General features: G+C 47.5%; 4 protein-coding genes across 5 annotated transcripts; 3 read left to right on the top strand and 1 right to left on the bottom strand.

Annotated features, from left to right (window-relative positions):
- The first annotated feature begins 10,206 nt into the window (after positions 1-10,206).
- On the top strand, positions 10,207-59,630 carry LOC122373344 (angiotensin-converting enzyme-like). The gene is made up of 13 exons (XM_043351309.1): positions 10,207-10,767; positions 19,134-19,322; positions 42,911-43,004; positions 43,258-43,401; positions 46,142-46,333; positions 46,848-46,945; positions 47,286-47,461; positions 47,820-47,944; positions 49,267-49,364; positions 49,702-49,943; positions 50,239-50,379; positions 50,856-51,031; positions 58,539-59,630. Exons 1-13 carry the CDS (start codon positions 10,522-10,524, stop codon positions 58,721-58,723), a joined length of 2,106 nt encoding a protein of 701 aa, XP_043207244.1. The 5' UTR covers positions 10,207-10,521; the 3' UTR covers positions 58,724-59,630.
- Positions 53,902-55,109, bottom strand: LOC122373345 (keratin, type I cytoskeletal 10-like). The gene is made up of 2 exons (XM_043351310.1): positions 55,043-55,109; positions 53,902-54,528 (listed from the first exon to the last, which is right to left on the bottom strand). The coding sequence occupies exons 1-2, from the start codon at positions 55,046-55,048 to the stop codon at positions 54,097-54,099; spliced, it is 438 nt and encodes a 145-aa protein (XP_043207245.1). The 5' UTR covers positions 55,049-55,109; the 3' UTR covers positions 53,902-54,096.
- A 3,078-nt stretch (positions 59,631-62,708) lies between the features above and the next one.
- Positions 62,709-67,464, top strand: LOC122373348 (lambda-crystallin homolog). The gene is made up of 8 exons (XM_043351314.1): positions 62,709-62,973; positions 63,632-63,713; positions 64,139-64,244; positions 64,656-64,864; positions 65,812-65,969; positions 66,409-66,551; positions 66,841-66,983; positions 67,272-67,464. Exons 1-8 carry the CDS (start codon positions 62,936-62,938, stop codon positions 67,338-67,340), a joined length of 948 nt encoding a protein of 315 aa, XP_043207249.1. The 5' UTR covers positions 62,709-62,935; the 3' UTR covers positions 67,341-67,464.
- A 14,563-nt stretch (positions 67,465-82,027) lies between these two features.
- Positions 82,028-119,298, top strand: LOC122373346 (protein couch potato-like). 2 transcript variants are annotated; one of them, XM_043351311.1, is made up of 8 exons: positions 82,031-82,200; positions 105,714-105,791; positions 106,165-106,281; positions 107,653-107,794; positions 112,067-112,203; positions 114,986-115,155; positions 115,504-115,682; positions 116,398-119,298. In XM_043351311.1, exons 1-8 carry the CDS (start codon positions 82,135-82,137, stop codon positions 116,409-116,411), a joined length of 903 nt encoding a protein of 300 aa, XP_043207246.1. In that variant the 5' UTR covers positions 82,031-82,134; the 3' UTR covers positions 116,412-119,298. The 2 variants fall into 2 exon arrangements, with proteins under 2 accessions (XP_043207247.1, XP_043207246.1); XM_043351312.1 differs by lacking the exon at positions 115,504-115,682 and having other exon boundaries at positions 82,028-82,200.
- Positions 119,299-124,701: the final 5,403 nt, after the last annotated feature.

Here is a 124,701-nt window from a genome sequence, read left to right as displayed (position 1 = left end):
GAGAGAGAGAGAGAGAGAGAAGAGAGAGGAAGAGAGAGAGAGAGAGAGTGTGAGTGAGTGAGAGAGAGAGAGACAAAATTAAGCTAAAATACATGATTGCAATCAAATGACGAAGCACTCTGGTGAACAGCATTATATGTAATATATTTAATGGAATAACCTTCTGTTCAAAATTCTAAAAATTGCCAAAAGTTACCAAAAACACTTGAATATATTTCGAAGGCGTTCCTTCATCGGTTCAAGTGATAAACATTTATAGCGCCACATTTGCCGTTAACATATCTGATCCATGTTTTTAAATATAAATCTCGCGTATAGGTTGAGATGTGTCTTCTAATTTACATCGACAGAATTACCTTTACAGCGTACGAACAAAATTAGCTCCTACACTTAAAGGGACCCTCCCACCTTCAAAAAAGTTAATGAATTGGCATAAAAGTGATGTAGCGTGAATCACAAAGAGCGAAAATGAACATCTACCAAATTTTACCGGAAAATATTCACCCGTTTTCGAGATATAATACTTTTATTTTTGTTTACTTTTTGGGAAATCCGCTGTTTCTATGACGTCACATAAAGGTTTTCTTTACGTCGGCATTTGGAAGCAATAGTTTGGTATCAAAGTGCGACAAATATTGCGCGAATGATGCGTTTATCTTATCAAGGTCAATATATGATGGCCAATAAAGGATTCCAGGACAATTCTTATGGCATTTCTTCGTAACGCAATTCTTCGTCTGCAAATCTTCGTCAGGGCATTTATTCGTACCTATCGCATTACTTTGTCTCACACCAGGGTATATGAAAATCGGCTCGCATTTCTTCTTCAACGCAAATATATGCAAGAGTAAGCATTGAGGGACAAATAAATGCATCGACGAAGATTTGTAGACGAAGAAATGCGGACGAAAAATTGGGCTACGAAGAAATGTCATGCGAGGATTCGTTCGGGTACCATGACATTTATGTGATTTCAAAGTCAAGGTTCACAGCTGATCTGCTAAATCAAGCCAAGAATCCAAACTATCAAAAAACTATAAATATTTGTTTGTCTGTCAAAGAGGTCTCAAGCAATATAAGGTTGACATATGTTGAATCAAAAATCTACTGCCACAACTCACATCTCCTGCCTTAGTTTATCATTGTTGTTTTAACTTGCTTTCAAGAGAAACAGAAGCCAGTATCTGATATCACTTCAGATGATTGTTTCAAGATCTGAGTTCAAATGGAAATAAAAGCAAGATCAAGATGAAACAGGGATTATTGCTGTTAAAGTAGTTTGGCCATGATACAACAAGCACATAAATCATTAGCCAAATCAAATACTGGTTGGTTTGTCAAGATGTTCGTTGTCTGTCGTCTGTCGAGCTGCTATGAACACTGAACGCTCTCACTCTTACTTTAAAGAGAGTAGTTTAAGTTGAATGGTAGTGAGCTGTAATTAGACAGAGCAGCTATTCAGTGCTCACATCAAGCCAGGCTAGGAAATGGCATCAACTGTGGTGGGAGGAAGCAGGTTCGGCAGCCCTATGTTGTAAACTTCTGTTATGTCTTGTGTTTGATCAACTGATGTTTTCTGCTCTGTTTTGTGCAGTGATAGTAGCAGGTAACTGCATGCTTGTCAAATTATGTGAATAAACGAATTCATAACATTGCATTTTTCTCTCCATGCAAGGAACAAGTAAGATGTTGTAGAAAATGTAATAGAGGGCTGCATTGCTGATTTTGCACTTTATCAGAGCTTTATTTAGAATTGCTTTCCTGAAAGCTACACACAGGCCACAGTGCTGAAATTCACAATGTCATAGCTTTTGGCAGAAAAAAAGAAAAGACTTACCTAGGTAAAATTGGCTGAAAGTATGGCAGAGCAGGTCTTGATGCGTAGCGTATGCCCATCCGTGTGCTTGCCGAAGCCGAACTGACTGCAACACATTTAACTCTGACCCACCATGGTGGCTGGCATATCCTGAACTTTCACCACTCTAAACAAGACAACTTTCAGCCCTCAGCATTGTATTAAAACACTGTACAAAACACTCAAAATTTGTTTCAGTGCCATCCACGGACAACATCAGTCGCCATTCACCACACGGAGAAAAATAATTACTCCCCCCGGGAATCACGATTCCCTATTTGGGAATCAGCTGACACCCATGGTGTAATCCGATTCTGAAAAACAGTGTCCATACACCGTTTTTTAGTGTAAATTGATCTCGGTCAGAATCACATACCCAAGGGTCATTTGACTCCCAAAATTTTGACTCCCATTTTAGGTGTCGTGTCAAAAGATCCTGCACGGTGTCAGTGTAAAATAACACATCTAAGCGTTTTTGACGCTATCATGAGGAGTTTTGATATCCTATAGGTGTCATTTCACACAGTTGGGCGTTTTCGCAATCCGTGACTCCCTTATTAGGTGTAATTTGATCCTCAGTGGTGTCATAATATTCCGTTCAAATGACTTATTGAGTGTAACTTGACCCTCGGTAGTGTCATAATATTCCGGTGTCATTTAAGCCCCATTGGGTTCAAATGACACCGGAATATTATGGCACCACTGAGGGTCAAATTACACCTAATAAGCGAGTCACGGATTACGAAAACGATCATCTGAGTGATATGACACCCATAGGGTTCAAAAACTCCACATGATAGTATCAAAAAACACTACATTATTACAGGAATTGTTTTGACGTCACTGGTGGTATACCAACATCTCTTGACTCTGCAGTGTTGGTTCCTATAGGAACCAACACTGCAGAGTCAAGGGATTTTCGGTGAATCAGACTCCGAATCCAGCTCCGGCTTCCAATATCGACTCCGACTCCGACTACGGCCAGAACTGTCGTTTCCAACCGACTCCGACTACGGCCAGAACTGTCGACTCCAACGGACTCCGACTCTGACTCCGTAACCCTGGTGTAGGTTCAGTGATTTGAATCAATGCCCCGAGTGACGTCATGTGTGAGCTAGCCATGGCTGGTCCGCTACGAAGATGAATTAGGCAATAGCCCAATCAGCAGGCTGCACTGTCAATTTGCGGACGAAGATTTGCGGGAAAAATGCGAGACGAAGAAATGCGGAGACGAAGAAATGTGCGGACGAAGAAATGCGAGACGAAGAAATGCGAGACGAGAGACATGCAAGACGAAGACATGCGAGGCGAAGAAATGCGAGACGAAGAAATGCGAGACGAAGAAATGCGAGACGAAGAAATGCGAAACGAAGAAATGCGAGACGAAGAAATGCGAGACAAAGAAATGTGCGGACGAAGAAATGCGGAGACGAAGAAATGCTCGGACGAAGAAATGCGAGACGAAGAAATGCAAGACGAAGAAAGGCGGAGACGAAGAAATGCGCGGACGAAGAAATGAGTGGACGAAGTTTTGCGGACGAAGAATTGCGCGACGAAGAAATGCCATGCAAAGATTTTTCCGGATACGCTGAGGTATCAATTGATTTTCGCCTTTCGGTGACCCAGACTCCGACTCCAGCTCCGGCTTCCAAAGTCGCCGTCGACTCCGACTCTGACTCCGGCCACAACTGTCAACTCCACCCGACTCTGACTCTGACTCTGTAACCCTGGTGCGAACCACAGCTCAGGACCAGTGGTTTGAGTCAATGCCCGGCCAATCAGCAAGCTACATTGTCGTGTGACGTCATTTGTGTTTAGCCATGCCGGTCCGCCACGAAGATGAAATAGCTCGACTTTGCAGGAAAACCGTTATGGAAAGCCGTTGACTTCAGTTGCCGGAAGTGTGCCCACGTGGGTGCGTGTGGTGTGAGTGGGGAGAGGAACTTATTTGAATTAACGCGCTTTTAATGTCGCCAAACGTTGTTTAAAGTGTAGATTTACTTCAAGTAATAGTGCTTTAACGATAAACTTCAGATATTATTTGTAGTTTGCTCAACATGCGTATTTAAACAACGAGGCGCCCTGCACTCGGCGAAATTTTGAAGTTATAGGACAAGATAGCAACGCACCATGGAGACGGAGGTAAGTTTTTATGTCATTAAGCTGCAGAATAACTCTACCTTAGTAAGTAGCAATAATCACCGGTTGATGGAACATTACTGAAATGTGAGTAATTCCTTACGGTGAATGCAGTCACGGACCCATGAGCCTTACGATAAGTTTTCATTAGATTTCGCCATACATTTCGTGCCCAAATGTTTTGGAATTTATTGTTGCATATAAAATAAAGAATGACATGCATATATTGTTAATTTGCGTCACGTGGTTAACAACTGCAATTATGACTCTGTTGGAGAGTGCATTTTGATCCCATAAGGTGTATGATTCCGAGAATCATTTGACAATATCTGGTATAGAGACTGATTGAAAAGAAGACGTCATCGTCAATAGATAAAATTGTAGCTGCAAGGGTGAAGACACATGTAAGCTACATTTAAAGTCTCGTTGCAGTCTGGCTAATCGTTCCTATAAGCTTCAGAAGCAGAACATACCCATGGGTATGTTGGTTAGTTGTACCATACCTACTATTGGTCTCAAGATAAGGGCCCAGGCGACCTGTTTTTCTGATGCGATGAATATACCCTTTATACCCTCGCCGCAGCTCGGTTCGAGTGCATCCCTCACCCCTGCACACAACCCAATCCCCGCACTCGAATATTACCGGTATTTCTTATAAAGTAGACCAATAGTACCGGTAATATTGATATTAGCTGATGTATGACGCTAACAGGAATAGGCTCTGAGCCGGTACACGGAGAAAAATAATTACTCCCCCCGGGAATCACGATCCCCTATTTGGGAATCAACTGACACCCATGGTGTAATCCGATTCTGAAAAACAGTGTCCATACACCGTTTTTTAGTGTAAATTGATCTCGGTCAGAATCACATACCCAAGGGTCATTTGACTCCCAAAATTTTGACTCCCATTTTAGGTGTCGTGTTAAAAGACCCTGCACGGTGTCAGTGTAAAATAACACATCTAAGCGTTTTTTGACGCTATCATGAGGAGTTTTTATATCCTATAGGTGTCATTTCACACAGTTGAGCGTTTTCGCAATCCGTGACTCCCTTATTAGGTGTAATTTGATCCTCAGTGGTGTCATAATATTCCGTTCAAATGACTTATTGAGTGTAATTTGACCCACGGTAGTGTCATAATATTCCGGTGTCATTGGAGCCCCATTGGGTTCAAATGACACCGGAATATTATGGCACCACTGAGGGTCAAATTACACCCGTGTACCCATGGAATCAGACACTTCCTAGAGTATTATGACCCTGATTTGGGGTGTATTTTATACCACATGTCGTCAAATGATTCCCGGAATCATACACCGTGTGGGATCAAAATACACCCTCAAGATCCGATTACTCCCTGAAGTGACACCTAAAAGGGGTGTTTTTTGAAGCGTACCAAAAACGCGCAGTTTCCAGGAGTCAGATTACACCCGGAATCAGACACTTCAGACACTTCCTAGAGTATTATGACTCTGATTTGGGGTGTATTTTTATTCCATAAGGCGTATGATTCCGGGAATCATTTGACGACGTACGGTGTAAAAATACACCCTCAACCAGTGTCATAATACCCTAGAAAGTGTCTGATTCCGGGTGTAATCGGACTCCAGAAAACTGCGCGTTTTTGGTACGCTTCAAAAAACACCCCTTTTAGGTGTCATTATTTTTTTCAGTGCAGGCCAGTAAAAACAGAATAGATAATAGCTTCAAACCCATGTAGTCAGAGTTACTAGGTCTGCACCTCAAAACAAAATCCAGGTGACATTCACCACGCCAGTAAAAAACAGGTACTTAGGTAACGTAACAGCTTCAAATCTGGTAACATGTTGGTCGGACTTTACACTACCATATTTACATGGAATAATATGATACCAAACAATAGCGCAACCATTCTGGACAACAAAAGTGTATGATAAAATTAATTTAGAATACTCTGGCAGCATGATTTACGAGCACAGGCAGGTGTTACCTACCAGCCTTCTCAATGCTCGTAAAACCAACATTGTAGTTTTGATTTTACCTTACATGATAACACACTTGGCTGCAATGGCACATTTAATTTAATACTGTGAAAAGACCAGTTATAACCACTTCACAAGCACAATTGCACCTCATGCCGACATCCTTTTCCAAAGACAGTCAGCAGCGTCTTTCGTCAAAACTGGAAGATCAATCCCCTTTCAACTGTTAACATCAAAAATATTTCTTCATGGTGTGATCTCCTATGGAAACCTTGCGGGAAAAGAATTAATGTCAATTGTCAGCTCTTCAAATTTCTTTGGACTTAAACTTGCAGTACCATACCCAGTTTGCTTTGATATTTTGTTTTTCATTCCATGTTGAAGTTGAACACCAAGCTCCAGATATAGCAGGCAGCTTGATCATCTTCGGCCTTGGTATAATATCAGTCCAAGTTCCAGTGGTGGGTATCTTCTAATATTCAAATTAAAATGAAAAGCAATAGGCTTTCTCAGCGCCGACGACGGATTTCACGTTGATAAAAAAGGGATCTCAAGGTCAGCAAAACTCGGGTTCAAGGAATGGCGGGCGTTGAAATGACTGCTGACGTCATCAACAAACCGCTAATGGTTAAGAGATAGGGACTAAGCTGGTCCCACCCTGCAAGTAAAGGGAAGAAATTTCTTGAACACCATAAAGCTGCGGGGGTTGCGACCAGGATAAATGGTGGTTTCTGAGCCTGGCCGCAAACTTGGCTATCTCAACTCAAAACTAATGTTAAGGTGGGATGGTCCCTTTAACAGGTTAATAGGTCATAAAGTTGATACTATTCACACTTACAATGTTAATAGGTTACATTATAGGGGGAGAGAAAGCGGGCAGGGATGAAGGGGGGGGGGGAATTCTAGGCAGGTCACATTAGTACTATGCCTACCAAAAGTAAACACCGCTGCCTGACAGGATAATTTAAGTAACGCCAAAAACCAACGCAGAGATTCACCTCTCGGGGACCATTTCCGGGAAGAACACCGTGGCATACAACCGAGCCCATCACACGTGACAGCTGCACTAATGCAAGTGTGCAAGACTGAGCGCGAGAGAAAGATTGCTGAATCTCTTCATATTAGAGACGAGCGACCAGCACTCAACACAAACGTGGCATCATGGACGATCGTGTAAACCGTCAAGTAGTGGTGTCCGTTACGGGTCCCCGGTAGGAGCTAGAATACCACACGGTTATTGATCATAGGCTCTGGTATGAGACGTGTTTCGATTTGTTGAACGACCCCCCCCCCCCTCCCACACACACACACACTTCTTATGTGAAGCGATTATTATTGTGTGTATTTCTCTCTCTCTTATTCGACTGCTCACCTATAATATGCTCATGCCCCTCTCTTTCATACTTCATTCATTCGTGCATTCATTCAAGTCATTCATTCGTTTGCATACTTAATTATCCTGTCAGGCAGCGGTGTTTACTTTTGGTAGGCATAGTACTAATGTGACCTGCCTAGAATTCCCCCCCCCCCCTTCATCCCTGCCCGCTTTCTCTCCCCCTATATTGTAACCTATTAACATTGTAAGTGTGAATAGTATCAACTTTATGACCTATTAACCTGTTAAGTGTAGGAGCTAATTTTGTTCGTACGCTGTAAAGGTAATTCTGTCGATGTAAATTAGAAGACACATAGACGCGAGATTTATATTTAAAAACATGGATCAGATATGTTAACGGCAAATGTGGCGCTATAAATGTTTATCACTTGAACCGATGAAGGAACGCCTCCGAAATATATTCAAGTGTTTTTGGTAACTTTTGGCAATTTTTAGAATGTTGAACAGAAGGTTATTCCATTAAATATAAAATACATGATGTTATAAAGTAAGAATCCCAGTTGATTACAAACGCACTTTGTTCTGTGAAAACGTCAACCAAAGGCTTTTGGAAAAGGTGTATTCGTTGAATTTTTCATGTGGAATCCAAAATAAAGATATTTTAATGTCTCTGAATTTGTTATTTACGTTTTTAAATTATGTACTTCTTATTATTTACGGTATTCTGTTATTTACGGAGAACTTCTGGGGATGGATGGGGCGGATAGTCGCGCCCCTTTCGTCGGTGCACTGGCTCATGCTAATCAAATGATAGTTCTTAACGATAGTCCAAATGATTGTACTCGTCAGGGCAAATAAAAGTTTTACGTTTGATAAAAAGCCAATTTGATAGTTTTACCTGTTCATTTGATGCGTCCCGACCAGGGCTGCGGAGTCGGAGTCGGAGTTGGAGTCGGTCGCAGTCGACAGTTCTGTCCGGGGTCGGAGTCGGAGTTGGAGTCGCCAACGGAGTCGGAGTTAATGCTGCAGCCTCAACGTCATGCACTGCACCTGTTTGATTGACGATACTGCGCTCGAAATTAGACTTTGTCGGAAAGAGGCCATTTTTCTGTTTTGGACGAACGTTTTCAGCGAAACGGAAAGAAGCAGAAGACAGTGAATTCCCCAGAATCTACTTCTTAATTCTGCATGTTGTTTTTAATTCATATTTGCAACGCAAAGCTTTAAAACCTACAAGGGATCGTTTCAGGCAAGATAAAACATATCCATTATGAACTTCAATATCATTTTATGGATTTAGAACCGTCCGGAGTCGGAATCGGAGTTGGAGTCGTAGTCACCCTAACATCCATCGACTGTGCAGCCCTGGGCCCGACAAGGGAACGCGATACGAACAAAATCAATGTCGCGCCGATTTCAAGTCAAAAGTAATTGCGAAAAATTGCCCTCTGGAGGCTAAACCGATGACCGTAGCTCAAATCCCAGGACATACTCCGGAAAAAATCGTTAAAAGATCTATCGAATGCACTTTTCCACGGTGCTGTAGGTATTGCTATTCAATTTAGAGTTAGGCGCCAATTTGTCGAGAAGTGTCGAAATAGGCGAAATTTGACCTTTGATGACCTCTGGTAACATGACTTTTGTTCTGACGTAAAAAGGTCTGAAGTATTTTTCATTATTTTTGACGCTCCTTTGAAAACTGCTTGCCTTGTTTCGCTACGTGGCCCAGGAGCCCAGTTAGAAGGGGTGTAAATACCCCCCCCCCCCTGCAGCACTCACGGAAAATTCAAACCACCAGCACGGCGCGGACTAACTTCCGATGATAACAAATGCAAAATAAGTTGAAGCGGGTGCAGTTATCTAATTCTGATTTGTCCATTAGGGGAGAGTGGGGCAAAGCGGCCACCCGGGGCAAAGCGGCCACCCATCGTTTTAGCCCTTCATAGCTGGCGTCAGTTCCAATTTATGGTTTCCAATTATACTTCTCTTCACTTTCGTTCGAATGAGCCAGACCGGGGTTTCAGGCCCATCACCATTGTTCTGTGAAACACGGAAAAGCATTTCTTGCCAGGTTACCAACTATGTTTAAATTTTTTAAATGTTATGTTATTTCATAACCGTTTGGAATTTTTATAAGCATTCTTGTCCATGCATTGCATGGTTATCGTACATGTATTCTACCAATTTTAATATTTTTACCCCACTAATAGCTAAGCTGGAATCTTTTTGTCTCGGACGGTATGCGCGGGGCAAAGTGGCCGGGGCAAAGTGGCCACCCCCCAATTGGCCATAAGTTGTTTCCATCTGGATAAAAAACATTATTTTTATTCAAATGTGTCGTCATGCATTCATCTTGGCCACTTTTCAGTTGCATGAGTTACCAAATAATGCAATTAAATGTTTTTTCATGAAAATCCTTTCTTTGTTTACCTACAGGTGGGATGCTGACAAAGCAAACATCCATCCTCGCTTAAACCTTGTCACCATCAAATACCCTAGTCGTACATGAGGCAACTATTTTGTTTCTCATATCGGGACTTGAGAAGACGCCGGTGGCCCCTTTGCCCCAGGGTATGGGGCAAAGTGGCCAATATGCATAGGTTTAAAGTTTTGTCAATATCTTCCATATGTGAACGCCTTTGGAAATAAAACGCAGTTGAAATAAAAGGCAACTTAATAGGGATCACATTGGTATAGAAAGAATCTTTCCAAGTTTAAAGATCAAGCGTTGGCATCGTGAGAAGCGTTAGGGTGGCCGCTTTGCCCCACCCTCCCCTACCCATTACAAAACTGGACTGGAAAAGGCAATACCACCAATGCAGTACCGCCTCCAGTAACTGCTTTGAATCATCCACAGATGACGCTAGTGTGTTACCCGTAAGGCGGCACTGGTATCGCCGCTGGAGCCTTGACGCTGCACGGGCCAGGGATGGTCACGGAGGTAAATCCGGTGAGGTCCTGACTGGACCGGGCCGCACCTGGTTTCCAGTTGTCCGGTAGTCGGGCGGGGGGCAACACGCAACGGACCATCCAGCTCCAGTTGAGTCATAGTTGCACGACAGTTGAGTGACGGTCGTGGAGCGGTTGAGTGGACAGTCGCGCGGAGCCCGCCGAGACTGCAACTTCGGGAGGGTGAGGAGAGTGACAAGGGACGGTGATCTGATCCACCAGTGACGTCTGGTGTGAGGTCCGACCACTCTAACCCTCGGACTGCGAGTGGTGTCACCATGTCGGTGAGGCTGCTGGCGCCGGTGCTGGTCGTGCTGCTGGCCGCCGCCGTCCAGCCCGCGCCGCAGAAGGCCGAGCAACCGTCACCGTCTCCTCCGACTCCGCTGGGGCCGGATGAGCTGGTGCAGGCGCTGAAGGCGCAGCTGGCCGAACAGGAGTCTGAGAGGGCCAGACTGTGCAGGAAGGTGGTGCTGGCCGACTGGAGGGATGTCACCAACACCACCAAACGGTCCAGCATCAAACTGGTATGTGTCACCTGATATCGAGTTAGTGTGATCGTCAGATGCCGTATGATCGGCAGGTGTCGAGCATAATTTTGAGACGTTTTTCAGTTTCAGTTTTTTATTCAGTTTTTTTCACTACCTAGGTATACTATGATAATTTTGTCAAATTTTAAAACTGATAGAATGTTTAAATGAGTAAATAGCCTAATGAAATTAAACAAAGTATTCCAACTAATAAAGTGAATTAGGAGCTATAGAAAGCAACTACTGTTTTTACTTACTCTTTACGTAGCTGCATTTTGGCAAGTTTCGCACAAATTTACCAAGTCACGTAGCTCAGGTTGGTGAGTTAGGTGAGTGCCATACCTGGGTCTCTTAGGCCAAACGACCTTCATAATGCAACTGCCAGTGAGGAGAGCGGAGGAAAACATACTATCAAAGCACAGGGAAATAGCACGGCTGCAGTCGGATTTCACCTCATTTGCAGCACATCCGCTCGGGCAAACACTATCCGAGTTGTCCCATTGCTGGTGTTGAAGATCTGAATCAAACCCGTGTTTAATCGATATGAATCATATATTGGGCCGCGTCAGGAAAATATACCTCCTAAATTTTCCTGATTTGTTCTTTTTTTTTCTAGGAGGGTCATAAGGCTGGACTGCTAATTGATGTGAATGTAGATGGATCATGTGAAAGTTCGTATCACTCAGCTTAGGTAGGTATAAGGTAAATGAGTGTGAACTAACGACACAGAACACAGGACAGGGTTTCACCTGTACCTCGCTTATCGTCGAGCCAAGAGCAGCTCTGACATGGCCTCAAAAACCAAAATAACGAGTTGCATAAAGCAGTCAAATCATCAAAATTATCCCTCGCCCGTAAACGGCGATCTGCCACCTTCGCCCATGCAGGGGGGGGTTGGTGCGACCCCCCCTTGGCGTTTGAAAACGGAGCGTCGTAGAGCTTAGCGGAAAAGACCAACGGATTGCTCTCGCCGAGATCTCGCGATTGGTGGTATATTTTTTGGTCCTAGGTCAACATTTGACCTACTTTTGACCGGTCAAAGGTCAAATTTTCGGAAAAATAGACTTTTTCAAATTTTCCGCGGCGATTGCGGCAAAACGGTGGGAGATATCGACTTGAAACCTTCACTATCGTGTTCCTTGATCAATTTTCTATCGTTTGGTATGTATTTCGTTTCCCTAGCTCTAAAAATGACGCGTTGGGAGCGCCGGAAGTCGGCAAGGTCACAGTCGGCGACAGAAATTCGAAAAATCAAAATTTAAATTTTTGAAATCTGATTGTATTTTTGGATTTGGGATGTCCATTTGCTCCCTATAGAAGCTAATATTGCTGCATATTCCCATTGAGGTGACAAGAATTAGCAAAATAGTGGTTCGGGCGCTTTTCAAAAATAGTACCGGACGCTGTTCCTCTTGTGACGTCATAGCTCCGTGACCTGACCTGACCCGGTCAAGTTTCTTATACCATATGTAAGCCAATACTTGCCCCAACATGCATGGGAAGTTTCATCACGATCCATCAACCGATGTCCGTACCACCGGCAGGAAACCTCGGGCGTTGGCACTCAGTTTGTGAAAATCCGGCCGGAGGCTGTTCCCTTTGTGACGTCATAACTCCGTGACCTGACATGACCCGGTCAAATTTTTTTTTATCAAAAGATGCGCAAGGTTTGCCCCATAAGGTACCCAAAATTTGGCGGCGCTGCGCGCCGCCGTTTTTGCACTTTTTTCGAAAAACCTCAGGGGGGGGTTGCACCAACCCCCCCCTGGGCGAGGGTTATGTGATATATTGCTGCAGCTTTTGCGAAAGAAGGTTTGGTAATCATAGCTCAATTCCATACATCGCTTGGACAATTTTTGGAGTTTACATTTCCAGTTATACTATGGTTCGTTCGACGCGTATCAAAGTGACAAAAGCGATGCTCATGCAAACGATTTCGTAGAAGGATCTGAAAAGAACCGACGTACTTTCTTCATTATTTTTGACAGCCATTCTAAGACCGCTCACCAATTGTTGCGAAGTGATCGCGGAGCATATATTGATCTGTGCGTGCTGCATGCTGTCATCAAACTGGTCGTTTCAAAATTTGAAAAGAAACCAGTACCTATGTTGACTCATTCTTGTGCTTATCACTAGGATCCGCATTTTATGTAGAAGTAAATGCTCGGAAGTTTGATAAAGCGATGTTGATTTCAAGAAACAGGTAACTGTTGCTTCCTCAAATGGCCTCAACTTTTGATTTAGCGGCACATCCGCCGTCCTCGCCCTAGCAACAGCTAACACTCGCCAGGCCAGTTGGTGGATGCAACACCCTTAAAGTTGCTCAGCGTCATATAGCGCACATTTCATTGGTGGCGTCACATTTGAAGTTACCTATGTAAAATATGATTTTTTTTTTACGTCTTGTGACCGATTTTCCCCTTCCATTTTTTTTCGTTCAATATCTTGCCTTGCAATACATATTTTTCACTTCATGATTTGACTCGTGAGGAAGAACACAGTGGCGCTATAGTCAAGTTATATCTTTATTATTTGACAGAATATAATTAGCCGAGATGTTGTTTGACTCCGGTCTGCGACCCAAGTTAACCCCACCCTTGAGTAACTGCACACAAACAATGAATTGGCACGCTAGTTTTTTATGAACGTAGAGCAAAAGGGAACATTTCATTGGTTAGTTTCAGTTGGCAGGGTAAGACGATCAACGCCCCAATTTCACGCCTCCTAGTTGATGTACCATTTGTACCCTGAAGGCGAACATATACGCTCCGAACTTCAGGTACAAGTTGCAGTTAAATAAAACAGCCAATGATTATCACCATTCCATCGGCACTAAATTTTTCGCAAACGGACACATTAAGAGATTAACTTTGAGAGACTGAGGACCTATTTCTAACAAATTCCTTTCAGGAAGACAAGACTCATCAGAGGAATCCGTCTTTTTAATTTTTTGTCCTTGTAATGATTCGCTTGCAAACAATTGCTTTGCTTTCACGCAGGGCTAAGGACAGTGACCATCTAGCATGTTAGAGGCCTAGTTTAAGCCGGAAATGACAGATGCGCCATCGAATGCCGGGGCACGCAAAGGCGGCCACTTTTTTTAGGCGTCGGCGTCACTGCCTCGCAGAACATTTGTGTAGGACGCTCTACTGTGCGGTTGGACATTCCGTCAGCCAGTCCATTTTCCTGGTGGGTGTCGTCATCAGGACAAAGATGACGCAGTTGCTCCACTTTTGTCGGCGTATGGAGGAGGGGCCACCTCTGCAGCTCAGCGCTGATGCTGCTGATATAGCGTTATGAGTACGACACATGAGTAATGGTTCCGGGTTAGAAGACCTAACGCCTTTCGCTTATCAGTATCAAATTTGTGGCATTATTTCGTCCGTGTTCTTATGAATGTTGATTTTAGGTAGCATTGACCGTCGTATTTGTTTGTTTGAGTTGATTTTGTAAAATATTTTTTTTAGTTTATTGCACATTGACAATGCAAGCATGCGTACTGAGCATGGTAATAAAACCAACCAGCAGCTGAATACAATGGCTATGGCAGTAAGCACGGGCGCACCATTGCTGCGCCTGACGGCAGGTCTCCGTGACAATCGTGTGTCATCAGAGCAGTTCCATTACTGCCCCAGTGCTAGCCGAATTCCGTTAGTTGCCCGATTTTGTCTTCATAGTGAATGTTCCACCCAGCACTGTCCTTCGCTTGACCATGTTGTCTTTTCAGCATACTAATTAGTTGAAGGCTTACTGAGTATGAGCTCAGGGGACTACGTAAGCTGCGCTCTGTTGCCATGACAGTGATGTCTGATAGTGCCGCTGCGGTGCGGTGCGCAATGTGCATGTCCTCCTGCCATTATCCGTATGAGAGGTCTGCAGTAGTTACAACAAACGTAGGTCTGCAGGGCTGCCTGTCGACGATTGTTCGTTCGAGCTTACACAAGGGAGCAGCACGGGTCGCTGCGCAAGGGCCACGCAAACGGATGTCTGCCAGGGCCGACGGCTGGGCTGTCGATCGACTTGTTTTATTGTTTTGTTTCTTTTGTTTACACCCAATGGCGTGACTTTTGATTCAACTGAATATGGTAGTGTCAGTGTGGTACTTACCTACCAGATGAAGTTCCAAGCGCGAAGCGAATTTGGACGCGATTCACAAGCGAGAGGTGTGTCCCAGCCTCTACATCAAATGAAGGCATAGATACCTAATTACATACATAGGCATATATCATATGGAAATCTTAAAAGCTTGTTGAATAAGACGATTGCTGTAAAAAAGCTTTTAAAATGATGAAGTTTCTGGAAAATTTAACTATTTTGAGAGCCATTTTGCAGCCACGCTTACGCCGGATGTAAAACTCCGAACAGCTATCAGAAATTTTGTTTCGCCGACTTTCATAACTACATATTCATATATCAAGTACCTATAGATCTTTGGTTAGCTGTTTTCCTGTTCTTGTTTTAGACTGAATTATAGCAGCGTATGAATGCATGCATGTAACTAGACGTTTTATAATGCTCATAGATAGCTTATAAACCGTAACCAGATAGAATTATAACAATTTTTTGTGATTTGTGAGTCATGGTCTTTTGCTTGTTTGCCCTTAATTTGGTCATACGATTGCATGAATATGCGCATGCAAATAGAAGTTCGGTAGTTCGTGATACAGTTACCCGTCATAAAACACCATGTCGAGTTTCCTTCCTTCAGGCAATCTCGCGCCTCTGTTGTTGACCATGCACCGTCTATTGACGTCATGTATGTCGCAATATCCTGCTTCCTACAACCGTCTCTTTCTAACTAATGCATTCATAGATCGTAAATGTCTTTTGTCTGCTACAGGTATATGCCAAAATATGTTTTCCCCCTTGTAGCCAAGAAATCAAGTTAACAAACAGCCCATATTTCTGAAACTGACTTGTCTTCACATTCTTTTGAATTTTAAATGTGTCGTTTGCGTAAAATGTAAATTGCCCTGTTTCTAGCGTATTACTAGCACTTCGTGATTTTCAAACAGTTGTACGTTTTTGCCAGATAACCATCCTAATTCCTAAAAACACCCACTTTGTCCTGCATGAGGTAGAACGCCCGTTAGTGCCTGTTTGAATCTGATGAGGATTCCCTGCGGAAAACAGACCTACATATGTAGAGTAGACTGCCCTCTCACCTCCTGACAAGGTCATGTTGGTTGCATGGCCGCTCAATTTGCCATATCCTGGAACAGTCACTGCCCCGTCTCTACGAACTCCCGGCCAGCCTAAGTCCTGAATAAGCCACATGCTTAGTTTCATGAGTACAATGCGGGTAGTGCAGACGGAAGCAGAGGTGACTCATGGCTCGTCATGGCACGGTGCCTGGCTCAGCGTGACACCTCCGCCGGCCCCCGCGCCCCCTCACTACCCCCTCAGCCAAACAGTGGTAAATACCGGCGAGTTGCGAACATTTGATAACAGTGCTTCGGAGCGTGCCAACCGGTTTTACTCGCTCCATAAAAAGACCGGAATGAACTGCATGCATCAAACCGTGCCGATGGCCAATACGCGCCAGCCCCCGGCGTAGAAATGACGGCGTTTTCCCAAAAATGTACAGAGACGGGTGTGTTTCCCTCCATGTGCTCCGGCATGTGAAGGTTCTGCAGATGTTCTTTTGGTACGCACACAAGCGCTTGAAATTCTCGGACTGCAGCCTGTGGTGGGCCCTACTCCGTGTGATACCTGTTCCACCCACCCACAGTCCTCGGACCGACCAAGGATCGCCTATACCTATAAACCAGGAAAGAGTACTCCGTCGTGTAATGAGGCCAGGGTTTCCTTATCCGTTTGTCAATGCGTCATACTGATGACGACGTGATGGTCAATGGAATGACGAAGGTGAGGTTTGCGACCGGCAACGCAGTTTGCTGTGAATATCCGCCATTTTGATGACGGTTAGGACCGTCTGTTGCAATGTGTGGGAAAACAAAATGCATTTGCATTATGTGCAATGCGTTTCTTTTGGCACTTTTAATACTTTGTAGAGAAATATAGTGTAACGCTCATTGAAAATGTCAATGCGCAAATTGATTTCAAGCTAACGTATCAAAAGCCGTGCCAACACCTATTTACCGATCGGAAATCAACGATATTTCTTTAATTAGCGGACACAATGATAAAGTTCTAAGTTTGCGTAACCCTGTATAGTGAGACTAGCGTATCGAATATTTCTCGCGCTCCTGTCACATTCTCCATCTGTCAATTCCACTTTCCTGTGCAACCGTTACCATGCCACGCTCGGCCGGCTAGCCGAACGGCAGTGCTCGATAGTGCTCCAGTTTCAACGGGTCTCGGCTCCTGAGGGCCAAGTGGAGGCTATCGCCCCATCTGTGGGAGTTGACACACCTCGCAGCTCCATATTTATCCTCCTGCCACTGCCACTTCGGAACCGGGGCGGCGTGGGGCGGTCCGTGCACGCGCCGGCTCGGAAAAGGTTGCCGTAGGAGGGATCCGGGAAACGTTGAACGCTTGCTGCGGACTGTGCTCAGTTTAGCGAGCTGTTGTAAGACTGTTTAGTGTAGCTGTAGTGTAAATCAAATAAGCCTACATACAGACACGCGCTTACCTCACACACATGTGTGACTGAAAGTGGGTTGCTGCGTGTGGGCTAGACAATGAGGAAGAGCTTTGATGACATTCCCCCGCAATTAGTTAGCACTGAGACGGGTGTTGTTCCCCAAATGTTGCTCGAGTGATATGATTCGCTGGTTTGCAGTCATACCTAACACGCGATATTTCGTTCGCGCAGACGCGTGCAGTGTGCGTGGATCTACGGAAAAACGTTGGCAGTGATACTAGGTTTATAGGTCAGGGTCGCTGCTCATCTTTCTGTAGTTTAGGTTAGATTTGAACTTCTTTGTCAGTGGCATTCGCAGTAAAATAAAAGAAGATATCGGATTTGACGATCCACTTTGAAAGCAGTAAATTTGGCTCTCGAATTTCGAGCATATGCAATCTTGCACCAATAAGCATCAGGTCGGGTGAACGGGGAAAAGTGATGGTAATTTGGCATATTATTCGGAGAAAGAGTGCGAAATAACTATTAGCCCGCGCCCTGCTGGGGGGGTGTTTGAACACCCCCCTTATGGTTTTTCGCGAATATCTCAAAAACGGCGGCGCGGAGCGCCGCCGTTTTTGGTACACCTTATCATACATCAATTCTACACATGTTGTGAAAATTTCGGACCAAGGTCATTCAAGGTCAGGTCACCAGGTCACTTGAAGTGACCTCACCTCATAAAAAGTTTCAATGTCTGTCATAGCTACACCGAGTGACCGATCGCTTTGAAACTTTCAGCAATTGCTAAGAGCAACAGCATGTACAAAATGTATATCTCAGAATTTTGATATCTATGACCTAAGGTCAGGTCAATTTTGCGACCTCCCCATTATAAGTCAATGGGAGAAAATTGAAATGCGCCTCTTTTGGGCGAAAGACATTATAAACACTCCCAAACACCGAATTACAAGTGGTTTAGACACACTGAACATGAAAATGGTGTCCGTGACCCTTGTTTATGCCCTGAGGTCATCTTAGGTCACGAATGGTATCTAACAGTTTTTCGCAAATAACTTTTGATAGAGGCATGCTAGAGCGATGAAAACGCCTTAGATGTGTTCAGCTCGACGATACGGATCGACTGATATGCAGCATGACCCTTTCCGGTCAGGTCATGACCTTGACCTGAGGTCAAATTTTCAAGTTGACCTTTCAAGTTCAAGTTATAGTTCATTCGATGCGTCTTGACGAGAAGAACACGATGCCGGTAAAAGTAATCTCGTACAAGGCTTGGGTCAAAAGTTATTGCAGAAAAACTGTTTCCGAAAAAATCGGCTATTTTTGCAGTTTTTGCCCCCTGCAGGCAAAACGTTGACGTTAGGTCAAATCTGAGAGAATTACTCAGAAAGGGCGCTAATAGGGCTATCGAATGCGCTTTTCCGCGGCGCTGTAGCTCTATTGGTTCCCGAGTTATGCGTTGGCTTCTTGGAAATTTTCGATATTCGACCTGGAAATCGGCGAAATTTTGCATTCAATGACCTCTGGTGACCTGACCTTTGACCTGACCAAAAAATTGACCGAAGTGATTTCGTCATTATTTTTGACGCTCTTTCGAACGCCGCCTTCTGCGTATCGCTACGTGGCCCAGGAGCCGAGTTACAAGGGGGGGGGGGGGTGTTCAAACACCCCCCAGCAGGGCGTGGAAATCCAGGACCCCCAGCCGGGCGCGGGTTAGGTAACAAAACAACTAACAACACAATATCGGGTAATATCCTGGTCTCATCTGCGTTTTCCTACTGTGTGACGTTTTCAACAATGTCTACGTTCGTTTCAGAGGAGTGCCATCCGCGTCAAACAAAAGTTTGACTGGAAGAGCTGGCGTGACCTGGATGATGTTCTGGAGCTGAGCCAGGAGGCCAAGTTCCGCAACTGGCGCAACATCAGGGACAAGGATGTGCGTCGCCAGCTACAGCTTATCTCCAGAGTCGGTGCCGGCAAACTCGGAAAGCGAGGACGAAAAGATGTGAGTTGAGACTTGGGACACATGCGTGAGCTAGTTTATTAGCTGCGGTTGGTTTTATGGTAGGAAATGATGGGGATGGTATGTTGTGGTTTAGGCTGATAAGAAGGGCCTCAGCTACGCCAAGTCGTTGATAGCATTCCAGGATCCGAAGAAAGGTTACAACGCCTTGGCAGCTGGGGCATTCCACGATAGATCGACCAAAGCTGTGCACCCTCATATTTTATTTTTCGCTCAAAATTCGTCTAGGGGGTTGTTTTGGGCCGGAAAGCCAGCTGTGGCGATGATTTTTTTTTTCGACGAACGGTTAACGAGATATAGCCTCGGGCAATTTCTGGAGGTCACGCTTCAACCCTATGTTTGGCGGCTCATAACTCAAAAACTATTGACTTTTGTATAAGGATAACTTTATGTCTTCCAACTCAAAATCAACCAAGGAAACTTTTGGCTATCTCGGATTTTCGATTTTCGAAAATTTTGGTCACGTGACCTCTTGACCTATTTTTTGAAGAGTGACCTTGACACTTTCCCACCTGAAAGTTAAAATTTGGTCTGATGACGATTCAAGCCTTATCAATGGTCGTTCATATGCGACAATAAAAAACATGGCTATCGGCCTGCATTGACCTCAGGTCAGGTCATCTTTGTGACCTGCCCATTATAAGTCAATGGCAAAAGTACCGGCTAGGCCACTAAAACGCATCGGACTGGTACAGTTACTTCATAATCATACCATATTAGGTTATTATTGATCACTCTGGTGCAATTTTGCATCAGTGACCCGCGGAAAGGTCATCCGAGGTCACATTATGACTCACGACATTCATATGCCTTTTATGTCTATATCTTTTGATAGAATAGGTATAGGGATTTGGGAAACACATCAATTAGTTCACTTTGGCCAGGCGCATCATGCCATACGCAGCCTTATATGTTAAGGTCATTTCGTGACCTTGACCTAGGGTCAAATTTTGGTCAAATTTCATATTTGACCTTTCGAAATAAAAACTTATACAATTCGATCCGACTGGAAAAAGCAAACACGATGGCGCTATTTTATACATCTGACTTAATAAACATAATAAGATATTGGCGAAAAACGTTTTTATTCCGTGAAAAATGTTTATTTTCAGCCAGATTAAATAACAATATTTTGGCGTGGTAAAGGCATTCGAGGTGCATAGACACGTTGGCGTAAGTACTTGTACCTAAGCAATTCACGCTCATATGACTCGGTGTTGCGGTCATTTCTACAGGTACCAATCTAAAAAAAAAAAAATAGCATAGGTAGCTGATATGTGATGATCAGCAGTTTCGTACATTTGGCATGAATAATAATCACTCACATAAAACATTTTCCTATGTACACCCTAATCGGCACGCACGGCACACAGCAAACCGACAACATATTCACAACAACACAACACAACATTGGTCCGATCCAACAGTGCAACTTTCCAAGCTCGTCTACTTTGTATGTGCTTATCTAAGACACTTTGACTTCCTTGCCCTCCCGATCTTCTGAAAGCTCGTGGACGCGGACTGTGGTCAGGTCAACTGGACAGAATCTGTGGTACTGTCTCGTCCCCTTCACAGTTTTGGCCCTGGCGAAGCGAGCTTGTGAGTGATTTATGTGAGTGATTATTATTCATGCCAAATGTACGAAACTGCTGATCATCACATATCTACCTATGCTATTTTTTTAGATTGGTACCTGTAGAAATGACCGCAACACCGAGTCATATGAGCGTGAATTGCTTAGGTACAAGTACTTACGCCAACGTGTCTATGCACCTCGAATGCCTTTACCACGACAAAATATTGTTATTTAACCCGCGCCCTGGTGGGGTCTGTTTATAACGCGACCTGGTGGGGGGGGGGCTATTTTTTGCCCCCCCCCCTCGTATCTCCGAAACTACTGGACGGATCCGCAAAATTCAAACGGCGTTCGAAAGGCCTGTCAAATTTGTTGAAGGAAACCAAATTTCATTGACCTCGGGGTCACCGATGACGTCACAGGTCAGGTCAAAGATGAAATGTTTCACCGTTCACGGGTCATCTAGGGAATGCGCTATAACACCGAAGAAAACGCATTTTGTCGAGAATCAGCGATAGGGCGTCAGTTGCCTAGTACATATAGGCCCGGGCAGCGCTTGTCGAACAGCACTGCGGATCCGAAGGTTGGGACTTTAATTGTGAAAAAACCGCCCGCCCGCCGCAAAACGCAAACACCGCAAAACGCGCAAAACGCACGCCATAAACGCCAACGCAAACTTCGCAAAAAACAATCGCAAGCCCGCCGAAAACCGCAAAAAAAACGCAAAAAAAACGCCGCAAAAACGCGCGTCCGCCGCAAAACGCAAACAACGCAAAAAACGCTAATACCGCCGCCGCAAAAAACGCCCGCATCGCCCGCCACAAACCGCGAAACGCCGCAAAAAACGCCCGCATCGCCCGCCACCAACCGCGAAACGCCGCAAAAAACGACCGCCCGCCGCAAACCGGAACACCGCAAATAACGGCCGGCCGCCGGCAACCGCAAAACTCCGCAAAAAACGGCCGCCCGTCGCAAATAGCAAAACGCCGCAAAAAAGGCCGCCCGCCACAAACAGCCGCAAAAAACGGCCGCCCGCCTCAAACCGCAACACCGCAAAAAAACGGCCGCCCGCCGCAAACCGCTAAACGCCGCAAAAAAACGGCCGCCCGCCGCAAACCGCCGCAAAAAAAACGGCCGCCCGCCGCTAAACGCAAACATTGCAAAACACCCGCGTCGCCCGCCCGCCCGCCGCCAAACACAAACACCGCAAAAAACGCAAATACCGCCGCAAAAAACGCCCCTTCATCGCACGCCCGCCCGCCGACAACCGCAAAACGCCACAAAAAACGGCCGCCCGCCGCGAAACGCAAACACCACAAAAAAAACGCTAAACGGCCGACCGCCGGCAAACGCAAACACCGAAAAACGCAAACACCGCCGCAAAAAAACGCATGCCGTCCACAAAACGAAAACACTGACGCATTAAGACAAATATGGCGCTTTGCGGCAAGTGTGGTGCATTCATATTTGCCTTTTAAGCAGCCATCCCTTAATCAAAGCGCATCCTGATCGTCCCATGTTCGATAAAGTTAGCACATTCTGTGATTTGCGGCAAAATGGCGCTTTGAGACAAACGTGGCGCACTGCGACAAACGTGGCGCATTCGTTCCTGTCGCTTAACAATTCATCCAACCACCAAAGTCTGGCCCAATCGGACTTAAACTGACAAAGTTATGTTCATTTGAATATTTCACTATAAAATATCTCCGCAACGGAGGTGCCCAAATTTGCACGTTTGCCACGTGACCGCCGGTGGTGTAAGCAGGACTTGTCCCCTCACTGATTGCAGCATTTCAGCGTTCCTGGCTTGTGCTGTTTTCGTGCTATAAGGCCACAAATCGGCAAACACACGATAATCTGGGAGGTACGCGACTCAAACACGTGGCCACGTGGCACGTGCCGGACCTCGGATAGCTTCACCGTTAACGCCACGTGATGACCCATCGACGTGGCCATCAGCATGTAAAAGAGGACCCCGGCCGGTGTCACCGTCTCTGAACAGTGGACGGCTTAACTCGAAAAACGGGAAAATTTAGGGAAATTTCACCTTTCGAATATATAATTTCCCCAGAATTTTAAATTTTTCATTTTACAAAAAATCCGAGATAGCAGTTTTTTAGCCCCTTTCATTCTGTGCCTAAACCCGTTTTAAGATCGACCCTATCATAAAAACTGACGGTCTGACGGATATTTCCCCCATTCCTTGCATTTCACAATGCTAGTATATTTAAGCACCAAAATTGACCCCGTGCCACGGCACGTGCAATAGCACGTGCGACACGTGATCACTAGTGCGACAAGCTGGACTCATCTGCTCACCGGCTGCACTGATTTGGTGTCGCTAGTTGAAGTCGTTTCCACGCCATAGGACCCCCAGTTGGCCAATGTCGGATTTTCCCGGAGGTTACCCCATCAAACACGTTTGCACGTGGCACGTGCTTTTCAATCGCCCCATATCTGACCCATATCATGTGGTAGCCGACACCCCGGGGCACAACATATTGGAACATTTTCAAAATCTAACGTGGAAATTTTTGGCAAAATCGATTTGAAAATAATTTTTCGAAATTGCCATAGGCTCAACATGGGGTAACTGTCCGTCACGATTACCCGAAATTGTACCCTATGATTTTTAAATAATAAACACCAAAAGGTGAGGTGTCAGCCCGAGAGCCGACCCTAAAAATGTGGGCAAATATTACTGAACAGATTTTCCGTAAATCGCATTTTTAATTTTTCCCCATGTTAACCCTATGGGAAAATGCACGTGCCGATTACCCCAAAACGTGTCAATTATATTTCTTGTAACTTGCCCAGCAGGTAGCTCCCCCACACGGGTCCAAACGGTGAAAATGGCAAGAAAATCTAACGAGCCGTTTCGGCGGCGATCAAAATGACCAAAATCGCGGCAGAAACGCTAAACACCCCCCTAGAGAGGTAGCTCAGGTTGGGATTTTCAATAGAAAATCACAATTCTACCAGCATCTGCGATGCTGGGCTCCGCATCGCGGGACCGCAGGTTGTTTGAGCAAGCACCTCTGTGTCGCCGCAAAAACGCCCGCCGCCAAACGAGAGGATTAGCCTTGCACGTGCAGACCAGAATGGGTGTGCTACGAACTGACATGCACTGCACTCTACGTGCTTTTTTTACTAAATTCCTCAAAAACGGCACGACGTGCAACAACGTTCTATACCAAACGAGAGGATGGGCCTCGCACGTGCAGACCGGAGTGGGTGTGCTACGAACTGACGTGCACGGCACTCTACTAACCGGTCTCTAGCGGTGTGCCAAATTTGAGTGCAATCGGCCCGGCCGTTTTCGAGATCTTCTAGCGGCACCCTGCACGTGCACACGTGCAAGCTGGGTCCCAATTGACTTGTGCACGGCACTCTATTCGCCGGTCTCTAGCGGTGTACCGAATTTAATCTGAATCGGCCCAGCCGTTTCCAAGATCTTGAAGCGACCCCTACACGTGCGCACGTGCAGCTGTACCCCAACCGTGGCACATGAAAATACATACTAACTGACTTGTGCACGGCACCCTACTTACCAGTCTCTAGCGGTATGCCAAATTTGAGTACAGTCGGCCCAGCCGTTCCTGAGATCTGGAAGCGTCACCCTGCACGTGCGCACGTGCAACCTGGGGCCCAGCTGACCTGTGCAAGGCACCCTATTGCGCGGTCTCTAGCGGTGTGCCAAATCTGAGCACAATCGGCCCGGCCGTTCTCGAGATCTGGAAGCGTCACCCTGCACGTGCGCACGTGCAGTTGCACCCCAACCGTAGCACATGGAAACGCATGGCCCGGTGTGTGCCTATATCCTAGTCAAGTTTCAGCGCCATCAGCCCAGCACTTACCGTGACATTGTCATTACAACAAAAGTTACACCTCTCCGTTTTACACGTGTCACGTGCAGTAGGGGTCACCTGCATGCATCGAGCATAGTAACATACTTGTAGGAAGGGTATGAGCTACCCCACACAAAAAACCGCAAGTGTATCGGTCCAGTGGTTGCGGAGATAGGTCGTACAAAAACGTCCCCACGGCGGCCGGCCGCTAATATTTATCATTAAATTCGTGTCGCATCCTTCTATGGGAGGTATCCCCGTCACCTGTTCGTATACTGTCTGAGCAAAGGCCATAGGTCTGAGCTCAAATCTCGGTAATGTCGTGCTTTTTTACTAAATTTCTCAAAAACGGCACAACGTGCAATAATGTTCTATATATCATTGGAAAGAGCATCAAAAGTTGTATAACCTGTCAACTTTTCACATAAATATATCTTATCTGTAAAAAGTTATTAAGCACCAAAGACGCTCCCATTGACTTTGCATGTTAAAAATTTTCTTTTTTTAACGAGCTTAAAAAGACCAAACGAATTCTGAGAGCTTAACGAAGCATAACAACATGTTCTATGGTCGTTTCTCAACAGGTCCTGACAGTTTAAACAAAATCGTATCATATAGTTTTGTACAATGAACAAATGAAAATGTCTCTGCAAAAACGCCCATTGACTTAACATGGGGAGCAAAAAAACTTCAACTTCAAACTCGTGGAACTCAAGTTAACGAATTCTGACGGGTATATGACGCACACGGGCGTGTACCTGAATGTGTGGGCCATACAATGGTGGGCAGCAAACCATACCTTGATCCGCGATTTTTTCCGCTATTCGCGATCGCGCAAAAAGTGTCCAAAACCCCGTTGACTTAACATGGGGAAAATGGAATCGCACGTGCCACGTGCCACGAGGTTTTAAGCGAGTAGCGACCGGTGCCATCAGGTAGATCGCCTGCGGGAGCCCATACACTGAAATTTTTACGGAAATTGAGCGATTCGTCTAGGCCCCCGTCAAGTTGCCCCAATCTCAGGCCAACTTTGCAAACATAGCCCGGAGAAGGACCGCTCCGGTTGTTTTTCAATAGAAAAACACAATTCTAACGAATAGTGTTTGTCTTTTCAAACAACCTGCGGTTAATCGCGGGACCGCAGGTTGTTTGAGCAAGCACCTCTGTACCGCCCGCCGCAAAACGCAAAACCGCAAAACTCGCAAAATGCACGCTCAAAACGCAACGCAAAAGCCGCAAAAAAAATCGCCCGCAGGCACAAAACCGCAGAAAAAAAAAACGCAAAAAAAGCCGCAAAAACGCCCGTCCGCCGCAAAACGCAAACACCGCAAACAACGCAAATACCACCGCCACAAAAAATCGACCGCCGCCAAAGGCAAAACGCCGCGAAACGCGGCCGCCCGCCTAAAACCGCAACACCGCCAATAACGCCCGGCCGCCGGCGACCGCAAAATCCCGCAAAAAACGGCCGCCCGCCGCAAACTACAAAACGCCGCAAAAACGGCCGCCCGCCGCAAACCACCGCTAAAACGGCCGCCCGCCGCCAAACGCAAACACCGGAAAACACCCGCATCGCCCGCCCGCCCTGCGCCAAACACAAAAAAAACGCAAAAAACGCAAACACCGCCGCAAAAAAAACGCTCGCAACGCACGCCCGCCCGCCGCCAACCGCAAAACGCCGCAAAAAACGGCCGCCCGCCGCCAAACAAAAACACCGCAAAAAACGCAAAAACGGCCGCCCGCCGCCAAACGCAAACACCGAAAAAACGCAAACACCGCCGCAAAAACGCCCGCTGTAGGCAAAACGCAAACACTGGTTCACTAAGACAAATATGGCGCCCTGCGGCAAATGTGGTGCATTCATATCTACCGTTTAAGCAGCCATCCCTTAATTACAGCGCATCCTAATCGTCCAATTTTCGACAAAATAACGCACATTCTGCACTTTGTGGCCAAAATGGCGCTTTGAGACAAACGTGGCGCACTGCAACAAACGTGCCGCATTCGTTCATGTCGCTTAACAATTCATCAACCCACCAAATTCTAGTCCAATCGGACTTAAACTGACAAAGTTATGTACATTTGAATATTTCACTATAAAATATATCCGCAACGGAGGTGCCCAAATTTGCACGTGTGCCACGTGATCGCCGGTGGTGTAAGCAGGACTTGTCTCCTCACTAATTGTACCATTTCAGTATTCCTGGCTTGTGCTGTTTTCGTGCTATAAGGCCACAAATCGGCAAATATACGATAATCTGGGAGGTACGCGACTCAAACACGTGGCCACGTGGCACGTGCCCGACCTCTGATAGTTTCACCGTTCACGCCACGTGATGACCCATCGACGTGGCCATCAGCATGTAAAAAATGACCCCGGCCGGTGTCACCGTCTCTGAACAGTGGACGGCTAAACTCGAAAAACGGGAAAATTTAGGGAAATTTCACCTTTCGAATATATAATTTCCCCAGAATTTTAATTTTTTCATTTTACAAAAAATCCGAGATAGCAGTTTTTTAGCTTCCTTCATTCTGTGCCTAAACCCGTTTTCAGATCGACCCTATCATAAAAACTGACGGCCTGACGGCTATTTCCCCCACTCCTTGCATTTCACAATGCTAGTATATTTAAGCACCAAAATTGACCCCGTGCCACGGCACGTGCAATAGCACGTGCGACACGTGACCACCAGTGCGACAAGCTGGATTCATCTGCTCACCGGCTGCACTGATTTGGTGTCGCTAGTTGAAGTCGTTTCCACGCCATAGGACCCCCAGTTGGCCAATGTCGGATTTTCCCGGAGGTTACCCCATCGAACACGTTTGCACGTGGCGCGTGCTTTTCAATCGCCCCATATCTGACCCATACCATGTGGTAGCCGACACCCTGGGGCACAACATATTGGAACATTTTCAAAATCTAACGTGGAAATTTTTGACAAAATCGATTTGAAAATAATTTTTCGAAATCACCATAGGCTCAACATGGGGTAACTGTTTGTGACGATTACCCGAAATTTTGTCAATAGGGTTGGGACCTATCTGCATGCTCTCTATGTTTTGGTAAAATAAAAAAGCTCAGAATTTTTAATGATTTAATTTAAAATCACTTTGTTAAAAAAAATGCCTAGTTAGTTCAGAAATTAATTATTTGTGGCTGAAAACGACTTGCTTCTGATTGGTCGGACTAATCATGACGTCACATGTAGGTATATAACTGTCTGTATATTTGGCGCAGTTGAGACATACATTTTCTATGTATTTTCCTATGGTAAATCGGAGTGATTGGTCGTGTTTTCAGTGTCTCTTTATTTTGCGCTGGTATTGCGTGGCTAAGAAGTTTTATCAAGAATGGCATATACTAAAATGTTCCTTTAATAATGGAGCTTCAATGTCTGTGAGTTTTATTGGCAAGCGAAAACTGATTTCGCTGTTATTTTATCTGGAAATTACTCATTTTTTAGGTCAATATTCAAAATATTTTACGGGAACAAGTTGGCACTTTACTTGATTTTTGCACTCAAATCGCGTGCGATTCAACTGTATTGGAACTTGCAAAGAAGCTTGGTGATTAATTAACTGTGTTGTTATGGCACTGTTTGCAAAGCATGGATAATGAAACTCTGCCAAAGACTTAGCTACATAGCAATGCCTCAAGTAATACGCAGGAGGGACAGAGTTCAGAGTCCGATCGAGAAGAATCGGTGCAAATGCTACGAAGACCAGGCAGCTCTGATACAATAGCTAGTCGTCTCACTACTCTCACTCCATTAGACCAGCTGATTCCTGACAGCACCGACTCGGATGCAAAGATGGAGCTCATCTTCCAAGCCAGAAACCAGTTCTTTGATGGAAGATGTGATGCTGCCTCTGTCTCTGCTTTGTTGGCCACTTTGGACGGGGCGGAGCTCCGCTCCTTGCGTGAGCGGTTATTCGCCTGTCATCCAGAAATAGTTCCTTCGTTTGCTGGCCGTTCCCTGATTAGGTGCAATACGGGGAGCTGTAATCAGGGAAGTAACTTTCCATATGAAAGGGGTGCAGGTGCACCCCCGTCCCAAGGCCATCTATATGTTGCGGGCCAAGTGCGAAGGCTAGTCCATTCGCGAATGGCCTAGTCCAAGTGCGATAACGCACTTGGACTAGGCCGTTCGCGAATGGACTAGTCCATGTGCGTTAATGCAGTTGGCCTAGGCCGTTTGCGAATGGACGGGCGTTTATGCTCCCAGTCCAAGTGCGAAGTCAGGCCAAGTGCGAAATATCCTGCAAAGTGACGTCAACTTGGCAAGTCAACTTGGCATGTGCAAAGTCCCGTGTGAAATGTCCTAATAATAATAATAATAATAATAATAATAATAATAATAATAATAATAATAATAATAATAATAATAATAATAATAATAATAATAATAATAATAATAATAATAATAATAATAATAATAATAATAATAATAATAATAATAGTAATAATAATAATAATAATAATAATAATAATAATAATAATAATAATAATAATAATAATAATAATAATAATAATAATAATAATAATAATAATAATAATAATAATAATAATAATAATAATAATAATAATAATAATAATAATAATAATAATAATAATAATAATAATAATAATAGTAATAATAATAATTATAATAATAATAATAATAATAATAATAATAATAATAATAATAATAATAATAATAACTGATCGGATCAGTGAAATAAAGGATTAGTGCGATTACAGCCTGCTTTCGTAATTCCCGATACTTTTTTATTCTCAGCCGATAAAACGGAGGCATTCGAACCCTAATCCACTTAAAAACATGGGTTCCGTGAGTACGGGTCGGAATTACAACCCTAATCCTCCCGTAATCCGCTATGTCTCAAAGTGCCCATGGAAACCGGGTCAGTGTCACCCTTACTACATCGTGAAAGTTTCATATCGATTGCTCAACAGCTGTAGCTTTGGTGCAAGTGCAAACTTTTTCGGAGGTGACGTCACTTAACCTGGCTTGGTGACCTGACCTTAGGTCATCTGGTGTCAGCATTTTCACACAATGTGCGCAGAATATGTGAGAAAAGGTATACAAAATTTGGCTTTGCTGCGCGCCGCCGTTTTCTCGTGATCTGTGAAAAACCACAGGGGGGTTGAAAGCAACCCCCCTGCAGTGCGCGTATTGTTAAATGCAATGCAACACAACAGTTTTTCGAACACTCACCGCACCGCACTCACCACACACAAGCCGCACCGTCCCGGTACACCACACCAGAGCAGAATGAATCGAGCGCCACAAACTCGACCAAGGTCAGGTCGGGTCATCAGCGGGGAGCCCGGAGCACGGTACTAATGGTCTCCGCACACCACGCGACTCTCCGCTGTTCGAAGGTCACGGGGATATTTGACCTCCCCAGATGCAGATCGGTGGCCGAAGCCTGGCCAGCGGCAAAACGTTGCTATAATTTCCGCGTTGTGCAGGGTTCAGCGGAAAGTCGCAACCCGAATGGACCAGGTGTGTGGAGACCTTAACCCAGAGTTGCGCCAGCTCGCAGATCTGCTCCGGAGAACAAACTTAACATATAGACGCAGTGGCGTCGCCACGGATTTTCGACTAGGGGATCTGGTCGGACGGTCAGTCAAAGTAATCCCCACCAAATACTGAAAACTCCTCGGATTTAGACAATTTTATTTTGAGAATGCACCAAAATCATTTTTAAAATATTTTGTTTTATTCTTGATCGATTTTCGTGGCCAAAAGTGTGTGTGTGTGTGGGGGGGGAGGGGGGGGGGGGGCGTCGGACCGGCATATTTTCAAGAATGTGTGTGTGTGTAGAGGGGGGGTCCGGACCCCTCCGACCCCCCCGTCGGCGACGCCCCTGTATCGACCAGCGGTCCCCCATTCATTCGGAATCGTACCCCAATCCTAGGATCTATGCTTCCGGCGGCTAAGTGCAACGCCACAAACCCGTCCGTTCGCAAACGGCCTAGGCCATTCGCGAATGGCCGGCCATTCGCAAACGGACTAGTCCGTTTGCAAACGGACCGCCATTCGCAAACGGCCTAGTCCATTCGCGAATGGACTAGTCCGTTCGCAAACGGACTAGCCTTCGCACTTGGCCCGTAACATATATACCCCGTCCCCCATCCACTAGAAGTGTACCCCCATAGGCTAAGCGGCGCCCCACACGCCGCCCCACACGATTAGCTCTAGAGCAGATGGCGAGGGTGATTTCTCGGCTACATTCCATCTCGGCGTCGTGATGCTTGTGGGCTTGGAAAGCGTCCAGTCGTATGTAGGGTAGTGTAGGGGTAGGGTTGAGTTCAATAAGGTCCTTACATTTGAAAGGTTTGAACAACCCGCAATCAGCACAACATACCACAAGTTAAATAAAAAACTACCAAACTCCGCCCAACTAATATTAATAAACATTACAGCCAAACTAATGGCCTAAATAAAAATATATCTCAAATCCTAACAGTTATCGCGGGTGATGGCGCCATGAGTTGCTATTATCCAAAACAGATGCAAATAAACATGTTTGTATGTCCTATGTATGTTTGTTTTAAAAACGTTGCAGCGGCGCTGGGAACTGCAGTCTTAGATCTGGGTATGTTTGGCATCTGCAACTCTTCATATAGGTACACATTAACCCTATTTCGGACGGGGAGACCTTTCAGGATTTTCTTGTACAATTGCCAAACGCCGCGAGACATTCAGCTCATATTTGGTGACTTTTCCTAAATGCTCATTGCGCACATCTCAGCAAAAAAAAAAAAAAAATGCCGGGTCAGGTCAGGTCAGGTAACCAGAGCGGGTTTGTTGACCCCACCTCAGAAAAGTTTGCAAACACGTCAGAGCTTGAGTTTTTCACGAAGTTATTTCCTCTCATCAAGTCTTCAAAACAGTACCTGCAGTATGTGTCGTTTGTATATCTCAGAATTTTTGATCTGTGTCCTGAGGTTAGGTCAGAGTCGTGACCTTTACATTGCAAGCCTATGGAAAAGTATTGAAATGCGACCTGCACCTCGAGTAAACGAGTCAAAACCACCCAATTCTTTAAGAATTATGACAAATTATCTTATCTGTAATGATCCAGGTGCCATTTACTGACAGGGACATCGGAGAGGGTTATCTGAGCCGAGATCATGTGAGGTGATATCTACCATACATCAATGCTCACAATACTTACAATATAGACAATGCTTTTGCTTACAACACTTACAATACTTACGATGAGACCAGCAAGCACTCTGCCGTTACAGTTCTAACTTCTGTTTCGAAAAACGACGTTACACACATTCGCTGCCAGCATAACATGTATTGTTTGACAGTAACAAAATACAATTGACATCTGAACCCTAAACGGACCGCCATCCACTCAAATTGTATAACCCTGACCGGTCAGGGGGCGAATGGAGGTCATTTCCTGGGCATTACACTCAGCCCTTGCACAAAATATCTCACCTCACAGTGATCATTACAACAATAGCACCGACTTGATAGTGGATTTCAAAGTACTTGCATCAGCTCTTCCTGCTATTGCAGACGATCATCTCCTCAGGGTAATGTTGTTCGGGACATGAACGAAGATCGTTTTCGGAGTTTCATAAGTGCTACTGCAACAGCCTGGCACAAAACAGGACTTGTACACTCTTCTCTGCACTTTGCCCTTTAGTATATCACAAAAGAATTGTTTAGAATCCATCTTACGCTTCTTTCACAGTCTCCCTTGCCACCGTAGGACGTAGATAGATTGCTGTTGCTGGTAAGTTAAGGCACGGTAGATAGAAATTACCTCGGTTCTCAACGCCTTAAGTTATTTTCATAAAAAAAGAACAAATAAATGATCAATAAGATGACAGGAATGTAAACATTTTAATCGTAAAGTAGTCCAAATATTGGAATGAGCTTTTGCTTTTCAGCATCCTCCGATTCATCATCTTTATCATTTGAAAATTCGAGGTACATAAAATGTTTATCACGCGCTCATGTTAAGTGGGAATATAGTACACGGCAGACACATCAATTTTTGACACTGAACATTTCATCCGTAAATGTTTTAACATAATTTAAAGTTAAAAACAGCGCGAATGGCAGAGTGAAGCAAACAACATCTTTCACCCATTGATATAACACGTAATCTGTGGTGCGCCAGATGCGCCATTATTTGTCAACCGCAGAAGGTGACATGTGACGTAACAGCATCAAGAGCATCTTTTTTCTAGAACTTTTCAAAACAAGTTTCCTATCTTTCTTCCCCCATTTCTCTCAGCTTATTGATTTTATGAGGCAATGGTATGCACCATAAATTCTGTGAAAATAGTTTGATCATTTTCATGCATTCTTAAAAAATCGAGTTCCCAACCCCATTATATTTTAAGTAATTACCACCGTCAGTTGGGGTGCCAGCCCGAGATCCGACCCTAAAAATATCAGCAAATATAATTGACGAAATTTTTCGCAAATCGCATTTTAATTTTTTCCCATGTTAACCCTATGGGAAAATGCACGTGCCGATTACCCCAAAACGGGTCATTATATTTCATAACGAAGCATAACAACATGTTCTATGGTAGTTTCTCAACAGGTCCTGAAAGTTTAAACAAAATCGTATCATATAATTTTGTGCAATGAACGAATGAAAATGTCTCTGCAAAAACGTCCATTGACTTAGCATGGGGAGCAAAAAAAGTTCAACTTCAAACTCGTGCAACTCAAGTTAACGAATTCTGACGGGTATACGGCGCCCACGGGCGTGTACCTGAACGTGTCGGTCATAAAATGGTGTGCAGCAAACCATACCTTGATCGGCGATTTTTTCCGCTATTCGCGATCGCGCAAAAAGTGTCCAAAACCCCGTTGACTTACTATGGGAAAAATGGAATTGCACGTGCCACGCGCAAAAGATTTCTGAGCGAGTAGCGACCGATGCCATCAGGTAGATCGCCTCCGGCAGCCCATACCCTGAACTTTTTACGGAAATTGAGCGATTCGTTTAGGCCCCACCCAAGTTGCCCCAATCTCAGGCCAAGTATGCAAACCATAGCCCGGAGAAGGACCGCTCCGGTTGTTTTTCAATAGAAAAACACAATTCTAACGAATAGTGTTTGTCAATGAAGAAACAACCTGCGGTTAAACACTGACGCATTAAGACAAATATGGCGCCTTGCGGCAAGTGTGGTGTATTCATATCTGCCGTTTAGGCAGCCATCCCTCAATCAAAGCGCATCCTAATCGTCCCATGTTCGATAAAGTTACGCACATTCTGTGATTTGCGGCAAAAATGGCGCTTTGAGACAAACGTGGCGCACTGCGACAAACGTGGCGCATTCGTTCCTGTCACTTAACAATTTTATCCACCCACCAAAGTCTAGCCCAATTGGACTTAAACTGACAAAGTTATGTTCATTTGAATATTTCACAATAAAATATCTCCGCAACGGAGGTGCCCAAATCTGCACTTGTGCCACGTGACCGCCGGTGGTGTAAGCAGGACTTGTCCCCTCACTGATTGCACCATTTCAGTGTTCCTGGCTTGTGCTGTTTTCGTGCTATAAGGCCACAAATCGGCAAATATACGATAATCTGGGAGGTACGCGACTCAAACACGTGGCCACGTGGCACGTGCCGGACCTCTGATAGTTTCACCGTTCACGCCACGTGATGACCCATCGACGTGGCCATCAGCATGTAAAAGATGACCCCGGCCGGTGTCACCGTCTCTGAACAGTGGACGGCTAAACTCGAAAAACGGGAAAATTTAGGGAAATTTCACCTTCCGAATATATAATTTCCCCAGAATTTTAGTTTTTTCATTTTACAAAAAATCCGAGATAGCAGTTTTGTAGCCCCTTTCATTCTGTGCCTAAACCCATTTTCAGATCGACCCTATCATAAAAACTGACGGCCTGACGGCTATTTCCCCCACTCCTTGCATTTCACAATGCTAGTATGTTTAAGCACCAAAATTGACCCCGTGCCACGGCACGTGCAATAGCACGTGCGACACGTGACCACTAGTGCGACAAGCTGGACTCATCTGCTCACCGGCTGCACTGATTTGGTGTCGCTAGTTGAAGTCGTTTCCACGCCATAGGACCCCGAGTAGGCCAATGTCGGATTTTCCCGGAGGTTACCCCATCAAACACGTTTGCACGTGGCACGTGCTTTTCAATCGCCCCATATCTGACCCATACCATGTGGTAGCCGACACCCCGGGGCACAACATATTGGAACATTTTCAAAATCTAACGTGGAAATTTTTGACAAAATCGATTTGAAAATAATATTTCGAAATCGCCATAGGCTAAACATGGGGTAACTGTTCGTGACGATTACCCGAAATTTTGTCAATTATATTTTAAATAATTACCACCGTCAGTTGGGGTGCCAGCCCGAGATCCGACCCTAAAAATATCAGCAAATATAATTGACGAAATTTTTCGCAAATCGCATTTTAAATTTTCCCATGTTAACCCTATGGGAAAATGCACGTGCCGATTACCCCAAAACAGGCCCATTATACCCATTATATTTCATAATGAAGCATAACAACATGTTCTATGGTCGTTTCTCAACAGGTCCTGAAAGTTTAAACAAAATCGTATCATATAATTTTGTGCAATGAACGAATGAAAATGTCTCTGCAAAAACGTCCATTGACTTAGCATGGGGAGCAAAAAAAGTTCAACTTCAAACTCGTGCAACTCAAGTTAACGAATTCTTACGGGTATACGGCGCCCACGGGCGTGTACCTGAACGTGTCGGTCATAAAATGGTGTGCAGCAAACCATACCTTGATCCGCGATTTTTTCCGCCATTCGCGATCGCGCAAAAAGTGTTCAAAACCCCGTTGACTTAACATGGGGAAAATGGAATCGCACGTGCCACGCGCAAAATAATTCTGAGCGAGTAGCGACCGGTGCCATCAGGTAGATCGCCTCCGGCAGCCCATACCCTGAACTTTTTACGGAAATTGAGCGATTCGTTTAGGCCCCACCCAAGTTGCCCCAATCTCAGGCCAAGTATGCAAACCATAGCCCGGAGAAGGACCGCTCCGGTTGTTTTTCAATAGAAAAACACAATTCTAACGAATAGTGTTTGTCAATGAAGAAACAACCTGCGGTTAAAGAATAGTGATTGTCTAATTGAAAAGTCCCAACCTTCGGATAGGCCCGGGCAGCGCTTGTCGAACAGCACTGCGGATCCGAAGGTTGGGACTTTAATTGTGAAAAACCGCCCGCCCGCCGCAAAACCGCAAAACGCACGCCCAAAACGCCAACGCAAACTCCGCAAAAAAGAATCGCCCGCCCGCCGAAAACTGCAGAAAAAACGCAACAAACGCCGCCAAAAACCACCCGTCCGCCGCAAAACGCAACGCCGCAAAAACGCAAACACCGCCGCCGCAAAAAGAAACCGCATCGCCCGCCTCCAACGGCGAAACGCCGCAAAAAACGGCCGCCCGCCGCAAACCGCAACACCGCAAATAACGCCCGGCCGCCGGCAACCGCATAACGCCGCAAAAAACGGCCGCCCGCCGCAAACCACAAAAACGCCGCAAAAAACGGCCGCCCGCCGCAAACCGCAAAACGCTGCAAAAAAACGGCCGCCCAACGCAAATCGCAAAACGCCGCAAAAAACGGCCGCCCGCCGCAAACCGCCGCTAAAACGGCCGCCCGCCGCCAAACGCAAACACCGCAAAAACACCCGCATCGCCCGCCCGCCCGGCGCCAAACACAAAAACCGCAAAAAACGCGAACACCGCCACAAAAACGCCCGCAACGCACGCACGCCCGCCACCAACCGCAAAACGCCGCAAAAAACGTCCGCCCGCCGCCAAACGCAAACACCGCCAAAAACGCAAAAACGGCCGCCCGCCCTCAAACGCAAACACCAAAAAAAACGCAAACACCGCCGCAAAAAACGCCCGCCGTAGGCAAAATGCAAACACTGACGCATTAAGACAAATATGGCGCCCTGAGGCAAATGTGGTGCATTCATATCTGCCGTTTAAGCAGCCATTCCTTAATTACAGCGCATCCTAATCGTCCCATGTTCGACAAAGTTACGCACATTCTGCGCTTTGCGGCAAAAATGGCGCTTTTAGACAAACGTGGCGCACTGCAAAAACATGGCGCATTCGTTCATGTCGCGTAACAATTCATCCACCCACCAAATTCTAGCCCAATCGGACTTAAACTTACAAAGTTATGTACATTTGAATATTTCACGATAAAATATCTCCGCAAAGGAGGAGCCCAGCTGAACACGTGTGCCAGGTGACCACTGGTGATGAAAGCAGGACCTGTCCCCTCACCGACTGACCCGATTTAGTGTTCTTGGCTGGTTCTGTTTCCACGCTATACGGCCACCAGTTGGCCAAAACACCATTATGTGGGAGGTACTCGGCTCAAACACGTGGCCACGTGGCACGTGCAGGACCTTTGACAGCCTAACGGCTCACGCCACGTCATGACCAATATAAGTGGCCATCGGCATGTAAAAGATGACCCCGGCCGGTGTCACCGTCCCTGAACAGTGGACTGCTAAACTCGAAAAACGGGAAAATTAAGGGAAATTTCACCTTTCGAATATATAATTTCCCCAAAATTTTGAATTTTTCATTTTACAAAAAATCCGAGATAGCAGTTTTCTAGCCCCCTTCATTCTGTGCCTACACCCGTTTCCAGATCGACCCTATCATAAAAACTGACGGCCTGACGGCTATTTCCCCCATTCCTTGCATTTCACAATGTTGGTGTATTTAAGAACAAAAATTGACCCCGTGCCACGGCACGTGCAATAGCACGTGCGCCACGTGACCACTGGTGCGACAAGCTGGACTCATCTGCTCACCGGCTGCATTGATTTGGTGTCGCTAGATGAAGTCGTTTCCGCGCCATAGGACCCCCAGTTGGACAATGTCGGATTTTCCCGGAGGTTACCCCATCAAACACGTTTGCACGTGGCACGTGCTTTTCAATCGCCCCATATCTGACCCATACCATGTGGTAGCCGACACCCCGGGGCACAACATATTGGAACATTTTCAAAATCTAACGTGGAAATTTTTTGCAAAATCGATTTGAAAATAATTTTTCGAAATCGCCATAGGCTCAACATGGGGTAACTGTCCGTCACGATTACCCGAAACTGTACCCTATGATTTTTAAATAATTACCCCCAGAAGGTGAGGTGCCAGCCCAAGAACTGACCCTAAAAAAGTGGACAAATATTACTGAACAGATTTTGCGCAAATCGCATTTTTAATTTTTCCCCATGTTAACCCTATGGGAAAATGCACGTGCCGATTACCCCAAAACGGGTTAATTATATTTCAAGCGACCGGTACCAGCCGGTAGCTCCCCCACACGGGACCAAACGCTGAAAATGGCAAGAAAATCTACCGAGCCGTTTCGGCGGCGATCAAAATGACCCAAATCGCGGCAGAAACGCTAAACACCCCCCTAGAGAGGTAGCTCAGGTTGGGATTTTCAATAGAAAATCACAATTCTAAAGAATAGTGATTGTTCTTAATTGAAAAGTCCCAACCTTCGGATAGGCCCGGGCAGCGCTTGTCGAACAGCACTGCGGATCCGAAGGTTGGGACTTTAATTGTGAAAAACCGCCCGCCCGCCGCCAAACGCAAACACCGCAAAACGCGCAAAACGCACGCCCAAAACGCAAACGCAAACTTCGCAAAAAAAGAAACAATCGCCCGCCCGCCGAAAAACGCAGAAAAAAACGCAAAAAATGCAAAAAACGCCGCAAAAAGCAAACACCGCCGCCGCAAAAAAACGCCCGCATCGCCCGCCGCCAGCCGCAAAACGCCGCAAAAAAGGCCGCCCGCCGCAAACCACAAAACGCCGCAAAAACGGCCGCCCGCCGCAAACCGAAACACGCCGCAAAAAACGGCCGCCCGCCGCAAACCGCCGCTAAAACGGCCGCCCGCCGCCAAACGCAAACACCGTAAAAAACACCCGCATCGCCCGCCCGCCCACCGCCAAACACAAAAACCGCAAAAAACGCAAACACCGCCGCAAAAAACGCCCGCAACGCCCGCCCGCCCGCCGCCAACCGCAAAACGCCGCAAAAAAACGGCCGCCCGCCGCCAAACGCAAACACCGAAAAAACGCAAACACCGCCGCAAAAAACGCCCGCCGTGGGCAAAACGCAAACACTGACGCATTAAGACAAATATGACGCCTTGCGGCAAATGTGATGCATTCATATCTGCCGTTAAGGCAGCCATACCTCAATCACAGCGCATCCTAATCGTCCCATGTTCGACAAAGATACGCACATTCTGCGATTTGCGGCAAAAATGGCGCTTTGAGACAAACGTGGCGCACTGCAACAAACGTGGCGCACTTGTTCCTGCCGCTTAACAATGCATCCAGCCACCAAATTTTAGCCCAATCGGACTTAAACTGACAAAGTTATGTACATTTGAATATTTCACTATAAAATATCTCCGCCACGAAGGTGCCCATCTTCGCACGTGTGCCACGTGACCACTGGTGGTGTAAGCAGGACTTGTCCCCTCGCCGATTGAACTATTTTAGGCTTCCTGACTGGTGCTGTTTTCGTGCTATAACGCCACAAATCGGCAAACACACGATAATCTGGGAGGTGCTCGATTCAAACACGTGGCCACGTGGCACGTGCCGGACCTTTGATAGCTTCACCGCTCACACCACGTGATGACCCATCGACGTGGCCATCAGCATATAAAAGATGACCCCGGCCGGTGTCACCGTCCCTGAACAGTGGACGGCTTAAGTCAAAAAACGGGAAAATTTAGGGAAATTTCACCTTTCGAATATATAATTTCCCCAGAATTTTGAATTTTTCATTTTACAAAAAAATCCGAGATAGCAGTTTTTTAGCCCCCTTCATTCTGTGCCTACACCCGTTTTCAGATCGACCCTATCATAAAATCTGTCGGCCTGGCGGCTATTTCCCCCATTCCTTGCATTTCACAGTGCTAGTATATTTAAGCACCAAAATTGGCCCCGTGCCACGGCACGTGCAATAGCACGTGCGCCACGTGACCACTAGTGCGACAAGCTGGACTCATCTGCTCACCGGCTGCGTTGATTTGGTGTCGCTAAGTGGAGTGGTTTCCACGCCATAGGACCCCCAGTTGGCCAATGTCGGATTTTCCCGGAGGTTACCCCATCAAACACGTTTGCACGTGGCACGTGCTTTTCAATCGCCCCATATCTGACCCATACCACGTGGTAGCCGACACCCCGGTGCACAACATATTGGAACTTTTTCAAAATCTAACGTGGAAATTTTTGGCAAAATTGATTTGAAAATAATTTTTTGAAATCGCCATAGGCTCAGCATGGGGTAACTATCCGTTCCAATTACCCGAAATTGTATCCTATGATTTTTAAATAATTAACACCAAAAGTTGAGGTGCCAGCCCTAGATCCGACCCTAAAAATATCAGCAAATATAATTGACGAAATTTTTCGCAAATCGAATTTCCAATTTTTCCCCATGTTAACCCTATGGGAAAATGCACGTGCCGATTACCCCAAAACGGGCCCATTATATTTTATGCAACTTTGCCACAAGGTAGCTCCCCCATAGGGGACCAAACGGTGAAAATGGCAAGAAAGTTGACCGTGCCGTTTTTGCGGGAGTCAAAATGTCCTAAATCGCGGCAGAAACGCTAAACACCCCCCTAGAGAGGTAGCTCAGGTTGGGATTTTCAATAGAAAATCACAATTCTAAAGAATAGTGATTGTCTAATTGAAAAGTCCCAACCTTCGGATATTGCTATAAGAGGTCACTGACATTACCAGGTCACAGGTCAGGTCACCAAGGGTCACAGGTCAGGTCACATGAACCTAACTTTAGGTACTAAGGTTGTGCGATGCATGTTTTATGGCCAATTTTTCATTTCCAACTCAATGGTGTTGGTTATAAGACTATCAGGTACGGCTTAGGCTACTTTCTGGTGGAGGTCAGGTCAAGGTCAGGTCAAAAAAGGTCAAATTTCAAAGTTGATATTTTTGCATAAAATGGGTATTGATTCGATGCAGATCATCACGGGGAGTCTAATGGTGGTCTTTGTTTTGCGCTACGAGGTCTAGAATTGCAAAAAATTGAGTTTGAAAATTTGACGTCATCAATTTTGAACAGTTTTTTCGCTGTAACTTGGCCAAAAAAAGAGGTATCGATCTCAAATTTGGTATGTAGATAGAAGGCGGTAAGGACTATCACATATATTCCGGTTTTTTCGAAATTCAAAAAACTTTTTGGATTTTTCGGCTATTATAATCAAAAAATCTTTTTTTTGATCTTTGGGGGTCAAAATCCAAAAATTTCAAAAATCCGAGATAGCAGTTTTGTAGCCCTGTCGATTCTACAGCTTTTATGTCCTTATCGTTTTTCTGTATTTGCAAAGCTATAGGCCTGACAGCTCTTCCCGCGAAACCCTTTTTTGGGTCGAAAACGGCAGAACATGACGTCACTCTGACGTCATTTCCGGCCATTCTATCATAGCCTTTGGATAAATTTTTGGTCACAATGTGTAAAATTGATGTCCGGGAGGGTACTGAAAGTTTGGTGACGATCGGCGCAGCGGTTCTGGAGATATATCGAAAAGTCTGGAGGGGGGGCAAAAAATAGCCCCCCCCCACCAGGGCGCGGGTTAATCTGGCTGAAAATAAACATTTTTCACGGAATAAAAACGTTTTTCGCCAATATCTTATTATGTTTATGAAGTCAGATGTATAAAATAGCGCCATCGTGTTTGCTTTTTCCAGTCGGATCGAATTGTATAAGTTTTTATTTCGAAAGGTCAAATATGAAATTTGACCAAAATTTGACCCTAGGTCAAGGTCACGAAATGACCTTAACATATAAGGCTGCGTATGGCATGATGCGCCTGGCCAAAGTGAACTAATTGATGTGTTTCCCAAATCCCTATACCTATTCTATCAAAAGATATAGACATAAAAGGCATATGAATGTCGTGAGTCATAATGTGACCTCGGATGACCTTTCCGCGGGTCACTGATGCAAAATTGCACCAGAGTGATCAATAATAACCTAATATGGTATGATTATGAAGTAACTGTACCAGTCCGATGCGTTTTAGTGGCCTAGCCGGTACTTTTGCCATTGACTTATAATGGGCAGGTCACAAAGATGACCTGACCTGAGGTCAATGCAGGCCGATAGCCATGTTTTTTATTGTCGCATATGAACGACCATTGATAAGGCTTGAATCGTCATCAGACCAAATTTTAACTTTCAGGTGGGAAAGTGTCAAGGTCACTCTTCAAAAAATAGGTCAAGAGGTCACGCGACCAAAATTTTCGAAAATCGAAAATCCGAGATAGACAAAAGTTTCCTTGTTTAATTTTGAGTTGGAAGACATAAAGTTATCCTCATACAAAAATCAATAGTTTCTGAGTTATGAGCCGCCAAACATAGGGTTGCTGCGTGACCTCCAGGAATTGCCCGAGGCTATATCTCGAAAACTGTAGGTCAAAAAAAAAATATCCTTGCCACAGCTGGCTTTCCCGCCCATTTCTACCCTATACACCAATTTTGAGCGAAAAATAAAATATGAGGGTGTCAATTTAATTTTTTTTTGGTCGATCTATCGTGGAATGCCCCAGCTCGAACATGCACGTGCATTTCTGAGTAATGAGCGTAACAAAGATAAGGCTCGCCTGGCCTCCGGAATCAAGAATATAACACGCTCACATTTTCCTTCCAACATTGAGTTCCGTACGCCCAGTCAGCGAAGTGTGTAGGAATTCGATAACATATCCGAACAGTTATACGAGAGGACAAGTGTTTTATTCAGTGCTGGTCATACCGGACAATGAACAATGGTTCCACCTGCGTGCCACGGCCGCGGTTAGTTCCAGGAAACGGCGGCCGTGTCGTAATGCGAGGTAAATTCCGCGCCGTCCGACTGCGCGCTGACATTGCGTGCTGTGCTTGTGGTCCACCGCTTCTGTCACTGCATCTGTGCATTTAACCTGGATTTTATTCAATGTTTTATATTTGGTGGCTGATTTTACAAGGTAAATTGCTCAACACTTCGGGTGAGTTTTGATCTGATGCAACATATTGCCTTGTGGCAATGGCTTATTGACGAATGTGTCTCTTTTTCAGTATCAATTTCTTATCCGGGACTTGAAAAGGGAATACAACCGTGCGAAAGTATGCGACAAAGGGAAGAAGAACTGTGACCTTCGTCTTGATCCAGGTAATATATGTACACTAGGCAGCCAATGAACAGACTCTAACGGGAGGCTACGCCGTTACCTTACACCTACTGGCATTTAACATTATCAGTTCACGACAGTTATACTTCGCCCGCACTTGCTTCCTCATCTTACCGAAATATTTTCTTCTCAATGTGCACCTCAGCAGATAAAATAAATGCGACTGCAACCTGAAACACTCAAATTGAGTCCGTCGTTTTGTTGTATGACATCGCTCTGTATATCCCTCCACAGACCTGAATAGAATTATGGCTACCAGCCGAGACGCTGAGGAAATGGAGCACTTCTGGGACAAGTTCAGGGATACCACTGGGAAGGACATGCGATCGGACTATATCCAGCTCGTCAACTGGACAAACATCGTCGCCAAGAAAAATGGTGAGTGACGGCACGCATTCCTCGCGTCTGGAATTGCGCGTTGCAGGCGAAATGCGTGGTTGTTTTTATTTTCCGTTTTGGTGCCTACCTGGTGTCTTTTTATAACGACATTGTTAAGGTTGATAACTGACCACTTATATAATACTTTGTACTTGCCAAAAACATCAGCAGCATCGCGTGAAGATATGCATATCATAAGCACTAAGCCGTGCGTAGATAAGCCTGCATGGTCGGTGGTGCAACATGGGCCTCGTGTTTGGAAGTTTTTAGCGTGTGCAGCGTTGATTTCATTCCAGCCATGCCCTTAATGCAGACAATACATTTTAACAAAATTATTCTTTATTTGTTGAAAACATATTTGGCATGCATTCGATTGCAGTTAAGAATATCCGCAGCTTATTGTTGTGTAATCACGCATTTACCTTGTATCACGGAATATATAGTCTACGACATGGAATGGACAAGATCGAGATTTCCTGTAACTGCCGAGTTTTTGGCGACCTGATGATTTAGTCGTGCGGATTCGCTGTGGTTACTTCCTTTACGAGGATGAAAGTGCCAGACCTATAACTAATAGGGGAAGGTGGGGCATAACAGGGTACCGGGGCAATATGAGAAGGTGCATTTTATTCTAATCAGGTGTTGCTGTCTGGAATCACTTCTGACAATTTAAACTTCGCTCGTTTGCCGCCCTTTTCCGGTGGACGCCGGCGGGAGGCGGCGTTGCTGAGGATGGCGGGTAAGGTTTTTTCATGGTGCTGATGTATTTTTCAACATTCGTTTGGTAACTTCCTAGGTGAAAATCCGTTCGAGTAGGTTTGTCATAGTCAGTGAAAGCAATGACTCTCGTCCTAGCCAACCTTTCGCTGCGATAGAAAGTTGCCGGCTGTTTTGATAAACATGAACGATCCTGCTCTATTGCCAATGTCCTTCGGGGGTTAAAACGGGTTTCCGGTAGAGGCGATATGGGGTGGTGAATTTTACCACATTTTACCACATTTACCCCATTTACGTGCCCAGAAGTGCTTTTTTTGTTACAGTTAAAACTAGTTGCCTTTATTGGCCCACTCACGTTTCATAAATGCATTTAGAGGAGGGGTTGTGTTAAACGTTTCAAACGTTGTCATAATGTTTATTCATTATAAGTAGGTACACCAGGCACCGTGTATGTGCCTGATATATATTTTTGCCGAGATAAACTCTTTCATTTTCAGTAGCTTGGATCTTGGTTTAAGCGGCGAGTGCACAGGAACGTGCACCCAGCAGCCTGACACAAGTCCCAGATTTTCACCACGCCTTTTATCGTTTGTCGCAGTTCTCGAATGGAGTCAATGCTGGCGCCGCCACCGACCGTCCACCGCTGCAGCCAGGCGTCGCTCTCCTGAAGAAACTGCATGTGTTCTCCCGCCGTTGCTGGATGGAGGCTGGATATCGCGCGTCGCTTTGAGCAGGGGTCGAACCGGGCGGAAGAGTTTAGCACATCGAGCAGGTCGTTGAGGCGCAGCAGGAGAGTAGCAGTCGGGAGTGCAGTGCGCGGGAGCTTGCCATGCCGGGAGCTGAGCTTGCAACCTCGTGCCCGTCCACGGTGAACAAGCCGGTTTCCGCAGCTCCGAGCAGTCTGTAGGTCGCCTGGTTGTTCTTTGACATGTCACAAGTTTCAGCTAGCACAGTGAATCCCGCTGTTGTTGTTACACGTTGGACACACTGTGTTAACAGCTGCTGCTGCACAACGGCCTTGGTCGTTCCGGAACTCAGAAAGAAACCGATGGGCTGTTTCCAGCGTTTGGTGACACTGACGCCCTGCACCATCATGACCAAGGCGTGGTCGGCGCAGGCATTGGCGCGGCAGAGAGAGCCATGATCAGTGAAGCCCTCGATGACGTCATCACCCCGCTGGTAGGCCAACCTTGGTTTCGGCTGCATTTCGTCGAACGAAATGATGCACAGCTTGTCCTTGGCACTTGCTCCGGCGAACTTCTCTTTTATGAGAGCCAAGATAGCGTCATGAAAGCCAGGTCGCATCTGTATTTTTTCCATCTTCCTCCGCAGAGTTCGAGGATGGGGAAGGACGTACCGTTTTTGTAGGAACCGATACGCCCTGGGACCAAGGCCATATATAGTCCTGGGACCCTGAAAGTAGAGCGCGAGTGCTCGCACTTCCTCATCTTCATCAAATTTTAGACGAATTTCATCGAATTTCATTTAGTTTTAGACCAATGTTAAAACTCTAATGCAATGAATATGTATAAATGCTCCCGTAACAATGTGTGCTAAAAGTTTCCAATAAAATATACGGTTACCATTTCAAAGTCACAGTGACAACTTGGCCGGTGGCCCTTGAAGACGAATCATTCGACAATTGTTAAGAAAAAATGTATGAAATGTTAAGAAAATATATGAAAATGTAAACCCACGTGGAAAGAAATTCATCCGCATCCTCCGGATCTCCGGATATTCATCCGGCAAAATCCTTGATTTTTGGTTACACACGTGGCAATGCTAATCGAAGCTTCTGTCCATTCCATGTCGTAGACTATATATTCCGTGCCTTGTATCATCAGGGGCCTCACAACGGGAAGTGATGTCGCTTCACCGCAAGACGAATTTTACATAAATCATGCTACTCACCTATCCACAACTGCGCTGATTTAACCCTCGCCAGCTTCAGTCTCCTCAATTGCTCCTGCTCACCGTTCTTTGCTGACCGCTGACTCTGGCGCTACACTCCGATCGATGTCAGGATTCTCCAACGGCGGGGACATGTGGCTGGCCGAGTACGAGTCACAGGACTTCCGTGGCGAGGTGTCCCGCCTGTGGGACCAGCTGACGCCGCTGTACGAGCAGCTGCACGCCTTCGTGAGGGGTCGCCTGCGCTCGCTGTACGGACGCAGCACGGTCGGCCGCCAGTCGCCCATTCCTGCTCACCTGCTCGGTAAGGGGGGGGGGGGTGAGGGAAGGGTGGATGGAGCCTGGAGGAACAATATGACTGTCAGCTAGCTATGAAGAGTACATTTTTTGCATACGATTTTATTTACAAGTTACAATTCGGCGCTGGTAGATCAATTTGGATATATTTAGACAAGTTAGATGTAGAGATAGCTTTAGATATTGCAATGTTATTTCAAGGATAGCGCTATGTGTATTGTTTGCACTGCTTAACTCTACATTCTACAAAAGGTAGTCATTTGATGTGCCATTATTATTATTCAGACGCCCAGTCCATAATTGATAGTTTTAGGGCTATCGTTCCGGAAGCATGAGTAACTCAGTCTGATGCAGCTACATATATGAACAATGACCCGTTCAATGTGCGATAACAGTCTGATGCATCGAGGTAATCGGCTAAACAATACCCATTTTTCGCACACCATAGCGGGCTTTGTGGCCAATTCTCCTCAAGGACCCGTTACTCTGTCGGTGTACTGAACGGACCCACCAATCCACAGGAACAATGTGGTCAGACAACTGGGTTAACTTGCTGAACGTCACCAAACCTTTCCCCGAGAAACACCACGGAGACGTCAGCGCCATACTTCAGTCTCAGGTGAGGACAGAACACTGCTTCTAAAGTTGGCTCACCAAGTCGACGTAGGATGTGGCATTGCATGAAGTCACATAGCCTTCTGAACGACCTAAAATATTTTTATGCAATGTTCTTTTGGGTGGCTAACATGCATTTTCTTCAGTGGTAATTCAATCGACAGAGATATCGGTTATTTTACGGAGTCAAATGTTGATTTCCCTCAATATTACTGCGTTATTATGCACCGTACCCAGAATGCTGTCATGTACTTATTACTGCACACACTCAGAACGCGCCATGTCACTGACTTATCTCCACGATGGCCTCTGACCCCGCTGACCGGCTGTGACCTCGCGCCCAGGGCTACACCGTGGAGCTGCTGTACCGGGCGGCCAACGCCTTCATCATCACATTGGGACTGCAGTCGGTGCCGGACTCGTTCTGGGAGAACTCAGTCCTGGAGGCACCGGAGGATCCCGACCAGGAGATGATGTGCCGACCGCGCGCCTGGGACTTCTGTAAAAATAACGATGTCAGGTGAGCTAACTGGGTGTTTGAGACAGGGAGATTAGCACTCTTACGTGCCATGCACGTAATATTCAGCGTTGTGTTAAATCTTTTGAAGAAAGGGGCGAAGTTACTTTGAGAAGATTTGTAAGAAATAAATAATAGCCGTCTCGATATGTGGTCATTTTATGGGAAGCAACTTAATGTATTTTCTGGCAATAGCAGTAAGCAGACGTTCGGTAGAAACGCACGTCGATCATAGGCTGGTGAATGTGCCAATATTAGAACTTTGCAAATAAGCGTTATTGACCACCATGTGTACTGGGTAGTGAAATGTGTACAAAGGTACGTTTTCACCCCAGTAACTCTCCGTCCATCCTTCTTTCAGGGTGACTGCGTGCGGAAAGGTGACCCTGGACGACCTGCTGACGGCTCACCGGAAGGTGGGCGAGGCTGAGTACGCCCTCCTGTACAGCAATCAGCCCCACATCTACCGGGGACCCGCAGCAACCGGTTAGTGAGGCGACTTTTGTCTTTCAACCTAACCTTTCAACGTGAAATCGAATCTATCTATATTACTATTTGAGGTGACGTAGTTTCTGTCTATTACGAAGGTCGCGACATGGTGCTACGTAGCGCGGGTTACAGGTCACACCGTTGCACCTACCGCGCTGAAGTTTGCGCAACTCATAGAACAAGGATGGACAACGTGCCTTTGATGGGTCTCAGCTCGATCGGATCGATAGCGAGCGCGTGGCGCGTGCCCAAAAAGTGCAAATTCGCGTCATAGACTTTACATGTATTAATCGGCTGGCAAAAACGGGCGAAAACAGTCAAATTTGCCCGACACGGGTCCGGTCCCGGTGCAATATCTCGGTAACCGTGGGCCCGACCGGTACGGGGAAAACAGCATCGTGTAGAGAATCGAACGGGCTATCGAATGGTGTGCGGTGCAGGGGTTGGCACGCGCCACGTGCAAGTGTGAGGGCAATTTCATTTCAAAAAGTGCCATTTTAAACGGATTTTGGAATTTATATTAATTTCAGGTGATCGTCAGACGGAATGAGTTGAAACAGCACCTATTAGCAATAAAAATGTACAGTCTCTCATGGAAAAATTGTGAAAAGCTAATTTATCAAAAACAATGTGGAAAAAATCGCTGAATTAAATGGTATTTGTCCAAAATGTGCCACTAAATAATTACACGGATTTTGCTGCTTAACCTGATACGTTTGACAATTGAAAATGCTATCATTGGAAAGAGCATTCAATTCTCTCCAGGATCCAATCATCACGTTTGCATGACAAGCAACAGTATTCTTAAAAATATAAATGTTTCGAACCTCTGCAAAACGATTTTTAGCGAAAATTATCTACGCCTTTAATTTGTCATAAAACTACGCGCCTAAATTATAAAACACATTTGACAGATTCTGAAGTGGAAAGCATGCTTATCAGACACGGGCACCTCGATGCGGTGGATATTTTTTTCCAAACCAAAACGTTTAGCCGTCAAAAAGCAATCGACCGAAATGGATAGATAACCCAACCGACACAAGAACAACCAAACGCCCGCCGATCGTAAATACCCCTGTTCGCGTTGCGGAGCACGCGGGTCACCCTAGTAATTCCTACCTGAGAACTAAATAAAAGTACTCGGCTTTTGGTAGATATCTCGTGAATACTTTACCACTGCTGTCCTCCTCTGACGGCTTGGTTAAAATGATCTTATTTTCTATATTGATCCATTATTTCTGCTCCATTCATCCGTACGATTTAGATTAGCCACGAGACTCGTCCTAATTGACATTCTGAACCGTCCCGTCCATTTTCAGGTTTTGGGGACGCCGTGGGCAACACTCTGGCCTTGTCTGTCGTCACGCCAAAGCATCTGGAGTCGTTCGGCCTTATCCGAGATGAGAATGACCCGGAGGTGAGTTCACCAAGTCCAGATCATGGCATATACCTACATGGCCCGTTAAACCCCGTTGACTGTGGAGATTGTTACAGTCATTCATAACGTTTCGCTTGCCTTAGTCAGAACATTAAAATTGCACGAACAAATACAGAATTTCAATCAGAAAACTGTACCCAATTCCGTTGCAAGCAATAGGAAGAGCATTCTTCAATGGGAACGGAAGGGTCCTGTTTCCTCAGTTGTCAGGTCACAGCGATCCTGATGTCGCTGCGAGCCTCCGTAGGCTCGGCAGTCCGCCGGTGATCATTTCCCAGATGTCGCCGCTGACACCTCAGGCCCCTGGCCTCCCCAGGTCGACCTGAACATGCTGATGAAGCTCGCCCTGGAGAAGCTGCCCGCCCTGCCGTACAGCTATGTGGCCGATAGCTGGCGCTGGGGCCTCTTCTCTGGCGATATAAAAGATGACGATCTGAACTGCGCGTGGTGGAAGCTCCGTGGCCGCGTGCAAGGTGTCGCCCCGGCCCGCACCCGTTCGGAGCGGGATATGGACGCTGGCGCCACCTACGATATCGCCCGCCACCAGCCGATGATCGGGTGAGAGCCTGGACGAACTGTCGTGCTCACGTTGGTGTTGCAACATAATGGAACTTATCTCACCCTTCACACTGTGAATTTGTCTCGACTTTGTCCAACGTCAAGCATTTTGTCACTTGAATATTGAAATTTGGTGGAGATATTTGTAAGAACAAACGAAAGCTTGCCGTCTTTGTTGATGCCTAATTTCTGTTCTGTCGTCCCGCTTCCCGATTTTCTTCTGGTGTTTGTGGTCACCTTATGACTGCAAAAACAGTCTTACGTCGCTCTAACCTACATTCTTCTTCTTTTCCAGCCGGTTTGTGTCGACGGTCCTTCAGTTCCAGCTTCACGAGACCCTGTGCAGGACGGCTGGCCAATACGACCCGAATGACCCCATGAAGCCCATGTACCGGTGCGACATCTACAACGACCAGAAGGCTGGAGCTCTGCTAGCGTGAGTAGGGAGTGAGCGCGATGGAAAACAGTTTAGGTACTCGTACCATAACCAACAATTTATATTTTCATGTCGCGTAATGGCGGCAGACCTTTTTTCGCATTCTTTTAGTTTCATGGAATGCACAATCTCAATGCCCTATATGGAATGCCAATCCAAAGCACACACTTTAAAGGAACATGTTTCGCTCGAAGTATCGGTTAAAACGGATGGCTAGGTAATTGCATCGGGTACACTAAGGGACTGCAGTGAAGAGGCGTTTATTCAGCAGGCTTAGTGAGTATGTGTAGCGTAATGCAGTGACATGCTTATGTAGGCTGAAGATCAAAGTTGCAGATGTTTAACGGAAGGTTATCAAACGTTTACTGGCGATTTGCGCAATGCACAACCCTCTGTCAATGAGTGCCCTAAGACGGATACAGCAGGTATGGAGCGATCTGCCCAGTCCGCTGACACTATGCGCTGTATACCTTCAGGCGGATGATGCAGCTGGGTCGCTCCAAGCCGTGGCGCGAGGCCCTGGAGGCGGCCACCGGTCAGCGCGAGCTGAGTGCCACCGCACTGCGCGACTATTTCCAGCCTCTGGAGGACTGGCTGCGCAGGGAAAACCAGGAGAAACGCTACCCGATCGGCTGGAAAGCCGACGCCAACGGTAAGACGGAGCAGCTGATGGACTTGCTTACAAACTTTTCCGACCGTGTTTCTCAACGAATTAGCAACAAAATGATGGATAGTTGACCGCATTTCAGTCAATTCTGGCGTGACGTATTCCCTGGGAACACGGGACGTCACACCCACCGCCGCCGAGGACGGTCGTAATTGATCTTAATTGACCTTGTAAAGGTCGAGAAACAATTCTGGAGGCGTTTAGGTGAAAACTGAACCACATATTCGGAGTCAGGACCTCAAGAAACCCTACTAAACACAGCTCATATCACAAAGGTCATCGTGTGAACATGCGAGGTCATTGACCTTGGTTGGCCTTAGACAAATTAATATACAATGTAAAGATTCATGTCCTGTGAACCCGCGCCCTGATGGGGTCTGACGAGCAACGCGCCCTGATGGGGGAGGCATTTTGCACCCCTCCCCTAAGATCTTGAGAACTACGCAACATAGCGACAAGCAGCAAACCGCGTTGGATAGCGCCAACGGGGAACTACTTTGTGACCCAATTTCATTGACCTTGGTCTAACCGATGATGTCACAGGTCAGGTCTTACAGACATTTCAAGAAATGCGTTGTAAAATCGAGTAAAATGCATGTCACTGAAAATCTTCAATGGGGACTTGCCCATCAAACACATATTTTACCATTTGAGGTTACTGATACCAGGTCACAGAGGTCAGGTCACTACGGGTCAAAATATGAAAATATCTTGTGATGCATGTTTTATGGTTCATTTTACATGACAAATGCGATTATGTGGGTCAGCCAACCTTGGGGGCCAGTTAAGGTTATGTTTTGGTAGGTCAGGTCAAGGTCAGGTCAAATTAGGCCAACTTTCAAAGTTCTTATTTTTGTAACAAACGGGTATCGATTCGATGCAGCTTGTCACGGGGAGTCTAATGGTGGTCTTTGTTTTGCATTACGTGGTCTCGAGTTGCTACTAAAATTGAGTTCGAATATTTGACGTCATCAGTTTTGAGCAGTTTTTTTTTTTTGCTATAACAAGGCCAAAAAAGGAGGTAACATTTGGTATGTAGGTAGAAGAGGGCAGGGACTATCATATATATTCCGGTTTTTCGAAATTCGAAAAAGAACTTTTGGCCGCAGGGCTGCGGAATCGGAGTCAGAGTCGGAGTCGGAGTCGGTCGGAGTCGGAGTCGGTCGGAGTCGGAGTCGGTCGGAGTCGACAGTTGTGACCGGAGTCGGAGTCGGAGTCGGAGTCGATTTTAGAAACCCGAGCCGGAGTCGGAGTCAGAGTCACCGAAAATCTGTCGACCCCGCAGCCCTGCTAGGCCTGCGGAGTCGGAGTCGGGAGTTGGAGTCGGTCGGAGTCGACAATTCTGCCCGGAGTCGGAGTCGGAGTCGGAGCTGGTTTTTGAAAGCCGGAGTCGGAGTCGCCGAAAATCCATCGACTCCGCAGCCCTGCTTTTGGGATTGTTTTGCTGTTTTGTAAAAAATCAAATTTTATATTATTTCGGGTCACAATTACAAAATTTTGAAAATCAGTGATAGGAGTTATGTAGCACCGTCTTTAGCAGGGCTACGGAGTCAGAGTCGGAGTCTGTCGGAGTCGGAGTCTGTCGGAGTCGACAGTTGTGACCGGAGTCGGAGTCGGAGTCGATTTTAGAAACCCGAGCCGGAGTCGGAGTCGGAGTCACCGAAAATCTGTCGACTCCGCAGCCCTGCTAGGTCTGCGGAGTCGGAGTCGGGAGTTGGAGTCGGTCTGAGTCGACAATTCTGCCCGGAGTCAGAGTCGGAGTCGGAGCTGGTTTTTGAAAGCCGAAGTCGGAGTCGGAGTCGGAGTCGCCGAAAATCCATCGACTCCGCAGCCCTGGTCGTCCGTCTTTCTCAACACGACCATTTAAAGAGCTTAAATTGCTTGTTAACTGTAGGTTTTGTCAGCGTTTCAAGATTTCATGTTTTTGTGTGCTCATTTTTGCTTGAACATGACCTCAGTTTGACCTCAATAACTCTTGACCTAAGATGACCTACGACTTAAAATTTTGTACGACGGTGTCAAATTGATATCTCAAAAGGCCCTGAAAATTTGGCGGCGCTGCACGCCGCCGTTTATTTACTATTCAAGAAAAACCACGGGGGGGACAAAATGTCCCCACCCCATCAGGGCGCGGTTTAAAATCTGACATAAATACACGGAAGCGTTTCGCTCTTCTCGATGAGATCACGCCCAGTTACGCGGAATGTGCGACTTTGTCAAAAACGGTCGGAGGTTGTGCCTATTATGACGTCATAGTTCGGTGAATTAACATGACCCGGCAATAATTGTTTACCAAAAGATGCGCAAAGGATGCCCATACGATAGGCTATTGAATGTTTTAGTACGATCCGCCTAATGGTTCGGCGCCCATTGCAAAAAAAAATTAAGGGGAGGGGTCGCATCGACCCCCTGCCAGGACGAGGATTAAACTATTTAATTAGCAGAAGTTGTTATGTTAGACTTAATACAAAAGTATTGACATTTTTGAAGCAAAGAAAATGTTTCCATGGGTATGCAAAAATATACAAATATTTAAGATGACGTATTCAATATAAATATCTTGCACAATGCATTTTCTTTTAAAACCTTATAAGCAAGTACCTGACCACTCACTCTTCATTTCTCAAGCCTCTTTAGCTGGTAGCGAAAGATTCTTTTGTCCCTTAAAACTTTGCAGATCTTTGTGTATCTCATCGACAAGCATCAAATGCTTATTTGTTCCTGAAAGGTTAAGCTGAAAGTTGTGTGACTTTAAACGCATTGCCAGAGTGTTGGTTGAAACATAAAACCTGAATATTTTTATGAGAGCAATGCGCGCAATTAATGTAGCATATTTAATCATCAATTAAACCAACGCAGCTTCGAAAATATATTCATGCTTCTCAGCAGCAACCACACAAATACTGGACAGTGTCGTAACACACATACAAGCACACACTCACGCAGCTATTCTTACAGATATTTCATGGAAAATCCGGTTACAGCTCTTGAAAAGCTGTCACATTCGAATACATTGGTAACACGCAGTGCCAACTTAGTCATGAAGACGTCTAGTAGATTCCGTATCCAAAGCGGTTGCCAAGGAAGCGGTTACCGAACAGTCCGTTACCATAGAAACGGTTGCCGAACAGTCCGTTACCATAGAAACGGTTGCCGAACAGTCCGTTACCAAAGAAGCGGTTACCGTAGAGTCCGTTGCCGTAGAATCCTCCACCGAGGAAACGGTTACCGTATCCGCCTCCGAAGAAGCGGTTTCCTAGGAATCCGTTTCCATAGAATCCGTTTCCATAGGCGCCGCCGAATCCGTTGCCGAAGATTCCGCCTCCGAGGAACCTGTTACCTCCATAGAAGCCCCTGCTGTAGTAGTAGTTGGGGAAGTAGTACCTGCGGTAGTAGCTGGAAGAGAAGGCCCCCGGGTAGTAGTAGCTGCCTCCGTAGAAAGAGGCTGAGGCGGCCGCCACCAGAGCGAAGAGAAGGACCAGCTGAAACAAGGCAGAGGCCAGCATAAGACGGTGTGCCGTTGCAAACTTTAAACGGGATGAGCGGTGAAGTTTATACTGTATTTTTTTTTTTAAATTCCTTGTTCTGGCGAATCTCACCAACCCAAAACGTGTTAAATAGACATTATCACGATTTGAGCCAGTGAGATGTGAACTTAACACGCGCTTGGTTTTTTAGATGTACCAGGATAACACGGAAGTGTGTAAATATTTTTTGACAGTGCATGCTGGTTGCTTGAACATGAGTGATTTATTTGAAATATATAAATTGAAAGGGTATTATTATTACACGTCTCTCCCTTGCATGAGCGAAGACATGAGCATGTAAAAAGTTAAACATTCACTTCAAGAGGGATAACCATTTGACTGCTGAATTTACGTCTTAATTATTTCACCCAATATATCGGCAAACTTAGCTTTAGTTCCACTTTCAGAAAAGTAAAAATAACATCAAGTGGCAAAGGTCATTTCGCGTCAGTCCGACTCCTGCACGTACCTTCATCTTGCAGCCAGGGCTGTTGGAAGTGTTATCTTGTGCGGGCTTGGAGGAACTGATACCTGAACCCAAGTAACCCTCCGTTTTATACTCTGGTTCTGAGTTATGTTCCCACAAACTCCAGTTGTGCACTGGATATAGCAAATATTCCTGGTCACGCGCGTTGCGGAAACGCTGCACTGGGAGAGCAGTGAGGAAAATACCAGTCCTGCTGACTAGATCAGGACACAGATTAATGGCCTTCATCTCAATGGCGCAGAAATTCCCCATTGTAACGAGATAATGCATGATGTTTGGCAGTCCCATGGGATCTATGCCTGTTAGACAAACGAATGGTTATGAATTATTGATTCTATCAGCTATATAAAGTAATTTGTCGTTATAAGATTTGTAGCCTTTTCTCGAATTATTTAACGAAAATATGTAGAGCATTGGTTTAGCTCTGTAACGCTTTGATTTACCTTATTGCCTCTCTCATCTAATATTTGATTGATTGAAATAAACAAGAGGAAAAAAGTTAACCCTCGCACGACCAGGCCATTTCTCATAACACGAACGACCAGGGCCCGATTTCACCAAGTGAATATATTCTTGGTGTACTTTGGAAAAGTACACCGACAAAGTACGACGACAATACTATTCTGTTTCACCACAGGAATATATTCACTACGCCCGCTTTACGTAGTTTGAGAGCCACCGGCGCGCATGCATACATCTTGTCGGGGACATGCATTCACTATGTATTTTTTTCCGTATTTAAAGTCGACGAGCTTAAATGCTCAGATATACAATATTATGAAAAATTCTGGCTACGCTATACTCTGTTCCAACTCTGTTCCGTTTCAAGTTTGCAGCCGAAGTGCCCTGCTGAAGGCAGTGCGTGATTTCTATATATACAGCTCTTGCATTTTAAGACACAAATTCTTGAGCGGAGGCATAGCGGAGGAGCGATCTGCCGAAGAAACTCCAACTGCAAGCTTGATATGGAACAGACTATAATAAGAATTAAATTTGCTGATCATACAAGAGGAAGTGCCTAAGGAAATATTGCTAATAATGCTCTTGATTTTTGCTCGGAGCATGACATTCCAAAGCCAAGCCAAAATGTAAACAATCGGCAGCAAGCCGCGCAGCACAGTTGGAGTTACTGGCGTGTGTGGGTTTTGTGGATTTTGAATTAATATTAATTTTTTCTTCCAAGTTACTTCTCATTAAATATTGCTTTGATATTTGCTCACATCTTCTACGCAATTCTGGAGTGGTTTAGAGCAAATATAAATAAAGCCGAACAAGAAATGGCATTACTTGAGGCACCTATCTAACTACCGATCACTGATGGTAGCAAGGAGCACGGCCGACTAGCCGACAAGTTATCTGAACTATTACCTGAATCAAGTTTTTAAATAATCGAAGGGTCTACCGACGACTTCAAATATGGATAATATTTCGGAATCATTCTCTGAACCTAAACGGAAGCGGGAAGCCGGTGATAAATTGAATCATTTGGCCACAACACAAGAGAAATATGGACATTGGACAGCATATGGATACTGCAAAGAAATAGTAAAAGTGGGCGATGAAAACGAATGTAATGAAGCGTTGTGACTTGTGATACAACATGCTGGGCATGTCAATCAAGGCGTTGCTAGACTGGACTTCAGTTCTTCCTCTCGCCCTCGCCAGCTATTTACTTTCTCTTCGGTAAAACGCTGTATAAAGAGCACGGTGTAATAATCACGGTGAGAAAGATTTGAAACGCTTTTGGCCTTTTGTGTTATCAAAATACAATGTGAACTGTCGTTTTTTTTTAAGTGGAAAACTCAATAATGTAATCGGGAATGCGAATGAAAAAGGGAATTCCCTGTTGTGTTTCTGCATGATGGGGTGATTTTAATCGCAGTGATGCCACGATGAGATAAGCCTTATAAAAATAGCTGTTCTGGGGTTTAATTTCAATATAAGCCCTGACACACGATACCCTATATATCCAGCAAGAAATAACCATTATGACATCAAAAACTTTTTGCGTAGCCTGTGGCATGTTTTTATCATACGTTGCATCGACGAAGTCATTAAATTTGTAACATTATCATACAAAAAAATTGATGTATGCCAAGCTGTTTCTCAAAGTATGCCACAAAAAGTAGCATACTTTCAATGCCAGCAAACTCGGCAAACAGCTGTTGAAAAAGCAGATCGGCGTACCAGAGGTACCTCAAATGTAATAGTATGCCAAAAAACGACGGACTTCTGCAGTCATACTTTGTCTTTGTCTTGAATAAGTATCCCTGTACGGAGTTTGGTGAAACTGAATATGTCATAATATGCCAAAAGTGAATATGTACGCCGCCGTAATGGAATATATTCACTTGGTGAAATCGGGCCCAGGGGGGTGGGGGTTGTTACGACCCCCCCCCCTGGCGTTTCGAAACGGAAGGTCGTAGAGCTTAGCGGAAAAAACCAACGGATTGCTCTCAACGAGATCTCGCGATTGGTGGTATATTTTTGGTCCTAGGTCAACATTTGACCTACTTATGACCGGTCAAAGGTCAGATTTTCGGAAAAATCTAACTTTTTCAGATTTCCGCGCCGATTGCGGCAAAACGGTAAGAGATATCGACTTGAAACCTTCACTAACGTGATCCTTGATCAATTCTCTATCGTTTGGTGTGTATTTCGATGTCATAACTTTAAAAATGATGCGTTGGGAGCATCGGAAGTCTGCAAGGTCATTTGTCCATTGGGTCACGTCAGGCGTGTGACGTCACTGACCTGACCCTGACCCAAAATGAACTACAAGAAACAACCGACGATGCCTGAAATGGATAGCAAATTCGAATTCAGGGCATCAAAATACCCCGAAATGGCATACAAGTGCAAGAAGTCATTACAGGTCAACCGAGGTCAATGACCTTACCTTGACCTTTAGTGACCTTCAAAATGTCAACGGACATTGTGCCAATGTCAAATCAGCCAGTTGTGATTCTATAAAACAATCCATCAGTGCGTCAGGTCAGTCGGCATTTATACCAATGTGAAGCAATCTCCAATTTAGCGTAAATCTGGCCGGAGGTTGTTCCCTTTATGACGTCATAACTCCGTGACCTGACATGACCTTGACAAAAAAAATTACCAAAAGTTGCGCAAAGGATGCCCCAAAGGGTACTGAAAATTTGAGCAGGCTATCTGAAACGGTTCTGCGTGTAGCTAAGAAAAACCTCGGGGGGGGGGGTTGATACAACCCCCCCCCCCCTAGGCGTTCTAGGGTTAAGAACGATTGGGTTCAATCTAAATTCAATGCGTCTAAAATCAATCCATCTAAAGATCGATTATTTGCCAAAAATATAACAGCCATCTAAACGATATCAGCTTGCAACAGTAAACCGTAACTATTACTGATGACAATTACTTACTACTGACAATAATTAATTAAACAGTGGGGTATGTCCCTACTAATTCCATTTCTGACCACCATCGCTCTGTCGCGTTTCCTCAGATGACAAATGTCGGAAACCAACGCCGAAAGCGCCAAAGAGCAAGTCTTCCAAGGGTCGTGCCATCACCAAGGATGAGCGCGAGCGGTATGACACCCGCACCGCCAACTCGGCGGTCCAGCCGACACCGGGAACGGCGATGGTCGCACTCATCGCCCTGTTCTCTGCCCTGCTGGCCGGACTCTGAAGGAATGATGTCAAAGGAAACGGGTGTGATTTTGGAAGGAGCCGATGGCGCATGTGGTAGAAACTGGTGTTGTTGTGAATTAACTGGTGGAACACCGAAGGAACTGGTGTGAGAAGGATTTGATTTTGTTTTGGATGAACTAGTGGGCATTGAAGGCACTATGGAGCGCTCACGTGTAAAGTGTGTGGTGAACGATGTTGATCATAATGTACACCGAAACTAAGGAGAGAATGTGGCGCTTGCATAAGGTTGTATGTAGGGCATAAACTGCCGTACATAAGTAGATACATTTTAGATTAGAGTTGAACGTCACTTTACCCTTTTGAAGGGCATTGTCATGCATTGTTTAAAATTATTTTACCGCTTTCAACCTGAGCCTGGACGTATTCGTAGGGGGCACCATTACGTAGAATACTTATAATTCAATCAAAGCGTTACGTAACTCGGTAAGTACCGAGCCACAACATTCGGCTAATATTTTATGTCAAGGCCTATTGCTGTGTTGTGACGCATGTCTGCCAGTGGTGAACATACTGGACATGGTGGGCGGTGGCCGCCGCTGTCAGTGCGTGAAACTCTGAGGCCGATTGTTCGATCGCTGCTGCACGGTGGTTGCGGAAATGCAGAGCGAAATAAGGCTGGGCGTGCACTCTGCACCCCTAGCGAGCATAGATTGCAGATAATGTTTGCAACGCATAGCTGGCTCTGCTTTAGAAATTCCTGAAAGCCACTGCACTGCAGCCATGGTAAGACACAAAGGCGGGCGAAGGCGTTGTAAATGAACTCGTGTACTTGCTACTTCTGAACGTATTTATTGCCATGAAAATCGAACTAGATTTAAGATCGTAATTAATCTGAGCATATTAATGGTTTAAGTTAAGTGATTATAATAAACGTTTATATAGCACATGTTCATTTTGATATTGATCATGTTATTGGAAACATTTTTACTACACTTCACGCTTTGATTCAATTCAAATCCGTTGTGCCTGCATATATGCTATAGCATATGACCGTACGTAATCGCGGAAAACTTTAATGTCTTTTAACGGAAATGTTTCAGAAGGTCCCCCCTTACTACTTAGTAAAGGGGAAACACAATTTAATCATGAACAATTTACCCTGAAACTGTTTTTAACGGTAGAAAATTGTTCGATGCGGCATCTGCGAATTTTAGATTTAAAATCGTAGCTTCGTTTGTAGTAAAGTCGTTTTCAGAGAATAGATCACAAGGTTGGATGATGGCTTTTTATTGTTATTTTTAACATTTCTTACGGCACTAACAGTGTCAGCAATAATAAGGCATTGCATTATTCTTGATACCTCGTTATTCCAATCACAAGGCTTAGAGCCGGGAGCAATGCAGCACGCTCGTGATATGATCTTCATCTCTTGCAAAGAGTCACGGCGGAAGATTACGCTGTACTACGCCTGAAATCCGTCGGCTCCCGCGTGATCTGCGGTTTTCTGTTACAAACAACGGTCGCCTGCTCTGGGTCTTTACCTGCGTGATAGTGGGCTGAGTCCGGTTCCCGTAGTCGCGTGCAGTTTCCCAGTATTGTCCGAAGAATGGTGATGACGTAGTGATATATACTGTAAAAGATTTGTCTCACGCTAAATTGAAAGTTATGTCTAAAAACGGTACAGTTTTGTTTTGAATGTTTATTTCATTGTGAGAGCATTTCAAATGAAAGTAAAGCTGTATCATTTGACACATGTATCGTACTCAACCCACGACGTTCAGTCATGTTCATGAATCATGACAGCTGACGTGACCATGGGGTGTCAAAAGTGGAAATAGCCGGTGCGCCGTCTGGCAACCCGGCGGCCCGCCGCCATAGGGAAATTCATGTTTTTTGTCGCCTTTTCGCTCCCTATGAGTCACTTGATCTAATTAGAGCTAGGAACGAGGCGGGTCACTTGGACGTATTCGGGAGCCGAATACGGTGTTTTGGAGCCAATACCTGGGAAACCCTACCCGCCCAATGCGAGTTTTTAAGAGTCTGCATGCCCAAATTAACGTTGAGCGCGGCCGTTTTCGATCGGTTTTCCCCGACCTTGTGGCGAAATCGCCTTATTTATTCAACCAGGGTGGGCTAATTCGCTTAACTAGGAACGAGGCGTTGAAGAGAATTATTCAAGGAATAGAGCTGTGCAAACATATTTTTTGTATTGTTAAAACTGTATCCGCCCTCGAACGATAAATATTGTTGATCCATCAGAAACACATCACCTGGAATGCGTTTGGACTTGGCTGGATCTAATATTAGCGAGTATCTGCTAATGCAGTTTCTTGGCTTACATAGTACGGACACAAGTATACATACTTCCTGCCCTTGGTTATTCCTCACTTGAATGAAAACTTTGCTATAATAAATATTCCAAGCAGTTAACAGGTTTTAGTGCAGTGCCAATTCGGAACCGTTCAGCGCCGCCAGTCTCCCAGGCGGCGCGTAACGGCTGCCGCCGGCCGCCGCGCCGCCGCTCTGGCAGGGTGTTTGACTTCATATCTCTGTTGCTAGAAAAGTTGTGGACCGATTTACTTGATTCTTGCATGAAAAGATCCGCCATTCAATTCTTAGCAGACAACGAAAATTTGACGTCAATTGCACGATCCGCTGCCCATATTGTGGTACTGCCATCTATTGACAAGGCTGGCGAACTAAAGCCGGTCGGCTATTTCCACTTTTGACACACCATGCCCAGGTCGACACTTTAAGCAAGCCCAGTTGAGCATATAGTTGAGCATACATGACTGTTTAGAGAACTGCGATTGCCTTTGCTCAGTCGTCCCGCATACCAGACAAACTTGCCGTTAATGCATTTTTTTATTTCGTGCTGGCTGATCTTCACTTTCCCAGGCTCAGTGACAGGGAATCAGACGTGTAGCGATGCTGAGTGTGATCATGGTTTTCAGATGTTCTCATGAGCTACAGTGAGTCTTGGCTTTGATTGTCAGACAATTCGTCGTCAGACTTGACCCCCTCTAGGTGACCCGTAATAGCTCTCTAAACAACACTAAGCGGCCTCCTCAGCATTTCGCTCACATATGAGCTTAAGCGTCACATAAAATGACCGGCCATAAGGTCCTAAGTCCTTTTTTCTCCTATTTTTTAGGTCCTCCTATTTTTTATTCAGTATGTAGCTATTGATATTTTATTCCCAGCAAAATCGGTTTAAAAACAAATAAAGGTTAGTTTTATACGCCACAAATGGACAGCAAACTATATGAGTACCTACTTTATATCATCCTCGCTCTGTTGCTTCTCAAGCACGCTTTGTTAGTGCTCCAGGAAGTTAGGTCAGGAAAAGCCATATCGAGCGCTGGCCTTATTTCATAACAGGCCGCATAACTATTACCTACTCAATAACTGCAATGGAACCACGGCAAAGGCGATTTCGCCAAATCGTAAAAGTAGTAAAAGTCATATCCGGCGGAAAACGGCATGCTGAGGGGCCTCAACGAGACAGCAAAATAAAATAAGGTAGGCTGTCCGTGTGAGCTATGGCTTTGATGGTTAATCTCTCTGTTATTGTCTGTGCACTATCTGGGCGGAAATATTGCACGCGTTGCTCTCAATACCCCCACCGGAAGACCGGCCGTTTGATCAGAAGTGACCTAGCTGGCAGCCTTTCTTGAGTTTCCTTTAGCGTCCGCCCCAATGCCGCTCAAGGCTTCGTTATATGATTCTTTTTTCGTCGTTCCGTATACATTCCCTTGTCTCTATCCCTTGAACCCTCTTTGCACTCTCCATCCATAACTTCTGCGTGCTCCATCCCACTCTTTCACTCTTCTTGCAACCCATTTCCATGCACATCAACGAAACAGTACCTAACCAGTGTTTCATCTCCAAATCCATTCCTTTCCAGCCCATCCCTTTCAACACCACTGTCCTGTATTCAGTCAGCCGCGCCCATGAACCGAATGACACGCTCAGACAGTCAGATATCATTTATCAGATGCGATGGGCGGCCGGGCGGGCTCGCGGGCGGCGCCTGCCGGCCGGCCGGCCGCCTGGCGGCTGGCGCTCGCGCCTGCGCGCCTAAACACCACGCCCTCGCCGCGCCTGCGCCTGGGTCACCGACCGACCGACTGGCTAGTCCGCTCGCCCGGCCGATCCACCAGCGATACAGCGGTCAGTGACGGACGAGTGCGCTCCAGTGGCAGAGAGACGGGCTGATCACGAGTTTAGGAGCTAACAAGACGCAGCCATGAGCGGTAACGGAAAGAAGGTTGGCATCGTAGGGAGGTGAGTTGGGAAGGGGTTTTGGGGAATGTGAGGGATGCGTCATGTGCTAATTGTGGAGCGTTATTGTCGCGCTCAGTTATTCGCTGTTTGATATCTAGCTCTTGGGGACATGGTGTGATCCAACAACAATGGAAAGAACAGGAAATGTAGTGCGATATATGTAGGACAGAAAATGGTCGCTGAGCATGCAAGTGTATTTTCGTCATTTTATGACATGATTTGGGGATGTACAAACACGAATAGCCGCAAGGTATAGTTCATGAACTCAGTTATCATAAGTGACAGTTGATCTGGGTGACTGACCCACCAATCATCACCCCTCTGATGTGTGACCCGACCCACCGTTCGGCGTTCACCTCCCGCCTGTGTGTGTCTGACCTGACCTGGTTGGTAAACTTACCCACCGTTCCGTGCCCCTTCGATGTGTGACCCGATCCACCACTCATCACCCCTCCGATGTGGCTGATCTGACCTACCGGTCACCAACCCATCCGTATGTGTGACCCGACCCACCGTTCACCACTCCTCCGGTGAGTGACCTGACCCTCCGATCACCTCTCGTTCTTCCGTGTGTGTCTGACCTGACCCGCCGATCACCTCTCACTCCTCCGATGTGTGACCTGACCTGGCCCACCGATCACCTCTCGCCTCTCTGCAGCGGTCTGATCGGCCGCAGCTGGGCCATGCTGTTCGCCGGAGCCGGCTACCAGGTCCGCCTTTTTGATGTCGTGTCGTCACAGGTGAGCAACAGTACAGGGAGGGATTTGATTTCTGAACGTTAAGCTGGCTCCATTAGGCCAGTCTGCTTAGCGTCCTATCGGTTCAAGGATGGGGATTAGAATGGCACATGGTTCCGGCGTGGTTTACGGGATTTGTTTGGGACAAGAAAAAAAATAAACGGTGTACCGATAAGGGGAATATTTAAAAATACTTGAAGGTCATTTAGGTATTGCGTCCCTTAAACTATTAGCTACAATGCGACGTGACAAATTTCTTACTCCACTTTTACTATGCTCCAGTGAGCGAATAGCACGAGTGTTAGAATTGTAACTCGATTTGGGTTTTGTGTCTGGTGGTTGCATTTCTAAATAAAGTCGACAATCCCTCGCTAAACAAAGTGATCGGTCTTCACTGCTTTCGAGTGACCTCCAGACTTGTCCTCCAGATTCCCAGTGCGCTGGAAGATATCAAGGGCCAACTGGAGCGACTGAGTGCCAGTGGTCTGCTCAGGGGCACTCTCTCGGCTCAGCAGCAGATGGAACTCATCACAGGTCAGCGCCCCACTCACTGTGGCGTCCGCAGGTGCCTCACTGGCGCACTGCCTGCTGATCAGGGGTTATTGTCGGGCAGCAGTGACGGGTTGGTTAAATACAGCGATGTGAAATGTCACCCATTTGAAGCGTATTGAAGCGTGCCCCTGCACTTCCTTATTCACTCATCTCCAGGCTGCAAACCCGTGTTGGCCGTGTTACAGCTGAACTTGCTGCTCGAAAAATTTGAGCTCATCCATCAAACCATTTTCATTTCGAGGTGCGACGGTCTATGCTCCTACCTGCATTTTTACATCACCGTCTCTCGAGTACACTTCATGCCCAAACGGCAAACATCTGTCTTGACTCTCTGATTTTCGCCCTTAGCCCCGAAGTATAGCTGGCGCGACCTGACCTGACCCCTCCCAACAGGTGCCAGCGAGCTCTCCGACTGCGTCTCTGGCGCCGTGCACGTCCAGGAGTGTATCCCCGAGAGCGTGGAACTGAAGCAGAAGATGTTCGAGCAGCTGGACGCTCTGGTGGACGGCACCACGGTGATGTGCTCCTCCACCTCCTGTATCGCTGCCTCCAAATTCACCCAGAATCTCAAACACCGCAGCCGCTGCCTCGTGGCGCACCCGGTAAGTACCTTATTGTAGGTCGACGTTAGAGATGTCAGTCGGATACCAACTTTTCCGTATATCAGTATCAACCCGATGTGGATTTAGCATCTGGTTATTTCCCATATATTTTTCATTTTTGGCGGTCTTCTTGAAGCATCACTGATGCATTAGATGTTTCGAATTTGGTAAAAGTTGGCATTTCTCTCAATAATCCAACTCTGTTTACGCCTGGTTGGTTCATGGTTATCATATCGGTTTCCTGATTGTCTGCGACATCACTAGACTCGATGTCATGCGTGGGACTGCGTTTCGAGCTTGGTAACTCTGGTATGATAAGGCAGTTTTGTCGAGAGGCTTGGCTGTATCAATAAACATTTAAACTGGATAAACGGTCGAGCCATATGCATATTTATATAACGTAAACGCGTGCCCAGACTGTGCCAGCCCAACCTTGAAGTAACACTTTGATGTGAATGCTGCCCATAGCTGGCATACTACCCAGCACGTTTGTATTTTGTGACAATTATTCAGCAGACTCTTCAACCAAAACTAATGCTATCGTTTAGTTTTCTTATCGATTTAAGTAATTTTTCACATGGTTGTTTTTGCCGTCTGTTGAGGCATATTACCGCCATTATAAGAAATCCTTACAATTTCCATGGGTGGAGCCCTATTTATTGACTTAGTCCGTCCATGCCGTCAGCCTTGCCCGTATCGCTGTTTTTTTTTTTTTTTACCATAAAGCGACAAAACCCGCCGACCTGCCCCGCCGTTGACAGATAACCCAGCCATCCCATATAACCACTATACACCAGTACATGGACCAACTCATGTTAATTCTCCCACCTGCGTGCATATGACCCCCTCGCCGGTCACAGGCGGACTGTTTCGATGTAGCACCCTCCCTGCCTAGTGCCTGTGATGCAGTCAAACTGTTCCAATGCTCCCTCTGCCGCCGTTTCCAGGTGAACCCGCCCTATTATGTGCCTCTGGTGGAGCTGATTCCGGCCCCCTGGACTGACCCGGAGGCGGTGACCCAAACTCGCCAGCTGATGATCGAGATCGGACAGTCACCAATCAGCCTCAACAAAGAGATGCCAGGCTTTGCCCTCAATAGGATCCAGTAAGAACTGGCGAAGGGATTAATAGTATCAATGTGCTTATTGATTCAGAATTGGCTAAATAACTCAAAATATTGTTTTTATCGTTGAATCGGTATTAATTATTTGTTACAAGCTGCACGTGTTAATAACGCATATGCTAGTATCATTATGACGGTGCCAAATCTGTGATAATCATGTTTTTTTCGTGTACCTTATATGTATATTGTTGAATCCATCAACATCAAAACAAAACATCACATCATAACTTGTAATCATGACTATTGATTAGTTTGTTTCGTTTTGTTGTATTTTCTTATATTTATTTTTCTCGACTGCTTTGTCGTTTTCCTCACCAGCACTATTACGCAAATCAGTTTTTTTATCTTACTAGCTTATTACATCCCCACTTCCCTATACGGTGTCTCCATAATATGCTCGTGCTCCTCCGCCTACGTGCAGGTACGCCATCCTAAACGAGTGCTGGTACCTCGTCTCTGAGGGCGTGCTGAGCGCAGAGGACATCGATACTGTGATGAAGGACGGACTGGGCCCTCGGTATGCCTTCATGGGTCCGCTGGAAACGGCACATCTTAACGCTGAGGGTACGTCGACCTAGACTCTAGAGGATGTTATCGTGTCAGGTCACTGAATGCGGCGAAGTCTCAACTTATGCATTGGTTTTGTCGGATATAATTCGCGAATGGTCAAACTAATTTGCATTTCCTTAGGAATAGGGAAATAAGGGATATGGCTCATATCTACATGATTTGAAATGCAGCACTTGAATTACGTGAATAAGTGCGTCACATTATTGTTTATCAATGGCTCGCACAAATAGCAAACAATGAGCGGTTGATCTAATGATACCCCGGCTTTCAAACACCGTTCCAGGCATGCTCAACTACTGCGAACGGTACGGCTCGACTATTGAGGGCGTCTCCAAGACGCTGGGGCCCATCCCACACTGGGGCGGCGCTCAGGCTGAGGAGATCCATCGCCAGCTGACAGCGATGGTCCCGCTGGAGAAACTGCAGGTGGGAGCCGGCGCCGGTGAACGAAACAACCAAAAGCATAGCCATAGGCAACGACATGGTTGTGAACTATGAAGTTAGCCTTCCATCTTCTGTCAGTACGGTGGCTCCATTTGGTCAGCTCGACCGCGAAACTGATCTACTGCTTCAGAGTTCTGCCGCTAGAGGCGCTGCGGCAAGGGAACTTGAAGCTTGCAGCCTGGTAGACTGCTGTGTTGGCTTAGTTTTTGGTATGGTGTTAAGTTTTAACTGACCTTTAGTGTTAACAAAGTGGCTCGTATTTTTTTTCAGGAGCGCCGTGCCTGGAGGGACGCTCGCCTAACAGCCCTGGCTAAGCTGAAGAAGGATGCTGACAAATGAGCCCTTAGTCTCCGACTTAGCAATGAGTTGTCTTAGGATCCAACGCGTCCGGGGTACAACCGTATGTGCCTGACGTCAGATACCAGAGATATTATTTTGATAAAATACAAACATTGGGTATTAACGAGCGTTTTGTTGAGACTGTGCTCATCAGGGGTGTAACTTTTGCTTTTGAGATGGGGGTGCACTTGGTGATGGGGGCGACCTTCAGTGAGGATAGGGGCGCTTCCAAGGAGTATACATGGTGCATATCTCTCAACAGGCGCGCACACAGGATTTTTTAACGGGGGGGGGGCACGACCTGCAAACTGGGGCCCTCCATGCCGAAGGACCACAGACCCCAGCCAAAAAAGTTCCCCAACGTGATTATATTTCGGTCGACTTGAAACTTAGCTTCTGTCGATACATGATAAAACAATTTCTTCAGTTCCCGTTCAATTTTCAAAGCATTAAATGCTCCATTTTTGTTTACGCAGCATGTTTCATTCAAATACGATCCAGTGAGTCGTTATCACCATTTTAATGTCTCTCAATTTCGGTAAAATGCTTCGGTAAATGCTAAAATAAAATGTTTGTTGGTATATTTCGAAATTCAGACCTAAGAGTGATCACCATTTTGTGTTCCTCCAATTTAGTTTGAACACAGTCTGATGCTGCAAATGGGATTGCAGTTCATTTATATTAACCCAAGGCCCTCTATCCGGCGCACCGATAAACGGGTGTCAAGGCTTCTACTTATAGGTACAAGAACTTTTCAAATAAAATGAATATTTTTTTCATGTGCAATTTTAATTGTAAGAGCACTAAACACCCCAATGTTAGAGTCCAATGGTACAAAATTGGGTATTACAAAATGACATTAAATTCGTTTGCACGAATATCAATCAATCAAATTTATAACGAAATTGCATTTAGCTTTTTCATTCCGAAATTTTATAGAATCGGGGTGCCCTTTTTACGCTCGGCGACTGATGACACCCACTTTTGCTGGAATCACCTCTTTTATTGGGCGCCTTTCTTCTGCTGGGGTCGCCTCTCTCTTGCTGAGGTCACCCCTCTTCTGCTCGGCGGGACTTGCTTCTGATGGGCGCTCCTCCTCTGCTGGGGTCTCACACTTTTCTGCTGGAGACTGACACTTCCCTTCCCGGGTATGCCCTATTTTTCTAGAGGCGTCCCTCTTCTGCCGGGCGAGCCCAACTTCTGCTTAAGTCGCTCGACCTTTTCTACTGAGGGCGCCCTTCTTACTCGGCGAGCCCAACTGCCGCTTGAGGTGTCCCATTTTTATTGTATGCGCCCCCTTCTGCGGGCAGCGCCCCTCTTTTGCGGGGCTGCCCCTCTTCTGCTGGAGGCGCCCTCGCCCATCTTCTGGTGGCGGCGCCCCTCTTCTGTTGAAACCGCCCCTCTTCTGCGGGTGCGTACTCTTCTGCTGAAGGTGCTCGGCAATGTCTGTTGGGGGCATTGCTCTTTTGCTGGGGAGCCCCTGTTCTGCTGGGGATGCCCCACTTCCGTCGGGGCCGCTGGGGACGCCCCTGCTGGGGGCGCCCCCGGCCCCACTGCTGCTGGACGAACCCAACTTTTGCTCCAGGTGCCCCTTTTGTATTGGGGCGCCTCTATTCTTTAGGCATCCCTCTCCTGGTAGGGCGCCCCTTTCTGCTGGGGCGGCCCTATGCTGGGGGTACTCTTCTGCTGGGGGCGCCCCACTACTACTGGACGAGCCCAACTTTTGCTTGAGTAGCCCCAATTATATTGGAGTGCCTCTCTTCTTCTGGAAGCATCCCTCTTCTGGTGGGGCGCCCCCTTTCTGCTGGGTGGCCATTCCTGTGTTGAGGGCGCTCCTTTTCTGCTGGAGGCATCTCTCTTCTGGTTGGGCGCCCCCTTTCTGCTGGGGTGCCCTTCTTCTGGTAGGGCGCCCCTCTGCTGGTGAGGCGCCCCTTTCTGCTGGGGTCGCCCGTGTTCTACTGAGGGCGCTCTTCTACTGGGCGAATCCAAGTTCTGCTTGTGGGCCTCATTCATTCCTACTAGGGGCGCCTCTCCTCCGCTGGGGCGCCAGTCTTATGCTTGACGATCCCAACCTACGTTGGAGGTGCCCCACTTCTGCCTCGGGCGCTCCACTTTTGCTGAGAAAGTCCCGTTCTTGCCGGGGTGCCCCTTTCACCCATTTTTGGGGAGCGATACGACTGGACGCTTTCCAAGCCCGCAGGCAGCACGACGCCGGTCACGAGACGGAATGTAGCCGGGATATCACCCTCACCATCTGCTGCTCAAGAGCTTATCGGTGTCGGGCAGCGTGTGGGGCGCCGCTTAGCCTATGGGGGTGCACTTTGACGTGATGGGGGTGCACTTTCAGGGGATGGGGGTGCACCTGCACCCCCATACATATAGAAAGTTACACCGCTGGTGCTCATTGCCACTGAAAGACAGCTAAAATGCTTTCTATTTGTAGGAAGTAGTGCTTACCTACGTTTCAATGCATTACCACCCCTCATTCAGCATAGATGGCGCTGGGGATCTTGAATAGCGACTTCAATCACCACACAGGTAATGTGCCACCGACACCGAGTGACCGCAGACAACGAATAATGATAAACTTACAAAAAAAGTTAAAGCAAAACTCTTGCTTCATGGTTTGAGCTGGCTGGCTATTAGGCGCTTAACCCTCAGCTGAGGTTGACTGTTTTAGACGTTTTAGTTGAACTCACCCGATTGAGAGAGGTAAGTTCAGCAAAAGTGTCAAAACATTACATCTGCTGTTTGTCTTAGTACTTTCACCAGACACTCAGGCTCACAGAGAGTGTCTCAATTGGGTAATGTCCAGCTTTGCTCCAAGGCTGCGAGGGTCGGGACTCTGAATTCAGCCACCTCCATGCTTGTTTAACATACCATAAATCATAATATAGATTTGTATGGTATAATATTTAAAAATCGCTAGATCTACACTGATATCACAAATTCTAAGGGGGCATTCAAATGCATTAACTCCTTAGTATATGAAAAATACAACTTGCAAGTTTGAAATTAAATATCTCTGAATTAAAGCTATTCTCGTTATTGTGAGTGTCCAAATCGGGAACTATAAGCCAGTCATTTTGTCACTTTTATTCACGGTAGGTATGAACTGTATACTGTTCAGCGTGCTCGCGGTGCGGTGACACAATCTGATATCGGCTATAATGTCGGCAGACGGTCTGTTGTGACTTGGGAAGCAGAGAGCGGGATGGCTGTCAGAGAAGGGAGAGAAAGAGAGGAAGAGAGAGAGAGAGAGAGAGAGAGAGAGAGAGAGAGAGAGAGAGAGAGAGAGAGAGAGAGAGAGAGGGAGGGGAGGGAGGGGGAGGGAGAGAGGGACCTCATCAGAGCAGTCGGGGCTGAGCACGGCAAAACCCGATGAGGCCGTCACGAACAGCTCCCACAGTCTCCAAATACTTCGGAAACAGCTGGAAGGTAACTAAATCGCAGCAGACATCCAGCGCTGCTGAAGTCTGTTTTATTCGGGTAGCCTAGCAACCAGTAGCAGAATATTGCACGGAGTATATTGAAGAATGATATCGGAATTTGCGGAACTACCTACATATTTAAACGACGCATGCCAGGCTCACTGTATTTTATCGTTCACCCAAATGCGACTCAAGAAGATCACTCTCAGTTTTATACACTAGGGAACCATAAAAGGTTAACCCTCGCCGGCACAGGCCATTTTGAGTCCTTCGACGGCACAAGGGGGGGATTGGTTGGTACGACCCCCCTCGCGTTTGGTCCCTGATGGGGCTAGAGCTTCGCGGAAAAAAACGAGCGTGTTGCCCGTCACGAGAACAAGCCAATGATACCCAATTTTAAGGTCCTAGGTCATCGGTTGACCTTCCAGGTCAGGTCAATGACCCAAAAATCGGGAATATCGGGACCTGTTAGAAAGTTGTAAAGCGTGGCTGCTAAGGGGGTTTCCGGGATGCTGATCACGAATATCGTGTTAGTTTTGATCACAGATGATGTCGTTAAGCGTTTAGACCAGGTCGGGTCAGGTCAGGTCAGGTCAGGTCAACCGGTAGGGGTCGTGACGGGTATTCGTAGTACCTGTCATCCACCTCTGACAGCTTCGTAACATGTTACGAAGGCACCAAAACTACTTCGTAAATGTTCAAATGGTTGCTAAATTCGAATTCAGCTCCAAAAACTAGCCTAGAAACATGTCAAACTCGAAAAAGTGAACCGAGGTCAACAAAGGTCAATGACCTGACCTGACCTTCAGGTAACCTTGACACCCACCCTAATGCATGGGAGCAACATTAAATCACATGTTTGAACGTTTGAAACCACGAAAAGCTTGCAAACGCGCGGTTAATGCGAGCCGACATACGCCGAATCGCGATTTCGGCCACAACATGGTCACGGAAAAGAGGTCACAGGTCAAAGGTCATTGGGGTCAGGGTCATGAAATTTTCAGGGTAGGTGTAAAATTGAGCAATGCGAGGATACTTAAAGTTTCGTCGCGATCGGCCGCTTTTTACGCGAGTTATTCGCGAAAAACCTTAGGGGGTTGCTTCAACCCCCCCCCCCCCCTGTGCCGGCGAGGGTTAAAGTGAATCTTGGCACGATATTTTTTTCCAGAAAACATTCTTTCCTGCTCCATAACTTTAAACTCACTCTTCGTTTGTAGGTCACCGCTCTCCATCACAAATTGAAAGGGCGGCTATTTTCGTCTCCAAGCTGTCGTGTTCCACCGTAATGCGACATTGAGCGGCCGTCCCGGCTTTTCACGCAGCGCCGCAGGCATCCATCTTTCATTACTGGGTTTACAGCCATCCATCGAGCCCTTCGATCTATTTTGAAAAACGGTGGCCAGTGGCGGCTGGCAAAGTGCAATTGCTCGCCGTCAGAAAAGCATCGCGTGCCTCTATCGGCTGCAGTCGAAATCCATTGGGCTCGCTGTCGTCCGCTCCCGCCCCGGCCCTTCCCACAGCGCCCCCTCCCCCTCGCACTGCACTGTTCACTGATGGCAGTGCGCCGGACGACCGTCCATCTAAAGCCCATCATTATTAACGGTGAGCCTATTGGTTGGAGCGCCGGGGAAGCACTGCCCAATCCATAGGTTTAAACATGTATGGCACTGTCGATAAATTCGATAGCAGATGTGCGGTGGACGTTGTTATCGGTACGGCCGCGGCCCAGTTATTGCATAAGTTATGTGATTACAGTACTGCGTCGATCACTACGGCGAAAAGAGCCGTTTATACTAAAAAGAGCTGTTTGCAGCCAAAGTAACGTCATGACAGAATGACGAAGGCGTGGAATAAGGTGGCCTGAACTTGTGAAATGATGATCTACTGGACGCCGCTGATAAATCTGAGCTTTGTCGGGAATATAGTTTGGAACTTTACTTTTCAATGCATTAGTATGTAGGGCTGGAAAGAAATAAGAAATACAAAAAGTCAGTCTGAAAACACTGATGAGTAACGGCAAATGTCTGCATTGTGGGCATATTCTCTTATAATCTCGTAAACAAATCTTTAAAAGAATAGCTAACGGTAACGGACTGGCCTATTCTTTATTCAAGTTTTGTGATTCATCAGTACTATACGCTGTACGGCTGTATCATCATCAGTACTATACGCTGTATACATCAGTACTTATATAGCTGTATTTGTTTTCATATGATGATATTAATATCTCCCATACTACGGTGACACTCCGCCACGCCGCGCCTCAGATTCACTCAGTAAGGCTGTTCTAACGTGCATCCAAGCCCCTCGTTGATCCGACAGAAGGAGCAATCACCAAAGGAGCTGGCTGCCACTCAGAGACAGCCACAGTAATCTTCACTGGCATACAAAGTACGGTCCTAATCATCAGTCCCAGTCCCAGTTTAAGTACATTTCGAGTTAGTTATCACCACCGTCATCACCACCGTCATCACCACCGTCATCAGTACCAACGTCATCACCAACGTAACCGTCGCCTTCACCGTCACCATCACAGTCGCCATCACAGCACCTCTTCTCTGGCCCAGTAGAGCACCGTTCCCGAGTGAACCGATTCCGGCTCGATCCACGGACTGTGAAGGTACGGATTCTCCGTGGCCTCCGGATTGGTTACCATCGTGCCCCACCAGTGGGCGTCGAAAAACGCGTTGGTCGTCAGCACCGCCTTGTCGTCTTCGCGGCTGTTCAGCCAGGGCATGCGTTTCTCGATGCCTAGATGCTTGTAGGTCCATCGATCGAACTTACGGACAATGCGAACGTTGTCCTGCGAGCCGGTTTCGTCCACGAAGCTGTACTGACGAGGGGCGAGCCAGACGCCGCCCCAGCGCTGGCGGCCCGTCTCGGCCTGCGTCTCGATCCGGTAGGCGAAGCGGTCCCCTGTGCCCAGATCCCGGATGGCATCAGCGTGCCACAGAATGGAATAGTTGTCCTCCAGCGATGGGGACAGTTCGCTGCGGCGTAAGACACTGAGCAGATCCCAGCCGTCGCGGGAGACCGCCGTCAGCAGCAGCGTCCAGCCGCCGCCGTCGTGGCTGAAGTCGCACAGCACCGGCACCGGCATCCCGGTGAACCAGTCGACGCCGTCCTGTGGGTGACCGCCCTGGTCCCGCAGCTGCAGACAGGAGCGGGCGCAGGTGCGCACTGCTGGCTCCTGAAGATGCGTCTTGTTACTCGGAAGGGCTAAGGGATGTTGTTCACAGTCCGTTTTCTGTCGAGATTCGACATCGTTGATAACTTCATCGAAGCGATCCCGCAGCGCTCGGAGCTCTTGCAGTAAGGATGTCCGTTCTGTGGGTTCAGTACATTGCTGCTGTCCAATGGATGACTGCTGGCCAGCTGCTGGCGTCAATAGTAGCAAGAGGGAGATGAGTTGACACTTGAAACTGTTAATTACCAGCATGGTAGGAATGCGTTCCTCGAATACACAGTAACTTTGGTATCTTGATCATCCAAATCCAAACAGTTGAGCATCAATAAAACACGCACCCTTTTTCTTGAGTAACACTTGACAAAATCGCAAAGACTGTGACTCCTTCCGCCACAAAAGTCTACACACCACAGTGGATTGACCGACACTGTGGAACTTTCGCTTACTGCAGCGCTGTGCCGAATTCCAAACAAGACTTCGCCCTTACTCTGTTTATTTGTTCTGTTCAGCTGATCCCTAGCCTGTGCAGTGTGTATTATTATGCAAACAGCAGGCGAAGCATATAGTCCGAAACACAAATAGAGGGTCTTCCTAGTGTGGGCGTATGTTTAACAAAAGTCCACATGCAACAGACAGACATATTACATTATGGATAAGAGCTTCATGAAATGTGCACCTAATTATTTCAGGACCTTGCCTGAAGTGGCAAATGAAGGAAAAATATATAGGTAGGTGAAAAGACCGACTCGATTTTTTTTTTCAGGCCTGCGCTTCTGGATCCCTCGCAGGTTCGCGGAATCGCTACTACTTATACTCAATTCGTGATGCCAAGACAGTAACGGTACGCGTCACGTAACGTCACTTAGTCTCTATATGGAGCCGGCTGATGGCGGCCGTCATGGCGGGCGGGGTGCGCCGGTATCGCCGCAATCTGGCGCACTGCATGCGCCGCGATGGGCGCCGCGCTGTGACAGGCCCCGGTTCACGACCCGCTGCCGGTCACGGGCGGCTGGCCAACGTTTCACTCCGCCCAGCCCAGTTTCCGTGCCTGGCTGCTCTCCGCCGCCGCCCGCCGCTACCGCCACCAACCAATGGCGGCGCACTAGCGGCGAAAATGGCGCAGCTCTCCTAACAGGGACTGGCGCTTCGGCAAGAGCCGGATCTTGCTGGTGTGAAGTTGAGTGACTCAACTGCAAACTGAATGATATTGAGAACCTACATTAATGATGAGCCATCGAGTTTTTTTTTTTTTTGTCACACGATTGGAATGAACATGTTCCTAAATTTGATTCACTCTGAATGTCACTTTTTCACCACAGCCTGCAAACTGCAGTGTTCTCAATGGGTCAAGTCAGTTTCGCTTTGCACCTTGTTGATATTTTGCATCACGGATACGAGCATTATAGGAACCGTTTTTGAGGACATCAAATTGCCCTAATTCGTCGCACATTTCCGAAAATCAATCACCATCAGGTTTTCCATCCAGTCCTTCCACTTATAAATACCTACTTATCTATCCTTCATTCTCCACTTAGGCGAGCCCCTAAGACAACTTTAACTTTCTTCAAAATCTCATCCATGCGTAAAATGTCTGTTGCATGTAAACTTAGACACATGTTAACTGGATTTTCTCTTAAAGTGACCTCTTCGGTCTGCATAAAAGGTAAGCTAAGTCGCCTGATTAACCCGGCAGCCGTTGGGCCTCCGCGCCACCCGCCGGCCGCATGCAGTGAGGGGAAGGGGGGGGGGGGCAAGTAGTTGCCCCCTTTACACTTCCGACGATATCGTCGCAATGCGAGGTGATAGAAAAGTGAAACTTTGTACACATTGCTGAATAGCTTACTAAAGTTGCGTTCAAAATTGGTGTCGATCCTATTTGTAATGACGTCACAGTAACGTCAGAAGTACAATTATATTTTGGCGTTTCTTAGTTTTCTCATTATGTATTCAATATGCGAAACCAAATATATAGGACCGATTACTGGTCAGAAACTACTTGAAAGTGTATTTAGCTGTGTCAGAATGACAGCAGGTGCCGTTTAGTTCATTTACCGCTGCGTTTCATGCTCAGTGACATCAGAAATGCTCCATATCGGAAATCGACAAAACATTATTTACGTCATTGTGACGTCATCTTGGGTGGTGCAACCACCAAACGCTTCTAATATATGAACTAGGTAATCATTTGAAGCTATACCAAGTTTCCAGTTCATATCTTACCAGGTTTCGGAGATAGGTATCACATTAAGCGTAAAGGGGGGGGGGAGAGATTTTATGCCCTCCCCCTCCAGCGGCTCGTGGACCAATATCGCCGCATCGCACATAGAAGGTGTTAAGATAACTCAGTTACACAAAATGTAAAATACATGACCGTATATGTACAAAGATCAGTCTCAATGGCTATGGAGACTGCATATAATAATTCGAGAACCTATAAAACATAACATATCCTTTCTAAATCCATCCAGACTTCCTTAGTTGTGCCGTTATATATGTACACACATAAAGGCATACCTAAAGGAATCTATAGTTTCTATAGTTTCTGTATCTATAGTTTCCCAGACGATATATGTAATGAAAGCTAAGTCTTCAGAAGGGCTAATAGACTTCCCAGAAAAATGAATCATGCAAAATGACTACCAGACTCCCTAAATCATTCAAACTTGAATCAAATTCATATACGCCACGAGCAGCACTTGATATAAAATAGTATCCGAAATGCGCTTTGCATAACAAATGTTATCAAACTCTAGCCGTCATTTTTATCAGCGCGCCTGAAATAAAGACAAAAAGACCAGCCATGATGTCCATGACGCCAAACCGCCGCCCCATACACAATGCTAGACATCCAGCACCCTTTCGTGTCGTCACCCCTCTAATGTGATACCTACCCATGCTCGAGACGCCCTATTTGACCCCTCCCTTCTCACCCCACTCGAACGACAGCTGTCGGCGTCCGTCCTCAGTAGGGGGGGGGGGGGGGCGGCACGTGCGGGCCATCGCGGCGCGCGTGCCAACTGCCGCCCGCCCCCTCCAGGTGGACACCGTGTGACGTCACAGCGGGGCGTCGGCAGGTGGACAGGTAGTGCGCGCGCAGCCGGCGTCTGTTTTCGGGCCAATTATCTGCTCCTGCTGGAGGGGTGCCGCTCTGTACGACCCCCTCCAGCGGAGAGGCCGCAGTACAGACTCTGTGCCCCGGCGTCCGTTGGGTTTGAAATCGAAACAATTACCTGCACACAGGCAACATGACGATTACAAGTCGGCTGTGTTTAGCTTCACCGTCATCATGTAATTGATATAGGGATGGTGCGATTGTGTTCTGGACAATTTGTCACGATCAGGCGTCCGTGGGCAGCATCAGACAACTGACGTAGCAGATACCATGCGGAATAATTGGCGTCACAATACAACACGTAATGTCTTCATCAGCGTTACCTAAAAGTTTCGATGAACCGTAGCCACAAATCATGATCATAAATTTGTTTCACTGCAAACAGCACGTATACAGAAATTAACAAATACAACTGCTTAGAGTACAACATTCAGATGAAATTTGATAAGGTGTTACTCGTTATGTTGTTAGGTTATATCAATCATAAAGTAAATGTAAATTTATTTTTCCTCCAGCTTTGCGGATATGATTTTATATAATCGAACAACAGCGGTTCAGCGTACAAAGGAGACAGTTTGCCAGCAAACAGGGTAGCAGAGAAACAGTGAAGAGGGAACTTATTCTAAGACAGACAACATTTAATGGATATGAAACATATAACAGCAATGTAAATCTGACTGTCCACCGAGACAGAAGTCTGTCGGCACAGCGGACGGACCGCGGACAGGCTTAACGGCGGAGAGCGGACACAAGACAGAAGGCGGCAGACATCGGACTGAGGGTGGTAACCGGTCGGACATAGACCTACTCGGGCAGTGGCTCCGCGGAACAGCGGACGCCGGACAGTGGCTCCGCGGGACAGCGAACAGTGGCTCACGGCACATCAGACAGTGGCTGTCGGGACAGAGGACTGCAGCTTACTGCACAGCGGACAGCGGCTCACGGGACAGTGGACAGTCTCGCACAGTGCCGCTAAGGGACAGCTTACAGTGGCTCGAGGGATAGTGGAGTTTGTTTGTTTTGTTGGGTTAGGCCCTTTCGGTCTGACAAGACCATTTCAGAGCCGGAAGGATGATAGGAAGTAGGGGGAGACATTGGTCTGGGCAGGCACCCTAGAGAGTCGCCGGGGCTGAGCCCGTCCAAATGGACAGGCCGACCAGCCCCCCAAGCACTCTCTGCACCCGGCTACGGGGTGCAGCTCCCTCGGGAGCAGCGCGGTGCCGCTCCAAGGGAGCAGCCCGCATGATATAAAGTTGCCTGTCCAGGCCGGAGGGGGGTTGCGGCGTTGGGGAGAAGGATTTCAGTATCCTGAGGATAGAAGCACGGAACGGTGGTGCTAGTGGAGAGTAGCTCTAGGGACAACGGCAGTAGCTCACGGGACATTGGCTCATGGACAGCGGACAATGGCTCAGGGACAGCGGACAGTTGCCCAAGGGGCAGCGGACAGTTCTACGGACAGTGGCTCATAGGACGGCCGGCCCAGCGGTCCAGCGGACGGTGGCAGGTGTGGCCCGCAGCGAACAAAGGGGCCGGCAGAGCGCGACCCACCGCCCGCCGCCGCCGCCGCCCTCGCTCGCCGCCCGCCGCCCGGCCGGCCAGCCGGTCGCCCTACATCCGGTCGGGCGGCCGACGGAAGCTGAACGGACCAGAGGCGACCTGGCCGCGGGGTCCGCTGAGGATCAGAACTGGTCCTTATAGGGACGCCGCTGAGGACCCGACGAGAGCCGCATCTGGCCGTATCATAATCCCTAATCCTATATCGTATCGGATCATTGACCATCCTACCTGGTCTGTGTCAAGTCGTGTAAGTGACAGCTGGGGACCAAGCCATAGTCACTGGTCACTGCTGAATGCTAAGGACGACGATTCTACCTTCACCGCATCCAAATCACTTCTGATTGACTTTACACGTCACTGGAAAAAAGAATCTAGCCACGGGCTCGTCTATGTAGAGACGGCAACTAGGGCAGTTAAGAGTGGAAATCAACCGCGTAAGTTGATATACATAGACTGATAACAAACTGAAATTCTTACCAGCTGGCAGCTGCTACAGTCGCCATCCTTGCAAAAGCTCCGTAAGACGTTGTAGGCCATGAACACACTAGCCAAAACGGCAAATTTTCAAACGCCGCTAAAATCTTCATTTTTAAAGATATCAAAAAAAGGTTAACGTGATTCTACTTTGTCTATCAAATGGCTATCTCGGGTTTTTTGAAAATTTTGGATTTTGGCCCAACTTTGTTCTTTTAAAAAACTGACTTTATGGAAAAACAATTATAAATTCCAAAATTTTTAGTTTGTCGAAAAATCGGAACATACCTATGTCAGAGAAGTGGTCTATGTGCACCTACATACCAGTTTTTACATAGAAGAATCGGTTCAAAAATGTTGGAGTTATTCAAAAGTTTATGACGTCACGACACACATTTTTTTTTTGAAAAATGAAATTTTTGGAAGTTCTAGACCTTGTACGAAAACAAAAATGGCACCATTCGATTCGCCGTGAAAAACTGCATCAGATAGACACCCTTTTAGGTCTAAATTAACAACCAACTTCAAATTTGACCTCACTTGACCTGACCTTGACCTGACCTCGACCTGAAATTCATCCAGATGTGGTCCATATCACTTATTGAGTGTGCCTATTGAATTTTATGAATAAAATGAGACATAAAACATGTGTCGCACATGCCCTTTTCTATATTTCATAATTCATTTCCATGGTGACCTGACCTGACCTTAACCTTGACCTTAGCATGATATTGTATGCAACGAGCATTGTCTTGGTAGCCTTAGAACACGTTTTGGGCAATCAATCTCAGTCCATTCTTCGGCAACTACGGTGCAAGGCCGATACTGTAGAAACTTGTATTTTGTACCCTTGACCTGACCTTGACCTGACCTCTGACCTACTTAAGCAAAAAAAAATCGGCTCTTAAGATCTGCCTTGTTGAGAGCTTTCGATTGCCGTTTCCCCGTCTTTCACGACCATCGGTTCGGAAGTTAGACAGGGGGTGGGCAGAATCTGCCCCCCCCCCCTCCAGCAGGGCGCGTATGGCTGATTAGCCCAGCGGGGCAGGGCGCGGGTTAAAGCATTCTAAATAGCGTGCAATAGGCTAATATTTACTATTGAACCTGAAAATTGCAACCATGACCCCATCTAAGTGACCTTAGGTCATCTTCGAAATGACAGAAAGTTATTAACGATGAATGAAGTCAATGCAACATTATAGTGTACCATTTAGCATTAGGTGTCTGAAATGTCAAGCTTTCATCATCAGGACTCTTGAAAAATCAACCCATGGCTGATTTTGAACCCATGGCTGAAAGAAGACAAAATTCCGTCCACCAATGCGCTAGGTGAATTAAAAGAAAATGAAAGCATATCTTTTACCTCCAAAATACGCTAATCATTCAATTGTATTCAACATTTCTTTTTGTTTTTGGTTCATAGCGTAACCGTGTAGTTAATTCGTTTTTCCATTAACCCGCGCCCTGGTGGGGTCTGTTTATAACGCGACCTGGTGGGGGGGGGGGGGCTATTTTTTGCCCCCCCTCGTATCTCCGAAACTACTGGACGGATGCGCAAAATTCAAACGGCGTTCGAAAGGCCTGTCAAATTTGTCGAAGGAAACCAAATTTCATTGACCTCGGGGTCACCGATGACGTCACAGGTCAGGTCAAAGATGAAATGTTTCACCGTTCACGGGGCTTCTAGGGAATGCGCTATAACACCGAGGAAAACGCATTTTGTCGAGAATCAGCGGTAGAGCGTCAGTTGCCTAGTAGATATGTTGCTATTAGAGGTCACTGGCAATACCAGGTCAGGTCACAGGTCAGGTCACCAAGGGTCACAGGTCAGGTCACATGAGCCCAACTTTACTAAGGTTGTGTGATACATGTTTTATGGCCAATTTTTCATTTCCAACTCAATGGTGTTGGTTATAAGACTATCAGGTACGGCTTAGGTCACTTTCTGGTGAAGTTCAGGTCAAGGTCAGGTCAAGGTCAGGCCAAAAAAGGTCAAATTTTAAAGTTGATAGTTTTGCATAAAATGGGTATTGATTCGATGCAGGTCGTCACGGGGAGTCTAATGGTGGTCTTTGTTTTGCGCTACGGGGTCTAGAATTGCTAAAAATTTAGTTTGAAAATTTGACGTCATCAATTTTGAACAGTTTTTTCGCTATAACTTCGCCAAAAAAAGAGGCATCAATCTCAAATTTGGTATGTGGATGCAAGGCGGTAAGGACTATCACATATATTCCGGTTTTTGCGAAATTCAAAAAACTTTTTGGATTTTTCGATTATTATATCCGAAAAATCTATTTTTTGATTTTTGGGGGTCAAAATCCAAAAATTTCAAAAATCCGAGATACCAGTTTTGTAGCCCTGTCCAATCTACAGCTTTTATGTCTTTATCATTTTTCTGTATCTGCAAAGCTATAGGCCTGACAGCTCTTCCCGCGAAACCCTTTTTTGGGTCGAAAACGGCAGAACATGACGTCATTCTGACGTCATTTCCGGCCAACCTATCATAGCCTTTGGAAAAATTTTTGGTCACAATGTGTAAAATTGATGTCCGGGAGGGTACTGGAAGTTTCGTGACGATCGGCGCAGCGGTTCTGGAGATATATCGAAAAGTCTGGAGGGGGGGGGGCAAAAAATAGCCCCCCCCCACCAGGTCGCGGGTTAAGTTGAAATTGATTTAATACTGCCCCAATATTTTCTGTCATCACATTCTTAGAAACAACTTTGAGACCTATCAATAGAAAATGCGAAGTTCCAGCACGCAGATCCAAAATAAAATACAACCTCGTCCTCCGTCCACTGACCTCCCGCGGCCCTGCCCCGTCACCCCTTCCCACCCCCCTCACTCCCGGCGGCGGTACAGCCGGATCCACACCAGCCCTCGCCGCTAGGTGTGCTGAGGTGGAGTGGCGGCGGCGGCGGCGGCGGCACACCGCGTCGCAGCGCCCGGCCACCCGCACCGCCCGCCCCCAGTGCTGCCGTGACAGTCGCCCGCGCCGCGCGTCCCGCAGGGTTTCCGCTGCCACACACCTCATCATGGACACAACAGTGTGTCTCAGCCAGAGCATGGACTCGGTCAACACTCAGAACGGCGAGGAGGAGGTGAGTACAGAGCTGTGTGAGAGCTTCTGTCGGTCTGTGTGACGGTGTTAGGTGATGTGTCAGCGTATAGGGATTTCCTGTGGGTGTTATCGGTCGTCTACACACGGCTTGGTGACCACCTGGGTCTCGCCAGGTAACCGAATCACAATGTCCCACCAGCGTGGGGTATGTATCTACCTGCCGGTTCTTTCCCAGGTTTACTTCCTGTTCATTGTTCATTATCCTCATACGTGCCAACCAGTCCAAACTTCCGCCACAACCTCTCCAGCTAACCTTCTAAACTCCACCTACGTTTCCAGCCCAGCAGGCTCGGTCTGAGCTCTCCCCTTCCTCCCCTTCCCCAGCCCACGGATACGGACTCAGCTGTTTGCCCGGTCTTTGGTTTCCTCCGGCGTGTCAGCTTTCGACCGCCAGCCACCCAACAATGCCAGTCGTGGGGGACGATCGCTGATCAACCTCCAATACCATGGCCACCGAAACCCGCATCCTGAGACGCGCCCCGGAGAGCGGCTCGCTGGTCGCGGCGCAACGCGAACGCTGCGGGGCGGTCGCTGGCGCTCGCGCGCTCCCGCGCTCGATTTCGCTCCAGTTGTGAGCTGTTTCCGGTGCTGGCCGACCGGTAAAAAGCTCCCAGCGCGCGGCGGACCTCCGAATTAGAGCCGTGCGGAGCGGCGCTGTATGCCGGGAAACTGGGTTATTACCACCGTGGTCACTGGGCTGTTCCGGAGTAGACAGCGGGAGGGTTCAGCTCGTAACACCTGCGTCTTTTGTGAAGCTGTGCTCCGTATATCACACGTCGCTCGCTTTCCGCAACGCATACGTCGGTTAGGTATACGCACTCACGGGAATGTTCTGCAAGCACGCACGAAAGTTGTTACGGAGCGCTAAAGGCGCCTGAGGCGCCATACCGCATGGCCGGCAGTTGTACGTTCATACTGGAAAATCATATGCTCTGCGACACATTGGCCAGTGCCGTTCAAAGCGGACAAAGGGACTCGTACAAACGGCGGAGAGTCACGTGGACCCGTTGACCCGTCGCCTCCACCCTGTCGACAGACATATGTGTGACTTCGTGGTCGTTCTGTGGGCACGTGAGAGTTTCGGGGCAGCTCTGCGAGTGGGGGTAGTTGGGTGGAGCGGGGAGCCCGGCCCGCTCGCCCGTTTTGCTCACTACAGCGATGGGAACGTTACACGATCCGTCGTGACGCAGAGTGTTGTGTAACGGCACCTCCGCTCGTGGCTGCCCGTGCTGGGAGTGATGAACATTGAACATATAGCTGATTGCTGAACTTGGACACCATGCTCTTGCATGAATATTTGTCTCTGGTTTTATCATGCATGACCAACATCAGGCTAAACAAAGGCATTTAGCATAAGCAGTGGCCCGAGTCATGTGTGCCAACTGTTATTATGCGCTTTGTTTGGTTCATGCGTGGACCATTAATGAACTGTAGAATGGCTGAAAGAGGAACAAAAGAGGATCCACCCTCCAGTGGGCGGGAAAAGGAGACAACGGCATATAGTTAATTGCAGTGGAAGAATGGATGACACAGTTTCATCGCTGTACTGTACTGGAAGATTTGATAGCGCACCATGCCTTAGTTGAAACTGCTTGAAAAGCAAATGCGACGCATGCCAGGAAGATCGCTTGCTTCTCACGAGTACGATCATAATGCATGCATTCTCAGGTGCTCCGCCGAGTCATCGCTCTCCATTGCTGAGTGATGCATAGATAGTCTGTGGGCGAAACTGCTCAGGTAAACGGGGAACCCCGGTCCGCTTACTCATGCCGCTGCTGGTTGAGGCTCTTCTCGAGTGCGTCATACCGTCCTTTCAAGGGAGAAGCTGGTCACCATTCACCGTCCGTATAAAAGCAAGTACCTATACGTCGCCCTGACTCTGTCCGTACGTCGTCCGTACGTTATCCGTCCGTTCCACATCTAAGTATGCACATATGTTCGTCTTCCAGTCTTCACTTTGTCGTATGGACTATCACCCATCTTCAATTCTCAACTAAATTCCTTCAGCCTCTTTCCCATACATCATCAATGCATCGACTCACACGCTATACACTTTCTAGTGGTCCCTTCAGAACCTCTTGGAGTCCCACTTCCAGCGCGCGGCCTGTCCAGTTTTCGGGACCCCGCTCGGCTCGCCGCCGCCGCCGCCGCCGCCGCCGCCGCCGCCGCCCGGTGCCGCTGCCGCCACCGGTGTAATGGCCGGAAGTTTGCCCGACCACTCAGCCTATGACGTCATCCATAGGCGAGGATCAGGAGGGGCTGCTCTACGTGCTATCGTACATTTTGGTCAAAATTGAAGGCGCTAAACGATCCGCCAGAGGGCGAAGAGGATACAAACTGCATGGGGAGTGGTATGGCGGTGTTTGTGGGCCGGAGAAGTGAAAACAAAGATTCGCTAGCTGCTCGCTTTGTGTGACACTCCTAGGTTTGTGACGTCAGCCGGTTTGCTCGTGTCAAATGGCGACAAGGCGAGTCGACGTCACCATGAGGCATGAGCCACGCCTGTGTTACAGAATCCGGTACGTCTTTATCGTAGCCCAGCGTACATATGCTTGCTTTACTTTACTGGTAGAGCTCGTCAAGCTATGGGTAGGTGATGAAGTTAGAGGTTTCGGAGAGTTAGGTGACATGACCATCAGCAGGATCATAAACGGCGTGCCGGCTGAGTGTGATGGGAATGGTCTGTAAGGGTAGGCGACCACGGTTGGTTGCGTGAGAAAAGTTCGGCCTATTCTTACGTGAGATGTCTGACTACATCAGTCGGGCATTTATTGGCCTTCAGAAAAGGTCGTTCCTGGTAAAATATGCCGGTTATTTCACTGTCTTCAGCGAGATGGCGTTAGCTATTTTGGACATAGGTCGTTATCGAGTGATACGGAATCTGTCCTCACTTCTAAGTCTCCCTTGAGTGTTTCCTGCTTCTCTCTGGTTTATCCACGAGCTAATGGGGCAAAAAATGATGATTGTTTTCAGTCTTTCATTAGAACCTTCAAATTTCACTCGTGTTAGTTAGTTATCTACTGCCTGCCTAGCTATATTTTTCGTCATTCAAAAGCCATCCACCTGTTCAAATATGTCATTTTTCGTATTTATATTTATTTGATAAAGAAAAACGTTATTTAACCCAAAATATTAAAAAGCAGCATGTACAGGCTTAAAAATGTCGGTTTTACGTTATGCTTGCATTGATTTACCCAACATGAAGACCACTATAACTCGGCCCTTACCGGATAGTTTCGTGGTCTTTATTGCCACTTCCTCAGCGAATTGCATGAGCGCCACATGAACGGCTACTAAAAGCCACAATTGGGAAGTACCTAGTATTTTGGTTTGACTGCCGTCAATTGATCATTTATGTCAAGTACAAATATCGTAGGAGCTATGCAACATCCAGTATTTGTTATAACTTGGTAATGCTGATGATTATCAAACACCACACATGTGACAAAACGTCGAAGAAAAGTGTATTATGTAACTCAACTGGAATTGCATAGGTGTATCACAGAGACCATCCATGCCCCATCCAGAGTGCTATTTTATTTAGAGCCAAAGTACATACTAGGCGGCAAATGCATACTAGTTCATGCAGCAAATAGCACATTTTCGTCATTACTAGGTGTCGACACAAGGACTTGTGTGCTGTTCTTCGTATTTGCAATTGGGTCGTGGGTTATGGAAGACGAATTATTTCTGGCTACCGTGGAAGCACTGCTGATAACAGACGCGCAGCCTTGAGGCATAAGTCGTGTTTAAATGCCAGGCAGGAGTGCGTTTTTTTAGGTATGCAACGCATAATTAACCCTCGCCGGACCTATTGGTTTTCTACATACGCGCCGGCCGAGGGGGGGGGGGCGGGTACGACCCCCCCTCGCCGTTTCGCCCCTGGTGGAGCTAGCGCGTCGCGGAAAAAACGAGCGTGTGCGCCGTTACGAGACGCAGAGATTGGTACCCGATTTTAAGGTCCTAGGTCAACCGGTGACCTCTGAGGTCAGGTCAAGTGCCCCAGGGTACGGTTCAGTTTTTGGTGAATAACTTCGCAAAAAACGGCCGCAGAGCGCCGATTTTGGCAGCATCGTGTTCGTCTCGCTCAGGCGCGTCGAATGATATACTTTTTGTCCGGGTCAGGTCAACTTGGGGTGTTGACCTCAGGTCAAGGTCAGGTCAGCACCCCCAGGTCACGAAGTTGGTCGAAAGAGGTCAAGTCGCATATCATTCGATTCGGCAGGTCTTCCAGAGTCCATTGGTGGCTTTCCCGACTCGCTAGCTCAATTTGATCAAGAGTTATTGACGAAAAACTAATATGACCTTGATGACGTCATAAATGACGTCACGCAAGGTCAACATTGCAAAAGTGACGCATCTAACCTTGCAAGGAGTGCATCAAATCACGATTCTGTGTGCTTGAGATAGTTGGAGATCGTTCCCGGCGCCAGAATAGCAGTTTTCATTTTTCCCCATTGACTTATTATGGTGAGGTCACGAAAATGACCTGACCTCATATGACCTTTAGGAAAAATCCGAGATATACAAGTTGTGGGACTCATAATGGATACTAGATCCTGAAAGTTTCATTTCCCTGTGACATCTCCTCTGGCAGTGAGGGCGTTGCGAAGTTGCGACATCTGAAGACCGTGCAGAGGTTCACTTATGACGTCATAGGTCAGTGACCTGACCTGACCCAAAAATGCGGTTGGTGTCAAAAGATCCGGCTTGGATCAAAGGTCAGGTATGCCAAGTTTCAGCTCTCTATCGCCAGCGTGTTCGGAGCTATCGCGAAAAAACCCTATGGGGGGGGGGGCGGCACCCGCCCCCCCCTCGGCCGGCGAGGGTTAAGGGAGCATCATCGTCAACAACGTAAGCAGCAATTTGTTGCTGTGTCCGTTTATTTAGACACTTGCTGCATCAGCTAACACTTTATGCAGTGCTGTAGTGTATCACATGCCGCTAGCGAAATTATATTTAAAAACAAAACGGTCAGAGTAGAGGTAGGGGAAGTGAAATGTGCAGTGTGAAACCTTCCCGAAGGACCCATGTAAGTCCTTTTTCCTAATCATATACTCGACATCTCTAGCTCTGACAGCTGTCTCCATAGTTTTGTCTTCACTACTATATATCTTGCACACATTTGTCGTCCCCATTCTTCCGCCACTCTCTTTGTCTTGGTGTCCTTCTCCGCACCTATCAGCCTTCGTCCCTTTCCCCATGTCTCCGTCTCCGTCTCCGTCTCCGTCTCCGTCTCGGCCTCGGTCTCCATCTCTCTCTCCGCCGCTGCCACTCCAAACATTTTCCTGGTATGGCTCCAATCAGTTGGTCGGCACCCGTGCGAGGAATAGGGGCCGGGCCGAGTCAACAGCCACTTTCCTCACATTCCTTCAGCCGCACGCTGCACGTGCTGTGTGCGCCGAGGCACGCTGAGGACCTCTCTGACAGCCGGCGCGCTGTGGGGAGCTCTCTTGCCTCGGCTTGTAACGTTTACGGGCCGAGTTCACCGATATGTCAGCGGGCTGTCACCCGGAATTGACCACCGCGCGGCCTGTCAGTGGGACTCGTGGTCTCTGTCAGCTCAGCTGTCACTGACAGTTCCTGCAGACTGGGATCTGGCCCGGGCGGGCCGGCAGTCGGCCTCTCCGCGCCGTGTGTGTAACCAGGCCGACGGGGAAAGTACTACTCGGCTCGGCGGAGGTGGGGCTAGCCGTGAGGTCTCGTTTTCCTGTCACCTTGAACCCATACCGCCGAGAGGATAGCGACGACCGGGCGGCGCCGCCCCTCGGAGCTGATATAAACCAACTCACCTGGTGCTCTGGTAGGAACTCGGTAAAAGAACAGTCTCAGCTGAGTGGAACCCACGCCTATTCCAGCGCTCCGCCTAGGGACAGTCGTGTTTTCAGCGGCGCCGAGCTTGGCTTCGCCGGGCGTTGCCGTCCGCACGGTCTCAGCTCTCGGCGCTGCAGTATCAGCACTCAGCAGTCAGCACCCACCGCGCTCCGACGGCCGATAGGGCACGTTTCCGCCTTCCCGGCCAGCAGGCAGGTGTCTCATAACGACTCGAGCGGCGGCCGGCGCGGTGCCGGTTCCGCCGGCTGGAGGTACTGTCTCGTCACGCCGACCGGCCGGCCGTGACGCTCGGCGCCGTGACGCCGTGACGACGGCCGGCTGCAGCTGCTCGTGGCTGGCCGGGGCGGCGCGGCGCGGTGACCTCCGCGCTGTCCGTGTCCGATGAGCTCCTCGGGCGCGCCTCGGTCGGTCCGGCGCGGCTTGACGAGCAGCGGCGCGCTGCGGCGAGGTTCGGCGCGGGCGTGTGCCACCGCGCCGCTCGGCTGCACCTGTTTCCGGCGCGGCAATGCGCCGGAAACGGCGCACTGCGGCGTGAGCGGCGCGCCGCAGTACCGGCGTGGGGACACCGATTACCGTGAGGCGCCCCTCTGGCCGCCGACTTCCGGTCACCTGGAGCGGGGCAGAGGCCGCCACGGCCGGCCAGCGGACCGGCGGACCGGTGCGCCGTGGACGGACGGACAGACGGACGGACGGACCGTACAGTCACTGACGGACGGACGGGCGGACGGACGGACGGACGGTGGATGGATGGACCGGCACACGTTATAGCGGTGGACGGGAGGACGCACTAAACGACAGGCTGGTTGACAGGCAGGCGAAAGGTGAAAGGCTGGTATTTGTTGGCTAGTTAACTTACCAACTGTTTCGGCTTGGCTGATTAGGTGGTTTGGTGGTTAGTTCTTTTTGGTGTCCGGTAGATATTCAGCTCCTCAGCTAGCTGATTGCCGCCAAGATCTGGCTACTCTCCTTAAAAGGCATGATACGGGTAGAAGTTCTTTTATAGAAGTGTAAAAAGCTTCAGGTATTTATTGTGCTCTAACTCTCCGAAAATGTTCTACGTTAAATTCAAACATCAGTGAGCTACTCACAAAAACCTTACTAAGGTAATTTGTTCCACCTCATTTCCTCCCATGCACGCTTTCATATCCTGCCTGCCCATTGCCTCCTCAAAACACTAATTACTCACGGAAAGAGAGCTAGTTTACCCAACCCGACCACGTCCAGCGGACGTCTCCATCCGTTTCCGAGCCGTTCAGCTGAGTCCAGACGCCGGGAAGTCAAACACCTGGCCTTTGGCCACCCTCTGTTGGCCTAAGCCCACGGACATTCACTGCTTGTTCGGCCTTGCTAATTGGCCGTGTCGTACACCGTGTGCGGGCCGTGTCGTACACCGTGTGCGGGTCGTACATTGTGTGCGGGTCGTGTCGTACACCTCTGGCGGGTCGTGTCACGCGTCACGCGGCTCTGCGTGTAACGGTCGTCACACGGTGTCGGCCTGTGACTGAAGGTGGGCGTCACCGTGGGCTGGCTGGCACTTTGCTGCCCGACTGAACAGACCCCGTTGTGTAAGTAGTCTGTGCTAGTTGTTGAAGCTCAGTTTCAATGTGTGCTTTGGTGAGGAGCTGTCGTATTGTGCATCGCACAATAGGGTATTTTCTGCTGGCGTTGACTGTCAATAGAACACACTGAGGATGGTCCAACATATCACTGGTTATATCGAGCGACAACACAGAACGGAAAACACTTTTTGTCTACTTGGCTACCGTGACCTGGGGTCAATCAGGCAGTAGGCACATATGGGTCCGTCTGGTACTTATTTTAGGTGACCTCCACCCCCCCCCCCCACATCACCAGATGACGGCCGAACTACAGGGCAGTGTGAACGTCCCCGCTTCCGGTCCCAACCACTGTGCCCCTAAGCGCCTCCCACAAAACCAACAGCGCCCCGCCGAGCTGGATTCGGACGATAAGGTCACGCCCTGTGTCGCAGCTCGCCGTTCCGAGGCCCTTTGTTTGCACACACGGTACACTGCGATCCGAGCGGGATTTGGCGAGCCACCGGCACGGTAGTCCTTAGTCACCTGGAAGGGCTCAGAATCGAGCAAAAACGGACGGTGCTTGGATGATGGGGTGGGAAGGGCGCGGGGTCAATGGGTGCGGGCGTGAGGGTCAATCCATCACCGGTTCGATGGGGTCTTTGTGGGTTAATTGTGGGTGTCATGGGACAGAAGGCTGTGGAAGGATAGACGCGTGCCACTTGTATTGTTTGACAGTGGGTAGGTGATAATGATTTTGATTTATTCACTACCGGATGCCTTGACTCACTTGTGATTGTTGAAAATTGAAAGGTAGATTGAAATGGGAAAGACGAGGCACTTCCAATGACCAAAGGGCAGCTGTGATGCTTTCGATAAAGACCGTACTAGCTACTCACTACTTTACTCAATCGTGATGAATTACTACTCAATCATGAATTAACTTGCGTTATATTTATAATTTGACTTTCTAAAAGGTAGTCTGAGAATCACGACCCTGGCCAGTGGCCATGTTCTCTCACAACACCTCTCTGCCTACATAAAGCAGCATGTGATTCATATTTTTTCCTCTACTCTCCCCCGGGAACCGTCTCCATCCCGGCTCATCTTTGCCTCGAGGCTTCTATCAATCTCCTTCGTTGTCCTTCCAAACATAATCTCCATACGGGCGGGCCGCGTCGTCCGGCCACCGTCTGTACGACTAAGGGCGATGGCGCCCGTAAGCTTATTATATCATCCTATTAGTTGGTCTATTGGTCCTCTGTTTATGAGATGCTCATTAGTTGTCGGCAGCGGGATTGGACGGGCCGGGTGGGTCTCGGGTCGATGATGGTATCCTGCCCTGTCAATAACGACGGATCGCGCCCAGATAGACGAGATGGGACACGGCAGAAGAGGACAGGACTTGAGTCCCAGACGGAACGGTAGAGAACGGGATGTAAGGAAAAACGAAATAGGATGGTGTGTGGTAATTTGGGAATACGGAGTGGGACGACACACAAAGGATTGGGTAGGGTGAAGTTAAACAGGACAGAACCAGGCAGTGGACAAGTTGAAGTGGTGTACGGTGGCAGGGGATGGTATACGGTGCTTACAGGATGGGACGAGACAGAACAGGACGGGACAAAATGGAACAGGCAGGAATGGAAAAACTATGCATAACGAACGTGTACTAATTGCGAGCTGCATAGAGCCCAGATAATGAGGGCTGTTTTCATTATTGTGAGTCCTTTTGTTCATCGCGGACAGTGGATGGTACCGTACACACCTCTATCAGAAGTGGCGTCGAGGTCTGGTCGCCACAAACAAAGCCTTCCTTTGATGAATCTCCCGCAAAGGTGTCAAGGGAAGAGATCTGGGGCCTCATTCATTTGTCGCCAGGTTTAGTGTCATTATGAGACTTTCTGTTACAAGGTTATAACAATGCCGTAAGCACTAAACAGCAATATACACCTTAAAAGCAGATGTTCGGTTCGTATACATACTGAGATATGAGACAGTTGATGTGCTCTGTTCCGGCATTGATGAGTCTCGTATTACACGTCTGTTTTTACCAAAGTGTGGCACATGTTATGGTGGTATGCTCTGATATTACATTTCTCTTGTAGAAATTTGAGTCAAATTTGGTGAAATAAAATAATGCTTGCTTATGTATTGCATTTTTACTTACGTGGAAGGATGCAACATGTCATATGTGCTATTCGTATCACCAGCAGGACCAAATTCAAATATTAGGATGGCGAGCTGGATCGTTTTTGAACAAGATATTCTAGAGATGTGTCGACTTCAGTGTATTTAATATTGAATTTGTTGCATAGCACTGTCATGAACTGCTCATATAAGAGAAGATCTTTAGTCGACAGCCATTTTAAGAAATGGAAGCACTATTGAAAACCTCTTTGTGGCATATTCCATTAGGCCGAATTTTATTTGGTTCCAATGAGGTGAATTAAACAGTCGTAACTATAATCAACTCGAACTTAACCAATCGTCGAACCGATCCTGTGGGTCCTTTCAGCAGTATACCGCCCATCAACTCCCTAGTAGTCATGAACAATACCGTGTCGGCCCTCCTCAATCGAGGCGATAACCAGCTGAGCAGGCAGGTGTATTGACGCTGCCCAGTCCCGGGCGTCTCCATTCGATTTGTACCGGCCATCATTTCCCATTAGCTGGCGATGAGTGGTGGCCAGTGATCAGTCGTGGCGGCGGCGCGTCCGGCCCCTGCCCACGGTCCCCGTATAGCTGGTGGTCCGTACCCACGCCGATGGGTGTTCCACGGCCCGTGGTCACTCGATCAATAGGCGTCACACTTACCCGGCGACTGCACAGTCAATAGCGCGCTCCAGCGGCACCGGCGGCCGCGTCCACGCAATTTTCCACCCCACCGCTGCTCCACACCGCCGCGCCGCGCCGCGCTGGTCCTTCGGGCCACCGCGTGAGGACGCGTCCCCAACGACCCCTTTTGTCCTGTCCTAGAGACGGCGAAAGCGTAGTAGTGATGAGGGCAATAGTGAAGACGATGGTGGTGGCGTTCGAAGTGCCGATGGTAGCATGTTGGTAGGGCTGGGAACCGTGTTGGCATGTTTGAACGGTGTCAAGCTGATTCTTATGAAAACAGCATATCATGTGCTTTTCTTACATAAGCGATGCCACACTGGCTTTGTCCGACCAAAGTAGAAAGCTCACCTGATTCACTATTTCCCTCTAAATTAACCCGGCAGTTGCTGGGGTATTTCGCCACCCACCGTTTGCTGGGGGGGGGGGGGGCGTTAAACGCCCCCAGCCGATAACTCGAGAACCAATAGGCGCAGCGAAACGCACGAGGCGGCAAACGAAAGAACGCGACGAGACGCTTCAGATGAGTACTTTAAAGTTGAATTTTGAGGTCACAGGTCGGGTCAAGGTCAGGTCAAACACCTGAAATCGGGCTTTCAGTAACATGGAGTTCAGGACTTCGCAATGGGCGCCTCTCGCCATAAACTCTGTCAAAACGGTGCACAATCCATCTTATAAGGCCTACAAGAGTGTCAGCTTCATATAGGGGTCATTCAAGCATAGGTCAGGGTCAAGGTCAGGTCAACCGGGTAGGCACATATCCCCGAAAATCAAAACTGATATTCGCAGTCTGTGACACATGTTTTATAGGTAATTTGGGGCGTAGAACACGATGGTGACATTCATTTTATCATATGTGTACGTGTTTGGCTCAAAAAGTTCAATTTAAGAAATTCATGTATCATGGTCGTGAAGAAGTCACGAAAAATTGCCAAGATTCAGTTCAAGATTTTGGAAAATGCGGAACGATAATCAATAATCGAAGATAGCCATTTGATTGATCATGGTATTGGCAGTCTAATGGCGTTTACGGCATGTCTGTATGTCTATTCTGTGATTTTATATGATTTTTTGAACATATGCCGTTTGTGGTCGAAAAGTCAGAAATCATGACGTCACTAAAACCTCGATATCTCAAAAATTTTCCGACCGATTTTTTTGAAACTTTGTCACAATAAACTTCAATCAATTGCCTACAGGTACCCAAAATTTGGCGCGCCTGCGGCGCGCCGTTTTTATGCTATGGCCCGGCGAAAAAAGTGGGGGCGTTTAACGCCCCCCCCCCCCAGCAACTCGCGGGTTAAAGCAATGCTGGTGGTATGCATCTGAGCATGCATAGATGCTGACAGCGTCATTGTTGAATATTGTATAAAGCAATACGCATTCACATTGCATCTTTCTCTGAGAGAAAGGCGGTGAGTTACCGCGCGATGAAGTAAACCGCTCCAACTCGGTAAATTCATCTGCGCTGGTATTGTGAAACGCAACTCGTCACTACAATGGCCGACACCGAAGCGTTTGAATGGCGCGCAACGCGCGTGACGAACGGAGAAAGCCTGTGGCCGGTGCTGGCCACGCCGGCTGCACACACACTCAGTGGAAAGCCACGCGACCGTCCGACGTCACAACATGCTCGGACATGGGTTAGGAGGTTGACGGACGTCCAAGCTTTACCTAGTCAACGAACGTCGGCGCTGGAGTCGATGAACATTCGCGCTAGTGCCGCTCGTCCCACGCGGTTTCAATGGTCCCCAAAAATAGCACGGAGCAAAGGTCAAATGCACATTGCTGGCGACCTGTGCAGGGTACACGCGTTTGTTCAGCATCACAGCTCGTGACTTGCCCGACTTTTGACCGGGAAATGGGCTGCTAGTTTGGTGTGGTATCTGTCCTTGGTGTGGTATGAATTCATTTTCCCAATGCCTTCTTCACTGGCTCCGTTCCCCTTCCTGTGTCCTATTTTCGGCACTACTCAAGCGGTACCGCCGTGGCGTTGGCTATCTTCTCACGACAATCAGCCAGGATACGCCCATGGCACACCGATGCAGCCACAAACAAAGCACGCAACGAGCGTCCTGCTCCTAACCATTCTTCCGCTCTCATCGCGGTAGTGAAAGGCGACCACAGCTTCCATGAGAAGACCGAGAACCTCCTCCCATCTGGGCGCACGCGCCGCACTCTGCCCGGCCTCTGCGGGAGGGTATAAACGGATCGAATTTGACCGCAGTAATGGCCGCCTAGCGTGGTGGGAATCGAGCCAGCCCCTCGTCTCATGGCTCGTCAGGAACACATGTTCATAACTCGCTGAGGTGGCTGTAGGAACGAGTGGCAGTGGAGCAAGTAATCCGACTCAGGCGTTTTTAGCTTATTCGGATTCATGGCGGGCTCATGAAGGACGTGTTTTCAGCTGGGCAACTTTCAAAGGTTGAAATACTTCACCCTTGTGAATCGATATTCGTATATTTTGCTTTGCGCGTTTCTATATTTTCGTATATTGTATGTCGTGTTTCATCTCACTGAGCTTGTGCGCTTGTTCCTCTTCCCATTTCTATCACCCGGGCCGGCTTCACCCATTGTCACAGAGCGGTGCCACCCGGTGTCGTGCACAGTGCACCGTGCACAGTGCACACCCACTGCACACCATTGTGCACACCGCTGTGCACAGATTGGCCGCCTGCGCTGTTCAACAGCCACGGGAGAGAGGGCGGGGCTACATTGTGTGCCACTGCGCTGCATGCCTCGGCGCCCCCTCCGTGCCAGGGTAATGGAGGGATGTTAGGTGTTGGTGGATTTGTGTGGTTCAGGGACAAAGTTGACGTGTTCGGGGACACCCACTCTGCGTGTCGATCTGCTGTGACTGTTCTGGCACTTGCAATGTGTGTGTAGGTGTGCGTATTGCGTGCAAAGGTCGTGATAGTTCGTGATGGTGATTGATCCATTGTACAAAATCATAGTTTCGTGTTTTGGATCGTGATCTATTCTTGCACTGACAATAACTCCATGCACGGATTTTCTGTTCTTTTGAACAGTTATGAAATAGAAAGAGAACGTGCGTAATGCGTTTACCCTGTATAAGAAGCTCGTGTGATCATTATTACGCCGCAATATAGGAATTCGAGCGTGCCTCGGTATAACTCACAGTCCCTCAGCGCTCGGCACGTATGCAGCTCAGTAGTTTCGATGGACAAAGTTTGAGCACGGCTCATTGTATCACGTATAGCGCTGGAAGGTAGGGATTGGCTGCTTTTGGGCCTGTTGTGTTTAGATACTGCCCTGAACGTGTTTAGAGCTAGGTGAAATGCTAAATCAGGTTTTCTCTGTTAACCGATTCAGTATTTGGTCCGCGGAACTGGCCAAAATCAAAGACAATTTATTCTTTGAGTTATGGATAAGTTTATAGCAAGCATGAAGTCAAGTGATTCGCCCTATCCAGAGAATATAATCTGAATGAAATTTCAAAACTCCTCTCACGAATAGATAGGTGAATGCTAGAGTCGCATTCATCACACAACGCTGCATTAGTATCGCCATTTCGACCATCATTTTAACCCGCCCAACATTATTCTGTCAACCAGCAGCACTATGTCATCCTCCCTCTCTCATATTCGTCGGATGGTCCGCCCTCGCTTTTCGTAAAAATACGAGAGCACCGCATGACCAGATGAATTTTGGCGAACACAATCACCGGATGTGTACGTTACGAGTCCAGGACTGAAATATTCTGGATAGGAACTGACAAAAGAGGGCGTACCCGGGGGGGGGGTGCAGGGGGGCTGCAGCCGCGCCCAACCAGTGAGAACACATAGTGTTCCCCGTCACGTGATGGTGGCATGGCGACTGTGGATGACATGACCTCGAGCTGAAGTCCGCTGTGGACGGGAAAACGGAAGGCATGGCGGATTGAAGAGTAGACGACCACATCGTGGGCCGGATTTCAGTAGTGGGGGCGTTATCCCTGCAAGGACTGCACCATGGGATGTAGCTAAATCACGACCGGGACCGCGTCACGTCACGCCGCCAGAGCTGTGAGCTGTGACCGCGAGCCGAGCCTCCACTGTGCGTGCTGCGGCGGCATGGCGTGTTGCGAGCGGCACAACAGACCCTCGGTCTGTCATTACCGGCTCGGGCGTGGGCTTACTGAGCCGTCGTGATAGAGGCCGGGGGAAGGGGCGCTGTGTACCAGCATCCGTGCCCGCCCCCGCCCGGTCCGCCCCGTGAGGGTCACGATAGTCTGTTGTTACTCTGCACTCAGACCTAGCAGCGTAGATGGCATAGGTACAGACTGATTCAGCATCAAATCTTATGCATAAATAGTTAGGCTGATCTTTTGCTCATCTCAGCTTGATAATCTGACTATTGAATAGCTCAGCAACATAAACTGCAGAGAAGTGTGTTGAAATCGCTGACTTTATGTTCATGAGAGCATTTCTCTCACATGACCGGGTCACCGTCACCTGACTCATCCCACTATCCTCTGGGGCGGGTCTCACAAAGCGCCCTTCCCGCGCCGTCCGTCCGCCCTCTCGGACATCCGGCCGTCACGGGCGTCGGTCACCAAAGCACAGGATGCGCGTGCCACGCCCGAGCATGTCACGGCAGCGTCACGGCGTCACGGACGGCGGCGCAGCGGCGCGGTGACGCCCGCACTGCGCCGGAAGTGTCGCGCCGCGTCAGAGGGCGTGACCTCTGCCGGTACGAGCTGCAACCTCACCGCTGCGCTGTGGCAGGGAGGCAGCGGCGGCGGCGGCGACGGCAGCGGCAGCGCTCTATGGAGGACCCGGCTTTGGAAATTTGTTATAAACTACCTATACGTATACTAAAATGCTTTTCAGGATATCAGGGAAAGCTCCATGCTTGGTGCTGAAAAGCAGGGTTTACTCGCATTTCTATCGATCGTATACATGCTTAGATGGCATGCATTTACGTTGCAACCGCACCTACCCCAATCCATAGATCTTACTTTTCTGAAGAAAAAAATGGTTGTACATTGCATTTTAAAGCTTAAAACCCGAGGAAATAAATAAGAAATACAACACGAGGGTCGAGGGAAGCGGCAATGGTGAAGTGCCTCGGCGAGCGGGATATACTCATTATGTTCAGGTTTTTACCATTTAGAATTAGAAAAGGCTTCTGAAAAAGGTGCTGAGCTGAAATTCGCACCTGTCATGCTGAACGTAATTAATACCCTCAGGTGTTCGTATCTTTCATTTTTGACAGCTTCCGGCCACTATCTCATCGAAACTTTTTATTTTCCTGGCTGTGAGCTACTTAGCTGTGAAGGTATACGACAAAGCTATGGAAGAAGAGGCATTTTACGTAACCGTTTTTTCAGCAATACACAGAACAAAGTCGTTTTGAAACAAACTGAATTTTTTAAAATCGGAGGCTATGACGACGAAATACATTATGGGTGTGCTTGAGCTTTGCGTAATTGCTCAGTGCTCACACCCTCAAAAAATGCTCCCTGACGAAAAAAAAAATAGCACCGCGTATATGCCAGCATCTTCAGATAAAATCTCATCATCACCTTTACTGTGCCTGAGAGGTAGCGTGCGTCTGACCTATGACCTTTGACCTCTGACCCGTGTGTGCCGGGGCAGAAGGCGTGTCGCCAGGTGCACGTGTCGGTCGCGGTCTCCGTGCCAGCTCTCTTCATGCCGCTTCGGTGCAGCTGGCTGCCCAAGCCTGACCGCTCGCTAAGCTCCAGGGGGCAAGCCAGCTCGTGTGTTCAGCCTGGGGGCTACAAACGGAGCAGTTATCACTGTAAAAAAAACTTACAAGCCCCTCGTAGAGGAATTCTCAGCGCAAAAATAACATTGCAGGAGCGTGTAAATTTGGCTAATTTTAGGCTAGTTGCCGAGTAACAAGCTTGTTCGACAAGGCTGTGCCTCGTATGCATACGACCACCGTGCTCCACCTAGTTTGACAACACGCACGTAAATAAGGTGGGTAGTGCGTCTACTAGGTGTCATAATAGCCCCTGCCTGGTAAGGTAACTAGCCACTGCCTACTAATCCATACCCAGTAATTGTACTAGCCCCCAAGGCTAGTAGTGGTACTAGCTCAAGGCCAGTAGTGGCACTAGTTAACTAGTACCACTACTGGTCTTCGGGGTCGAGGTGCACTGGGTTGACGGAATTCCGTCGACGGAATTCCGTCAACCAGTGCCCCCGACTCTCGACCGCCACCCGCAAGTAAACAGACTAAGTAGCGCTGCAGCACATTTATTCGGGCACGGGAACGAGAACGAGAACAATAACAACGCCAGGACAATAACTATAACTTTAACAACAACAACAACAACAACAACAACAACAACAACAACAACAACAACTAACTGAATAATTTGCAATCAGGTTTCTTAAATAACCACCATCAAACATTTGTGATTTTTCATTAGCTCTGCACCGGCAGCAGTCGCGGGGTGAAGGTAGGCCAGGCCACATGGCCCCATTCTTTTATACCAGAGAAGTCTGTAATGGGTGAAAAACGAATATCAACATTATTATTATCATAAGGCATACCAATCTGGAAAATGATTAAATTAAAGTTGAAGAAAGTGATATATTCCTGCCACAAGCTAGCTTAAGTCCCAAACATATAGCTATTCTGACTTGGATAGACGATAACGGCGCACTTCTGCCAACGACGGGCAACATTATGCGATACTATACATCTTCTAAGAAGCTCAACAACATAATAACTTTTGTTTACAAATGGACAACCTTTTTGTTGAGCACACAGCAAATGATACAAGATGCCTCACCTTCAATCAAGCCAAAGAGCAGTTGGGCAGACACACACAGTAATGGCGACGCAACACAAAATGGACGCCGGCTCCCGGATGCGGGGGGGGGGGACTCCTTCTGAAAGCAGCCACAGACTCCTAGGTTGTAACATGCGACGAGGATAGCTATGAGGCACATCCTCATAGCCATCCGAAGCCGCTGACCACGCAAGCTTGCCAGCACGTTTATCAGCTGCAGGCGTTCGTCACAACAAGCGGGGTTGCACGCAAGGTTATCCGTTTAGAAGGTGCCAGCCGGGGCCTCGTCAGCTGAGCTAATAGCAAAATGACCTGATTGGGGGACACGCCAAAAACTGGCCGAGAACAAGCCAACGGCGGGTAACACTGTGAGGCTGTGCGTAGTTCATTAACACTGCGCAAAATTAGGTTCCTGAACATGCTCTCGCTCGTAGGCATTTGTTCCACAAAGGGCATTGTTAACGTGCATGGCTCTGACTACTAATGTCCATATATGTTGTAACGAGGTGCAAGGGAGGCACTCGTAAAAAATGCCTTATTTCAAAATTAGCTAGTGAATTTTTTTTACAGTAGGCTGCTTGTGAGGGTTTGTGAGTGCTGAGCAATGAGCACCAGCTTAATGGGGCATTGATGATGTTGTTTGTGCACTAGGTTCTGGTGCAGTTATTAGTGGTATAAACCAGGTAACAGAAACTTGATCCACTTCAATTCGCTTTTCGAAATAGCCGAGCTGCAATAGTTGTCCTCCATAACATTGGTTGCTAATGGCAGGAAATTCAGCTGCAACCAATTCGCCGTTTATCTAATAAGCTTCCTCATGACCGGCTGATCGGTAGCGGCGACTCGATACATAACCGCCCATGTCCGACCTGTGGCACGGTCTGCTCCGGAAATGAGCCGGACGATGTGACGCGCGCGTGACTACATCAGCCGAGCATTCTTCCCCCGTCACACGCTGATGGATGGGGTCGAGCAGCGCTGATTGTACGCCAGTGCCGGGCTGGAGGGGCAGTCCAGCAGCCTAGCAACCGCATGCGGGAGCCGTGCAGCACCCGTCAGCCGCCGTCGCGGCTAGGCTGCGGTCGCTATAACAAAGACAAACCATCCTGTGTTGGCGGCCGTTGCTGCGTTACGCAGCCCCAAAGGTGGTCATTGCGTCAACCCATTCATTGTCACCCCATTCATTTCATTCGGCGTATTGGTGTCATCATTTCTGGCACCGCAGGACATCCAAGCTAAAGCACTGCTCGTGTTGCGTATCCCATCAGAACCGCTCCTCCTATGCGATGACACTACCTCATTCTGCCCGCGGCGGCAGCTCGGAAGCTCAACGCCCTTTGATGGCTCGTCCTGGGCCTCTGGGCACCACTTAGTTCACAAGCCGCCTTGTTTGTGAGACAGGATCAAAGTAGCAGCGAAGTACCTTGCACCCTGGAGGGTCAGCAGTTGCCTTTTGCTTGAGATGTTCTGGAGTTTCGCAGGCCATTGTGGCTGCAATTGCTTTTGTACGAGAAAGCGCACGGGAATTCGGTTTGATGTGCTTATTCTGCGTTTGCTGTTGGGTATCAAATATTGCGATTTCAGCTGGACACCAACGCTGAAATCTGATAGATGTTGTCTCAATCCCATTACAGCTCCACGGAAAAATAGGTGCACATTTAGGAACGAATGTATACTATATTTGACACTATTCTTTTATTCTTCAGCTGACAATTCCTCCTGCTAGGTACAAATAAAATAAATGAATTGGTAGTATTATAATGGGATAAACAATGGAAACTATTTTGAATTATATTCTTTAGAAAATAGTTCCCATTGTTTATTCCATTATAACACTACTTGTCCGAAGCTCTTATCAAATGAATTAGTCTTTTAACAACGGTAGCCGTGAAACTGAATTTCGCAAATGTGGACATTCCGTGGTTCTTTATTGTGTTGTATAACAATGTGAAATAAAACAAACAAAAACATTATCAGAAAACATCGCTCGTTGCTTTTGGCCTGCCACCACCTAGGAGCTCTTTTCCATCCTGTTCGCCACTCTCGTCCTGACGCGTACCATCCAACTGGTACAAAAACTACCCAGTTACAACCCAGAAAACTGGAGGGCGCAACAGAAAGCGGCGGTTCCGTTTTCGCTCGCGTGCGTCTCATTTTTATGGAGTTCTCTTTGACAGTGGCGAGCGCCGAACCGAAACTGAGGAGGCAGCGCACCACGACAGAGTTTCTCTTGAGTTACAAACTCCATGTGCACTGAAAAGTCTCCCAGCAAGCATGGTTCAGCGTGTAAGCCCGATTGACGCTGACACTTTTGCGAAAAATAATTTGATAGGTAATGAAATTATTGATAATACCTAATGAAAAAACGAATGCATAAGAAGAACATGTTTTGGAAATAAATGCACTAAATCCACGTAATTCCTCTACATATTTTCTTCCAAAGCAGTTATATACTAAGCATTATTGTCAACGTGAATTATGTGAATGAATACTTGCTTGACACCCGTGACATGCTATTTTCAAGTCTTTCAAGCAACAGTGGATACAGGAGCCCACCCAAAACCCCAACAATTACTTGAACCGGTCGCCTCGGTACAGATTACAGTCGGTAGTTTGTAACCACAAATAGCCAACGGGACTCCGCTACTGTACGGGGCAGGTGCCGCATTCATACTTCAGTCACCCACCCGTGTCACCAGCTTCACCTGCTCCCCTCCCCGCTCCCCTCCCCTCTCCCCTGGGGTCGTTTCGAGTCGGTGCCGGGCTGACGATTGGCCTCTAACCGTTGGACGCAGCCAGGCTTACAGGCGTCTCCATGGATCATGAAGTGATCCGAACTGAGACGTGATCATCGCGCCATTATACCCTGATATGCTACTGTGCGCATCGGAGGGTTACATTATGTAGACGCCAGCGCCCATTGGACCCGTTTGACGCATTATTTCATTTTCTTCCGATTTTTATTTTTATACCGGATAATGGCGTGATACATACATCGAGGCTTATTTACAGAGGGTTAGATCATAAATGGACTGAAAAAGTTGTATTTCCATGCATCAGCATTTCCGTTATTTGGAACGGCGTTTGTAAATTCACATATTGTCGTTCTCTTTTAAGTACTTTTATAATTGTTCCTTATCTTAGCACGTCGGCTAATTAAGCACCCTACTAAAAACTCCTCACTTCCTCTCGCCAAAAGTAAAACGTCCAGTTAACCACATCCTATCGTGGCCGTGGCTGCCGTCGGCAGCTGCTGGTCCTCTTAGTAACGAGCTGGCCCCACCTGCCGGTCGGGCTGTCGGCCGCTGTCCGGCCGCCGGGCAGGATGTCCTGTTTCCTGGGAAGGGCAGGGAGGGGAGGGAGTCGGAGGAATCAGCGACGATGGCAGCTCGCCTCAGGACTGCCGATGCCAGGTGCTGGTGACTGCTGAACTGTGAGGGCCGGCAGGTGGTGGTGATATGACAGGCTTGGTGCATTGTGTGATCATAGTTATTTATTTGAATCTAGCATTGCGGCTACCTATAAGCGGATTTGGAACTTCAGGTGAACTTTCTGAAGAGTCGCGCTAAATGAGTGACTTTATGAAGATGTTTGATGTCGTCATTATATGCTTTTTCTACCCGAACAGATATCGTAAATAATTTTCAAAAAGTATCTCGGATGTTACTCGCTCCGCTGCGTCTCTGCCATTCCATTTGTCTCCGTGCCTGCCGTGCGTCTCCGTCCAGTCAATCTGACCGCGCTCGCACGTCATCACCCCCCCCCTACCCCCCCCCCGTCGTGACCGGCGGCTCCGACGGCGGCGGCGCGGCGGTGCACCTGGATCCGTCGCTCGCCGCCGCCGGCCGTTGCTACAACAAACCTTTCCAATTATCGACTACACCGGCGTTGCTATGGAGGCCATGTTTTGGCGATTCGGTCGATGACCAAACGCCGGGCCACGTGGACTTTTTGGGATCGAAACGCGAAATTCCGCGTCGGTTGGTGATCATTAGGGGGTGCACGGTGCGTGGGAAGGGGCGTCAATTGAAAGCAGCAAGCAGAGCGCGCTCCCTGCTCGGTTCTTGCTCGACGGCACCGATCTGGTGGACGGCCTCGGGTAGTGGGGGTTCGAGACAGCATACTGCACTCGGACAAATTGCCATTTCAGAGCGCGCTGGAATGTCGCCTAGTGTTGAGTAAACTGCTAGCAACAATGCTAAATTTCAGTTGTTCTAAAATAAGGACACTGCACCCTTCGTGTGTGTTAGTGGTGTTTGTGATAGTTCGTACCATTGCATTATTTTTATTCTTGTTATTTAGGACATTTTAATTGCTTTGCTTATCGTAAAACTTCCTTTGAAGTAGCACTCGACCAGTTAGGTCGTTAGGGCATACTGCAACCATGCAGGCTTGGAAGGATAAATAATTTGCTTATTTGAAAGAGCGCGGGGTGAGTGAAATGTGTCAACTGAACGGTTTGAAGTGGCAAGCCACTTTAAACTGGTCAGTAGCACTTTCACCTTTGAAAAGAGATAATTTGCAACGGAGCGTTCTTTCCATTTTCATGGTAGCCAACAATGCTGCAATGACATTTCGTCCAACGCAGCATTGACGACAATTCAGCCGCCGTCTAACGTGCCTCCGATGATGTGGAGGCACGACATGCGCGCTGGCATTTCAAACAGTTATGCACGCCCACTGGCGCGACAGTTATACTTCAAAAGAATGTTTTACATACTTTGTCTTATCGATCTAGCGCTTCTTGATTTATGATCGGTGAACAAAGGTCACTCGATGGCTCGGAGTGCAGTGGCCACTGGCCACACGCTCGCATGATGAATGTCGTCATTTTGTTGTGCTGTCCAATTCCAAGAGTCTGGAGGCATGACACTCGTGCTGGGAGCAGCAGGACAGCAGGAGTCGGATGTTTTTCTTTGTCCACCGTTGCGACATGCTGGTTTCGTCGTGATGGTGCTGTTTTTGCGGCACTTCATTGAGATTATTCGTTGATATGGCGTGTGCCCCTGCCGTGTGTTTTTGGTCGGTGCGTGACAAGGGGTCAGTTCGCCCGGGGTTGAAGCGGTGGGTGTCCGGTACGCACCTTATCGTTCTGGCCAACTTCCTCCAAGGAGTTCATTACCGCTAGTTTTCGAGTCCATTGCGGTGCACTGGCCGCAGTTGGTAAAACGCATTAGCCATTCGCGAGTTGTTCAAAAGCATTACCAACGATAATTGGTCAGCAGGGACCCCTGCGCTTATTTTCCATTGGCACTTTTCAGAATTTGCCGACATAAAGCATGCCAAGTGTGAACGAAATGCACGACAGATCCATAGCGCTTTTGCACGGCCCTTGCCGTCTTGATTCTTGAATGCACCGTATTGTCAAACAAACAGTATGTAACGATCGGATATTTTTTTACCAGGCGAATAGTTACATTTAATTTTTACTACATTCAGTGAGAAATAAGTAAATTATTTATATATGAGGCAAGCGACGGTTTGCTGTCGAGGCTCGCTGTCGCTCGCTGTCGAGCTATTAAAAGATATTTGCTGTAAGCCATTCTCTCTTCATTGCTTATCTCTTTTGAATACAAGATTTAGGTTCGCCGTCACCAAGGCCATGTCTATATCTTGGTTGTTGCCAGAAGACCTCACATGACGAATGTTCAGTCTGCTGACCTCAATTAAGTCTTGAACGCGTCATTTTCTGGGTCTGCACGGTGCATACGGCGTGCACATTGCACGCTGCACTGCATGGTTACCGTGCTGCAATGTCGGCCACCGACCTCGAAACCCAACCACCTCTAGTCCAGAAATTCAGCGCTGGAACGCCGTGGCAGAACTATATCGTCCAGCCATCCAGAGCAGCAGCACTTTGTCAAGTCAATCTCCAGCAAAATCACACCGGATTGGGCCACTCTCGCTGCGCTCCAGACACGCACAGCAGCGACCCGTGCAGCGACCCGCGATCGCGGCCAGTAGCGGCACGTGCCGGCCGCACGAGTTGGCACGTGGCGTCACGTGCGGCGTGCTCCGCGGGTGAGATTCAGTCGCCTTCCCTCTGGGACAGTTGGGCGCCGGCCGGACTGGCCGTGCCGGCTTCGAGGCCGCCATGAGTGAGGCATCAATGCGAAGAATGTTCTGTCGGATATCCTTGATGCGGTATTTATTAGATTTTGTGCTAGCTTCCATGTCATCATTGAAGGTCCAACAAGACGACAGCTCCGTACGATACACGGACAAACGCAATTCTGAGCTGTTGGGACAGATATATCACCTTGATTGACTCTTATGAAGTAATGACTAATGACCCGATGGGTGGTCATTCTTTTATTTTTTATCACATACCTGCGTGCCTATTTTGCTTTAGATAATAAACAACTTAAGCTGATATCAGATGAAAGACGATATATGGTCTTTCATCTGATATGACATATATGTCATCAGAGACATATATGTCATATGGACTTCCGTCCGCCTCCCTCTCAGTGCGAACCGATAGACCGATTGTTGACCCCGTCACCTCTTCTTCGACAGGTGCGGACACTGTTTGTTTCCGGCCTTCCGATGGACGCAAAACCCAGAGAGCTCTATCTCCTCTTCAGAGAATATGAGGTAAGCAGTGTACTATTTGTTATGCATTTTTGTACTGCCTTGTCACATAGGAAGCGCGTACTAAGGCATACATATATTTGAAATAATGCTTATTACCTCTAGGTACCTGTGTGTTCACTTCGTCTTGCTTATCAGTACAAATAAAATTATATTTAGAATTATATTTATCAATGAAAATGATACTTTTGTAGTTCATTTATGCATGTAAGACTAGTTAAGACTCACGAATTCGCTTTAGATGCAGACAGTCACAGTTTCTGTGATGCTGAAAATCGACCCACAACTCTGCAGTCCAAGCCTGTGCGTTTCTTCTGCTTGTTGCTACTCCTCACGGAGGTCGCTCCCGGCTTCAATTAGCTCTCGAACTTTGCAGGGATATGAGAGCTCGCTGCTCAAAATCACTAGCAAGAACGGCAAGACGTCGTCTCCAGTCGGCTTTGTCACATTTAACACCAGGAATGAGGCGGAGGCGGCCAAAAATAGAGCACAGGTGAGTCCGGCAGCCTGGGGAGCTTAGCAACGCTGGAGGGTGTTTTTCTGCATACCGAGCTGGTATCCTTTTAGTATATTGTTTCGGACCTTGTTGACATAACATGTGTACACATCAGTTTCTATATGGGCCCACAGGCAGAATAATCAGTCGATAATTGGATAGGACCTGAGCTGCAAACATTGCGGGTAAATGAGTGCGTGTATTTGCCTCGACAACAAGTTGCCTTATTATAGTCAGTGGGTACTGCTACCATGTGCCTGCATTCTGGGTTATATTGGAGCTCCTTGACGAATATTTAACACGATTTGCGATTGAAAAACGTAGCTGACGTCACAAAATGGAAATAATAGTCCAAGACACCGAAAACGAATAAAATCAATTCAAATGTTGATGTTCAAGTAATCCACCACTTATATGTGCAGTCATTGATACATCATCACGTAAAAATTAAACGTTTTGGTCCCTAGCACTGCAGTTGCACGCTGAATATTTATAGTTGTGTGACACTGGCAGTAACATTTGGATTCTTCCTCCAGTTTACATTTAGGCTGTTAAAATGATGTCAACGAATAAGTACTTCTCACAACACTATTGCAAAAATAGTTCGCTTTCGTGGACACGCATATTTCGCATTTTGCTTTACATTGTCATGGAAGTAGCTAAAATGCTTAAGTAGTTATTTGTTAACTCGTATAATTGCAAATGGATTTGTCCACACGTTATCTTAACGTATATTTGAGACATTTTGGCAGGGGTTATGTTCGACATGTGATCCCAGGACTTTCAATTAACACGACTATCAAACGGCAGAGCTAACTCTTAGTACTGGCTCGTCGTTCCCCGCAGAGCGTCAGCCTCAGATGACCAAAAACAGACGGTGTGCCCATGTAGAGTGCCCGACATGCGGGCTCAGACGCAGGTAACGCACAGGTTTCGGGCGTTCGGCCACTCACGTGTCGTGCCGATCTTGAAAGGCATGGCGACAACCCACTGTCTCACGAGTTTATCACCTCACTGAAGAGAGGCGGTTCTGACGTACTCACTATTTCACTCTCACCGTGTGTACGCGTGTGACGAGCGTCGGTTCTCCCCAGCCTCCCTCTTCCTCTCTGTTTCTCTCTCCCGTTTCTCTGAGGCACGCACTCATGAACCCGGCAGCTGAGAGTAGTCCGTCCTTCGGCCCCTAGTTCTCCTATCGGATCCGTCTGACCGTCCGCACTTAGTCTGTCTTCAGCCCAGCCTGTGCAATGTGGATACTCTGTATAACTCGAATCACGCCACCTGTCGGGACCCACGCCACCACTGCCTGCCGCGGCGCCCAGTAGATGGCAGCACCGTCACCGTGCCACCGTCTGTGTCCTCCGGCAGGGGGCTCGCTTCGACCCCGACCTGCCGCAGACCATACGGCTGGAGTTTGCCAAGAGCAACACCAAAGTCAGCAAGCCAAAGCAGCAGGTGTCGGCGGCAGCACCGCACCCAGCACTGATGCACCCCGCCTTCTCACACGGCCGTAAGTACTGAAACTCACAGCCAGGAACTCACCAGAGCTCGTTTGAGCGGCATACTGTCACCAGGGGCTTTTTGCTGTCCCTTTCTGATGCTGGCTGAAGCGCATACTGAGGTTACATAAGGCGCAAGGTTTTGATTTAAAACAGCAAATTAGAAGAGTGAGTTATGGACGGCTTTGTCAATTAAATTTTAGCTCATTTAGCAATTGCTGTGTTTTTTAGAGACTACGTAGCGATTTTCCCGTACCTATATTCAAACTTTGAAATGATAACCTATGAGCTGAAATGTGAGTTCCTCTGCTTCTCAAACCTCGGATGTGCGTACAAATTACAAAGTCGCAAGACATGACTCATGACTGGGCAAAAACTATTCACATGCGTGTGCGTTTGTGGGCGGTGAGGCTATGCCCACACATGGTAAATATTACTGGCTTATCCTACCGATACCATCCAATCACATTAGCCGCATTACTAAGGCATATAGTGCCTACTGGGAATGGGCCGATGGCTGCAGCGGGCGCTTTGGTGGATTCGCCGTGATCCGCCATGTTTTCATAGGGCCCATGGGAAGGATAATATGCGACCTAGAAGCATGGACCTTGATGCAATTCTTGGAACTAGGATATCACCACCCAATGGGCGCATTCTGACCATAGCGATCACTGGGTAATCATGACGTAATTGCCATGCAGCAGCAGCGTGATAGCCTGTTTTTTCCTCTGCCATACCTCCATTGCCGCTTCCCTCACGGAACAGTTTGCAATGTTGTCTGCTATGATGTCCATACGAGGCATTTCTTTTTGCGACAGCTGACACTTTTTTGTGTCACGCTCATCATCAGTGCAGACCTCTTATATCCTATATTCTGCTTGATCAACTCAACAACGAAATAGTTACTATCTATTCCACCCGTACGGACCCATGTGCTCAATGCCCTGGGTTGAGCTCGTTTCCGTGCGCGACCTCGTCATTTGCCAATATCATGTCGATGTGACCATGTCGACCTGCGTCGTAAACGGCGGAACGACATCCCGCCACGGGCTCACGTCACGTCCCCAGCGGTGACCGTCGGGCCGACTGGACGGCTGGCTCGTCGCCGGCGTTCCACTGTAGGCCCGCCGGCTCTGGGAACCCGACAGTGAGGGCTGGTCGTTAGGCCGACGGTACGCCGAATTCACTCATCGTCGGCGGCGACGGTCGGCGATGACCGATATGTGACGACGGGGCAGTGGCGGGGCATATCCAGGGGAATTGAAGGTCGTTGATAGGTCAGGACAGGGAGCAGGTTAATGTTGATCCTTGATTACGTGGTGGTCATTGTGAGGCAGTGATGACAAAATTGGGAGTAATGAATTAGCGTGTCTGATGTATAAAAAAGAAACAATATGCTCACGAATGCCATACGTTCTTCATGTTTTTAAAGTTTGCTGGCTTCTGAACAAAGTGTAATAAATTATTATAGAAAATATTATTGATTTGCTTTATAAGGCATGAGCTCATTTTTCTAGACTATCAAACGTGCTAATATTTTCTAAATAGATATGCTGTCAACTAACGCGTCAATGACAGAGCTCCGAAGCTGGATTAGCGGCAGTAGCCGGGCGGTTCATTATGGCCGCGGACACGGCTCAGACGCGGTCTGTCGCCTGTCCACCGAACCAGTGTCGCCTTCCGTCGGACACGGCGCGACCCTAACGAGTACCGGCGCCCATGTCAAATCAAACGAAAATCTATCGATTATTTATCCGTCAGACACAGATAAATGAGGGATAGCGCGGCCGCTGAATTACGGATGAAGCCACATGCATGGAACATCGACGCTGCCGTCGTTGCCGGTGTTTCGTGATGACCTGCAGGCGACCGCCTAGCGTCGTCGGCGACGACGAACGGCCATAGGCCGGTGCTTCGTGAATCATGAACACGGTGACGAAGAGCGTCGGCACGAAGCGAACTAAGCACACTCAATAATTCAGAGCGGCGCGCCGCGCGCCGGTCGATCAGCCGTGTCCGGCTATGAATGCCGCCCTGATGAATTACGCCAAATTGGCGCGAGCCGCGCTCAACACTTCGGCGCGGCGCGCCCACCGCGGCGGACGCGCCGCGGGAGGCGGACGTTATTGCTGGCCAACTTTTGTGCCGACGCATGCCAGTGTGTCCGCGGGGCGCCAAAATTTATAAGGTGAAGACAAAGCACCGTCGGTGAAAGAATGAGACTAAATGGGCACTGGTTGGTTGAAGGTTGGAGCATTTTTGCAATGTTTGCAGTTTGCACGCTGCTACCGAGTGCACTGAATTATTAAATTATGCAACGTAGGGTGGGCCGGAATGGTATGACGCTCATTCATTTCATTTTGGAGATTTGTCGAATATTATATATTTATGACTTTTGTGATATGCTCAGGAATCGTTCTACAGTATGCGCTCTGCATTTTGTATACTAGATTGCCGTAGCCATACCTTCCATGTTCCCTGATCATGTTATCAATATATTGCCATAGTTCCTTTATTTCATGACACTAAGTCGTTGCGTTGGATTGGCGTTGAATCGTTTTGCATTGTTCGGGTGACTGTCGTTCGTTTATATCCATTCCTCTCCCCCCTCTTCTCTAAAAAACCATGCGGAGCGACAACTGATGTCTTGCGGTACAGCATAACTGCAGGCGTCTCGCAAGTTAATGGCTCTCTTCATAGATGGCGCTGCGAGAAGCGCCTGTAGGTATGCTGTACCGCAAGACATTACGTTCCGTTTCATTGCTTTCCGAGCGAGCTGAATGATGGCAACGGGCGGGGGACAATGGAAAAAGCACGATATGTAATAGCAGGCGGCATGCGTAGGTAAATGTTTGAGCTTTTTTAATAGACCAAGTCCGTTAACATTATAACAACTAAAACAGTACATACCTACCTACTGCCTGTTGGTCCCGCTGGTGAGACATGTGTGACCTGTGACTACTGAGCCGTCAGTTGGAACTTGTCAGTTGGAGCCGTCAGACTTTGGAACAACTTTGACATTGTAAGAGTAAAATTGACAAGTGTTGGTTGCTGGATACGCAACAGTAATTTAATTGCTCTGTCGGAACAGGTTCGTGTTTCATGAGGATGATATACTCATCCACATGCGATCTAGGTTTTCTGCGGTCACCAACTGCTGCTTGTTGGAGGTCCTTTGAACTGAGCTGCTTTGCGATTCTTCTTGATGTTCCCATCTTTTATAAGATGTTATATAAGTAGCCTGTGTGTAAAATTGCAACCGCTGACGGAAGCCTTACATTTTCGGTGTTTGCTTCTCAAGCTGCTATTTTTTTTGCGTCACAGGCAGCCGACGCATCATCAGACCGCGAATCACATCTGGTCGATGTCCGGCGAATTTGTGCCGCCTGGCCGGCGTTGTCATGGCGACGGGGTGTGTTGAGCCACTCATTACACGCCGGGATATATGGATAAGACATTTCCGAAGGAAATGCGAGTATGTATGATGTATACAGCTCGTTTGGATGATGGACCTTCGCATGTACGACGGCAAGTAATCGCCACAGGGGAAATTGGAGCCCGTTAGGCGAGGCTCTCTATAGGGTTCGGCGCAGTGATGGCTGCTTGGGCCAGGTCGGAGACTTGGGTTTCCGCTCAGGGTACGTGCATCGAAAGGTCGCCTGAAGGCCACTCGCTATCGAAACGGCCTAAAGTCGAGCTCCCTGCCGGATGGGTATGTCTGGTTCATTGTTTGGTATCGACTGGTTCGATTCAGTCGGGATTAATCAGCCGGCTGCCGGCTCCCGGAATCACACGAGGATCGATGGGGCCCGATGCTCTATTACGCATTTGGGGTAGATGAATCTGGATGCTTCCGCTAGGTTTTGTTAAGTGTTCCGGGAACTAATGTCATGACCTCACTAAAACGTTTGAACGTTTCGCTTCGTACCGGCGATAAGCTGTCTAAGCGGAAATTGGGGACGAATTCAAACGTACTCCATTTCCTAGCTTTGATCATCTTCGATTTTATCAATTCAAAGAAGCGTCGACGTCTTTTTTTATATGCATAGAGCATATTTTAGATGATGATTGTTGTATGCACTTTTGACTTATCAAATGAATACTCACCTGCTCTTTGGGCTTTGATTGGACTCCCTCTTCCTCGCTAATCGTTTTACTCGTCTTTTCATGCAGTCTGAAACCACCACTTCACCACCCAGGTGCTGCGACCTTTCAAATGCCCCTGTCGACCCCGTCAGCCCCGCTCTCGTCCCTCCCCTGACCACCCTCTCTCGTTTCGACAGAGGTGGGCGGCTTCTACGGACCGGGCGCCGACATGTGGCACCACCACCAGGCGGCGGCGGCGGCGCTGGCCTACGGGCCCGACTCGCTGCACCACCCGCACCTGCTGCACCCGGCTCTGCACGCGGCTCAGGTTCCGGTGCGTGCCGCCTCCGGCTCCTTTCTCTGACTGACGCCCGGCGGCGCCAGCGGCGCCAGCGGCGGCGGCGGCGGCGGCGCCAGGCTGGCTGTCGTCCCGCCGGATCATGTCAGTGATAGCCGGCGAGCGGCACACACACCGCTGCCGCTGCTGAGCTGTCTGAGCACGGGGCGACGGCCGCAGGGCTCCCGACACTCACTGGCTGGACTGTGGTGTCCGAGCTCAGAGGCACAGCTGACGTCACAACCGTCACAAACGTCACAGTTGTCAATTGTAGATGTGTGACACTTTCTGGTCACGGAGAGTGATGTCACCACCGTCACTTCGTCACGCAGATTATCAGTGGACGCCCTCACTTGTAGTCTGTAGAGTCACATTCCCCTACACTCATGGTTTGATCACCAGTAGTTGTAATGGTGTTGCCATCACTTACACTTATCAGCTGCCTTCTAAATTCATCAAGTTCCTGTATATGTTGCTCCTCCCGCACCTGTTTGTGTTTATTGTACCTAGTTACTCACTATGATGATGCACCAAAGCTGTTTCGCGCGATAGCCGCACGCGTTTCAATCACACCCACTGTACATAGATACGACACTGAAGTGATGCTGTGTTGAAAACCACATGGTAATGAAAATGTATGCATATAATGCAATTATGGCTGACTACCGATTGGATTTGTGACGCTATCCGCCATACCAATTGGTCACACTGTCGACATTGCTACTCGGCTTTTCAGGAAAATACGAATACCAAAGGATAGTGCTGTCCGGAGCTGAATTAATTTTTCTTTCAGTGCATAACTTATCTTATTTTATATATTTTATATCTTACATGAAGGAGTGATAAGTGCATGTGCCATCCAGCCAAGTTTACATTTTTGTGGGCTTATGAAACAACTCCAACATGTATTGCGCTATATTGGTAATTCATATAGCACTATGCTGCATAGTGATCTACTTCCATTTCCTACTCAACTCACCATTACTTGTCTTGGAATATGAGGAAGAAGTAGGATGGAAAGCGCAAATGATGTTACATCAGGTACAAATTAATAGCAAGATAGTATTGCTTTTCCCTGTCGCTCTGTCCCTCCGTGTATCACGGTCCCTCTCTTCCTTTGTCCACCGACCGTCGTCCACCGTCCACCGTCCACCATCCACCGTCCACCGCCTACCGTCCACCGCCCCAGCGCCGGTCACCCCTAGCCCGTTGAAGTATTGATCGCGGCACACCTGGCTGCAGCCAACAACGGCTCAAACTGTTTTGACTGCGCTGGCTAGCCCGTGAAACTCGGTTTCCAGAAATGATGCAGGTCTCAGACAGCAAAGAGTGCTTGTCAGTCGATTTTGGGTAGCGTATGCAAGAACCTTTTTTGTCCTAATGCGATGCTTCAAGAAGCAATGTTCCATGGTCATTGTTGGCAAAAAATCCATATAAGTTATGTTTTGAAGTAACTACGGAAAAGTCGCGAATCTTTCTCCCATGAAATGAAAGCAAATGTAAATGTGTCATTCGAGACGCCCAAAGAACGAACATATATTCGCAATACTAACAAGATCGTTACGAAGATCGTTACGTCTCTTGCGCCGTGCTCGTAAACGTATCTGGCTGACTATCAGCTATTGTATCCCAATTATGAGTAGTTACGCACGCTATCAACTTTCGCTACCTTAGATTCTTGCCGAACAAGACTAATTTTCTGGCACAGCGTCGCACCGATTTTCTTGCATAATTTTGAGCACCTTTGGTTAAATTCATTGTCACATCATTACCTTATTTGATTATTTTTGTTTTCTGCATTTTTCTGCTATTGGTGGCTTGTAGGTGAGGTTCCATTAAATGTTACATCACTGATGAGTATATACCGCCGCTGGCGCTGGCTGGCGCTGCTCAATACAACGATAGACAGTGGCAAAGATAATGCCTTTATCTAAATCCAAACGCAATAATAACATGAGTTTGCAATAGCTATGGCAAATATGATGATTATCCAAATCTAAATGCATCAGAAAAACGGGACAATGAATGCAATAGTTTCATTATACCTACCCACAGACTTGGCCGGCTAGTACGCGATTGCAAAGTAGCGTAACATTCTTTATTGTTGTGGTACCGAAACGCATTTGATGTCTCCTGCCATTTGTTCATAACCCGCCATTGTTATCATGTTTGCAGTAAAAGTTCATAGGACACGCAACCCTCTCAATTAAATGCCACTTTTTAGAAACATCCTCATAAGCTGTGCATTGAACGTTTGAATAAAGTCACATCATTAGACATTGCTCCCAAGTCCATCCAAGTTCGCAACGTACATATTTCCCTTCGTCGAATGCGTATTACGTATCTTACTATTGTCACGTTGCATTCTATTTCGCTTGTAACAACCGAGTCTTTATGAGGATACGCCACTTGGCTAAAAACAATTGCATTTTGCTCTGCAATGTACCATGCTTGTTGTGTTCTTGTGTAGCTTTGCGTCACTTTTCGTGACTAGATTATCTAAGTGATCGTAACTTGTGACCTCGTGTAATCCTACATGATGGCCAGTTTCTTTGTGGTTTCGTTGCAATGGTTTAGTTCTCTTTTGTAAGTTGGTTTATGCTTTGTGTTTTAGCAGCATTTGCTGTCGCTTGCTTTATTCTAACGTAAACGTGCAACATGTCCTTGCCAATATCTCTCCCACTTGAAAATTTTGTTTGCCGTCGTTGTGAACCTTGGCTGACCTGTGTGACCCTTAGTGGCCTACTATGGCCCTTAGTGACCGTGTGTTCCTCGACAGGCCCACCTGCAGCTCTCCAATCTGAACACGGTCGGCTCTCTTCCGCTGATGTCTCACGGCGGCCTGGGATCGCCCACCTCTGTGGCCGGCAACACTCCCTGCTCCACGCTGTTTGTGGCCAACATCGGCCAGAACGTCACTGAGCAGGACCTCAAGGAGATTTTCGGCAGGTGCGACCGCCGGCCGTGCCGCGAGGGGGAGCGCCCCAGTGGATGTCACAGTGCAGTAGTCGCGCCCTTTCACTCAGCTATCGCACAGCAGTTGAGGATCACAAACTAACTACTCTGTTCCACAAACTAACGAACTAGCTACCTACTAATGTCTCTTCTGTCACTATCCCGGTGAACGGAGCCGCCCGATAGCGCAGTCAGCGGCGTTTCCATGTCTGACCTCGTACTACCCACCGTAGCAGAACATCACCCTCTGTCGGCGACGCATGAAGTACTAACTGGTGTCGGCGCCACCAGGTGGCAGGCACGCGCACCGTCTAACGCACCGTCTCTCTCCGCCTCTCACAGCCTGCCCGGGTTCACTAGGCTGCGCATGCTCACCAAAGGCGGCTCGCCGGTCTCTTTCGTGGAGTACCAGGACACAAATCACGCTGCCGTTGCCATGGCAATGCTGCAGGGTTTCGTGCTCAGCCCGGAAAGGGGAGGCGTTAGAATTGAATACGCCAAAACCAAAATGGCCGATGGCGGTAAGCGCTCGAGCAGGCGTTTCCGCCACCGAACTTGTCGAGCAGTCCAGAGCGCTGTTCCCGTTGGTTGGTCAGTCTCGAAAAGTGAGCGTTCCCTCACATGAGCAGGAGTCGGCCGGTTTCATCGACACATGCGTTCCTTTCTTCTGCTCGACAGGTCCGGTGGAGGACGCTTTCTCTCACAACTACCTAATTTGCCTGTGACATGTGACCATTGTCTTCCTCCACTGGTTTCACTTTTGCTCTTTTCAGTAGTTTAGCTAAGCTATCCACGTAAGGTGAAGAACGTATTTTCCCCTTCTTGCATAGCTACCACAAACAGTTGATTTCTTGTAAGATCGGAGCATCTCTGAAGAAGTTAGCCCTCAAAAATCATTTTGCAATTGTGTCCTTGTCTTGAAAGATCAAAGTGATCAGTATTTTTGTTAATGATCACATCAGGGTACCTATGACTTGCTGTGCCCTGCTATAGAATATGATCTAACAATCGTCAACTTGTAAGTGAAAGCGTCGCCTAACAGGCCTCAGTGGTAAAGCGATTCTGCATGTTTGAGTGTTTGAGTCGATATTATTTACACGGGCATATAATACTTGATATTATGAGTAATTGAAGCTCCATTATGAGGCTACTATCAGTTGTAGAACTCCCTAATATGTTTGTTGACTCCATGCCCATCAATGACTCGTTACGTGACGCCGCCCCTTCCGTCTGCAGGGATCCAAGACTAAGGATGGACAACATCATGTCGCACTGAGTCAGCCTTCAGCGTCCCTAGGAGATCCCAGCCGGCCGGCCCTGCAGACGCTCTGGGCCGATGGCTGGCTCGGCAGGCAGACCAGGGCCGGTGCTGCTGAGCTGCTGCTGGCCGCTGACGCCGCTGGCGCCGCTGATACAGCTGATGCTGATGCCGCCGATCCTGCTGAAGCTGCTGGTGCCGCTGGCGCTGACTCGATCCGTTGTCGAAGGAAGCAGCAGGGGCGCCAGTAGGGTGTAGGCAATTTTATCCGTCCGTGAACAGCATTCAAGCATATCAACGGCCTTGGACAGTCACAAAATAACCTGTAAATTTATAGAGCGCTGACGGGAGAGGAGTCCCCAGCGTTGACGTGATGCAGATGGCGTGGAGGTCGACCTCCGATAAGTTAGCGTGTTTCTGATCTTTGTGTAACTCAGATAGGCTCATGTATATGCCCTTTGAGCAGCTATTTCCTCCGACATTCCCTTGAGCGGCGAGCAGCGCTGCCTGAGCAGCAGCCGCCGCACGTCCATAGACGGCGGCATTGGATGGCGCAGGAAGTAAACTTTATGTCTATGAATAATCCGTAGGTGTCGCTAGTTCCTCGCTGTTTTTCTCCAGTATGTTAGCTGTTCGGTGTTAGGCCCCTGGCAGGGGCAGGGCATGCTTGTGTGCATGAGGCCGGCTGTTTCCTTCCAGAGGCTCAGTGACGCCCCTCAGGCAGCCTTATAGCGTGGCGGTGCGACTGCTCTCAGCGACACATGTCGGCCGGCCTTGGAAGCAATAGTTACCGACCCTGTCGCCCGGATCCCGCTGGTTGGACTGGCTGTGGTCGCCGGGTCGCCGTCCCGTCCCTGGAGCTCGCTGGGCTGTCCCCGGACCCCAGGTCCACCGGTGGGAAGCGGCAGTGCGCGGTGCGACTCGCTCGCCTTCAGATTCCGTCCATTTTGACTCTGGCAGCAGCTCAACGTTTCGACTGCGGGGGCGGTGCGTGCCGGCCGCCCCTGCTGCCCCGAGGCCGGGCGGCATGCCGGCCCCCCATCGAGGTCTGATGCCTTACTTCTTTGTACCGTCGTTTGGCGCTGCCGGCGCGCGGGCCACCCACCGGATGGATAAGATGGCCAGCACCTTGGCTGCGGAGGCAAAACGCTGGGGAGGGCCGGAACGGGACATATCAATGTATTCCATCCGTGTGTTTGAAGGGGCATGTACAAGAGCGGCTTTCTAGGCCGTGGAATCTCATGAGGGAGCTACAAGAGGTAGCGATGCTTGCAGATTTAAAAATGTCTCGGTTCCCCGGCACCTTAGCATCACCTTTGAAGCGTTCATGGTCTTGTCTTTCAAGCGATGTACTCTTTCAATCCGTGATCTGAAGTCCGAACTCATCCCCATCAAAAAGTGCAGATCAACCTTCTTCCTATCTAGATATCTTTGGTGAACGAGGGCAAAACTGCATTTGGCGTCTCAGAGGTCCGATGTATAAATACTGGCTAGTGTGAGCGTATATAGTGTGACAATTTACCTGGAGGCCTAGTTCTTTGTGTGATAGTGTCTGCTCGGAATATCAGAGGAATCTAACACCGCCGTATCTTTAGACGCTAAATTACAAATTTGTCAATAATGATGTATTATCTCTTCGAATCTCCATATTACCTCTCGGTGTTGTCTTATCAAGCTGTAAAAAACGGCGAATTTAGTTTTAAAACCACCGTGATCAGGTGGTGGAAGTAAATACGGTCCCCACAGCAAACGTGGCCTCTATAGCAGAGTGATTGTGTAGCGCCTTGGCGATGTTGAGGCTCGTGTACATATGAAATACGTGTCGGGTAATTTAAGGTTTCATTGTTCTGATCCGGGACGTTCGTACGTCTTGTCAGCTGCATCCCAAAGAGTTTATGTTGATAGTCATTTGACGGTCGGCCTGCTGGTCTGCCCGGCAGCCGCCCCAGCGTGTTTAGTTTCACTTGTTGATTACACACCGAAATGACAGCCAATTTTGGCTTTATACATATTATTTATTTTCTTAGACAGATGGCGTGATGATATTACCGCCTTGGCGACCTCCCGTGCTGCAGTCTGAAAAGTGCGGTCTAAATTTCAACTACGGCTCTGAGAAGCGATCATAAGATCTGCCGTCTTGTGATCTTTGACAGAATAGTATTGGTGTGAAATTTAGCTTCGATAGACCTTAGGAAACCACCATGACTGCAATCTAGAACCTATGGTTTGTCTGATGCTATGAGACGGTTCTATTGACGTCAGCAGACGCATATTTCGTAGGCTCCCCGGTCATCCTGCACTTGAAGAGCTCAGATTTAGGTCAGGTATTCAGTAGTCACAAGACATGTCACAAGCTGCGAATGTCGCCGCAATGGTCAATAAATGGCATGTCATAAACAGTCATCTGATGGCAGGTTACAGACATGCCGAAATAGCGGGAACTCCCAAAAATCGTGAGGACGGTGTGGCGTGAGACGCTATCGACTCTCCAAACAGTATCGCTCTGCTCAGGCCGCCGTCAATTCATATCGCTCGCGTTTCCGGGCGCGGCCTCACATCCAGCGACCGTCTCTCCTGTCTGCCGCTATCTAAACTGGCGTGTTGTGGGTCGCGTTCGTCCTCTAAAACGTCTGACATCAAGCAGCGGTGTGTGAAGATTGTTATTCGCCGCGCAAATGATACTTTCTCCGTAATCCTCTCCGACCCGTATGTAGTCTCCGTGTTAACTTATTTCGCTGTGTTTAGTGCGTTAGCTAGTCAACGTCTGCCGCGCGCGTGGCGCCGCTTGTGTACAGTAGGCCGTTTGCTGCTAGTGTCGTCCCGGGTCCAACACGTGAGAGAACGCCAAGCCTGAATAAAACTCGGATAAAAAACTTCAACATTGTGTTTGTTGGGTGGGAATGTGGAGTATGGCTCTAAGCTTTAGGGATGGGATGATAATAGGTAAATCTGAGATATAACGTTTTAAGGTTTGACAATTGTCCTTCGACGAAATCTGACAGGGTTCAACCACTGAACTCTATAATGTGGAATGCGCATCGGCCGCCAGATGGTGTCCAACGGTGCCGCCATGTTGCGCAGACCAGGAAGCGGCCGCCGCCTGTGTTGGGGAATAGGGAATTCGGGACCTCGATCTACGTTTGCGGTCGCTGCATCCGTTACGTTCAAGCTATGTGGACACGGAACCCGGCATCTTACGCAGAATTGAGTGGAGAACAAGATGAAATCCCAAAAAATCCTTAGATACAAGGAACTAATACGTTAAACCCTTATAAATCAATGGGGAAATATGAAAATTGCTATTTTGGCGCCGAGAATGATCTGAAACTATCTCAAGCATATAGAATCATGATTTCATGCAGTCTTTGCAAGGTTCTATGCTTCATATTTGCATTGTTGCCCTTGCATGACGTCATTTGTGACGTCACAAGGGTCACAATTTTCCTTCAATAACTCCCGATCAAATTGAGCTAGCGAGTCAGGAAAGCCACCAATGGACTCAGGAAGACCTGCCGAATCGAATGATATGCGAAATGACCTCTTTCGACCAACTTCGTGACCTGGGGGTGCTGACCTGACCTTGACCTGAGGTCAACACCCTAAGTTGACCTGACCGGAACAAAAAGTATATCACTCGATGCGCCTGAGCTAGCTGAACACGATGATGCCAAAATCGCGGCTCTACGGCCATTTTTGGCGAAGTTATTTACCAAAAACCGAACCCGTGCCTTATATCACTTGACCTGACCTCAGAGGTCACCGGTTGACCTGAAACCCTTACAGCGGGTTCCTACCAGTCACTTTGCATTATACTTTGCCGCATAGGACCACTTTATCGCTTAATTCTAGTTTAACCCGCGCCCGGCTGGGGGTCCTGGATTTCCACGCCCTGCTGGGGGGGGGGGGGTGTTTGAACACCCTCCCCCCTGTAACTCGGCTCCTGGGCCACGTAGCGATACGCAGAAGGCGGCGTTCGAAAGAGCGTAAAAAATAATGACGAAATCACTTCAGTCAATTTTTTGGTCAGGTCAAAGGTCAGGTCACCAGAGGTCATTGAAGGCAAAATTTCGCCGATTTTCAGGTCGAATGTCGACATTTTCCAAGAAGCCAACGTATAACTCGGGAACCAATAGAGCTACAGCGCCGCGGAAAAGTGCATTCGATAGCCCTATTATCGCCCTGTCTGAATAATTCTCTCAGATTTGACCAAACGTCAACGGTTTTGCCTGCAGGGGGCAAAAACTGCAAAAATAGCAGATTTTTTTTCGGAAACAGTTTTTCTGCAATAACTTTTGACCCAAGCCTTGTACGAGCTTACTTTTACCGGCATCGTATTCCTCTCGTCAAGACGTATCGAATGAACTATAACTTGACTTTGAAAGGTCAACTTGAAAATTTGACCTCAGGTCAAGGTCATGACCTGACCGGAAAGGGTCATGTTGCATATCAGTCGATCCGTATCGTCGAGCTGAACACATATAAGGCGTTTTCATCGCTCTAGCATGCCTCTATCAAAAGTTATTTGCGAAAAACTGTTAAGATACCATTCGTGACCTAAGATGACCTCAGGGCACAAACAAGGGTCACGGACACCATTTTCATGTTCAGTGTGTCTAAACCACTTGTAATTCGGTGTTTGGGAGTGTTTATAATGTCTTTCGTCCAAAAGAGGCGCATTTCAATTTTCTCCCATTGACTTATAATGGGGAGGTCGCAAAATTGACCTGACCTTAGGTCATCGATATCAAAATTCTGAGATATACATTTTGTACATGCTATTGCTCTTAGCAATCGCTGAAAGTTTCAAAGCGATCGGTCACTCGGTGTAGCTATGACAGACATTGAAACTTTTTATGAGGTGAGGTCACTTCAAGTGACCTGGTGACCTGACCTTGAATGACCTTGGTCTGAAATTTTCACAACATGTGTAGAATTGATGTATGATAAGGTGTACCAAAAACGGCGGCGCTCCGCGCCGCCGTTTTTTAGATATTCGCGAAAAACCACAAGGGGGGTGTTCAAACACCCCCCAGCAGGGCGCGGGTTAAAGGAAGGGTGCCACCTTTTGGACACAACGCAGTTTTTACAAGATTAGCCTCACATGAACCTAAAAACCGGCTTCACTTACCTATGCTCGAGACGGTCAGCATTGAATCCGCACGTGAAGTTATCATTTGCGAGTTTTGCTGCCAGCATTCGGGCAGGCAAAAATCTTCAGCACTATTTCCTCGTCGTGTTAAGGGTATTTTATAAAACATGAAATCAGCAAAGGTATGTATAAAAGTTATACTTTTGAAGCATGTTTTATCATTTTGAAAGGGTATATTTTTTCTTTATGGTATACACTTAAGTTTTAAAATTTTAATTGGGAAGTTTTTCTAGTAAGTTGCATGAAGGGTGAAGGGTTCCATAGATCTCTTAAGCATTGTAAAGGAAAAACCTTTACTCGACTTATTTGATGTTCTTTAACTGTTGGCAAATATGGCCAACAGTTACCTACTTGGTTACCTACAACTTAGTTCAAATCATGTTATCTTCTTCCTTTTTATTTGTTCATCTTTTTGTCTCAGTTGCGCCATCAATGCAAATGGCAGAATGATATGTTGCCATGACAACAGGATATGCCAGCCGTCCTAGCTGCCACATCAAACGACCTTGAGTTGTAGTGGTGATATAAACAACGATCTTTTTTTGGCCAATGTATTAAATGCAATGTTTCGGTTTTTTGTATATTGTGGACGCGCTAACCACGTCTAAAAATTCAAATAAGTAAAATAGATTCATAGAACAAAAATTTCGGAAGGTGGCACCCTTCCTTTAATTAGCGGCGCATTAGCGAGGTGGGTTCAATAAACCCCCTCGGCCGGGGCAAATGCAGTGGCGGATCTACGTTGGGGCAAAATGGGCAATTGCCCCCCCTAAACGGAAAACCTCTGGGCAAACATATCTTTTTGCCCCCCCCCCCCCTAAAAAAAACTACAACTTGAATACTAAAAATATGGTGTTTGAAAAGAAAATGTGAAATAAATGAAGGACTAGAAGGTTGTCATATTCGTGATATTAAGTTGTGAGCTGATGGCAGGCGAGATAGAACTGGTTGAGTGAACGATATGGTTAAGCTACTGCCGCTGTGTCACTCAGTGACGGCCAGAAAGAACGGTGTACTGCGTGCCTTTGAGAACAAGTGCGAGATAGGTTTCTGAGAGGAATAACGTAAAGAAGATTACCAATCGCGGCTTTTTCATGAGCCATACCGTTATCTAACGGGGACAAACACAGAAAGGCTCAGTCAGAGCTTTTGGTTTGCGAGGTGTTGGAGAAGCTCAGTATGTTGTGGGAACTTAACGCTGTTCGGTGTGATTCCGTTGGCTGTTGCGCTGTGGTCCTATGTAGTCTGTAGAAGCATCGTTTATCTCCTCTCGAAAGTAACACTTATTGTATAATTTTGCTAGCTCGCGAAGTTTAGTCCCAAAGTTAAGGAATGTTCATTGTAATTGCATCAATAAATGCAGGACCGAAAACAAATGCGCTGTTCTTCGTCTATTTCTTGTTGGGATTCTTAATCGACTGATCTCATTTTCTATTACCGGAAACAACTGTTAATACGTTTAACTACGTGGCAACCCTGACTGCGTATAGTATCGCAGGTACGCTGATGTGGCCTTTGGTCGTGGGCATTTACACATGAACCTGCTGCTGCGACCCTTATCGGTCTCCGGATACAGAAGCCCTTGAGAACCGGCGCGGGCGGACCTTTCGGACGAGGTCTTGCTGAGATGCGGGAGGTAGAGGACGGACCGTCCACAGCGCCGGTGAGCTACCGGGTGATCATTTTTGAATGATACAAAAAGAAAGTCGCCACGTGCAAAGATAGGACAAGATATTTTGATTTCACGTGCTGGTTTACATGAGGGACATTCGGACATTTTGTTTTTTTATCAACATTGTCCAAGTCCGTCCTAAGGTACGGTAAATATCATCCGTTTTTATAGCATACCCTTTTTGGACATCTTAGTGTAACGATGCAATATCTCAGCTGGATGGCTTTGCAGCACAACAGATTTTAGTTCATGGCGCATGTGCAAAGGCAATAGCACGGTTATACGGGCTTCCTGGAACCTGCAAAGGATCTTGGAGTGCACGAAGACAATAAGAATAACAAAAACTCCGAAGTGGACATTGTTGATGGAAGTGCGTTCGAGTGCACTGATTTGGCGGACCCGGGGACGGTACGGCCTTCTAGAGAATGCTGTAACCTGTCGTTTGGCCGGCTTTGTATGACTAATTCACGCGTCTCCGACACTCTTTTCAACAAGAGTGTGCTTCTCCACACACATCCGCGCCTGTCATTGAGTTCTCGTGCCCCAAAGCTGGTAAGCCTGCAGCTTGCGAATAAGCGAGCACGACCGCCCGTCTTACAGCCCGGACTTCTCGTGACTGTACTTGAGTGTCTGGCCTCACCTAATGACAGGTGTGGTCAGATGTGAGCCAAAGACAATTGCACATCTAATAGTGGTAGAAGGATACTTTACCCGGAGCATGGGACGGCGGCGATAATCAGCAGAAAATGGTCAGACAAACCCGGCATCGAGCGGAGCTCAGCTGGTCGCTGGTCCGCGAGGGGTGCATACTTTGGGCACCTCCTCTAAGCTGGCTATTGACATTAATGACTGACTGTGTGTTCCAGATAAAATGTCCCACCGTACGTGTTCGATGGGTGTGTTTGGTTTAACTATCCAGCTTTACACATGGCTGATATTAACAAATGTTTTTGTATCATTCAAAAATGATCACCCGGTATTCTCTAACTGGGGCATTCCACGTCAAATCGAACAAAAATCGGCTGTTTTGCACCTTACCATCAGCGATTTCATTATAAATTTGTGAGCGAGTTCCTGTGTGGCCCCGGACATTACATTGATGTTTTTTGCACATTCTGACCACAGGTCTTCTAAATATAGGGCATCAAATTTTTACAAAATGTTGCATCTTTATATTTTTGAACGCCTATAACTTTGGTTGTACTTGTTTGATTTGAATGAAATAAACCTTACTGTTTAGGTAATTTCTCAAGCATTTGTTTAGAATTGCACCTACTTAAATATATGACCTTGAAATTTGCTTAACTCTGTTCTTAAGCACAAATATTGAAATAGCAAAAAACACGTCACCTTCGATTTGGCTCATTTTCATATATTTTATTGCCTACCATATTCTTAACAACCTGTGAAAAAATTAGAGTGGGCCATTCATAAGTTTCGAAGAAAATTGCACATATGCAA

Source organism: Amphibalanus amphitrite, unplaced genomic scaffold (genome assembly GCF_019059575.1).
Source record: "Amphibalanus amphitrite isolate SeventyFive unplaced genomic scaffold, NRLGWU_Aamphi_draft 001481F_arrow, whole genome shotgun sequence".
In the NCBI taxonomy this organism is placed as follows: Eukaryota; Metazoa; Arthropoda; class Thecostraca; order Balanomorpha; family Balanidae; genus Amphibalanus; species Amphibalanus amphitrite.
This window is presented reverse-complemented; position numbering and strand designations above follow the sequence as displayed.

Bases quoted from the DNA above. Each gene is read 5' to 3' on its own strand.
- LOC122373344 (XM_043351309.1), top strand. From the start codon at position 10,522: ATGTCGGTGAGGCTGCTGGCGCCGGTGCTGGTCGTGCTGCTGGCCGCC. The intron at 46,334-46,847 runs GTAAGGGGGGGG...ACCAATCCACAG, and splicing joins CATTCCTGCTCACCTGCTCG to GAACAATGTGGTCAGACAAC. The intron at 47,945-49,266 runs GTTAGTGAGGCG...GTCCATTTTCAG, and splicing joins CCGGGGACCCGCAGCAACCG to GTTTTGGGGACGCCGTGGGC.
- LOC122373348 (XM_043351314.1), top strand. From the start codon at position 62,936: ATGAGCGGTAACGGAAAGAAGGTTGGCATCGTAGGGAG. The intron at 64,245-64,655 runs GTCAGCGCCCCA...CCCTCCCAACAG, and splicing joins GCAGATGGAACTCATCACAG to GTGCCAGCGAGCTCTCCGAC. The intron at 65,970-66,408 runs GTAAGAACTGGC...GCCTACGTGCAG, and splicing joins TTTGCCCTCAATAGGATCCA to GTACGCCATCCTAAACGAGT.
- LOC122373346 (XM_043351311.1), top strand. From the start codon at position 82,135: ATGGACACAACAGTGTGTCTCAGCCAGAGCATGGACTCGGTCAACACT. The intron at 82,201-105,713 runs GTGAGTACAGAG...CTTCTTCGACAG, and splicing joins CTCAGAACGGCGAGGAGGAG to GTGCGGACACTGTTTGTTTC. The intron at 112,204-114,985 runs GTGCGTGCCGCC...GTTCCTCGACAG, and splicing joins TGCACGCGGCTCAGGTTCCG to GCCCACCTGCAGCTCTCCAA.